Raw genomic sequence first — 144,179 nt, 5'->3', positions numbered from 1 at the left:
TGTTTTCGGTTCCTTTATTAGTAGTACGAATATAATTGTTCATTTCATAATATCATAGTTTTCTATAAGGAAATTTCTGAAATAATTTATGACATTATGGTAGGTATGCTAAGATGTATTCTCATACCGGATATATATATATACAACTAGATATGCTTAAATATATTCTCTTGGATTTAGATAGTTCATTGCGTAAATAAGCTTAATATTGAATCCAGATACTTTTCATTCTTTCATGGTTTGGTTTTTTAGTTTAGTTATATTAACGTCCCGTTTTAAAGCAACACTAGGGCTATTTTGGGACGGACCTCGTCATTCTGAACCGCTGTCAGAGGACGAGGGCGACACCCGAGCTGGCGCCCTCCTTTTTACACCACACCAGCGGGAGGACGTTTGACCCGGACGGATTTAACGTGCACCAGACTCGCTTGCACAGTGGTTCTTCGGTGGTATCGGGTCATGAACTTGAAACCGGGACCTTACCACCAGGCCACAGCGGTCCTTTCAAGTTGGTACAACGTATTTTTTAAATGTTTGTTATGGTTTCGATAATTCTACACTTGCGAATAGTCTTAAACTTGTGTATTATATTCTACCCATTTCATTGGCTTTTGATAGTGATTTCTCTTGATCTTTCCGTATTAAATAAGTGAGCCTCTTAAGGTATCCGACTAGGTTCGGAAAAGATTTTTTTTTTAAAAATAATAATTTGTTGTTTATGATTTTTATTGATACAAGGATAAAGTGATGAATAAAAGTGAAAATTATTTAATTGTATGTGTAATTTTGGAAGAAAGTGTATTTCGATGAAAACTTTAGCATTTACTTACAAAAACTCTGATTGTTCTAAAGAAAAAAATTGTTAATTTTTCCATTTTTCTTTGTAACATATCTTAGAATGTAATTAACGATAATCTAAGAATTATATTTAAAAATAAAATTTGTGTGGAATATGAAATTTATGAATTTTTTTTCAACCATATTTACATTGAACAATCATAAATCCACTTCCAGAACATTGAACAACAAAACCTCTGTTAATTACATTCTGCATAACACAACGAGTACTAATTACAAATTTCATTTAGATGTCTTGATTACTTTGAGATATGACGATAGTCTTACAGTAGAATTATCAAAAAACTATTTCAGAAAATGCATTGAAATTCCTTAAATGCTTACAATAAGCCTCACTTACAAATCATAGTTTGCTATAACTTGGCTTCAAATTGACCGAGACAAAGATATCACTGGGAACAAAAGCGTACTTATTTTTTAAAGGGGGAAAAATGCGAATTTTCATCCAAATTTATGTTTTTAACCTAGTCTTAAATCATAATTCGATGCTCATGAGTTATACGGGCATCGAATTCTCGCTTCTCAAGTTTATACTTCGAAATTAATTCATTTAAAGACTAACGTGACTCAAAAAGCAGAAATTCTGTAAAAATAAGATTCCAAAAAGCACTGCAAAAATTAACTCTTAAATCCTTTTAAAAAGTATATATATTAGAGTATACTTAGATGTCCCATCGATCTTGCAAGGATTAAGAGCATATTCTTGAAACGGTAAGCGTCTTCTTATATCATCGCATATTCATAGATATCAATTCACAAATACACAATTTGTGGATTAATATTAATACATTTTTATATAATTAAATGAAATTTCCGACATATCCTTGAAGATGGAGCTAAATTTGTAAAATGTGGGACTTCAATGATATTAAAGCGACTTGCATACTCAAAATGAGATTTTGTGGTTTCAGTCGATCCATTAAAGCAAATGCGCAGAAGTTTTGCATGTTATTTTGGTTGGACAATTGATTCATTGGTTTGAAAATAACAATTTTTATATGAATAGCAAACGTGTATGAACAAAAAAGCATTTTTAATGATCTTTTATTAAAAAAAGTTAAAATCATACAACGTACATGCACACACAAAGAGCAGTCAAACTACACAAACTTCAAAAGACATCACATAAATATTTTTTATACAATATTCACAAGTAAAAAATGATCAATAATAGCTGGAATTACGCCACCGTTGCCAAGAACAATGCCAACAGAATAATGCTAATACTAGCCATTATGAATTTAAGAATATTAACTTCTTCCACCTTCCTTTTCGGGATATAACGAGTATTGAGTGCTGCGACAACCCTTTGGTCTGCCTCTATAATGGCCTTTCGTGCCCCTTCCCATGCATTGGGACCTTGAAGTCTGTACTGATAGGGGAGGCAAGGTCCTCGGACACAATGGTAAAAGAGGATGGGATCGTTGAAAAACATGGAGAACAGATCTGGCTGGACTCCAGCGAGTTCGGCCAATTCATCCATGAAGTTAATCCAATCCATTTGAATAGTGTGGCGGGGCCCGGAAAAGTAGCGCTTTCTCATTTCGATGTCTTTTCTTCTAATATCTTGCATCATTTCTTCCTCAGAAGGCAACTGGATCTTACCTGTGAAGAGTTCAACAAAAATCATTATATTTCAGAGAAAATGTTTGATGCAATTCCGTGTCGAATGCAATTGTTTACAGTTCTCTTTACACGAAGGAAGTTTAGAGTGTATTCGATTCTTTCTTATCTCGAAAAATGAACTTCATACGTCATATAAATTTTAGAACTTTTCCAGTTTTCGGAGGGCGATTGGCGACAGTTAAATAATTTTCGCCAAATAACCACCAAAAAAAATCGTAAAAAATCGCCAACAGTTTGGCGATTTTTTTAATGACCCTTTAAAACGGAAAAGTAACCAAATTTTTGTGTATATTTAAAATTTAATATAAAAAGGTTATTCTGTTAATAATTCCAAAGGGCCTAAAAATTTCTAATACAAGATTATCCTTCAATTTTTAATAAAACATTTCAAGAAATAAGTTAGTAGAGTATAAAAGTTGTCTGCATTATAAATCAAGATTGAAAATCTGAAAAGGAAATTAAAATGGGTTGAATATGTTGATGCGTCGTTGATACTTGTTTCAAAGAAATTTTAACTTCTATATTGTTTAATGACCAGCATTAAATTACCATTGTTTTTGAAAATGAACCGTTTTCTTAATCTCTTCAATTGATGATGATGTATCCTGTTACTAAGGAAAGAGAGGTGCAGTATCTTCTGAGGGTAAAGACCCCTGAGCACGCGAGGGCAGAAGTCTGACTTCAGGCTCGTATGAAGATGTCATTCACACACTCGCTTGTACAGCCCCTTTTTACAGGAGGGTCTTTCATACACTTCACAGATAGAACACAGGGTGAAGAACCACCATGCCCAAACCAGGACTCGAACCCGGGGCGCCCATATCACGGGAAAGACGCGCTACCCTTAGGCCAGGACGCCGGCAATCTCTTCAATTGTTTCTCAAAAATAAGTTTATTTTTATTTGAAACGTATTAGAATTAAAATGCAAATACATTTTTTTTAATATTTCCCCTGCCAAACCTTTCACCATTACATGATTTAATTCTATATGAAAAAGTCCCAGAAAGTATGCATATATAAACGTTTGTATGAGACTAACCTATTAACGGCATCTTAGAGAATGTATAGTTTTATTTTAACTAGTTTCGAACATTTTATTTTAAAATGGAGAAGCTAGAATGTCAGCGAGCATTGTTTACTTACCACTCATGTGCAATGCATATATCCTGGATTGCATCTCTGAAATGGGCATCAATGGTCCTACAGGTTGTCCCAGACCAATCAGGACCAGTGAATTGTGTTTGAGTTTGGGCGGGAAGGCAAATTTGAAGAGCTCTACTTGATTGTCTTGGACCCAGACTATGTCTTTGCTAAGGTACGGGAAAGTAATCTTGTACCCAGTAGCTAAAATAACCTCTTCAACTTCGACTTCTTCAGTTTCACCTTCGAAGATTATGCCATTCTCTGTAAATTCCTTTATGTCTCCTATAAAACATGCAAATAAAGAGTTAAAAGTATTTTTGAAATCAAATTCAGTAAAGTAATTCATATTAAAATTTTGAATTAAGAATTGTTTTAAGAATTTAATTTTAATTTCTTGAAAATCTGATATTGATATAAAAGAGGGATACATGTATAATCCCTATATTATAGAAAAATTAATATTTAATATTTTGAATATTAAAAAACGCTGGAAATTAATTTTATTCCAGTTACTTTTTAGCCTATATAAATTAAAAGCAAATTTTGGGGTCGTTAAGGGGTTTCAGTAAAAAGTCCGAAAGAGTGCAACATTTACTTGCAGGTTACGCACAAAGCAATTTACATACAAAATTTTAAGATAAATATCTAAGAGCATGGATTAATGTATACAGTATATGCCATCGCTAGATTTGAACCGAGTCATTGCACAATCAGACATCAGAGGGCGCTGCATCTGACGTCATCATAGTTATAGTTTATGTTACAAGAGCGGTTACAAATTTATAGTTTGCTTCATTTCATATTCTGTAAATTTAATTCAAGATTTGCTTGATGCAAGAGTAAGAAAAATGTTGAATTATTTTTTTCACTTACGCTTGATTCCTTAAGTTCTTGTAAGATGTTCTAGTTAATAAAAGGTATGTTTTAAGATATTCTGCATCGTTTCAAATCGCTTCATCATAACTTTATGATTTAAGATTCGGGAAATTATCCAAAATACGAGAATATGGTGGTATAGTATAAAAGTAATGCATTTCTGAAATTCATAAATGTTCAATTTCAGTGTCCCTGCACAAATTTGGTTAAAAAAAAAATAATGAGATCTGTCACTGTAGGCTTTATTTAAAAAGGATATTTTTCAACAGAAAAAAAAAGAAAAGAAAGGCCCATTTAAATTGCTTGCATTGCACTGAAATGAATGCGACTTCTCTCAGTTTATAAATAGAGGTTTAGTTGAATTATTCGAAACAATACTTTTTAGCAATAAATTTACTCGCACACTAATATATGGCGACTGAAGTCACTTCCAGATATTTTATTGCATATTCGGTTATAGTATATTCGTGTTTGGGTCGTAAATATTTCGCCTCTTGGTCAAAGTTTCCTGGTTTCTTTGTATTTCTTACCATTGTTCAAAACTTTATTCACCTGTCAACTGGACCACGATTTCTTTTACAGCATAGCTAGGCCTTCATTGGTATAGCCCTATTGTTTCCTATTTAAACAGCTTCTACTACTTTTACATAGAAAAGACTTATTGAATTTATTTTTCACGATTTTCGCAAAAATATGGTCCATTAATAAAGAGATCAATGAAGCAGCTATTACACATACAGTGCGACTATGAAAAGAAATCACCGAGATTATTTAGATTTTGAATTTAAAAAATGCTGCCCTTCCTTTATAATATCCGTTTTCTATCAATAAAAAGAAATTGGACTCGAAAAAACTTTGACTTAAGAAATACCGAATTTAACTGCATACAAGCTGTTTCACTTCCCACATTAACAACCAATTTTTATTTTATACGCAGACGACTCATTTCACACTTTGTACTAATATGAAAGTCATAAGATAGAATATTACGTTTAAAATTATAATGTTTAACTATTAAAGACAGTTAACTCAAATATCCGGTTAACGATTATCCGGCTTTCGTACTATCCGGCCTAATTTTCTTTTATCATAATTAAATGAGAAAGGAAAGACTTTGCATTGGCAACGTTACCAAGACATTGGAAGCGGGCATCTGCTACTATCCTCGTATGTGTCATATGCAAAATACAGGTTGTGACAGGAAAAGGGCAACGTTCTACTCATTGTTCATGGTTTCGTCAGTGTGTAACGGATCTCAACTGTTGGCGCTGTCCCTGGTTATAACTGCTCAGTACGTGCAGCATTTGTAAATTGTTCTTGGAAATGCTTAAAGTTTTTTTATATCCTTTAACTTTTTCTCTAATAAATTCTTGAAACGTTCAATGCAGTAAACAAACTACCAGAGGAGAACCTTTTATTTTAATTCAACACGCTTCTATTTTAACCCTCGCTTTTATGATTCAAAGGGCCTCGACATTCATATTATATGTGGCTTCAGATAAATGGATGGTTTAGTACTCAATAAGAAATGAGAAAATATGTATTATAACAGTGAGCTTTAGTATAAAAACTTTGTCTTCTGGTATTAGTAGGCAAAGAAATGGGTTCATGGAACTCCGGCCTATCCAGTTTTTTTTTGTTATTCGGTCTGTCCTTCCTCCAAGTTAGACCAGATACTCGGGAGTGTACTGTATTACGTTTTACATAAATATTACGTTATGTGAAAAAATTTTACTGGCTCTATACATTTACATTATGTAAAACCGGCATTCCCTAGCCATGAAAATTCAAAAACCTGGTCTGTAAAAAGACGGCGCAAAGACCGAAATTGTAACCATCGACATTTACTATTCGATGAATAGCGGTCTATAATTTTTAAAAAACAGATGGCTGAAATGAAAATGAAAGAACTTGAAATGTTTTTACTGATTGAATTATGCTTTGTGGCACAGCAACCATTTTTAGCAAGAGGAGCAAGATGTATCGGTATATTTTATTGAAAGCCATTTTTCAATCTGGCTAGCTAGTTTGAAAATTAAAATTCTAATTAATTTCTAGAAGTAGAAAGATTGACAGACTCGAGAAGCTTTCAATTTTTTTGAAATTCATAAAAAATACGTTTTCATAAAAAAGCAAACAGAAAGTAACACATTCTATAAAATGGCGAACCAAATAATATTTTTAAGAATGATGAACCATCTACAATTGGTACTCAACTGAACCAATGATTTCGAAGATGAAAAGCGGTTTTTTCTTCCCCTCCAAAACCAAAGTGGAGCCAAATTGTTTCAGCAGCTATATACTATACAGAAAAATTGTGTCAAATGGTTCACTGACGATAAAATGAGACCTAAATAATTAATGCCCAATGGAGTCCGATTGTGGGTTACAACTCAAGTTTTCATTACATGGCATCTAATTTTTGTAAGAACAGTGTATGTCTGTTTGAATGTTTGACTAAGCACCCAAGAGATATCTGAAATTTCAGCAGAAAAAATAGCATCAATAGAAAATTTATATGCTCGATATTAAAGTAGCCTGAAAATATTCTTACCTTTAACCATAACTGTTCCGCTGAGGATTCTGTTCGGAAGAGCGTCATTGACCATTGGATGCTGACCAAATATGTGATGTTCGGGCTTCATCTTGTAGAGATCATGATCGAATCGGTTGTTAATCTCTCTTTCAGCAATGTAGCACACCATGGGGTAGGGTAGATTGTTGAACCAGAAATTAAAAAATCTGGTCATCATTTGGATATCGAATGGTTTGCCTTTTGTACCCACTCTATGAATGACCCACGCTCCTCTCCTCGTACTCAAGTAGACCTAAACAAAGAATTAAAGATTCAAATATGAATCATAAAAGATTCATCATCAGAACAAATAATGTCGCGAGCATTTTATTCTTATCTTACGCCATATGCGAAATCCTATACCTATTTAAAAAATTTGGACCATTTTGTTAAAATGAAATATTACATGAAAATTTTTCAAAAATACTGATTTGACATTTGATTAGTAATCTTGCAAGTTTTTGTTTCAAATATTATGTTTTAAAGAAAAGTCCCTACCAAAAAACAGCACGGAAACATAGAAGGGAGGAAGTAGTTAAACTATGAATCCAATAATCACTAGCACGCAATAAAATAAAGTTGTGATTTCAAAATTAGATCATTTTAGTATAGATTCAGACGTTTCGAATTCAAATTTGAAGACAATGATTTGCGAAGTAAACACGATTCATTTTCGATTTATGAATTATATTTATCAGCGATCAATTTACATTAGATGTAAATTTAATCAATTTACATTAGAAAAAAAAAAGGAAAAACCCAATTAAAAAGAATTTGGGGGGGGCGAAGAAACCGATTTATTTTCTTATTTCATTCTATTTCAGTGCTTAAATTTAGATTTAGCGTTCCCTTGATTGAACATTTTAAATACACGAAGAATGAAAAAACATTAATATTAGAAATATGTAAAGGAAAATATAGCTGTAAAATTCCGTAAAAACGAAATAATACTTTTTATAAAATATCACTATATTTTCATATTTCAAAACATTTAAATAATTCAATTATTCCATCCTTTTTAGAAGATAATCATTAATTGCTTTTAGTAGTTAAAAACTGTTCATATCTTATAGTTTAAAGGATGCTTTATCGATGTTATTTATTAAGCGAAGTCATCGTTTACAAGTAAATGATTAATTGATACTTCGCATTAACCTCTTCATCGTCCGTAACGCGTCTAGCTCATTCAAGTGAAACTTCTGCAGGGCGGCTGTAGCGCGCTTCAAAAGTTCTTCTACATTTTAAAACTTTTAAACGTTTAAAACGCTTTGAAAATATTCACTTGAACAAGTTTATTTTTTACTTGATCCAATGAGGCGGAAAACAGAAATTTTCGCTGACCGGAGAGGACAGCGAAAGGGTTTATAAATACCAATATGGATATTTTGAATTATAAAAAATTAACAAATGTCAAGCTATTTTTTAACTGGCATTTTCATACACTCGGTAAATTCTATATGCATGAAATAACGAAATGACCTGTTCAGTGGAATAGCATCAAATGTTCCAACCTTAATCAGCAAATTAAAAAGAAGCTTATAGAACTTAATTCAACAAAGTTAAATGCAGAAATAAGCTCTAAAATGTTTATATCATTCAAATTTGCAATTAAGAGCAAGAAAGCATTGTTTTCGTAATTAAACATCTATTGACGAAAATTCACAGTTAAAAAAACGAGTACGCAATGGTACACTTACGTGACTGCAAAATTATTAGTTTATTTTTGAAAGCAAAACACACTACCTTCATAAATTATTGTCCAAAGCCATTACTGAGCAATTGGACGAACATTAGACAACGTTTGGATAAAACAAATATCTCTGTAATACAAAGTTTGAGATGTAGAGATCGAAGTATTTTTTAAAAAAAAAATGAAGTTTAGCAAATTGAATAGTATACAGTACACTCTGGAGTATCCGGTTTGCGACTGTCCAGCTTCCCTACTATCCGACCCGATTTTTCAAAAACTAAAATTTGTAAGTTTTGACTCTTATCTTAGGGTTACATTTTCATATCTGTGCATTGTTTATCAGTGAAAAATAATTCCGAGTAAATTCTTAATAATTAGGCCTACGTTTAACGTTAATGTTTTGTTTACGTTTCAAGCCTTTAAGTTAGACATTACAGAATTTATGTTAAAATGTGAACAGTTTATATCCTTTAACTTACTCTTCATCTTATAAATTCTTGAAACGTGCTGTGAAGTATATAAACATATATAAGCTACCAATACAGAGCCTCCTATTTTAACTCGACACGCACCAGCAACGGCTTCTATTATTCACCGGGCCGCGTTCACATTATACAAGGCTGGAAATAAATGGAGGGCTTGGTACTCAATAAGAAGCGAGAAAATGCGTTTTAAACAATGAGTTTTGGTAATAATAACTTTGTCTTCTGGTATTAATGGGTGAAGAAATGAGTTCTTAGAACTCTGGCCTATCCAATTTTTTTTTTTATCCTGCCTGCTTTCCAGGACATTAGTCCAGATACTAGGGTGTGTATTGTGCTTCATTATCTGAATTTATAGTTCCCATTACGCTCTGCATAGAAATTTAACTTTTTCGAGATAGACTTTGTAGTAAAAAAATACGCCTGAAGCATTTAACTGTGTCCATCTCTTCAAATTGTGTCAGAGGAAACGAGAGTGGTTTGGAATCTATAAAAGAAAACATAAAAAGTTCCGTCATTCACCTAAATATCTTGTTTGCTACATGCATATAAACATTATTACAATTGAATGCTTGCAATAATCCATCCAATTTGAAAACCTCCCTTTCATTTGCACGTTCTCAAAACAAAAGTTGACCAACCGTCTCTAAAATATAATTCATTACATCATTAGAACACACACACAAAAAAAAGATTTTTTTTGGAGCAAATGAGTACTTAAAGCTTCTGAAAGAAATAGAAAGAAAACAAAAACAATCCGATTTATTCCACTTATCGTAAAGCTGTCCGACATTGAAAATCAAATTCCAATCTAGGTAATGTTAAATTTGAAATATTTTACAAACGTTGCATTCGACCCATTAACCTTTAAAATGACATGCGTGCCAGGGGATTTCATGCATAACGTAACAGAATGCGATTGTCTTTCAGCCGCCGTCGAGTTAAAGAAAGCTCATTACCCGAGGCATAATAAATACGATTTGTGGAAGAAAGATACTATTAGGAGATTTAAATGTTTCATTTAGGCTTGCTTGTTCTAATAGCCACTATGAAAAATCAGAGCACGCGACTTGCCTCTAAACAAATTGCTCGTTCATAAACTAATGAGGGAAAAAAATAAGCATTGAAATTCAGAGAAAAAGAGCAATAAAAAAAAAAACTGATTTGGAACATGCCATATTAGTTCTATATTTTGAATTGCATATAACTTAGATACAAAAGAAAATATGAAAATAATTCATTTGTATAATGTCATAAGAATTCAATGAATTTTTTTTTAATTTGCCCATAGTTATTCATTAAATTTGTATTTATTAATAAAATTCAAGATTTTATGGCAGAAATTAGTACAGCAGTACATTGCATTACTGAAAAGATTTTTAAGAAAACATTTGTGGCTGTGGATTATGCCAGTGATTCAGGCGACTTTGTAAAAGATGTTTACTTCTTTACTATTTCTTAAAATGCATTAGAGAAAAGAATACCCAGGGGATAGGTGTGAGTCATTGGCGATTCACACGGTGAAAAACGGGATAAAACAAGGAGATATAAACTAAATATAGGCGCATTCTTCTCTCTTCATATTCTATACTGAATGAGAACTTTTGCAGTCACTCAAATATGGGTGACACGGCACTCAACGCGTTAAATTCCTTGTCATACAATGGCTAATCTGACTCAGATATGGAATTTATAACTTGACTTATATTTTAGTATTAAATTCTTCAAAAACTTGGTCATATTTAAACTCTTGAACCGCAAATCTAAATTCTCATTTATAGATTACTTTTTTAATTACGATATTTGTTACTCCCATTTATTTAACAAAAAGACACAGGAGATACTTTAGCATGTTTAAATGATGTCTTTTAACTCCTTTACCGGTAAGGATATGCAACACGCTCTTCAAATATAATTTTACATCTGCACTTAAATCGAACCATTCATTTTAAAAGCAAAAATCTCGGAAGCGTCAATATCTCAGCTACTCCTTACATAATAAGAATTAAAAGAATAAATGTCTCAAATAGAATCTCATCTAATCAGAACGTTAAACTCATGAATAGGAAAACACACATTTAAACAGATTTAAAAATAAAAAATTTTATTTTGATACACGAGGGACACTTTCAAATACAGACCGAAAGACGATCAACCCCTTTCTAGATTTAGCTCAAAATGTGATTAGTGTCTATCTACACTATAGATTTTAAATCTACTTATCGAATTCTATCCATATCTTTTGTGTTAACTTATATATGCGAACAGACTGTCTCTCAACACATTTTATTCAAAATTTGATAGAAATCTAATTTTAGTGTAAAGACCGTATACCAAATTTCATCCGTCTAGGTCAAAGCGTTTTTAAGTTCTCTTTGTCAGACATTTTCCAAAAATGATTTTCGAATTCAAAGTGGTCTCAAATATGGAAATGCGTCAAAATCTCGAATTCGTTTCTGACAATTACAATACTTTCTCTGTATTACGAATACAAAAAAGTAAAAAGTGAATAAGAAGAGGATTTTTTTTTTTTTTTTTTTTTTTTTGCGATTTAAATTTCGACAAACTAATGCGGGGACATTTTCTTTGCTTATAAAGCTAAGCTCGGTGCATTGAGACCCTTGGTTTTGTATGAAATTTCGGTTCAAAATAGTAATATGCGATTACTATTTAGTGAAATTAAGATTAATCGCCCGGTTGGACAAGAGGGGTAGGTCTTGTTTTCTCTTCATCTACTTCTTCCAATAGTTTAATGTGCCTGAATAATACATTTTCTCCCTATAATTACAAATGTATTAGAGTCAAAATAATCTCCAGCTTACTTTCATGCTCTCATAAAAGTTCACGAAAACTGAAGATTTAAGCAAATAGTCGCATGCACAGTTAATACACGCGAAACCCTGTTACTGCAAGTTTGTGACCAATCGCAGAAACTAAAAATGGTGCAATACTCATTATTTTACTTTAGAGTGAAACAGGCATCAGTTTCTCGCAATGTTTTAGAATAATACTGATGAGCATCTTAAAATAGCTCTTTAGCACTCTAAAATTTAAAATAAAGTTTAAGAAAATTTTTCGTTGCAAATTAAGAGAATGTTTTAAAGTATAAATTAAAACTTCTTTTCATTAAATTATACTAGAAAAAAATTTAATAGCAATTCTAATTTGATATTTTGATCAATCTCTTCGCTTAAGGCATCTCCAAGAGAAGAGAGTTGAGAATTGCGTATGCCTGACTGAGAACTAGGCAACTCAAAAGAGAAAAGAACTAGCTGGGTGAAATTTGGTATATTGTCTAGGCAGTAATATTTTGCTTGTCAATTTTTGTGCAAAATATGCGAACGGAAAGTTATTTATGTGGAAGAGAAACTTGATAAATGAAATTTAGTTATCCTGGACACAAAGTTTTAGATTTGTATGCCATTGACGCCCAAAATTGGATTCGATTTACAAAATGCATATTCAATACTGTATCCGATTTCTTCATATTTTGTACAATGTTCATTAAAATGCCAATAAGGCACTTCCATTTATTTTAATGTGCTCGTGGGGGGAGAATTGGCATTTGAATCGGAAAATGTTATGACCGTAACAATGACGAAGAACTTAAAATGGCATTTAAATATTCATAATGCTCGATAATATTTAGGTACAAGAAATTTATAATAAATAGGAGCATATTATAAGGAATAAATTAACTGTAGCTTAATATAGATTCAGATTGAATCACTTAGCTTTGTCCACTTTTAGTTCATCATCAAAAACATCGATCAGGTTTTGTTTTATAAATCTGCAGAAACAAAAATAAAATGCTTATAAGGAGTCTTAAAAATTGCAACATTGTCCAAGACGTCCTAAATTGCAGATTGCAATCTCATGCGGAGTCGTGTAGAACAATATTTAAATTTTAATTTTGCCGCTGCATACGCTTTTCACTATGTAGGAAAAATTAATAAATTAATTGTTTTGATAAAAAAATTCAATGAAGCTTGCAGAATAATTTTAAATTGAATTTCTTTACAATAATATTTAAATTTTTTCTTTTACGATAGAAGAATCGTGACAAGTTTCGAATTAAATATTATCGAGTCAAGAAGTTTAAGAAATTCTGACTTAGAATATTAATAGTATGGATTCAAGATAGATTTAATACATGGATTACGAGATACCATCGTGTTTCTTTAAGAAAATTCCTGCGAACATGCAATTCGTTCATAAGATTTCCATCAATAATGCTGTAGACCGGCAAATTCCACGTTAACGCAAGACAAAATCCGATACAGATAGCTAAAATATTTCAATTGTATAAACATTAAAAAATAAAACTTGCGTTCGCAAACTTTACGGATGTTTGATACAAAGCAAAGTTCAATAACCGGAAAAAGTGCCTCCACTTTCAAGGGTAAGGATGCCGTAATTGTTTGACCTGATTCTTATTTTTCCTCCTTACCAACTCGGGCGTAATGAAAAGCTTCAAGAGGTTCTGCGAGTGTTATGAAGTTTTCACGGTCGACTGGCCTCTATTCTATTTTAAAAAACTAACTACGAATTTCTATACTATTATTATGTCACTACAACGATCACTTATAAAAAAAAATTTCAGTTTAGCTTTATTTAAATTAATATCCGCTTTGAAATGAGAGATTTAGAAAATATACAAAATCGTAGCCAAATAACGAAGAGGACACCTGTAAAGACCTACATTATTAGGGCAATTATAAATGAAAATTTCCAATTTTACAGGGCTATTAGAAGTATAATCGAATTGTCCATCAGGAATTATAGTTGAAAATTATAATGAGCAGTTATAGCTGTGTTGAATTCAAAGTACTTGCAAAAATACGACATCAAGCAATCTCATTTTTTCAGCATCTGTGATACGATTGTAGCGGATTAGAAAGAATAAGATTGGAAAAAAAAATTAATTCATTAACTATTTGTTTGACTGTATTTTTATTTTACTAATTTTTTCCATTGTTGACTGTATTATTTCTATTTAAACATCAGATTAACTGTGACTATGATAAAGAACGATTTTACTTTATCTCGTTTCGCCTGTATTTATATTTTTTTTTTCTGATATTTTCATGCGCTCAACGTTCTTCAGAATTGATTAAAATAAATATCTTTAGTTAAAACGATGGAAACGCAATTTTCTTAAGCAAGTTTATTCTTCATTGTGAACAATATTTTAAGAAGCTGACATTTGCATTTAATATGGAAATCTTAAACATCAAAACTCCACATGATTATTTGAAATGCAGATATGCATGTCTGAAGTTTCAGTTGGTAGCTGGTGGGGGTGGGGGTGGAACAAACACCTGCTGTTTGATGTGATGGCAGAAAAAAGAAATCGAGTTTCTCCATACGCACATATCTGTCCTTTCGAAACTTCATGCCAGGCATATAGAAAGAATTTAGGAATGAATTTTCCCACCGCTTCGATATCCTTCACATTTCTGGAAATGCACGCACTGAATATTTATAACTGTGTTTAATTCAACTTTCGACTGTTATTCTTGATTTCCGATTATCAAATGGCTTACTTTGTTTCGTTTTCTTTTAACAAACCTGCAAAATTGTTATATTCATTTATAAGACAACCTAAAAACTTTGACATCACCTCAACGTCAGAGCATTCTATTTCTATGGATTTTACAAGTACCAACTTGGAATCTGTATCGAATCTGCGATCATCCGGTCTTAGAACTAAAAAGAAAAAATTCTTTCCAATACCATCATAGCTCTAGATCCGTAGATTACGGAAAACGCAACCCAAATAATTTAATTTCAGTGTTAACAATTTTAAATCGGGCAATTGTGGCAATCTGGCAACAAATCGAATAAACTGTTTGCTACGATTTTAATCAATATTATGGCGGATATGAGTGATTAAAATTTTGTTTGTGCTGTAAAATTACAGGAATACTATAGCATTCAAATTCATAGGGCAGATCGTGGATCCAATAATATAGCTTTTAAATTATTCATTTTAATAGCTAAATTAAATTCGAGTGTATATATCTTTTCTTTATGTAATTAGTCATTTCCATTACATGCATCCCAGAAAGTTAGTAAAGAGTCCATATTTTCCAAATGAAAATATTTATTGTCCACTAAAATACCACTTTTTCCATTTGAATGCATTCATTTATATATTTTCGCTTTAAATTATTGAAGAAATAACGGAACTTGGATAAAAATGGATTTTAAATGCACATTCCAGGATTTATGTAGTTATTTATGAACAAACGTGCTGGCAATGCATACAGAATCAGCAAATAAACTGAATAATGAGCAATTCTGAGGCCCGTTTTTTAATATTCAAGTGATCTAAATACGAAATTTGTCTTGAAAATTTCGCTAAGACTGAAATGGATGTTTGATCATTCCAATATTGCAAGATGTAAGTCCAAATCAAATTTTCTTTATTATGTACATGGGAAAACTTTCTTTCAAGATTATTATAAGAAGCAAGAAGTTGCATTATTTCCGTTTGTAATTGGAAATGTTAGATTGTACAAAAATTAAGATGCTTGATTAAGTTACGATTAATTTCAATAAAAGTTATTAAATATGAATTGCACTGGCGAAACAAAAGTTTGAATCGGTAAATGAAGCGCACTATTCTGTATGCAATTCATTGCACATTTCCAACAGATTCTAATTATTTTTACTGCAAAATACAAGCAGTAAATATCCGATTAGATTGATCCAATTACAAAAATAATTAAAAGCAAAGATAGATTGAAAAATACTCGTATGTACAATTATAAAATACCACTATTTTGCAATAGGCAATTTTAAAAATACAATAAACAATCAATTGTCAAATTGTAAATAGTACAATCAATTGCATGCAGTAAATCACAAAGTAAATTTTAATACCAATTATGAAATAGGAAGCTACTATCGTTTGTACTAACATTCAATTAACTTTGCGTTGTAACTTGTTTCATGAACTAATAATAGGCAAATAATTGGCCCATGCTTTCGATAGATTCGATTATAACCATCAAATTCTCAGCATCTCAAAATCCAACAAACTCTTCTACAGCTCAAAATGCTCAATAGAAATCAAGACAATAGGGACAAAGATTTAGTATCTTTTGGGGCATCCTAATATTATGCTTCTGTTAAATCTTGCTTGTTGATCATATGTTTAACGGAGGCTATGTATAAAGACTTTTTTAAATAACAAATATTTTTAAAGTTTCGTGATTTTCAATATTTAATTTTATTTTCGGCAATTTAAAGAGATGGTAAGTTCACTGAAATGATTGAAATTATACTTGCATGCCAGTTTTGAAACGACTTTCCAGAATTCGCTTTCTAAAAATACCCATTTGTAGTTACAGACTTAAAAGATTATCCGATAGCAGCACATTTTCAATTTCTATTTTTAAAAACAAATATTTTCTAGAAAAGCATAGGAATAATCTTTATGAAAAAGAGCCCCATTATTTTTTTTTATTAATATCCGATAAAAAGTTTTACACGAAAGAAACCCTTTATTTACAACTAATTGCCTTTGGTGACTAATTCATCGGGATATTGGTAATTTCTGTCAAATCGATAGTCAATCGAGTCCAATTCAGCCAATGGAGTATAGATAATTTATGTTTACAATTCCTTCAAAATAACACGGATTTAGTATCTGACATTTTATCTGAAACTCCGTGTTCATGAACCTTTCTAATGGAGACCTGTCCCATGACATCATATCGCTATTAAAAGTATATATCCGGCTCTTCCATCTTCTAAATTTTGCTCAAAAATGGCTATTTAACCTTTTTATTCATCTTGTAAAAAATACAGATATTAAAAATATAATTTCTCTTCTTCGGTATTTAACAATGAAATAAAATAACGGGCTAAAATGTATTGAAACAAAGGAAACAGTTTCAAAGAACAGTTAACGTAATTTATAATTAAAAATGAAGCAAAACTATTTTAAAATATATATAAACGCGGAACAAAAGTGTTTATAAATTCGGAAAAAATTGCACGACTATTAAATTAGTAACGTAAAAAAAAAAGGAAGTAGTATCACATAATGATAAATTTTACACTATTTTCGTATGTTAACGTGAGGAAACACCCAAAATTAGCTCAACATTTGATTAAAATTATAACTTAAAAAAATCGCTCGTGAGCACACTCCCGACTTTCCAGGTGTGTGTGTGCGCGCGCAACAATTTTTTAAGCAGCTGCATGGCCGAATACAGAAGATACTTGAAATTTCATACTCGATTTATTCCATCCCTGGAGGCATAATTTATGTACCAAGCAAGAAGCGACGAGATACGTCAGCCTACGACACAAGAAAAGAGTGAAAGATCGAAAGAGCGAAAGAGATCGAATTATTTTCTGCCAGCGATTTTAAACCATGAAATTCCGATAAGTATTCTTTGATACATGTAGATTTAAAGAAAGGAAATATTGATATATTCAAAAGAATTTGCAAAGAAAGCACTAAGGATTTTTATTCCTTCACTCGGGGCATGAGGACCGCTGAATTTACAGTTTTCTAGATCACGTGTAGCATTAAAGTATTAATTGGATCAGGAAATAAGAACATTTTAGCATGAAATTAATATGGGTCAAATTAAGGAATTAGTATGTAAATTAGATTTAAGAATATATTATATATACATGTACACATAATTTAGTATCTGTAGGTTATATGGTCTAGTCTATAGAGCGCCAACACGCATACTTATTAGAAAGGACAGAAATTCCTCCATTGTCCAGAACATACCACTTCTTTTTTAAAAGTTTTTAAAAAATGACCTTGAATTTGTTTCAAAATACTTTCCTTTTACTAATAAAGGAGGAAAACAATGTCAATAACATGTTGGTTTCTTTAACTGAAAGGGCAAGAACCTCCGCATTTTAAAGAGAAAAAACTGAAGCCGGTACGGTTTAAGAATTATGTGATTGAAAACAAGGAAGTGAACGCAGCTGTTATGAAAAATGAAGCGTGAATATCTAGACTACGAACCATCTTCAGAACATTGCTTTATCTGCATGTCGTGAACATCAAAAGCACTACACCTAGACGTATGTTAGGGATCTATCGGTGCGTAAAAGCTTTATGTAAATTGGCAGATTTTCACACTTGCGTTCCACTGATAAGAGATTCCAGACATCCGACGCAATTTCAACGCAAATGTGTTCGCATAAAGAAATGCTGAAACAGACACGCATGCGAAGTTTTATTCACACGTCTGTTGTCCCTGTGGGTTTTTTTATTGGTCTGCTTGAACCAATTCCAAGACGATTTTCTTTGTATTTATTGAATGGGACAGCGTACTTCAATAAAAGTATATTGGTAAATGAAAATTCTTGTTTTTGGTCATACAAATATCAAAGAGTCAACCACATTTCAAAAGTAAACAGACAAAGATGCAGTCTACTTTTTACTTTATCCCGTTTCAAGTAAAAAGTGCCAAATGAGAACATAACAGAATTCTGTGTAGAAGATGGCCGTTTCTTACTTTGTTTAGATCGGAGTTGAAACCGTTAAGTAGTATATACGTTATTGTTTAATAATAATCTAAAGTAAACAGTTATAATTTTTGTGACGTCGTCAACTTTCATTTTCAATGTTTAAAATTTTGAAAAATAACATACAATCTTATTTGGAAAAAATTATATTTTGTACAGATGAACAGAAACTGCCATTTTTATTTTGTTCATTTTTAATTCTTTCTCTGCCATGAAGCTTATGTTTGCGGACCATCTAATTAGACGATACCCTTCTATCTGGACACTGTCGTAGAGAAGGGATCATCTAGGTAGACGGTAGGTATGGATCGCAAACAATTCACGAGGCAGCCGATATCTTAAAACGATCGATCATTTGTTAATGTGGATTTGAATTCATTTGAAACGAAATCGTGATGCATGCTATCTGACAGCATTGCCTGCTGACTGAGCTGCGATTTTTTTTGTTACTTTCTTGTATGCAAAGTATAGAGAAAATATGTCGAAGAATTCGAACTTGAGATTTTGACGAATCTCCACGTTTAAGACCGCTGCAATAAACTTTTGAAAGAAGGGTGGTTTTGGGTTTTAGGAAACATGATCAGTGAAGAACTGAAGAAATTTTCCCGAAGTCTTGTCACGAGAACCATTGCAATAGGCAGTCTTCCTACAGGAATCTACAGAAAAAATGCTGATGCAAGTTAATTTGTTTTGTGTGCTGCTATTTAAAGAAAAAAATACGTCCCATATTAGACGCTTATGTAACATTACCGAGATGTTAAGAGAGCCAAATACAAGTAACCAGCATGTGTACTTGCTAAGTTTAATCGTAAAGAAGTCGTTGCAAAATCAAATAAGTAAGGAAACCATAGGATTAAAATTTTCAAATGTTTAAGAAAGGAGTATATACAGTCAATGAAAATTATGATTCCAGTTTATACGCCTTATAATAAATTAGCCGTCTTTGGCGGCCAAGTGTTCCATTTTTCTGGTGTCTAAACTATAAATACAGAATGCACATGTATTTAAAATCGCATATTTGTTGTTTATCACGATTTGAAAATATTAATTTAATTTAAATGAAATTTAGGAGAATTATTTTCTTTTTCGGTTTCCGAAATAAAATAAGGTATGAGAATAAAATAAACAAGGAATCAAAATTAAACAAAATAAAAACACTGAAAATAAAACAAGGAATGAAAAGAATCATTGGATATCAACTATTGAATGCCAAATCTTCGAGTTAAATAATTTGAAAGCGAATTTTTCCGGTTGAATTTCACTTCTATGTTCAACTAAAATATCATTAAAAAAGCTTGTTGTTAGAATTATCCAAAATAATCAGTCTTTTGCTATATAAAAAGTTATGCAGGAAAAACAAGTTATCTAAAACATAAACAATTGCTAATTTATGAAAATAAAAATTTGTTTTCTAATGATAAAGTAAAAAGTAAAAGTGTTACCTTTTGATCAAAAGGTATCAATTTGTAACTGGCGCGATAAGACATTTTTGTATAATAAACATATTCAATGAAATCTTCAGAACGAAACCGAGCTCAGTATTAACAAGATAAAACATTTAAATATATGATACAAAAGAATAACTAAGATATTAAAACATATCGCCTCGTATGACATTATGAACAAAAAGTTAATTTCAATGACTTGAATTGGGTGAAGTTAATTTGATTTTTATTACAATAAAATACAAACTATAAAGCAATTTTTAAATCTTAGTTAGGGGGAAATTATATCACAACTTTTTTTTATTACAAAAGGTAGTTATTTAAAATTGAACATTACGTACCGAGAACGTCATTATTGTTTCCTGAAGACATGAAAAAATACCAAAAATCTTGATTAAATTAATAAACTGAAAGTTTAATTTACTTTTCTGCTTCGAAAAACTGGCGGTGACTTGATTTGAAAAGAACATGTGCACAATTTTATCAAGATTGAAAAACTGAATTTGTATTAAAAAACATGCATTCATTTCATATTTTTTGAAGAGTTTCATAGCAGTTACATAACTACCTTATTAACATCAAGGTATAATTTCCATGATCAGCCTTGGGGGTCAATATTAGATTGTATTCCATGCGAGTATCGCGTATTTTCATGTTAACATTTGTCTTGTGTAATATGAAACTAATTAAATAACTGTTCCTAAAACTTGTCCCTTATTTTCATCTACCTCATAATGAAATTAAAGAGTCATCTCTCTACAATACGTCTTACTTTGCATCCGTTTCATTAAATCAAGCAATCCTACGATATTTACAAGTATTAACTCAAGGTTGTGCGAGTCATTTACAAAACACGATCATATACAGGCTTCTTTATAACCGAAAACCTTACTGTAAATGGTAATGGTAAAACCTTACTGAGTGAATGCAACATTTAATGAACTCGGGTGCATGCGCGCACAGCTGGATATTCATTAGCAAATCAAATGAATAGATTTCTCAGACGCAGTATTACTAGGAATGTGCACCGAGTAAGTTTGATCTGCCATCTATCCCACTGCGAAGTCAACTTTAAACCAAAAGTAATAAAGTTTTTGAAATGACTAACAAAACTAATTACAAGATTTGATAATTCATGGTTACCCATAGAACCATACCCATTACCTTTCAGAAATAGGCAATCACGTTGCTCAATACAACTTGTTTGAAAGAATGCTGAAACCAATTTGGTCCAATAGTAAATTCTAGAAATACCTCGGAACTTCAACAAATGTGGCCAACAGATATGCTTTCCTCTCGGCGTTCCGTTTGGTTTTAATGTACATAATGGATAATTAAATATGCATCTTTGACTTTTCATTGATCAGATGGGCCTAAGATTCCATTATGTACAATTTTCGTGTAAAAATGACATTAAATATCATTCATCTACTTGAACGATTTAAGTCACTTAAGGGTTAAGTTTATCCTTAAATGCATGATTGTTTTGGATTAAAAATATTTATTATAGGAAAATAGTCATTGGTTATGTAAAAAATAAGTAAATACAGGTAATATGGTTCATTTTGAAAAAAGTTGCATGTAGACTTTGGTAACATGCAGTATTTCCCAAAACTGTAGCTTTTATATAATATAATTTTCAAATACAACATAAAGTAACCTGCTTACAGCTGACCTGACAACAGATGAGAATTAATTTAACAATTAAACAGATCACTCTTTTATAGGGAACTCGACAATAGAAACTATCTCTTCAGGTAACTGATTGAACTTCATCTCCCATCACAATCAAATGTAAAAAAAAAAAAAAAAAAAGATATAATTTACCCGCCAAATGTAATAAACTTTTTTTTTCTTTCACACACGATTAATTCTCTGGTTATCAACGTGCGTTCGGCAACGGTCACGCTCGGGTTTTTGAATAAAATTAAGTGGAATGGATATAGACAATTGGCAACAATATACATAAGGATTAAGTTTGTGATCATACAATCACGAAGTGACAGGCAATCTATCAGTTGACATTTCTAAAATACATAAAGATTTACAATTTTAATAAAACCATATGTGAAATTTCATCGACCTAGTTCTCGATAGATTTCCGAAACTGTTTTCAGGAATGGGGGAGATATTAAAAGGAATATATTCAGATATGACAAACAATATATTCATTAAAACTGCTACGTTTGAATAATGTGACGATTTCAATACTTTTCATATGAGAGGGTATTGAGTGTGATCACTTCTGGAGCAATTTATAAGAATGAGATCCGATTTTGAAGTAAAAAATTACTACTCTCGATTACAAAATACTTTCGATTCGAAATATAAAAATTAAAATGTGTTGAATACTGGACTACCACCATCTAGTAATGAAAACATGGGAAAAGACTCATTTTTTTCATTATCCATTCATATATAAAGAATAAGGCTGGTGCCATTTTAAAATTACATTTTAAAGGCAAAATGAAATTTCGATCGCGTGTCGCTTTAAATTTTGTTTTCCAATTGTTTTTAAATTTTGTATTCCAAGCGATTTTGTTATGCATCTCCATAAATGAAATATTTTCTAAAAAAATTGGATTCTGATCAAGCTCGCAGCTTTTTGAATAGCCTTAATTAAAACAGGAAAATGCATATAATACTGAATTGGTTCAATCATATAGAAGACATTGAGAATCATTTGTCACCTGTCCCATTTCTCCAATGTTTCTGAAAACAAACACTTGAGAGAATTTGATTTTTTTAAAACGAGAATCAAGTTTAAACCATTTAAAGTTAATTCCGCATATTTAACCCTTTGTCTATACATTTATTTGAAACGCCTATTGTATTTGAAGCGCATTAATTTAATTTTTAACGTGTGAAGGCAGTAACTTTTAAGATGGAATTCATTTATTTCTTATTATTCAGAATATATAATGCTACATGATATCGAGACGAATTAAGCTAATTAGAATTACAAAAATATGGTATAAATAAAAATTCAAACAAAGAAGGAGCGCTCTTATACGTCCAATGTACCCAAACAATTAATAATTTCGATTCAAGCACAGAAAATAAGGATTTTATGCATAAAACTAATCGCTGGTTAATATTCATTTTTATTATATTACTCTTTCAAAATCTCATTTTATGAAATGAAGAAATCCGAATTATTTTTTTAAATATCTCAAATAAAATTCAAAAATGTCTGTACCGTTGTAATTTTATTAAATAAAAATGATTTTTATGTGTTGAGAAAACTCAAAATATTTAACCATGTAATTTTTTCCCCCAAGTATAGTTTATAAAGAAAAGGCATAATTTGAATCAAGGTTAGATAAAATATAAAAATTAACAGTTCGTAAGTCTTAAGCAACTAGTAGAATTAAAAAAAAAAAAAATGAAACCCTTGAAGCGAAGAGGGATTTGAAGTTTGAAAAAAAGTTAACTTATTCATAAAAGTTTGTTTGTCAAGGCTTAAAGCAAAAATACTCATACTAAAACTTCAATATAGATTTTAAAATGCTTTGCTCCAAACTGAACTCTTGTTAAATCCTCTTCGATAAACATGTCAAGGTAAAGCATTTGAGATTTTAAATCGGCCGATGAAGGTGAACATACAAAAGACTCAACGAAACTGCAACGAAAACAAAATCGCTTCCAAATAATGATTGTGCTTTGCTTATCTCGCCCGCTGTGATAAACACTCATAACATAAGCACCGTTAAGGTCATTAACGTAACGCTTCTTGAATGTACAATTTAGAGCAATCCCTGATCGGATCAAGGCTGTGAATGTTTTTGACTTCCATTTTGGGATTTCAAGGTTGCAGGTTACCTTAAATGACAACGTTTCTCAAATACGCTTAAGAATTGTGTGAAAGAGCTTCTAAATCCAGAGAAAATCTAATATTTAATAAAGAACGTAAATGATAAAAGCAGAAATTTAGATACACTACAGATTTATGAAAGCTTTGAAAACTTTTCATTAGAGACTTTAAATCCGTTTATATAGAATCTAATTTGATTGTGAAACACCATTTTACAGATTCATTTTCCGACAATTAAAGTACATTTTCAATACTTTTTATATCCCATTCTTCGTCTCAGCCCTATGTATTTATTGTTCCTGTTGTCAGAATACGCTTTTCACAATAAATAAAAATCGAACGTTATGAATAGGATTTCAGGGTCTGGATTCCCCCCCCCCCCACTAACTTCTGACAAAGCATTCAATTTACGTTAAATCATTGTTTGAGATTTAAATAAAGAAAATAAATCGTAGATGCATATCTTTCAAGCTTTTTATTTTTATTTTATATAGCCGAGTTGCAAGAGTGGAGAATTTGAATAACAGTCTCACGCATTCTCTGGTTTTAAAAACATTCGTGAAATTTTGGACCCCCTATTTTATTATCATAAACTCCAATTAAATATAAAAGCGAGCAATGCATTCACGGAAGAAATTGGAAAAAATTATCCTTTTCTCAAGTTTATAAAGCTCTTAAATAAGAGTCGAAAATAGGAGAATTCTTTCATCAGTTGAGGTCGGTCCTTGTATTGATGGACGATAGTGGGACGTTTCACGAAATTTCATAGAAAGATTGGGGGGGGGGAGGCTATATAAAAAATTCATTAACTTTAACTGGTAATCATTTAAAAATTCTTTATCAAATACAATTAGCCCTGGCAACCAAATCCAAACTTACGATTGTCTTCGTTTTAACCTTTTAAAGGGCCATTTTTTTTTCTAGTCATTATGTTAAAATATTTTTAGGCTTGAAATTAGAAAAAGAAAAGGGATTCATTTAGCTTAGATCAATTTAATTTGATTAATTAATAATTAAGTTACAAATCAAGACACATCATTTTGTGTAAGATAAAGAACTGAAACATCTAAGTTTCTGTTTTTGTAAAATTGTCAGAACTTATGCCAACCTACATAATTTCATACGAAGATTGATAAATTTGGTGAAAAGTATACTTCCCACGGCCCTAGAAAGGGTAAAATGAAGGTTATTTTAAGAATCCAAATCAGTCTGGTAAGTAAACATCCAAACAACCCACAAGATGGTGGGTTTCGAATTAAAATTTAAATACCCTATATAAAAAAAATCTTACCAATGCAGAAATTAATACCTTTAGCAAAAGAAATTGTAGAGTTTAAGCTAAATTTACGATAGATTCTCCTTGGTAAGACTTTAATATTTCATTTTGATTTTTAGTCGAGCTGTGCTACTCATATTTGAAATATATAATTATCACTTAAATATTTGCATGGAGTCAGAAAGTATAGAACAAATGCGTAGGAAATCCAAGAACAACAAATGCGTAGGAAATAAAAGATTAACGTTGAAAGAACGAACCACTGCCTGAAATTTTATGTAAAAAGCTATTTACTAAAATATTAAATATAGTTTTAAAACCTTATATTAAAAGAAGTTAATATGGTCAAATACTTAAACCATGATTACTATGCTTAACAATTTGCATAGCTCCTCAAGAAACGCAATATGAATTATTATAAATCAGTCCAATGAAGTTTATTTCGAATATAATTCGAATTCTTTTGAGAATTTCGTTAAACAGTCTAAATTATATCTCGTCGAATATCTTGTCGACGTCCATCTAAGAGATAAAACTAAAATAGCAATAAGATGATCAAGGAATAAATAGGCATTTGTTTTAACCCTTTAATTTTGGCACTTTTACTTAAAGAACAGGTTATATGAGCGTAGGAAAAAAAAAAGCATCGATATTAATTCATTTAGCACAGAATGATGCAGAATTTTCTCGAGATTCTCAAGGATAGGACTATCAGCTGTTGCGGAACGAAATTTATAGGTCCGAGTTTCTTTTTATTATTTATTTTTTCCCTACAAATAGAAATGGCCATCTCCTGAAAGTTAAATGAATTTTGCTCCGCAATTGCGTAGCAAAAAACATGGTTTCTCTCTTGCATATTTTGCAACCAATTTGCTCTGACGCATTCATATCGATATTGTAGAAAAAGAGTTCCATAAAAATTAGAGAAATGCCATATCCAGGAAAGGTATGGCATTTCTCAAATGTGTATCGACTTAAAAAATACTTGTTTGTCAATTGCAAAGAAAGGCATTCATCTCCCAAAACTCATACTCGCTAATAAATATATTTACACATTATTAGCCTCATGCTATTGGCAATTAATCACAGGGATGTGGTTATTGCATAAACATAAGCTGCGTGTTTTGCTCTTTTTTCTGGCCGATTGCAAACAAAATTTGACACGTAACTATATATTGTAGAGAGTTGGATTGAGCGAGGATAGAACCTGGAACCTTGTGGTTCGCAGCCGAGTAACATGACCACGATACAAAAGCAATTGCTCAGGTAGCGTAGTTAACTGGCTTATAAGCTATTCACTACAATATGTAGTCACAAAATCACATATCAAATTCCATATTTATGTCTTAGTGTTCGCGTTTACAGGCTTGTGAAAGTACAGACCGTCAGACATTGAATCCTCAGACAGATTTGGTTTTAAATTTACCTGGTGTCTACATTTTAGATATTAAATCCGAATTTTTTTTTATTTTTTTTTATCTAGTTCTCTTCGATTTGTAGTTATAGCGTTATTTATATTTTTCCTCAGAATGGATTTCATTCGAAATGTGTCGGATGTCTGAAAATTTCCGTTTAAAATACACCAAATTCATCCACTTAACTCAAAGCATTTTTGATTTATCCTGTTCAGACAAACAGAAGGATAGATAGAGATATTCGAAAATGTATGTTTTGGACTCGACGAAGTTTGAAACGGAGAGATTTGTCAAAACTTAGTAAAGTTTTCCCGTCCAACTAAGACGAGTTCCCGCGTTTCACAATGGCTCTGGTTGTCCGTTCTGTTAATTTGTCAGTTCATGTAGTGTAGATGTGACCAAATGCCCGTCGTCATAAATAAAGACCAAGCGCCAGATTCTAGGCTATAGATTTAATTACATTATGTACAGGGGTGAACATTTGGGAAATATATAGCTTTGGTGGCTCAATAATCATTTCCAATACATTGTGGTGAAAGTTTATAAGTCAATTAACAGCTACGCTACAAGCGCAATTGCTTTTGTATTGCGGTCATGTTACTGGGCTGCGAACCACAAGTTCCCAGGTTATATCCTCACTCATCGCAAATCCGCCACAACATCAACAAACACTAATGGACATAGCCTCCCCTATTTTTCTGTCCTTGCTTCTTCACACCCCGTCCCTCCCTTTTCCTTCAGGTGGATGCTCTCTGGGAGGGGGAGACCTTGGAGCCCGGGATGCAATATTTGGCCGAATATTGCCCTGAGGTGCGAGATCCATAGCCGATCCTTACTCATCTCGAGACAGAATATGACTATTACGATACTTTCTGTTTCCATATTTCATATGCGAGTAAATGATTAGTTAAAAATGCCGAGAAAAAGATGTCCGCCTGAACATTGTTAACAAATGAAAACTTGCAACAAACCTCGTTATTCATTTTTTGAATAACAAAAACATCTTTGCTGTCTTCAAAAGCGCCTTTTCCCGAGAAGGCGGGGAAAGGGGGTCGTTTTTTTATAACAATGAGTAGATATTGCCACTTTGTTCCATAGAATTTAAATCTCTGTAGGATACGAGAAACACATCTTATTTGTGTCCAAAAAACACATCTTATTTGATTAAACTAAAATTCACTGCTCTGTAGTTCAGTGGTTAGAGAATTCATCTGTGCGAAACTCAAAATTTCCCCCCTCAGAATCGTTCAGCCATCCACCGTTTTAAAAACACACGTGCTTAAATTATGAGCAATAGGTTTCCACGTTTAGCGAATGAAAAATTCAAAACGTTGCTGCCTCAGAGATTAGAGTATATTCCCGATTGCATATCTGAACTTCTACATTACAGCCTGAAGCAACCTTTGTATCTCGAAGTAAACCACGAAGCGTACGCGAATGATCCCATTCTGAAACTAGTTCGCTCCCGTTTGTCACGACGAAATCATTTTTATAACGACAAAATATACGCCTTCCAGAAAAGTCGGGTGATGTAGGTCGGCTTTTTCCTCCATCTACTAACTTGGTGAAGTGATGTGGGTCATATTGTTTCGAGTTCTTTGTTTACGATGGGATCCTAGCGAGGCGTCTCGGACGTTGACGTGCAGAGCAGTCAGTTCCTGATAGGAAATTCATCGTGGAATGTGATACGAATGAGTAGATATGTTATGAAAGAAACTTTTCACTTTCGAGAACTACAGTAAAAAATTATAATAAACGATAAATAAATAAAGCTGACCTAATATGATCGTGTGGGAATGAAATGTCTGTTTTGGCCAATTCTTCAAAATAGAAGGAAAACGGCTCCCGAAATTCGTCTTAAGCAGTACTTAATAGATGCAAATAAAGCTTGTTTTGACATCCGAGATCTATATTTGAATATTTTCCAAAGAATAAATCATTTACAATTTTGGTCACTTCTTTGATTATATATCCGTAATCAAACGTTTGAAAAGGGCATTCATAGAATTAAAAAAATCCAGGTTGTTTCGTGTCTTGCATAGGCCTTCCAAATCGTTTGATTCAGTAGAATAGCTGTAGTTCATAATCCGTTATTTATGTTTCGACATAAAAATAGGTCATGACGAGTTCACAGTCATTTTCAATAATCTGCGTAATTTAACAACTATTTCAGTAAGATAAATATATCAATCATTTCGTTCAATAAAACTATCATGTTTGTGATAAATTTAAAAAGGTATCCTTTAACCCTTTCTAAGGCCGTGGGAAGTATGCTTCCCACCAAATTTATCAATCTTTGTATGAAATTATGTAGGTTGGCATAAATTCTGACAAATTTTTTTAGTAAGCCAGAAACTTGGATGCTTCAGTTCTTTATCTCAGACAAAATGATGCGTCTTGATTTGTGTTTATTTGTTACTTAATTATTAATTAACCTAATTAATGAAATTAAATTTATATAATAAGCTAAATGAATCCCTTTTCTTATTCTAATTTCAAGCCTAGAAATATTTTTACATAATATGACTAGAAAAAAAAAATGACCCTTTAAGGGTTAAAAAGCACAGGCATTTTAAAGCATCTTTTCAACATTTTTTGTGTGAAATTTAAATATACATGCTAATTTTTGCCGACTTATAATTATCACTTTACATTATCAGAGGAGATAAAATTTTTTATTGTTATTTGTATTCATTTTTCGTACGTAATTTAGATCATGTATGTCAAGTATATTAGATTAGTATTTTTATATCTTCCCAGGAAATAACTTGTATTAATACTCTGATTTCGTAATTCTTTAAAATCACTATTTAGATGTGATGTTGGCAAATAAGTTCAAATATTTTTCAAAGAAAGTGAACTGATACTATATGTTACATAATAATATAGTAAAAATCCAATCGCAAAAATAAACACTCTAAACTACGAAAAATGCTCGATGCAACAGAAAATGAACTGATTGCCAACCCGTGAAAATCACGGGATACGCAGCTGCAGAGTTAAACATCAGTATTAATCCAAGTGTATACAAAAGCATTAAAAATTTAGTCTGGAGTTTCAAAATTACCTGGAGGGATCTATTTGGTAGTTTTAAAATTATCACCCTTCTTTGCATGATTCTTTTTTCTTTGTTTTTTCGAAATAAACCACGGTGATATAATTCATGCTCTAGATTAAACGAAAAATGTTTAAAAAATCCTAGTATAAATATATAATGAATAATATAAAACAGTATGATGAAATTATCCATCATCATGCAAATTTACATGTTAAGCTCAATACAAAATCTTCAATGTCTCTTCTCTAAATTTCTCCATTCATCATTGCTTTTATTAGCAAAACAATCTCAGATTAGTTATAAAAAAACATTTAAGAAATCGCACGTTTCTTCCAACTACAACAAACAGCGGAATGACAAGTTCAAGCCCGCTATAATAATGACTTTTTTTGACAGCTACATTCCTTATTACGCAAAAAAAAAAAAAAAAAAAAAATGCCAGCAACAAACAATTCACAATACATCCATTTTGAGTACAAAGTTTTGGTCATTCAATGTTATGATGGCAATTTCCATCATCATGCAAAGAAGGGTTAATAAAGTTTCATATGAATCGTAAAATTTTAGCTTTTCTTTCGAATTCGTACGTTTGTCATTTATATCAAAGTTATTGAAATTCCGCGGTTTTTTTTTTTTTTTTTTTTTTTTTTTTTTTATGTAAACATTATTTCTTCACACGATATTTAACTAATTTAACTTCACCCAAAAATTTTACCTCAAAGAATATAATCAACGGATGCGAGATTTCAAATACGAAAAAATTGAATATTTCGAAGCATCCGTCAGTTGTTTCATATTGTGACATAAACCGCATCTGCATAAGGAAACGATTCTCGCCGAAATTAGTTTTAAGTTGGATGCCGATTCGTCACATTTGAAGTAGTATGAACCGCATCTGCATTATCAACTGCCATCTGAAAATTGCTTAGAAGTTTCACACAAGTGCAATCTAATGAGAAAATTAGTTTCACTTAATGACAGTTTAATTACTGACCCGTTAAGAAATGAGTCAAGAATTTCACAGAGAATAGGCAAGACAAAAATTGTCAATTATTTCACATTTCATGCACTAGCAGACGAAAACTAAATAGATAACTAAACAGATACACTCTTAATTCACCGAAGCCAGACCGTTCTGAACAAAACTCGCATTGTACACATCAAAACCGCAATGAATAAGCGGTTAAATGGTTTTTCGGCCCACTTTCATTTCGTATAGTAACGCGACTTCTTTAGATCAAGAAAGTCATGAAGTATGCCGCTTGAGGCGAGAGATTTTCTGTAAATGAATCGATTTCAAAAGGTTTCCAAGGCTAGCTCACAATAGTGTTTTTATTTATGGCACGCAAGCCATCTTTGGCTAAGCTGCGCCACTAACTCACCATAGTAAAAGAATTTTTAAAGACTGAAGATAAACAATTTATAAGTGATAGACGATGCAAGTGCTAGTTTAGTTTTATTAATGTCCCGTTTTAAAGCAACAGTAGGGTTATTTTTTGAATCGCGGTCAGACCGGAGCTGGCACCCCCCCCCCCTCTCCACACCATACCAGTGGGAGGACGGCTGGCCTAGACGGATTTAACGTGCACCAGACCCGCACGATGGTTCTTCGATGGAATCGGGTCACGAATATGAAACCCTCCGGTTCCGAAGCCGGGACCTTACCACCAGACCACCGCGGCCCTTTCAAGTACTTTTTTTTTTTTAAAGTGTTTGTTATAGTTCGATCCTTCTTGCGAATAATGTACTATATTCTATCCATTCCATTGCTTTTGAAAGCGATTTATCTTTCAGTATTAAATTAGGTGAACCTCTTAAGGTAACCGACTAGGTTTGGAGGAGATTTTTTAAAATAAATAAATTTATTGTTTATGATTTTTATTAATTATTAAGATTATGGAATCGGGTCTCGAACTTGAAACCCTCCAGTTCAGTTCCGAAGCCGAGACCTGACACCAGACCACCGCGGCCCTGCGATGTAAGTGCTAAATGGTTCAAACATCGGTTTTGATGTTAAAATATACTTTTTTGGCATATTGAAAAAAAGGAATGTTTTATAATGAAGTAAATTTGACAATTCTTTAAATAGTTCAAAAGAACATAAGAATAACGCTGAATATCTAAGAATAATGTTAGTTCTTTTTAATATATATTTATCATTTCTTCAACACTTTTCTTGAAGCACTTGCAACATTTACCATTTTTACTTCCCAGTTACAACTAACAAACATCGAAATAAAGCTTAAAAATGCTCCTTGCATATAAATTAAAAATAACAAGATTTTAAATTCATTAATTTTATATTAATATCCCATTCCAATGCAACACGGACTATTTTGTGAAAGATTTATTGCGAGCCTTCAGCAGATAACGAGGACGATTCTTTAGTCTTAAATTCTGCATCTCCCTCAAAACACTGCATCTCTGCCGTAGTGTGTCGAACTCGTTGCGTCCAGTGTTGGACAAGAGGTTACCGTCAGTTCTGATAAAGGAATTTCAGGTTAAAATTCTGGATAATGCCCCTACTTTAATATTAATGTGAAAACTGCAATATCAGCTTTAAAAATAAAAAGACCAAGTTGTTGCAGTGACAGAAAAACAATTTCATCTTCTAGAAATTGTATTCCTGATATGCGCAAAAAAATTCATCTTCCTTCTAGTCTAAATTCATAGCTACAAGCAACATCGTGCTTGTCATAATAAAAGTGAAAAAGTAGAATAGCCTGAAGTAATAGATACATATTGCACGTCAGTTTATATTTCCGTATTATGTTAGTTCACGATAATTTAGATCAGACAGAAAGGGCGACTACAGATCTTGATGAAGATTTGAAACGATCACTATAATTACAATTTTATATTTATAGTCAAGCTTTATTAAACTTTTATTTATAGTCAATTTTTTTTAAATCAATTTCGACGAATTAGTGGTTATTTTTTTTAAAGTTATGAATTAAGTATGGAAAATCGGAGTTCATAAAAAGTTCTTGGTGTATCAAACTGTAGAAAATAAAAATTAAATGCGACAATGAAAATATAACATCAGATTCACTTCATTCCGACGAAATGAAATCACTACCCTCATTTTTTTAATAAATTTGAATCGGAGTTTAAAAGTATTAGATTTTTTTAGCAATTTTGAAATAGATATACATTTAAAATATTTTGTTTTAACTAAAATATTCAATAGTGAAGATTAGCTTTGCCATCCCAGACATTCCATCAAACATAGCTTCAGCAAGAGTCGGCAAATTTCGATTTTCCGCGCTTGAGGGGGATTTCTGATATAGAAATAAGATAACCGGATTATATAGTGTATATAAATTTGTCATCGATAAAATTTCTATTTAACATTTTATTTAATGTGTTCTTTTAATTAAATGACGTGTCTTTTTGTAACGAATACCTCATATCCGATTGGCATCTTCATGGTATCACAGTACCACTATTAGTTTTATTTTTATCAGGACCAAAAGTCCCACCTACCGGCTACTTCTAATTTTAAATCTTTGATTAGACTATTGTGTTAAACAACTATCCAATTCACCTAAGAACTAAAAAAAAAAAAATAATTTAGGAGTATGAAACAGTAAGATTCCTTTTGCATCTTTTAAAATGCATTCCTCAGTAAAAATAAATGAAGTGATTCACTTCAAAACTTAATTTGCATTTTACGGTTATGTAACTCGAGTTACTCATACAAATAAAAAGTAGGGAGGATTTTTTGTTGCTTTTTTAACTTTCTGAAATTACTAGTTTACCTGCTGATAACCTTAAGGGATTAAAAGATTAAAATTAAATAATCAGAATGAAATGATTAGTTTTTTTTACGTAATATCCGTTGTAAAGTGTATCGAACATATTTCCAATTTTAACTCGGGAAGCGGTTTAACAAAAGATTTACAATTCAATAACCAAGAGCTTAAATGTTGCATTTTAAATATTCCATCAGAATATAATTCGAGGCCCAATTCATACAAAAGGAAGCCATGTATTTTGTTTCATAGAATTCCAATTAATTTAAAGTTAAAGAAATTAAGTGTAAAATGGTATCAAAAAGTTAATTTTAGTAATTGTTTGAGACACTTTTATATGATATTTTATTTATAAGTTCTCCGTAACATTTACCTAAATCAGCGAGAGGGGTCTTGTTAAACTTTCTCACATATTCCTTAATAAAGGAGTTATAAATCCGACACCACATTAAAATTGGGAGTTTTGAACATGGTTGTGAATGTAAAGAGTGCCCAGATATTTTTTTTATCTCCTGAATCTCGCACATGAGCGTTTTGTGCTTCTTATTGCGAAGAAAACCAAGTATGCATTTCGGGCTATTTTTTTCTGATCTATTGAAACCAAAATGCGAACACACACCTACAATTTTAGTTTCACGATCATAAACCAAGTTTCATTTAAATCAGACATTGCGTTTATATGTATGCTAATGTACAGCCCGACAGATTGTCAGCCCACCCCGGAGAATATGCAACAAAATTTATAAGGATCTAAATTTTAGATGCTAAGACTATCAAATTTTATCCATCTAGTTTTTGTGCGGTTGCAGTTAACGTGTTCACTTGCGCTTAGACAAAAACTTTCTAGAAATGGCTTTCATTCAAAGTTTGGCAAAAATCTACAAGTTTGCTGTTCAATGCAAGTCATATTTCATCTCTTTAGCTCAGATGTTTTGAGTTATATTCACTAACTGAACAACACAGAAGCAATTCGAAAAAAATTTCTGATTAGGAAAGGGGTGAAACAGAGATTCGTCAAAATATTTTTTTTTTTATAATGACTTTGTATGTGTCGTATAATTGAAACATCCAATTTATAATAATGTTATTCTTTCAAATGTTTTTAATTCGCTGCCATAAATAAAGTACATTAAGTATTATTTCTGTCAAACATTCGATCAATAAAATGATCATCTAATACAATGTTTAAACTACTGAATCCATAGATCGATTCTATGGATTCAGGATCTACAAACTCTTTCAGCTACCATACGATCTATTTTGGAAATACAGCAGATTAAGATTTTTAAAAAATCAATTTTATACAGTGTTACTCATACATTAAGGAATATAAAATACTCGATTAGAAAGGAAAAGTGCATATTAGGTTTTGAGACGGAATTATGCATACAATTAAATCTCACAGAACGAGCAAAATAAAATGTGATCAAGTCTCAATAAGCGTTGTTTGGGTATCTTTCTATATTGAGTGTCTGTTCGAAGAAATTTTTAATTTCGACAGGGAATAAGCTTTGGCCGGGTAGTATTATTAAACGCAATTCTGAAAGTTGTGAGAAAGTACGTTTTGCCAAATATTACCCCTAGAGTGTATGACTTTTCATTTTTTACGAGAAAAATACATGTTTTGAATAGCTGCATATAACTGAGGAAAATTATTTAACAAATTTTAGTTAATTTTGCCGGTGAAATTTTAACAAAACAATTGAAATATGCCAATTGGCTATATTGTGAATTAAACAATATCCCAGTGAGACAGATCATAGCAATTCTGCAATAAAAATAAAAGTCCCTTTTTACTAATATATTTTTTTACAATAATTTTTTTAATAAAATATTTTGATAGTATTTTTATGGGTCAAGAATTATTCATACAATAGACACCTTGGTATTTTTCTAAGCTTTTAGTTTAAATCTAATTTTAGTTCCGCTCTTCCTATACAGTGGGTAAAAAAGTTTCCGTACGGAAGACTAAAAAATAAACTAGTATAATTTCTTATCTTTGCTTTAAGTCTTTATAAACTATTTATATATTGTTAATATGAGTCTTTAAAAGGGATTTGCATGATAAATTTCTCTCCTTTACAAAACACAGCAAGTCCGTTTGCAATTTTTAAGATAAATAACGAAGTATCAATCAAAAAAAGTTTCCGTACGCAATATGCGAATTCCGCCTGACGTTCTCTACAACTAATCCACAGTAAATATTCGAAGTTTGATGGTTTGTCAGAGTGAAGAATACGACATAACAACAGTTGTTTAATTCCAATGTTTCGCTGATCGTCTTCAAATTGAAATTCAGAAATGTATTCGTGAGTAAGGGATTCGGTTGCGAAAAAATGGATTATTTATGAAATAAGTCAGTGAAATGCCTTACAAGCCAAAGTCTACAGTGCAGTATATTATTGAAAAATACCGTGATGTGTAAACATTTGAGGATAGAGATCGATCCGGAAGAACTCCGAAGTTAAATCGCTTGCATAAAAGAAATATCATGTGTAAGGTACAAGACAATCCCTCGGATGAGTACACCTCAACTCTCAACTGATTTAAGGGTTAATTACAATATTAAATTCGCATCTTAAATTGTGAGAAATGTCATTTAAAAAAAGATTACAATGGATGTGGGGCCCGCAAGAAGCCTGTTACAAGTCTCTGCTACAGAAAAAGCGTTTCGAGTTTACAAAGAAGCATATAAGCAAGCCTCTATCTTTTTGGGAATCGGTCCTTTTTTAGTGATGAATCAAAATTGAATATCCATGGGTCAGATGGTCGAGTTATGATCTGGAGGGAATCAAAACAACATACATTACTTAAGAATTTATGTGGAACAGTGAAGCACGGCGATGGTTGGAATATGGTATTTGGGTGTATAAGTGCTGCTGGTGTCGGATATTTATGTTTTATAAATGGAAATATGGATAGGTACATACATCTTGACATTCTAAAACAAAACATTTTAACCAATGCAGATAAACTGTCCCTTGGAATGGACTTTACTTTTCAACAGGACAACGATCCGAAGCATACCTCCAAGATTTGTCAAGAGTAATGTCTCTATAATGTTAAAAAAAACAGATTCATAGCCCTCCCCAGTCTCCCGATTTCATCCTTTTAGGACATTTATTGAAAGAAATCGGTCGTGAACTAAAAAATGATACAAAGAACAAGGTTGAACTCAAAAGGGTTATTGAAAACATTTGGAGTAGTATTTCTCTAGAAACAAAAAAAAAAAAAAAAAACTGATGGTTATGCACAACATTTGAGAGAAGTGATAAAGGCCAAAAGAAGGCCTACCGATCATTAAATGCAAGTTGGTCAGCATGAAAAAGGTCTTTCACGTACCATGCAAATTCCGTAAGGAAACTTTTTTGTTCCTTCGTAGTGGCATTTTTTTTATTCTTTCAAATTAAGTTATTAATTTTCTTCATAGTTTTTCCTTTATAATATTCATAAATAATAAATGAAATTGTGTTAAACCAATTTTAAAATTTTCAATTTCATAACAAAATATTTTGTGCCAAAAATTAAACTTCTATTAATAGTCATAGCTGCGTACGGAAAGTTTTTATCCACTGTATATCGGTGTTTTCTGCAAATTTTTATCAAAATGCATTTAAAAAAAGGATTTCCAGTCACTCATTGTTGGCCTTTGAAACAGTCATATGAAGCTTATAAATGGAAATAAAAACGTGCCGTCAAATGGCTACACAATGCATTGAAAAGTTAATCTATGAGATTTTGTCCTTGGCCGAGATTATAGGCTAGAGCTGGATAATAAAGACATCGATGAGCTAGTGCAAGAACCTATCTAGAACTACAAAAGAGCTTTTAGAGCTGCATTCAGTATCAAAAAAAATTGAGAATGAGTTTTGATCAAGAAGGAAGGAAGGAAATAATCGCAAAAGACTTGTCTTCCAATGAAATAAAGGGGATGCTGAGAGAATGCGAAATTATTGTATTGTATGTTAAGCGCCACCTTAACTAGATAGTTATGGGCGCTAAAATTCATTTAACGATAATCTTGTGTCTCGTTTTCGCCAAATTTCGGAGCGTAGCTAAGTAAATGTTGTTAGAAAATTGTCTTGTAGAAAAAAAGCATCACTAAAAATTATCCATTACAATACTGTAAATTTCAGGGATATTTTCCCCCAAAATGGGATATATTGTCCAATTTTATCTGTATTCCTATGCGAAAAAAAAAAAAATTGCTTAACGAATATTTCGCAGATTAGAGTTAGGTAAGATACAAGTAAGATAAAGATAAATTTTTCGCTTTTACCTTAGAATGCATGAATATTTTTTTTTAAAAGAATACATGCGTTTTTGATTAGCTGCATATAATTTATATAAATTATTTAAACAATTTTTAGTTTATTTTTTCTGGTGAAATTTTAGCAAAACAATTAAGATATGCAAATTGTCTATGTTATGAATTAAACAATATCTCAGAGACACAAATCACATTATAACAATTTCGCAATAAAATAAAAGTCTTCACGAGTATATTTTTTACAATTCAGAAAAAAAATTAACATTTTTTTAATAGTAGAACTATTCATACAATAGATATATTGGTAAATTTTTTTTAAAGTTTCTAGTTTAATCCAATTTAATACCGCTCTTGTCTTAAATCGATCTTTTCTGCAAATATTTATCAAAACGCATTTAAAAGATTTCAAAATATTCAGTGTTGCTCTTTGAAACAGTCAGGTGAAGCTTATAAATGGAAATAAAAACATAGCCAAATGGCTACACGATGCATTGTAGGGTTAAATAAAATCCACGTTTTGCTTCAAATCACTATCTTGAAATTAGATTTAATTATATTTACATAATTAAATACAAAATTTAACTTTATGCAATACAGACAAAAGATCGTTAAAGATCATAATCCCTATTCACAGAACGCAATGAAATCTTGCCATCACAAACTTTACACCGAAACGTTTTAAATCATCACAAATGGACAAGCGAAACTAGCCGATTGATTGAAATCAATTCTATCTGAATGAAATTGATTTATAGAGCGTTGAATTTGTTCTCGACTAATCTACGGTAATTAGAGCAGTTTCTCGATTCGAAGAATGAAATGTCGCACGATTTTAAGAATTTACGCTTGTTTAACCTCCAGCTCTTTTAAGCTCTTCGATTCTTAAATTTCAAATTCGACATGTGATATCTTGAAACGTTAATCAAACAGATCAAACCGGATACATGCGTTGTGACCCGTATAGATATTTTAATTTTGTTGCGAAAATTAATAAGCCAAACCTAATTATCATTGAAAATGAAGTAAATGTATTTATAAACTAAATATTATTCAAAAACAAAATAATAAAGAGTTGAGGTTTTCCAAAATATTTGGATTTATGCGGGGGCGATTGCTTTCTTTAATATTAAGTGTTAAAAAGCTGCAAGGCTTTCTACTTCCATGCTTTATTGCCAAAGAATGTCCAGTATTTTGATAAGTTTTTATTCTGATAAATTTGAGCCTTTTTTTCCACCGAAATCTTTATAAGATACGCTAACCGAGTTGCACCTAGTTCGGTGAATAAGACGTTAATTCCGATTACTTCAGTTTGATTGATAAAATGAAACATTTGATGCAAAATTAGCAATTCTATTTTCTCATCCAATTACTGATAAAAAGACGAGTAATTTTTAAATAAAGCTTGTATTAATCCATTACATAATATTCTTCAAGTTCTGTAATAGCAAATTATTTCCTTACCACCTCATTCGGTTTTTAACCCATGAACAGAGTCAATTCCAGCTCTAACCGTAGAAAATTTTATCTTAAATGAATGGTAAATATCTGAATATAACGGTAAACATTAGTATATAAAAAAGATTTTGGAACCATTCTGTTAATATCAAACAATTCTAATATCAGTACATGGAGATACCCTTTCGCATGTGCACTACCATTTCAAACGATTTCTTATGCCTTCCAATGATTATTTAACCTATTTGATGCTTCATTCTGTACAAAATCATGGTATTGTAATATAACAATTGTGTTTGCTTCAAAAAAAAAAAAAGCAATGGATTATGAAATTCTAATGCATGGAATCAAAATTGAAAGGAAATCAGTTGTTTAACTTAATCATTGATTGCAAAAAATATGCATCAAAAGATTGATTTACCAATTATGAAAACAATTAGTATTAATACATAAACGCCGTTAGTGCCCAAATGAATGCAACGAATACCATCCTAAAAGGCCAATTTATATTACTTTTGGATACTGTGACGTACGTTCTACATATCGTAATCCCCTTCCTAAAAAAAAAAAAAAAAAAAAAAAATATGTGCTAATTGAAGACATTTTGAATTTTAAAAAGAAAATCTATGGTGCGTTTGAAAACTTTCATTTTTACTTGAAAAAATTTCCTCTGTAAATTTCTGTTAAAATTTAATCATCGATCGCAAAACAGTTTATGAGGCATTCTTCAAAAACAGGTCTTTACAATAAAAGGCTGTGTGTTTGTTCTACAGGCTATACCGTTTGACACAGATCTATACACAAATATTGAAAGGTGAGGGTGTGCACTTCAAAGCTATTTTTTTAAATTTTTACTTAGAATTTTAATAAATTAAGCGAAGTTCTGGTATTTCCCCGTAATAAATTCCACAAATACAATAGTACAAAAGTAATTTTTAAATTAACTTAAAATTCAAAAAATATTTTCAAGGTATCAATTTTTTCTTAAATTAAGTTTCAATTTTTAATCCATTTTAAAAAGCATAAGCCCATTTTCTAAGAACTTATTTCACACTGGAAAATTTTTTATCTGTATGAGCACGTTACGCGTGCTTGGAAAAAAATCAGCTTTTATCAACGTGCCGTCATCGCGTTAACGAAAAGATTATCTCTTATGGCAAACTAAGTCTACAAAAGTAATTTTCAGCACGTGCCTTAAGGAATGAAATAAACGCGAGATTTTCTAAGAAAACAATTGCAAGAAAAGTTTACTGTGATTTCTTAAAATGTGTATAATTTTAACGCAATAATTCTGTAATATTTAAGCCAAACGTTCATATATACAGGATATCCACTCAAAAGGGGTCTCAAAAGCGAATTTATAAACAGTTTCAGATATGAATTTTATAGGAAAAATTGTTTAACCAAAGTAAAACATTATGAAGTTTGAATCAAATAATGCTCAACTGAATTACGAGTTTTAAAAATATTTTATTCAGACCCTCGATCCAACGACTCATACTTAGTTAAAATATCCTTGAAAACTAACATTTTAAATAAAAAAAAACCTCGCTTTTTCCCAATAGGGTTTGAGTTATGAAAATCTGAATAACAATATTTTATAAATAAGCTGCAGTTTAGACCACTTCACTGAACGTGTCGAAGAAGACGAGCTAAGTGGCCTGAGTTTAGCCAAGGCTGACTGGTCTAAAATAATAAAGTTCTTGATGTCCAAAAATTAGGTCAGATTTTGTAGCAAAAGATTGAAACATTTTGATTTAAAAATTGTAATATGAAGAATATTTTACTGAATACAATTTCTAAAGACCAAAGGACTGTATAAAATAAAGTTTATATATTTTTAAAAATACATTTAATGATGTTTTATTTTGATTCAATCAATAATGAAACTAAATACTTTTAAAAGCAAAATTAAAAACAGAGTTTTATTATCAAAATTTTTTTATTGAATAAATTTTTTAATCCTTTGGGATGTTACCCAAGTTATAAAGATATTCCGCAGTATACATAAGACTTCATTATTGAACGATTCCATTTTCTGCACTCATTTTTAAAATGCATGTTCGATCTCATTAAAAATGTTCTTGTATTAATTTAAATTTATTCCCTTACTGCTTCAAATTAAAATTCGAGTTTCAGAGGAACTTACAGAAAATAAGGGCAATGCATAATGAACAAAACAACGCAAGGTTTTAAAATAGTACGAGTTACATATCTATCAAAATTTAAGCTTAAAAATATTTTGCTGAATGGTTATCAAAAAGTTAAATAAAATATTTAGTTACATATTTAGTTTAAATATTTTAGTATTTAGCTGGAAATATTAACCCTGTGAATGATACCAAAGGCGATTAGAATAAAATAACGTGAAAGGATTTAAAATACGGAGATAAAAAAAATACAGAATTTAAACAATGGATAAATTCGAAAAAGAAAAATCGCTTTTTCTTAATGCTATTCCCTGTTTGATACCAGAGATAACAATATAAGAAAGTTTATTCGAAGGAAAAAAAACTAAAAAGGAAAATGTTTTATTGTCTTAAAATTTTATTCAAATAATGGGACAGCTTATTACTTCAATGCTATTTTATTAGCAATATTTAACTGCATTTCACGATACCGAAAATTCGACAAATACACTTAGTTTTGCTTGTTAAGTTTAAAATTTAATCATAAGTAAAAGCAGCGACATTTTAAAAAAGTGGTACAATATAGGACAATTTGAATTTTATATTGGAAGTCAATCGTTGAACAGCCCAATACAAGTTCTTTATGAAAATTCACTTTATAAACGAGTGTTCTTTTAACACTTAACGTATTGCCATATTTTAAACAACAAAAAACATTAACCCCTAAATTATTTACACATTTGAGCAAATTTAAATCTATACAACCGAAATCCAATTCAAACATTCACTTCATTCTTTTCCCTTCATTTTAATGCAAATGCAAGACTTCCACAACTTGCTGCTCTTTAATAATTTTGGTTCATCAATCAATCTAATGATACCTTACTCATTAAAAAAATATACACAAGTATACATCCATTTTTCTAATGGTCCAATATTGATAATTTCTTATAAGCGCAGAATTTACAAATAGGCAGCAAAGAATTATATATTCTACTTCATGCTTTCGTTTCCTTATCTTATGCTTTTCAAATTAATATTTACAATGTAAACAATTATTTAAATATATTTTGCTTAGTTTGTCTTTAACCGCAAACGATATTGAGAAATTAAAGAAAAGCTATAGATGAATATAAATTCAAATATGCATTTAGAGGAACTAAACATAAAATATGACATTATTTCTACTCATTGTAGATCGCTTTAACAAAAGTAAAGAGGAAAAAAGACATACCTGTGATGCTATATTGCTGAGCTCAACTGCAACGTCTCCACCAGAATTTCCAACTCCAACCACCAGAACTTTCTTGTCCTCGTACCCATTGGGCCTCTTGTAGGAATGCGTATGGATAATCCTTCCTTTGAACTTCTCCTGTCCAGGAAATTTCGGGATTATTGGAAAAACGTGATGACCAGCACACACCATGACACCGTCGAAGGTTTCCTGGAAAGGTTGCGAGGACCCATTCTTCTGGACTGTGACAACCCACCGTCCAGTCTCTTCAAAATCCGATGCCTGTTCGATGCTCTTGACTTCATGTTCGAAAGTGATATGGCGCGTCAGATCGAAATTTTCAGCATACATTTCGATATATCGAATCATTTTGGAGTTGTGCATGTAATTTGGAAACTCCTTTGGGGGCGGAAAATCGCTGAAAGCACTCACTTCCTTGCTGCTGTTGATGATGGTCGATTTCATGACAGATCCGAGACCGTGGACATCCTCCTCTCTGTAGCGCCATAGTCCGCCTAAATTTTTAGTCCATTCGTAACAGACGGGTATGAGATTTTGTTCCAAGCATGCTTTTATCGCGGTTAGACCACTCGCACCTCCACCTACTATGCATATCTTTTTAGCCATTTTGATGTTATCTAATTATCGAATAATAATTGAAATGAACCACTAATAAGGGCACCCTAAAATGGAAAGTAAAAATAAGGTAAATTCAATAGAAGTCCGTGAAGCGCATTATTTCACTCTATACCATTGAGCATAGAAGAGGGGATAAGAGCAACAAGAGCAATATTCATTCTTTCTTCCTTTTAAATTGGCGCTTCTAAAGAAGGGTTGCTGCTGTTACAGGTAAGGTCGCCAAATCACAGCGCCAAGTGGAGTTTAGTAGGTCACGCTTTTCTGTTGCCTTAGAAGATGGTATTCCATTTTCTGTTTTTTATGTGTCGATTTTTTGCGTTTATAACAAAGATGCATGTCAATAAACATCATTTCCACAAACACTATTCAGTCATTTTTGCAAATGACTTACTATTCTTCGTAGAATATGAGTACAAGGTTTTTTAAATAATTAAGGACAGACTTCTGGTCATTTCATTTTTGTATAAAAAAAAAGAAAAAAATTTAAAAATTCAGGGCTAAAATCGAATTAAAAAGATTTAATAAACACGGGGAAAGCTTCTAATGTTTATTTTTCGGTCAATGTTGTTAATTTATTTAAATAAATTTAACTAGAAATACAACAATGCGTTGAAAATACGGATTGCTTAATTTTAAATTTGTTTGCTTTCAAATATTTGTATTAACCATTTGCTCTCGGAAAAGTAATTCGATGCATAATTATTCGCTTAATATATGGACTTGTTTATTACTCCAAAAAATAAATGCATAAAATTGTTTTAAGTTGAGTTTCCCCGAAAAATGAATCTACATCTCTTTAACATTTTGCAGATATTTTTAATAATTACAACTTTTAAAAAAGTAAATAAATAAAACATCAAAATGATGCATCGTCTTGAAGGACGAGTGAGAGGCACCATCCGAATGCAAAAGAGTTAAAGCTAACATTCTTAAAGTCATATATTCCATAAGTTGCTAATATCACTTATGGTAATTAATTGTTGAACATCTAAAGCGAGATTCTCTAAATCATCTGTTCTCACCTTTAATTTCTTCTATACACCTTGTTTAATCTTTTTATTTTTGGATATCCCCTATTGTCATATCAATCTCTCCTTCCTAAACCATCCTTTCGTCCAAAGAATTTTTTATCAGTAATTTAAAAAGATTAAATTAGCCTAAGAATCACATGACTCAAATTAACTTAGAAACATATGTTAGATTTATTTTTGATTTTACATCTTATTCCATTTTATGCAATAGCTTTTAGTTCCATGTTTTAAAATAAATGAGAAAAATTTAAAAATTTTCATCGACTTACGATAAAAGCTGACAGTTACTCATTATGATAATCAAGTATTCAAATGAAAGACAATTTCATTGCAATGCATCAGCATGCTTCGTGGAACTGAGTTTTATAAGATTAGATTCAAATGAGTACAATTATAATCTCGTGGCTGCAAGTGAATCAAGCTTCTAGGATACTTATTATAATATGCACATAAAGCAAGTCGGGAGGTTTTTGTTCACAAGTTCTGTGTTTGTGGAATATGTTAAATATTTTAATATTTTGAATTCTGGACCTTTTCTTTCTTTTGATTGTTTCCTATCAAATTTTAGGTCGCGGTGGCCTGGTGGTAAGGTGTCAGCTACAGAAGTGGTGGGATTTAGGTTCGAGGCCTAATTCCATCGAAGAACCGTCGTGTAAGCGGGTCTGGTGCACGTTAAATAACGTCGGGGCCAAACGTCCTCCCACCGGTGTGGTGTGAAAGTTTGGAGGGTAGGTGCCAGCTCAGCTGCCATCCTCGTCATCTGACCGCGGTTCAAAATGACGAGCTCCGTCCCAGAAGACACTAGTTTTGCTTTAAAATCAGACGTTAATATAACTAAACTAAACTAAACTAAACTTCTATCAAGCTTTCGGACTTGCATAATTTTCACTTAAATCTTTTACTTTTTAGAATCTTTTTTTTCCTCAACTATTCTTTTTTTATTTTCTACCAGCCAAAATTCCATAACATTTTTCTCAATTCATCTCTTTGTGTTTCTTGTTTTTCGTCTTTATCATTATTACTTTTGGGTAACTCTTATTGATCCGTCACTTTCTAACATGTACTACAGAGAGTAATAGATTTAGACAGTTTGCGAACCTAGGCAGGAGAATTATGCCACTTTTTTTTCTTTTATATCAAATATAACAAAAGTACTGTAATCACCAAAAACTCAAAATTTTGACAAATCTCTTCGCTTCAGACATCGCTAAGTTCGAAAAACAAATTTTTGGAATTACGTCTGTCTTTGATAGAAATAACTCAAAAACGCTTTGAGCTAGACGAATTAAATTTGGTATATGATCTTAACACTAAATTTGTAGATTTCTATTAAATTTTGAGCGAAACCGTCTCTTGATGTCTATGGTACGAACAAGAAAACCTACACGAACACAAAAATATTCACTGTTATGCCTCTAACTAGACGAGGGCCGCGGTGGCCTGGTGGTAAGGTCTCGGCTTCGGAACCGGAGGGTTTCAGGTTCGAGACCCGATTCCACCGAAGAACCGTCGTGTGAGGGGGTCTGTTGCACGTTAAATCCGTCATGCCAAACGTCCTCCCGCTGGTGTGGTGTGGAGAGGGGGGTGCCAGTTCAGGTGTCGTCCTCGTCATTTGACCGCGGTTCAAAATGACGAGGTCCGTCCCAAAATATCCCTAGTGTTGCTTGACAACGGGACGTTAATATAACTAAACTAAACCTCTAATTAGACATTACAAATCTGAAAAGCTAAGAATTAAAAAAATATATATATATCAAAGTTCTAGAAAAACTAAGCCTGCTCCGGTTTCCATGGTAACCACAGCTGGAAAGGGGAAAGGGCGTCTCTAAGACGAAACAACGTCCAAAGAAAGTCTGTCTGTCCGATTGCTTGAATATAAGTTAACACGATAACTACAAAACAAAGAGATATAGATGGATAAAATTTGGTACTTTGTTTTGACATCTAAACATTAGATGCCTATCAAAGTTCTAACCAAATCCGTCAAGGGGTCTCTTTTTGATGGTCTGATAACACAAAAACGCAATGACTTAAATATATCAAATTTGGCATGTGATTTTCTAATTTCAATTATAGTTCTGTGTCAAATTTTAGCTTCAATGAGTAGAAAACAATGCGTCTAAAATTCAAATTCAATTTTATTATTTTATTAATCGCATACTAAGGATTAGACACAAAAAATTGCGAAGGATTACATTATAGGTTCAGTAAAAATGCTAACTTCATGCGAAGGATCAATATCTCGTAACTATTGTTCACCAATGCCATCCAAGGCATTCGGACCTTACACAAGGTCCAAAATTTTATGCGAGGTGAGGATGAATGACATTTTTATTAAAGGGTTTGCGAGAAAACATCGGGAAGATTATTCCCACTGGATTTAATAATCTGGTCAATTTTGTTTCACATTTTAACTTAATCGACGTATTATTGATTCATATAGATTAATCTTTTATTTTAATAGTTTTGAGTAAATTCATGTTATTATTTATTTATTATAACTCAGGAATCGTAACACTCATTATTGTATTATAATTTTAACACGCAATATCACTTTTAATCAGACGCTCGGTTTTATAAATATTGCTGTAACTAAATGAACTTAATGAACATATAGAAAACTAATAGAATATATTTAACAGTATTAACAGTTAATTAGCAGTAATAGTTCTAATATTTCATTTATTTAAATTATAATTATTATTTTATATTATAATAATTATAATTATTATTAACTAATATTAATTTATTTGTGTTTTTTACAAATTTATTTATTTGTCAGCTAAGCAGACAACGCTTTTTTAATCGGCCTACCTACGGCTTCCTTCTGCCTAGAGGCTCTAGGCAGCTGCCTTGTCATAAATCCGCCACGGATACAGATGAGTAAAAATTTCTCCTCAGCAAGCTGGAAGGCAAAGGTAGAATCCTTTACATCTGAGTTATTATCTGGCATTATAAACTGTTGATGTTCTAAGATATTGCTGTTATCGAAAAACTGCATATTAATAAGGCGCGAATTCGTCTAATTGAATTTATTTTCCTAACTTTAATATTAAGAAAGTAAGAGCGAAATGAAAATTTCAACCCCACCACCACCTCCTTTGAGTTAGAGGGGCCATTTACGAACTCGCCCGAGAATTTTACATTTCTAACATCATATTCCAAGTCAGTTACTCTAGTTATACTGTTCACAAGATAACATGGGCAAAGAGTTTTATATATATATATATATATATATGAAGGGCGGTTTGAGTTTCTAGGGACCATGATCGATGAAGAACTGCAGAAATTTTGTCACGAGAACCTTCGCAATAGTTAGCATTCCTATAGGAATCCACCTAACTCTACTCTGAGTGAACAACTAGAATCGCTCGAGATCGGATGCTTCTGTTGTTGTTTCTAATGGCTCTTGTCTAGACAAGTCCACTGACTTTAAAAAATCCTTTGCGGTTTTAAGCCGAGGGTACGTCTCTTGTTTTTTTAGTAGCGCCATCTCGGGCCAAGAGTACAATTTGGCTACACACACGTCACAGCCTTTTTTACGGGGCGGACTTCATTCATGCATTTCATTCACTCATCTACAGATCGTAGACCTGAATCAGAGAACGATCACCCCGATCCATTACCTCCAGTGGTATTATTCTCGACACGGAAGACTTTCTGACCACGACAGTTTTGTACGCGCGCTAGCCACCACACACATAGAGAGTCTTCGGTCAACGGGGATCGAACTCGCATCTCAAGGGACGCTAATCCAACGCCCTACCAACCAGGCTATCTCGGCCTGTCGGGGGATCTAATGCACTTAATGTACCAGACATTTTCAAGTTCTTGAGTCTCAGAAGTTCCGAGAATATGATGCTGGTATTGTTTATTCGGTTTGAGTAAGATCCAAATTTACGAGGGCTCTTTCAAAAATTGTCATAATCTGGTAATAAGCTTTTAGCTTCAGGAAGGGCGTTTCTAGGTTTAAACCCATCTGACGATCTGTCGTGTGTGCGAAATCAATACATCTGACATCGAGATCAAATGTCCTCCCACTGATATGAAACATTCCGTTGTAAATTTATTAATCAGTTTCCGCCAATTAAGAAAAAAGAAATTCACAGTTTGTTTCCTCTACCGTGGCCGCAGTAGCAACACGAAAAATATTGAGATTGAAGACACATTCATTAAAAACTGATTTTTTTTTCTTTGTGCGTCTTTCTCTTATCTTCCTAATTCTCTTTTGCTTTGCATTTAGTTTCTAGATTTTTCCAAAACTGAAAATTTTTTAACATTTAAAGAAGTAGTTGAATTTCCCAGTTCTATTAAAAAAATTCTCTCGAATTGAAATTACTTATTATGATTTGCATTTGTCTTCCTTGTATACTTTAATCCCTGTAACAATTAGTTCTTATTTTTATACACACACAGTTAAGAAATAACGACAAACAAAAGACATTTCCTGTTAATAATAAACTAAAATAAAAAATCGTAAAAAGAAAAACTATTTTATTCTAAAATAACTCTTTTACTACCTCTTATTATTTTTGTAACTGTTAATTGATAATAAAGTTATAAAAAAAAATCTTAAAAAAAATATTGTCATACACATGTTGACTTGAAGGTAAGTTGGCAATATTTTAAACATGAATGAATTTGACCTTCTAGTGAACATAAATATATGACAATACTACACCAACAAACTATTTCAAAAATTCGAAATTGCTTCAACTTCATTTGACGCCTAATCTACCATTGTCTTTTCTTCTTTATCACCTTTCCAAATAAAGTTTTTTTATGGGCATTTTACTGAATAAGTCCATTTTTATGAGCGTCCAGGTCATTGTTTATTTTTTCAGTTCCGGTTTTATTTCACATTGCTCAATGACATCCAATGATGTCGACAACTGGACGAAAGGAATAACCAATTATACCTGCTTCGGAAATATTTTCAGAAGATCAGAGCTTTCTCAAAGCTTTTGATAACGCTTTTAAATTATATGAAACCAAATTTATCTGTATCAAGGATTCTTGCATCTTTTTTCACTTATAATTCCTTTTTCAGACTAAGAAATTATTGCGATCACATTTTTATTTAAAAAACTTTTTTTATATAAATAAAATATGAATAGATAAAAGATGTTTTTTTAGCCATATTATAGGAATATATGAAGGCGAATTTCTCGTCCAGAGGCATCCTCCTTTTAGACTTCCTTCCCATACAAGCCAGAGCTCTGACAAATATAATGATCTGAATAATATGCTCTGACAAATGTAATGATCTGAATAATATGCTCTGACAAATATAATAATCTGAATAATATGCTCTGACAAATATAATGATCTGAATAATATGCTCTGACAAATATAATAATCTGAATAATATGCTCTGACAAATATAATGATCTGAATAATATGCTCTGACAAATATAATGATCTGAATAATATGCTCTGACAAATATAATGATCTGAATAATATGCTCTGACAAATATAATAATCTGAATAATATGCTCTGACAAATATAATGATCTGAATAATATGCTCTGACAAATATAATGATCTGAATAATATGCTCTGACAAATATAATGATCTGAATAATATGCTCTGACAAATATAATGATCTGAATAATATGCTCTGACAAATATAATGATCTGAATAATATGCTCTGACAAATGTAATGATCTGAATAATATGCTCTGACAAATATAATAATCTGAATAATATGCTCTGACAAATATAATGATCTGAATAATATGCTCTGACAAATATAATAATCTGAATAATATGCTCTGACAAATATAATGATCTGAATAATATGCTCTGACAAATATAATGATCTGAATAATATGCTCTGACAAATATAATGATCTGAATAATATGCTCTGACAAATATAATAATCTGAATAATATGCTCTGACAAATATAATGATCTGAATAATATGCTCTGACAAATATAATAATCTGAATAATATGCTCTGACAAATATAATGATCTGAATAATATGCTCTGACAAATATAATAATCTGAATAATATGCTCTGACAAATATAATGATCTGAATAATATGCTCTGACAAATATAATGATCTGAATAATATGCTCTGACAAATATAATAATCTGAATAATATGCTCTGACAAATATAATGATCTGAATAATATGCTCTGACAAATATAATGATCTGAATAATATGCTCTGACAAATATAATGATCTGAATAATATGCTCTGACAAATATAATGATCTGAATAATATGCTCTGACAAATATAATGATCTGAATAATATGCTCTGACAAATGTAATGATCTGAATAATATGCTCTGACAAATATAATATGCCCCATCCATGATTGCGGTTGGATGGGGCACATTATATTCATGCAATCATGGATGGAAAAGGCTGGTTGGTTGATTTAAGTTTAGTGACGCAAGAGCCAAAAATTGGCCACACTGCGCCTATCATGTGCTTTGAAATGATATTAAGTGACGAATTAAAAGTTTAAATAGATGAAATACATTAAAAGCCTTCGGTAAAACAGCAATAATCAGAACTTGGAGAGGTAAGTTGAGTAAAGCAAGTAAAATGTTGAAAAAACTATATAAAATGTTAGAAGCCTTTAAAAAGTAAAAAAATATACTGATGAGAAGTTCTCCTACCGATAGGTGATGATGAGTCAAAGTATGTCGTACGATGAGAATTAAAGGTGGAGCACTCAGTTAGAATATGCGCGACTGTAAAAGCAACATTACATGATGGGCATCTGGGCGCTCACTCGCCAAATAATAGATATTTGTGAGTGAAACGAGTATGGCCAATGCGAAGTCGAGTCAGTTTCATGTCGGCTGTGCTTATGGAAACAATGGGCCATAAATGAATATGCGGTTTAATGAAATGGAGCTTGTTATGAGTCTCCAGATCCCAAGACTCCTGCCAAAGGGCAGTATATTAAGTTATTGCAGCTTTTAAGTCGTATTAACTTATATTAGGAAAGCTGAATAGATAGATTTTCTCTGGGTGGATTTTGTTCAAAATTTGATAGAAATTCGCAAATTTAATTTAAAAGTTGTATACAAATTTCATTTGTCTAGCTCGAAGCGTTTTCAAGTTATCTTTGTCACATACAGACCAGCAGAGATTTTTGAAAAATCTTTTTTTTTTTTTTTCCCAAACTTTAAATCTTGGAGATGCGTCAAAATCTCGACTTCGAATTTCTTGACTATAACATTATTTTCTCCATACTTCGCAAACGAGAAAGTAAAAAAAAAAAAAAAAAAAAAAAAAAAAAACATTCAATGCAGTTGTATCTTCAATCATAACGAAATATTTTGAGAACCAAACTCAGCAAATTACTTAATAAATAATAAATTCCGGACATAGTTAATAGAACATAGTTTACATTCAAACAGTACTTTAAGTCAACCATCTGACTCTCCGACCCACCACGAAGGCACGCGGATTTAAACCATTAAACTGAATGACCGAACCGCCGCAGTAGCAACACCGGCAGAAACTGCGGTTGAGTCCTAAGGGCCGTCACCGGTCACGGTACAACCCTCCCTGAAGGAAGTACGTCCCGTCATCGATAGGTCAAGTCAGATCCCCCACCTATTTGTGTACCCTCCAGGGTGGCGAGATACAACCACCACGCCTGAAGTATCCCATCCTCATTTCGAGGTGCTCTCCGGGATTTCAAACTGTACTGTAAAGGAAAAATCGTATTTATGCTAAATAAATAAACTAATATTTATCTTTTTTTTCGGTCAGTTTTAAATAATTTTAGAAAGAAAATAATTATCAATTTATCAAATAAAGTTTTAAAAAATATCAAAGAGCATATTTTTACATGTATATAATACTAATATATATGTATATATGTAATTATGATAATTACCGTGCGATAAATTTTTACAAGCAGGGTAAGACTTTCGATCAGTTCACTTTGATATCAGATCACTTATTATGTTTGAAGCTAAGCTGATGGTTATGTTATTCGTGAAGATCACACAGTATTTTAATGCAGTACAAAATTTTAAAAAAGAAAACTTTATTCGTTTTTATTTTAAAGTTTTGGAAATCTTGAAGTGCGTGAGGCTATTAAAATGAAAGAAAAAAATAATTTTCCAAACAAAATTTCTAGTGCTATATATTTGTTAAAATATACAGCAACATCCATTCAAATTTTTCTCGTCGGAGGGGAGGGGGCATGATAGAAGTATGCATATTTCTTTAAAAACTTTAAATAAATACTTAATTTTTTTCAATTCCTACTATTAGTTCACATTTTCCCTATATATATTTATATATCTTGTTCGAATTTTCAGTCGTTAATAAAATACTTTTTATTCATTCACTCAAGTTCAAATACATTTTTTTAAACTTGTAGTGGATGACACTTGATGTTAATACAGTTTTTTCAAATATTAATTCATTAATTATTAAATTTAATTAATTTTTAATACTTTAAATAGAGTTTTAACAGTTTGTAATGAAAACTGAAATCAACAAGCAGTTGCTGAATCGGTAAATTGCAAGGATTTCAGTATTTTTCACGTGAAGGTGAAGAATGCGAGTTCATTTCTTTCAAAAATCAATAATTTTTTGATAATTATTTAATAAAAAGTAACTAAAATAAAAAATTTCTTTGTTGACCTAAGCAGAAATTTAATTAATTTTTTTATATTACTTGTTGATTAATGTAATTGCTGGAATTTTTATGGCACTTGATCAAGCGTATATGTACTCAGGTCTTGAGTCAAGATATCATACGAAATAGGAAATATATGACATCTTATGTTCATCAAAGCGTTATATGTGATACGTATATTATATATTATATAATACATATTTTAAAAACGTTTATTCAACGCATATATTTAAAGTTCAAATATGACAGCAACAATGTAATTCTTCCTTTAAACCTAGATTTGGTTTTAGATTCTAAATTTAAGCAATTGAATTTAGTTTAAAACGTTTTGATTTTTTTCCTTGCCATACGATTTATTCACAATTCTTATTAATGATTTTATTTTAATTTTCATTCGCAATATCAGTTTGTGAAGTTTAAAAATGTCATGCATTTTCTATCTTTTTAATCCTTTCTTCATCCAAGCAGTTCACTTAAAGTTGAAAAAAATATCCGAGGTTATTTCTTTATTTATTTTTTTAAATGATTGTGGTTTCTGCGGTTTTTCACGGGATTTTCTGCAATAATTATGGAAATATGAGCATGTTGTATTCAAACAGAGAATAACAAACAGTATTTTAATTGTAATATGAGGTTTGTATTTTTCATTATCTCACTCCCCATTACATACCATGAAATGTTTAAGTATAGCGTTTCAACCTGATTCCCTTTAAATTCCACAAGTAAAGAAGGGATTATCTAAAAAATCGTTTATGCATGCAGTGTTGCAAGAAAGTCGGAAACACTGGCAAGTTTGAAATCAAATCAGTAATTTTAATGAAATCGTGAATATCTCTCTTGATTGTAGAATAAGCCGTATAACAATAAGAGTGTTACTAATGGTGAACAAATGAGTACAGATAATCGATATAAAAATTAAGAAGAAAGTTTTATCACATTTCTGTATTTAACTCGGCTTACTTCGTGCTTCTAAAGATGAAACTTCGCAATTCATTTTTCACTCGCTTCTTGATAGGTAAGAATTCTGAAATTCAGTACATTTGTGAGTTCCGATGACAAAGCGATATTTTAAAATTAACAAAACTTAATTATCAATTTTCTGTTGATTTAATTAAATTTTGATTCTGTCGTAGTAGTACCTCTGAATTTAAAAAAAAAATCATTTTACAATGTTTAGAATAAGAAATTATAGAATTTAAAAATAAACAGCAAAAAAATGTTTAAATTAAAAATATATTTATATATCTTACATTTTACAATAATAAAAGTGTGTTTTTAAAGTTTATTTTCTATTTTTATTACATTTTTTTCTTTATTTTTCGTAAGATACTAATAAAAGCAAAAAAAAGAAAGAAAAGAAAAGAAAAGAAAACGAAGGTAAAGTCGGCGCAATTTGCATGTCTGTAAACGCAATAACAAAAATAATGAAAACATTGTTGTAAAATATATTTTAAAATCTTCTTATAGTTTATTTAAGTTAGAGAAAATGAGGTTATGAAATAAATTTACGAAATACTGCACTTAATATCTTCCCATATTAGAACGGAAGATGCTTAAATATCAATTAACTTTTTGTTAAGAAAACTGGGATGTTTTCCGATAGTAAAAATTGTCGAAATTTCAGTTATAAATAAATGGGATTTTTCCACAAATAAAATTTAAGATCTGATAAAAAATTTAGAACTTATGATTCATTTTAATTATAAAACATTAGAAAAATATTATAGAAATTTATTCTTGAATATTTGTTTATCATTGGCAACCGAATATGTGTTATGATGCAATAGTTTTCAAATTCATAACCACAAATCGGTATTCTCAGAAAAAATAATTCTAAGTAAAATCAATCCAAAACTTGCATAATATATGAGAATGGATTTAATAATTACAATGAATTTGTTTTCAATTAAATGTGTTAATAATAAAAAATTCAAAAAAAAGTAAGAAAGAAAAAATGTCATGTAACTTGGAAAATCTAAAAAAATGTATGATATTTTGCATGATAAATAGCCTCAAAATATTAATACTATTGCTCAGAAAAGATAAAAAAAATATGTTTAATAAATGCATAAAGTTTGTAAATACTGTTGTATAAAATTTCATATGACTGTAATGAATAGAATGTGTTCTAAGCATGCCGAAATTTGAAGAAAACATGTTTCGAGAAGAAGGAGAAAAATATATTCATCCTGTTTTATCCATTGTTAAATAGTAATTTATAAACTGTCGACTTTTCAAACCTATACATATTATGTACTTTTGTAATCAGTAAAACACTCTCTATTTTATGAGATTAAAGCTGGAAAATCAATTTTCTAAAGGTATAAATGTTTCCAGATCTCTTAAAAATACTAATTAAAACTTTGATAAATTATGTCTTAATGAACATCTACTCCCAAATACTGCTCTACCTCGCAAATGAGTATCGATATACTATTTGTATCATATTTTTTTTAATTATCTGCTCACAAAAAATAATAACCTGTATCTGACGTGTTCATGTATTCATAAAAATAAAAGGAATGGTTGTTTTTTTTCTAACTGAGCTTTAAGCCTTTCTTTGCGTTGTTAATCTACAAATTTCGCCTATTATTGTTTTATAATTAGGCTTCTTTCTTGAAATGAAACAGTCTAAATATTCTGTATCCCAGATTAGGTAGTTAATGGTCCAACAGCATTTTGAATGTCTTTTCCATCGTTACTTTCGCATGATAGATGGTGCAATAATATCCAGCTTAAAAACCTTCTCGTGAGAAAATTTCACACACCTCTGCAGTTTTTCTCTTTCTTCCTTTTCAGAACTTGATGAATGTGGGCCTTTGCACCCGATAATTCTGGATTTTCCTTTCAGTTTGTTTGAATCCTCGGTTTAGTAGAGTCTTGTGCAGAATTCGTTGAAGGGGAACGGGTTTTCCCATTATTTTGTGGTTTTGTTACGGATGCAAATTGATTTTTATATACAAATATTAGCATATTAAGCGAATTCTTTATTGGCATTATAACTATTCATTGGATTTATCAACCATCAATTGCTGTATCCGTATAAGACGTGAAAGAAAAATTAGAAATATTAAATTGTGAAGAAAAGCAATAACATTTTAAAGTGAGAGGAAAAACCCAAAATGTCTTCAATTGCGAGAAATCTTAATTAATGAATAAAACAGTATGCGAAAAAATATAATGTCGCAGGCATAAGACTTGAAATATATATTTTTAGAAATTTTTTTTTCCTTCAAAAAAGCAAGTATATTGCATGATATAATAAAATTATAGCAAAATTACATTAAAGTTTAGTTGTAAAATATTTTTTAAGAAAAAAATGCCATACATTTTAAGTTTGAAAAAGATATTGAGTCAATATGATTTATTCATTAGGAAATGATGTAAAAACCCCTTTTTTATATTATTTCTATTAATCACTTTTTCAAATAACCAGACAGATGTAGGAAGATTTTCAAGTCCTGTAATCTTTAATTGCAGTTTTAAATCAAGCTTACTTTTGTACTATAGTCCGTTGTTTGTTGCGAACATCAGGTGCCAGAATGTTCCAAAGGCCTTCCATTATATTCAATATCGGGACACTGAAATGAGCGTTGAAGAATTTTTTTTTCCTTTTATTAATATCCCCAAACAAATTATTATTATTATTTATTATTTTCCTCAAAAACAAATTATGTATTAGCATTTTCCCTCAATATAATATTAAATTCATTTTTGCATCTTTTTAAAATTAACTCTGAATAATTTAAGAATTAGTTAAAAAATTGTTATTTATTATATTTTTTACTTGAAGAACGAAATATGCTTAATATATAAATAGTAAAAATTATTTTAATTAATTATTTACTTAAATATTAATTATTTACTTTTTGATTTAATAAATAAAATCAAAAAGTTTCGACGGGTTGAAACAAATCAAAAAGTTTAATTGAAAGTTTAAACAAATAAAAGTACAAATCGAAAGTTTAAAGGGGATGAAATGGGCTGTTTGAACGATTATACGTCTTTTCCCCATAACTTATAAACCACTCTCTTCATAAGATATATTTTTATATCCTCTTAAAATTCAAGAAATTATCTTTATAGTGACATCAGCTTCATCATTGCACTATTTTTTTCAGATTTTTAGTAATTGTTTTTCAAAATTAATGTAAACATAATCTTATCAATTCCATTTTTGTCGAAATATTTAACCCATTTGAACGTTTAGCCTCATATATCAATCGCTCACTTCTGCCTATGTTAATGGTAAGCTGCTTTCTATGGGCATTTTAATTTTTGCTTTCAAAATTTGGAATAAGAGAAAAAATTTTGATATGCACCTGCAATAATTAAATATTTTTGAAAATTAATACATTTTTTTTAACTGTTAGATCTAATTTTGTCTCATATTTTAACCCTTTAAAATTTTAATCCGTCCGATTGGTATAGCATTTTGTTTATTTAGTTGTTTGTTTTTGCCTCAGTTTATTGAATAAGATTTTATTTTATTGGACAAATTTGTTAATTTTTAATGTATTACTGTGTGCAAAATGGCGAAACTAAAATAATTCATCTCAAAACTGTAGATTGATAATTTATCAATTATTATTAACTAGAATTAAGCGTCCTAAAAACTTCTAAATTATTTAATGCAAAATTTGAAAACTTTTAGACATAAAAAAATAAGCTCTTTGCTTTTTTTATATAAAAAGTAGACACAAGAGGAACCGCGGGTACTGCGGCAAATAATATATATAATTTTTAATTGCTCTTTTTATTTACCAACTTGTTGCCACTTAGTCTAAAGATATGTTGATCATTTTTAAATATCAAATTTATTCTCGTGTTTATATCAAGTTATTCTCGAGAAAAATGTTGAATTTATTGTACTCTGATAACTTTCCTTTACATGTACATAATTTAGAGTGGCTATACTCAAAAACATTTATTTAAATTAAGAGTAAAACAAAGAAAAATAGCTCGATGGCATCATTGGGAAAATACATTTCAATTGTGATTTTTAAAAATAGTGTAGGAAAACATCAAAATTTTGAAATCAAAAACAAAATTGATCTATAGTCAGTCAAAAAGTTAATCTAGATGCTTTTAAAGAATTTTTAGAATTTTAGGGATTTAGGTTAGCTGCATAATATGCAGCTACAGGTATTGTTGGCCATGCAAAACAATGGATATTTTGCTTTCGTAAAAGTATATGAGAAATTTGAATTAAAAATTTCCTATATGGTATTTCCTGGTTCATTATTATAGCGGTATTCAGTTGACAATCATCCTTTCATGGTAGGCATCAAACATGTTTATTTAGCTGCTGTTTGCACTGTTAACGTCACAGAAAATGGACATTCATAATAAATAGGAAGCACTGATGTTTGTAAATTCTTTAAACTAATCCATTTTGTTTGACAAGGTTTTTGCGGAAATTCCTATTTATATTTTTACAAAAGGAAGTGTTTGCGTAAAGCGTCTATCTACAGTGTCCCGATAAATCTATTGTATCCGCAGCCATGATGCATCGGGTATTAATAATAGTGACTCAATACAATTCAAAACTCGAATTTTAAAATGTAATGTAAAAAAATTGCTTTATATTTTGTTGTTTCTAGTTTATTCGTTTGTTTGTTTGTTTTTGCAATATCAATATCGCAATATCATATCGCAATATCGCAACCGCAATATCATTTTTACTTTACAATTTAATGCAAAAAAATTATTTTGTATTTTGTATTTTTTGGATAGTTTTTCCTATGTTTTTGCCTGCAATATCATTTTTAAAGAATTTGAAAATTTAATGTAAAAAAAAAAATTACTTTATGTTTTGCTTTTGTTTTGCTTTTAATATTTTTAAAGAATTTTAAAATTTAATGTAAACAATTACTGTATATATATATATATATATATATATTGCTTTTAATAACATTTTTAAAGAATTTTAAAATTTAATGTAAAAAATTGCTTTATACTTTGTTTTTTTATAATTTTGTTTTGTTCTGTTTTTGCCTGCAATATCATTTTTAAAGAACTTTACAATTTAATGTAAAAAAATTATTTTGTATTTTGTATTTTTTGGACAGTTTTTCGTGTGTTTTTGCTGCAATATCATTTTTTAAAGAATTTGAAAATTGAATGTAAAAAAATTGCTATATGTTTTTTTTCCTGCAATACCATTTTTAAAGAACTTTACAAATTTAATGTTAAAAAAAAATTATAATTTTCCGTAGTTTTTGCCTGTAATAACATTTTTAAAGAATTTTAAAATTTAATGTAAGCAATTACATAATATTTTGTATTTTTTTCTTTTAATATCATTTTTAAGGAATTTTAAAATTTAATGTAAAAATTACTTTGTATTTTTTAAAAGTTTTTGTATGTTTCTTACTTGTGATATTATTTGTGAAGAGAACAAACAATTGCCATTCTAAAGAAATTTACTTTGCTCGAAACCAAATTTTGAGAATGTTTTGAAAGACAGTTACTTATCACAAAAGTGAAAGATTAAGCTAAAAATTCCTGCTTCCAACAAAATATGATTTGATAGGGAGTCGTATGACAAAACATTCGAATGACAAACGTAATTGTGCCTGTCATTTAAGAATTTATATAAATGTCGTGCTGTCAGATAAGTACTCTTCTTGTGCTGTGATTTGATACAAAATTACCATTTTATGCAAACTCTTTGAACAGAAAAAGAAATATTATTACTCAAAATACAAAGATGAGTAATGTACCAAAACGCTTTCAAGTTCCTTTGGTTCAAATGTAAAGTTATTAAAATTTATGAATTGTAGAAGTTCAAAGAAATATTTCTAGGCCTACATCATACCGTGGTGCATGGTATTCTTTTTTTCTTCCGCCTCTCTTCACACATAAAGGTTTTTCAGTCTTACTAATGTGAATGAAATTTATTAATCATCTTACTAAAAATAAAAAGTAATCTAATTACTAATTTGCGTAAAATTAATTAAATAAATTAAAAATTCTGAAAACATCGATAGATTCGATTAATTTTTATTATTTTTATTCAATAATTAGTGCTAAGCTAATATAAATAAAAACGATTGACAAAATTTAAGGATTAATTCACAATCTATACCTTAATTACAAACAATAATTATACCGTGAAAGAAAATTCAATGCAAAAAGAAAAAAGTTATCTTAATCAGCGAAAAAAAATTTAATTACTTCCTAATATATCAGTTGACAAAGAATGAACAGTGGATTACAAACACAAACCAGCGGGAATGATCTCTCATATTCCCTAATGAAGGCGCTTTCTCCTTCTGAAAAATAAAAAATTATACATCTCGAGAAATGTCATTAATATCATGAATGCTCAGATTTTTATCTTCAGAGACCCATACAAAGTATTTTTACGTATAGTGTTTGAATGTTTCATAGTGTATTGAAATAAACCAAGTATCATTTTGGACATGACTTTTTCTTCCTACCAACTGAAATCAAAATATGACACAGTCCCACAATTTCGGTAACAAGATCCCACACCAAATTTTATTTAACTAAATTTTTGTACTTTTCAGATAACCACATTGGCATGCATAAGAATGTACAGTTAGAAAGACTCTTGACGGGTTGGGATCAAAATTTGATAAAATCTGTATTTTAGATGTCAAAATGTAGATGTCTTCTATCTTACGTTTATCTATTTCTTTACTTTTTGTAGTGATCTTGTTCATGTTCTCTTGCATTCTGACACGCAGATAGACAGAAAAAATTTCCTGAAAATGGATTTCGCTCAAAATTTGATAGAAATCTACAAATTTGATGTATATAACAAGTTTTATCCGTTTAGCTGAGCGTTAGCACGCTTATTTCCACGAGTAGATAAAAAAGTTTCCAAGGATATTAGGGAGAAAATAATAGGTATATATAATAATAGGTATACTTCAATGTTCTCAGCATAAAGCAGGTTGGCATTGTTTGCTGTAATGAGATTTTATTTCTGTAAATAATCTGGCTTAATTCTAGTGTTAGTCGTCAAGTTGGTTGTAATTTGTCAATTTCTTTGTCTCTTCTTCTTTCTAAACCCTGGGGGGTGGGGCACCCAGAAAAGAGGATAAGATGCTTCCGTTATGGTGGTTAGATCTCGCCACCCTGGAGGGTACACAAAAAGGTGGGGGATCTGGCTCCTCCCATCGATGACGAGACGTACTTCCTTCGGGAAGGATTGTACCGTGGCCGGTGATGGCCCTTAGGACTCAACCACAGTTTCCGCCAGTGTTGTGGTTGAGGCGGTCCGGTCATTCAGTATTATCTATCCGTGTGCCTTCGGGCGGGTCGGAGAGTCAGTGATATGACTTGTCTCTTCTTTCTTTTGAATTGCCAACCGTACAATAAATATGGTATTCGTTACGATAATTAAAACTTAATGCACTTTAAAATTGCGGAAGGGAAATAACACATATTAGGTGCTTGCATGTCTTTTAATCAGCGACATCTATTGGTAAACATGCGAAGTATCTATATAAACGACAATGGTTTTTGGGTTTTGCCAATTTACTAATACTTTATTGTTGTCATTTTGAAAGTTTTCCATTTAATATTATTGAGTTATTCAGTGTATAAAGACCCCAATCATGAAACGCTCTAAATTGCATTTTCAACATTCATTGCTTTTTATTTATTTATTTATTTATTTTTATTATTTGAAGAAATCTGCTGCTGAAGCCAATCAGATACTATTAGAAACTTATGGTGATGCTGCTTCACCATATCCCAATTCTCGGTTTTGGTTTCAACGATTTAAGAATGGCGATTTCGATGTCAATGACAAAGAACGGCCTGGAGGACCAAAAATATTCGAAGACAATCAATTGCAAGACTTATTGGGCGAAAATGGAAAAAAGTTGTAGAAAATGATGGAAAATATTTTAATTGATATATATTGTACTAATAACATACACTTTAGACTATAAAACTATCATTAAAATCTCTATTATCACCATATTTACATAAATAGAAAAAATGTATCTGTCTTACAGCATTATTACTGTACTTTTTTTATAGCAGATATTAATAATTATATATTATGAAGCGTGGTCGGAGTACTTGGGGCAATGATAATAGGTCAAGGAATATGCAAGTAAAAGAGGCTTCAGCAGTAGTGGTCCCGCTTAAATCCTTTTTTAGTTGTTGTGTCCCCAGGCAAGCAGACATGACAGAATCCTGAAAATGAATTTTCGGGACTCAGGGAGATCTAAAACGTAAAAATTCGCCAAAATATCAATGTTTTTTTTTTTTTTTTTTTTTTTTTTTACGATTGCAGTATTTCTGTTTTGTGTGTTACATATACGAAAAAATAAATAGGGAGCTGTATTCCCATGCTGTAGCATTGAATCCATTTTCTTCACAAAATAAACGAAAGTTTAAAATTAAACTCTCATAATCTTATTCTCTCTTTCACGGCTAGCATGCGAAAGATAGCGTTCGTGACATTGAAAAACCAAATCTTTGAAAAAACAAGGTAATAAATATATTGCCGGGTCCTCGATTTCGTATTCGGATGGCCTTTGATGGCCCCCTTCGCTGCTCAGCATGCAGTTTTTTTTCCCCTATTCGCCTTTAGGTAATTTTCTTGTTTATGCTTTTAATATAATGAATATATTTATCTGGATTTCGCAATGTAGTTTCTCGCTAATGTCACAAAAACTGCTAATAAAAAAATGTTAATAATTTGGAAGTTTGCCATTTTTTTGGGGGGGGGGCTCAGATATTTGTGGCATTTACTTTCTCGTATACAGGGTACAGAGAATGCATAGTAATCGACAGGAAATTCGAACGCGGGATTTTTCCGAATCTCCACGTTTTGGATCTCCCTGAGTTCGAAAAACAAATTTTTGGAAAATTTTCACCTGTTTGTGACAAATCTGTTATTATCTGGCGGTTCAAATACAATTTAACACGATAACTCCAAAACGAAGAGAGCTAAATAGATAAAATTCTATATACAAAATTAACATCTATAATCTAGATACTCATCAAATTTTGAGTCAAATCCAGCTTGGGGTCGACCGACTGTCGGTCTGTATTTTCAGAAACATGTACACGTGGTAACTCAAAGACACAATAATATGAATATATCAAATTTGGTATGGGATTTAGTGACTTCGATTATAGTGCTGTGTCTAATTTTTGTTTCAATTGGTTGGGAAAAATGCGTCTAAAATACGAAATCGTTTTTCGGATACTATGAACTGCATTCTTGGGATTAATCGCCAAAAAACTCGCCAAGTATCACACGATAGATTCAGTAGAAATCCTTAATTCAAGCCAAAAGTTAATATTTCAAAACTATTGTACGTCAGTGCCATGCAAGGCGTTTTCTGACATGACTTTATTTATTAAACAGACTTATTCTATTATATTCTTTATTAGACTTAGTTTATTAAAGAAGTACACGAGAAAGTTTTGTGGAGACCACGACCTCTGTAAATTGTATTCGTTTAGATCAGCTCAGAGTTAAAAATTGTAAAATAATTGTTATATTTCTGAATGATTTTCTATATTTAAATAATATATTAAATAATTTAGTATTCAATGTCTGTAAGTGAGTATAGTTTTCTGAATTTTAAACTGATTCGAAATTTTTACTAATATTACAATGATATAAATTGAAAAAAATCTTTCTCAACATACTAGCTATGCACATTTCATTTTTTATTGCATATAGTCGCCTTTGGAGACTTGCTTGTTCGCTATCGTTATTTTTATTTATTTTCAGTTAATTCAATATAATGATTAATTAAAATATAAGGATTCGATTAATTTAGATATAACTATGTCCATGATTACATCAAATTGCCTGACATTAAATGTCTTTTTTTTTAATTTTCTTATATTTGTTCTACACATACCACCTTTCTAATGTAGACCAGCACATGACATCATAACGCAATTAAAAACTCAAATGTTCTATTAATTTATCTTCTAATTTTCATTTTTTTTTTTTTTTGTTCGTTTTGTAAACTACACGGATAATTAATATAACCTTCTTTCAAAAATGGAAGAATATTTGGTGAAGCAATTCGAATTTCAGGACAACAATATAATCTATTCTGAGATTAAAGCAAAAAATAAATTTTTAAAAAATGCCAAAAATTAGAAAAAATGTGTATGATTATTTGATTTATGTCTTTAAAAAAATAATTTTTTTATGTTTTAAAAAAGTGAAGAAAAATATTTTTGCTCAATATTTTTTTTTTGGAAGTTTTGACTGAAAAACTTAAAATTCAAAATCATTTTTATTTATTGAAAATCTAACTTCAAAAAATAATCGCTCCGAGTTGCACTTAGACACGCATCCATTCATATTTATTATTAGCAGAGATCGTAAAAATAAAGATGTTAAATTATGAAAAAATAATTATTGTTACTATTTCTTTGTTTATTAAAATAACTTAAGGTTTATTTTATAATTATGTGTCATTTATTAAATATCATATATTAGAAACAAATGTTTGCTTCCCCTTTTTAATTTGAACATTATCATCCCCCCCCCGCTGTTTTTATTTTTAGACACAACTTTACTTTATTAGAATTTAACCGATTATTGTAGTTGTGCTATCCAAATAAAATATGCTTCAAATAATGCTTTAATCATTGTTCTTAATAATTTAGGAAATACCAAAGAATTATGAACTAGAATCACTACATTTTCTACATTAAAATGCACTTTTTTAAAAATACATTACATACAGACTACATTATTAGCCATTGTGTCTAACTTTTCCGATGTGAATTGTAAAAATAAATAAGTTTACATTAATGGAGTATTTATTATCAATCTAAATTAAAAAAAAAAAAAGAATTAGATGTTGTGACTGGCTTTTAAATTTTATTTAGATAGTGAATCCTAAATTTATATAATTTGCCCTAAGCCATTTAACATAAGGATTTTAGACCTAATAAAATTATTTCATAGTTGCCGAAAATATTTAAGGAATTCTAAAAAAAAAACCATAACAAGCAAACTTTTTTTTTAGCGGTGTATTTACGATTTAGAAATTCTTTTGTATTTCGCAATTTTCTCAATAGATGGCATTACATGATGAACTAGTTTTTACATGTCCCTTCTCTTTTTGTCTTGTCCTGAATTCCATTTTTTTTTATTATTATTATTATTAGATTTCAACTGTATGGATGCACTTTATTTTTAATGTTTGACATTTCATTTTTCTGATATTAACTATTATGAAATTTGACAGAAAAAATGTAAAAAGCTTCTGTCGATCTCTCAAATTAACAGAGAAACATTTGAAAAAAAAAGTTTGAAAACAGTTTTTAAAAAAACTCATTAATTGTATAAATTGATTAATTTGTATAAACTTTTTATTTTAATTAACTTTTGCATTTCATTCTTTTAAGTCATAATTCATTATTTTAATATTATGGAATGTTGAAATCAATTTTTTAATTTGTAGGTGGCACAACAATATAAAATTGATCAAATTAACCAATAAACTCGGAATAAAATTTTCAAAATATTAAAGTAGTGCATGATCATATTGTATACGTGATTCCAAATCTCTGGCATATCAGACAGGGAATAAAAAGTTGACTACAATGTTCTACCTTTATAAGCGCAAAACAAATCAAGTAAAATAACAATGTATCATAAAAAGAATTTTTTAATTTTTCTGCAAAAATTGAATTTGTTTTGTATTTTCAGGTGAAAATGAAATACAAAACGAATTTATTTTTCACAGAAAGATGTCAAAATTATTTTCATGATACATTTTTTAAAAATGTAATCAAGTCGATTCAAATCATTTAAAAGAAGTCTGGAATTTGGAGTCGGTCTTCCTGTTGAGACCTCCCCTCCCCTCCTCCTCCTCCTTCTTTCAACAAGTTTGGGCAATATCAGTATGAGATCAGTCTTCATTTAGCAATGTTCCCTTGAAAAATGCAGTGGCGGGGCTAAAATAAGTGTTGCCTAGGGATATAACATAATTTTTTGCTCCTTCTCTCCCTGCCGTCATCAATGACTTAAAAAGTGATGATTGTTTTTAAGCTTAAATGAAACCTATAGCAGAACAAATGGCTTAATTTATGTATCTCAGTTTACTTTTGAATCATCTACCAAAAGTCTGAGATAAGGAGAGGCCCTTGCTCTAAAATTTAAATGAAGTATTGCTTCAATTTTTATTTAATATAAATAGACAAAAGTAGATACAAGGGAATAAATAATTGTTTATACTAGGAATCACAATTTAGTAGCAAAAACGAAAATCAAACCTATTAATGGAATAAGTAATGGAAGATTTTAACGATGATTTTATCGGTAAGTTAAGGATGATAACGTGGCATATTATGATTTTCATAATATTTATTTGTGGCAGTTAATCAATAATTTTAGTTTTATAGTTATCTTCTATCATGTCAGGTTCTATAGAAAATATACTGTCATTGAATGACGACAAAAAAAAAATTCAAAATAAAGCAGCATAGTAAAATTTTAGATACCATTGAATCAATGGCATCCCAAGACCTGACCTAATTAGCCTATTGAGAAAGAACTTCTGTGTATATTCAAATATTTTTAAATATTTCATTCGAACACCCGAACACTTCATTCGGATTAAATTCAAATACTGTTTTAATTTATTTGAAATTCGCTTACTGATCAATGTGATTCAATTTCTTTTGCAATAAACTCACTGAATCACGAATCAGCAACTCTGGCAAAATTTACATTAGAATATTTAAATTATATTTTAAAAATACAATTTAAACAAATTCCTCTGCCTGTGATTTAAACAAAATTTAACTTTTTTTTTATCTGCGAAATGTTGAAATTAACTTTCTTGATGGTGTTCAGCAATTAAATGCTTAGCTATCTCACTTTGTCATAAAAATAGTTTTTTAAAAACTATTTATATGGGGATTAAATTAAAATATTTTGGCATTAAAAATTAAGGAGGTAAAAAAAAATTTTCTGAAATTTCCATTGCCTATAAAGCTCTATATATTTCAATTTTTCCTGCATGTACATTTATAAAAAAAATAGGAAAATATATTTTTATTTAGAAAAAAATCAACCTTTGATATTTATTCAAGATCTTCTGTTAGGGAAAATTTCACATTTCATTTCACAAAAATAATATTATTGTTAATGAGAATATTAAAAATAAATTTTTAATTATAGTCGAATTAATTTCTGCGATTTTAAACTTTGTATTAAAAAAGTTGAAAGTGAATAAAAACACAAATAAATTATACATCATTTTGATGTTTTTTAATTGGATTTTTTCGCTTCAAAAATGTTTTAGGGTAATGAATCATATTAAAATTGGATCTCAATTTGATACACATTGTCCCATATAATATTCAGTACTTTATGAATCTCAGTTACAGATTCAAACTATTTACCATGTGAAAATGATTTACTTTTAACTTGACAGAGCAAAACCCACCTAATATTAGCAAAGAACCAATTTATTTAACACTAATGAGAATGATTGTTCCAATTCATTCAAACATCCATACTTTTCCTCTTGATTCTGGTCTAATAGGATAAAGCTCAGATTCCAGTTTAGTTTAGTTATTTTAACGTCTCGTTGTAAAGCAACACTAGGGCTATTTTGGGACGGACCTCGTAATTTTGAACCGCGGTAAGATGACGAGAACGACACCTGAGCTGGCACCCCCCTCTCCACGCCACACCACACCAGCGGGAGGACGCTCAGATTCCAGAACTTGAACAGAAAAGCAGTGTTTTCAGTCTAATTCTAAGAAAGAACAAAAACGTCTTCCCTGCTCTTTTAACCAAACTTTCAAATTTCTTCCTCCCATCAGTTAATAGAATTAGTAATAATTATAACTAATTATTTGAACCCTCTAAAGTTTTATCTGAATATCACAAAGTTCATTTAGTAATCTATTGTATATGCTCTTTCGCTCAGAATAATTTATTTTCTCAGTGGTTTCAGATCATTTTGGAGAATAATTTTTGTCTCACTCGGTTAAGAAGAATGCCTCTAAAACACAAAATCGATTTTCAAAGGTTATCAACGTATGCCAGGGATTACTCGCCAAAAAATTCGCTAAAGATGACATGAAAGATTCAGCAAAAATGCTAAATTCTCGCCAAAAGTTAATATTTTGTAACTATTGTACGCTAACGCTATACAGCGTTCTGTGAGATAACACCTGTAATTGGTGTATGCGAGAAAATTTTGGGAGTCCACTCCCCCCTGGTTCTTTCATACATGTCATAAACAAAAACTTTTATTCTCATAGGAGGGAAAAAAAAAACGAAAGTCTATTTTTAGATTAATTTTATCTTCAGATTCACCATCCTCTATGAACATATGAGAAGATTATCTTGAGAACTCCGAGTTCACCACTCCCTTGCTCCAGTACAAAGTAGTTATATCAACAGCCGCTTAAATAGTTTCATCAATAGTTATTATTTTAATGAGAATAACAAAAAAGAAAGAATGTCCTCTCCTCTGATTATGTCAAAGAATATCTTTATTTTTGATATTCGAACCCACTTTAAAGATGCAACACGAGGTTACAAAAATGGATTGATTTTTATACATAGAACGAAGATTTTTACACATTTTCTCTCTCTTTCTGAATTTTTGAATGATTTTTTAAGGAACTGTAGAGGTTATTCTAGGGATGACGAATATTTTCAGAGCGGTTATTACGTAACCAATATCAAAAAGTCACAAATACAAGTGATCAATACTTTTCAAACAGGGGTGTGATTCAAATCCTTGATACGATCTTACTGATGATATTTCGATTACAGGTTTTGAATCACGATAGAAAGTAACATTCGATACGATATCACTGAAATTTGCCGGAGCGGTGACTTTACTGGAAAGTAAGAATCGATACGATCTGTCCAATGGAAGCTCTCGAAAGAAATCTGTGATTGGATTGAAAAGTGAACGGACCGGTTATTGGAATTATCGTATCGTATCATTGAATTGCATATCACTGAAATTTATCGGAGCGGCGATTTCACCGGAAAGTGCTAGGCTTCACTGGAAAGTGCGAAGTCACCGCTCCACTTTACGGGAGTGACCGATATTTGTGTTTGATGATGCACTATTCCATACAGATCATTTTTAATTGCTCGTGACAGGATTGACTTTGATTACAGGTACTCCGTTTAATGCTGGCGCCGTCTATTGGTAGAATATAGGACTAAAGTAAACATTTTAAAGAAATGGCATATATTTTTAACTCATCTTTTCCAGAAAATGGTTCACTCTAATAAATAAATTAAATAAATAGTTTTGAGAAAAAAAAATTTAAGAAGTAAGCTGAAACAGATAAATTAATTCAATCACACGTTAATTAAATTAGTAAATTAAGTGTTAATTAAATTAGTAAATTAAGTATTAATTACAATTAATAATTTTTATATTTAATATTAAGTAATAATTTTTAATTAATAATATGATTGAAATAACAGATATTTGGAACGCATATTTAAAAATAACAATAACAATATTATTTGTTATTCAAAAAATCGTGGATTATGCATCTCTAGGTTATTCTGTACATTTTCATTCTAGTTGGTTAGCCTCACATGATTGTGAAAAGAAGAGAACAGAAGGAATCAGATTGCGTAACTTGGCGATGCATGTTTACTATTTATGATAGAGCGGTGTGTTACAGGTTTCACTGCAGTGAACACAATGTGCTACAATTACTAATTTTGAAATACATATTTCGTAAATCAGTAATGTAATAGGTGTATCAAGTTTAATTCAAATCATGTTGTGTTCTCGAAGAACGAAGATAATTCATTTTACATATGTTAACTAAGAACAGAAGTTCATTTGAACTAAAGAAAATTAAATCTTATTCAAATTGCTTTCGAAAATAAGCTATCATTATATTTAAGTATTAAATACAGGTATGCCGTAATTTTCATTCTGGTTTCATCATCTGTTAATATTTTATTATAAACACTTCCTTGAAATATGTTGATCCTATTTCGTAGTCAATACTCCTGAAAAGTATTTAATAACCATTAAATGCTCAAATAAATTACTCAAACATTTTGCTATGTCATGACTTGTACAGTCATCAGTTTACATTGATTACATGAAACAAGTGTGTGTCCTTTATGACTTTTTTGCATGATAATATTTTGTACAATATATTATTCTAAGATTATTTTGATTTATAGGTGTAGCATTTATTGTCCTGTAAAGAATATCATCACTATGCTGTATTATCTTCCCCTCGGAAGGAAATCGGTTGATTTCAAGCTATTCTGATCTCTCCAATTTTATAATTTGGAAAATGGTGGTATTCGTTTTATAACTGATATTGTTTCTAAAATGTGGAGAAGCATTTTACATACTCAGCTGACTCTTTGTAAGAGTAAATCAATTTTGAAAACTACAAAAAATGTTTATAGGACATCTTATAATTGTTTTGATCCATTTAGTTCTAAAAAGTTACTACATAAGCATAAATATATAATAAATGGATGCTTTATATCACATCAGCATAGTATTTCTCATAATTCTGAAGATGCAAAGGGAAATTGCAAACAATGTGAAGAACCATTAACAGTGATGGAAAAATTGGTCAACAAGGCTCCACTTGGTGTCCAACCATATTTGAGGCTGATGAGAATTGATAAACCTACTGGTTTGTATTTGTTTTTTATGTATAGATATTTATGGTTGATATAATCTGTGTCCAATAAAGTGTTAATGATGAAGAACAAATTTTCTTTTTGATCCTGCAAATTTATATGAATACAAATATAAATGCCTTTATTGATGATGTTGGTATCAAATAAATGTAACATGATCATTTATGAAAAATAATGTAATTTACAAGTATCAATACAAAAGAATAAACTATTTATTTGAGCTTTTGACATTGGCACACAATAGCATTATGGTAGAGAGAAAAAATAATAAAAATGAATGGAATTATAAAATTGAAAATTTCAAACTTTTATCAGATCAATAATGCCACAACAATTAGTTGGCAGCAGTTTGAAGCAAATACAGAAACTTTTCATAATTTTAATGAGTTCTGAGAAGAAATATATCCTTTAATTCTTTGGTTGTTTTCTGTACTTTAGATATCATTTCATAGTTGAATGTAAACTGAATATGCAAATTTGCTTATTCTAGATAATGTATTGTCAATGTTTTTTTTATAATGTGTTGAATGTCAACTGTTAATTGCCTAATATATTCATAATGTCCATGTTGCTGCAGAGTTGCTTTTTCTAATTTCTTATGAGAAGCATAAATTAATGACCTGTGATCTGTAAAAATAGTGAAATTTTTGCTTTTCAAATAATATTTGAAGTATTTTACTTTAGGCATATCACACTAAATGGAGAGCTGAAAATGTAGCACATCCATGTAAATTATGAGTGAAATCATGCAGGTGGAAATAGGATACCTGTTTGGATTTGTAGTCCTATTCTGAGCCCTATAATCCTAATTTGCAAAATTTCAAATCCAGGTTTCTTTTATATTAGATGTGAAGTACTTGTGAAAAAAATACTTGAAAGTCTACATATTCCTTGCTACGGCATTTATTCAAATTCAGTTCTTGAGTTGACATTTATATTGTATTATATTTAGTTATATATTTATGAAATAATCGTGGTAAGAGAAAGGTTTAGGAATGTTACTATTTTTCCTGATGATGATAGACTTGTTAAAGAATCAATTAAACATTTTTTTTAAAAGTCAGCTGATAATTCAGACTTTCTCAAACAGTCTGCATCTATTGTAAGTTTAAGATTTGATAAGTTTTTGTTTGAAGCCCTGCTAATAATATTAAATATAACATTTAAATCAATCTCTATTATCAAGCCTCTGTCAGGTTATTCCAAATCCAATCTACACCCTTCTCCTAAATTTTATATGCCTTAATTTTTATTCATAAGTTTAGTATCTTCCAATAATTTATACATTAATATTTCAGACCAATCAATTCTTTTTGCAATGAAGTACATATCAAAAAATAAATGATAATAAATTTATTATTCATGTATCTTTATTAAATTCACTTATACTATTTTGAATTAAGATTAATTTGTTTCTTTATTTTTAATTGTTTATATTCAGTTGGACAAATACACTTAATTTCAAATCTTTCATGGAAACAAATAGATGCAGAAGCTTTGTTTTACAGAAACTTAATATCTAAATGGAATATGAAAATATCTTTTAGTAAAACTTTATCAAAATACTCCATCATTCCAAATTGTTGTTTATTTCACCAATTATTATGATAGCTGTCGTCACATTGGCTATAAATTTAATAAAAAAAATAGCTACAATCCATTTATAACTTTCTTTGGTGATTATTCATCAAAAAATATTATAATTTTTTAGTTACATATTTCATCTTTTGATGTATTAATTGGAGCATTTTTTATATTATGATAAATTTTATTTTAATAAGATTTTTAGGTACTTTGGCATTATCCCGTCAACCTGTCAATGCTCTCGAAAATGTGCCAATTCTCTCAAAATGCATGAAAGGATTGGTGAAATTGCACCTATCCTTTGGCACCATCATAATGAAAAGCAATTTTGCTTTTATTGGCATCATTTGCAGTTATTGGCGCCAAACTGTTTTTTGGCAATAATATCGTGTTTGGCAAAAATAATCGACGGGATAATCCCAAAGTACCGATTTTTATGATGTATTTGATACAATTTTTAATAAACCTTTTACTTTCTAGGTACATGGCTATTACTATGGCCATGTTATTGGAGTATTTCTCTAGCAGCTACACCTGGCTGTTTGCCTGATCTGTCTCTCCTAGCATTGTTTGGTACCGGTGCTATTTTAATGAGAGGTGCTGGTTGTACAATCAATGATTTATGGGATAAAGATATTGATTCAAAAGTATAGTTTTAGTTAATATTTTGGTGCTCATTGTCCACTAAGAGAATTGCCCCTGTTCTGATGTTTGTGTTTATTGCAATTATTCATCTCCCATTACTCAAGTGTAATTAAAAAAGATTTCATTTTTTTTATTTAGAGACATTTGGAAATGACATTTTTATTCTGTTAGTCAAGTTTCAAATTGAATGCTTACTTATTTAACTACATCTGCAACACAGACTTTCAAATAAGAGCTGTTCTTTTGGTTGACAGAGAATAATTCAATCATTAAATATTTTTATTTAAATTATATTATCATTTAATATACTTTTACATAATTGCAGAAATTAAAATTTCACTTGTTGATTCTCGGCATCTTGTATAATTTATTTCTTTAGTACTTGTAATATTCTTACAAAAGATCAATATACAAATTTCAGAATCTTCATAACTGTATTTTTTTTTTTTTTTTTTTTTTCTTCATGAGCTTTAATTTCCCCCTTTTCATTATTTCTAATTCTATTGCTAAAAAATTTTAAAAATAAAATGTGATACCATATAGAATTTTTTAAATATACTTTTTCTTATGATTCTCTTTATGATTATACATTGATTATGTATAGTAAAAGTTCACTTTTTGATTATGATATGAATTCATGATTTAACATTCTAATAATCTCAGTTGTTTGTTATAAATAGGGTTTTCTATGTGAGAAATAAATATCTTCCTTCTTAAAAGAATATGGATTCCATTTTTCTGGTTATGTATGACATATAGAAAAATCCAAAATAATCTATTAAACTCTTTTGAAGCTTTCTTTGAAAAAATTCTAAATTATCCTCTTTTAACCCTTTCACTACTAATCCAACCATGAAAATTCTGTTATGACATGCAGTTTCTGTTTCAAACGAGAGGTGCATGTTATAAAATGAATTATCACCAAGGATGTCCTCATTTGACATCTTAATGATTATTTGAAATAGAAACTGGCCCATCAGTATAGAATTTGCATGGCCAGTTGGGCTGGGTTAATAGTGAAAATGTTAAAGAGCTCTGTACTACAATCCTTTGGCAAATTGACATCCAAAAAGAAATTCCATTTTATAATTGGAAAGAGACAGAATACATTACGAAAGTAACTGTATTTTATAGCAGTGCAGTAGAACTGAACTGAATAGTATTTTTCCAGATTATGGAGTAATATTTTTTTAAGATTATGTTAATAGTCTAAACAATAATCTAATACATATATTTGATGATCCTCTGTCATGATCTAGGGTAATCAAGGCAAAGTTACAGAATAGTCTTTGAATTGCTATAATTGTGAGGTTTGTGAAGAATTATTTTGGTTTTATATTGAACATATCATTTGGTTACATATTTGCTTTAATTTAAATTATTGCATTAAAATTTTCAAAAATATTAAATTTATTCAAATATTGAGATTTTTTTAGATTAAATTATCTCATGCTGTGTTATAACTTCTTTTCTTAAATATTATCCATTATTGGGATAGCGTTTAAGAAAAGAAGTTATAATACAATGTTATAATATAATATTCAATTTTAGGTTTGTCAGTTTCATTTTAGAGTTTTTCTATGTGTTATTTTAAATAATTGCCGAGGTCATAGTCAGATTATTATTATTTTTAATTTTCATTCATGTTTATCTGAAAAAGTTGGATATGATAAAAATAGCGTTTTAAAAAAATGGTTTTAAAAATTGAATTTCTTAATTGTTAATTTTTAAATAAATTTAAAGTTTTAAACAACAAAAAGAAGAGTTTTTAATGTTTAAAATAGCTTTGAAAGTCAATCATATCTAATATTATTCTAAATTTGTAGTACTGTAATAATCACAGAAATGAGTACAAATAATGTTTTGTTATTTTTCATAGAAAAATTTCCTCTCTTCTGTTATTTGTCCTAATATTCTATAGTTTTGCTAAACAATAGTTTTGTTATTATTTCTTTTAATTATGAATGTTGGTTGCAAGAGTGAAAAATTATCATTTATGTATTGTAGGTAGCTAGAACAAAATCGAGACCTATTGCTAGAGGAGATATAAGTACTCTTGATGCATGGATGTTCCTAGGTGGGCAATTATCATTGGCTCTTTTAATATTGCTGGAACTTAATTGGCATAGGTAACATTTTACTCCTTATTTATTGTTTCTAACTTTTTATATATCTGTATTTTTGTATCCCTTATACATATCATTGCAAAATTATGAAAAATATGTTAAATAATAATATGTTATTAGCCAATAATTTTTTCAATTTTCACTATGTAGATTGAAAATGGTTAATTTGCTTAGAAAACATTTTTTTTACAATTCATTATACTAAATAATGCATATTTACATATCATAATTTAATATATTAAGTATAAAAAGATTTAATTTTTTTATGTATTATTTTCACAAGAAACTTTTAAAATTTTGAGATAACAGTAAGCATTATTTATTATTATTGACTACAAATTTGACTATATGATTTTATATTACTTTTTCTAAAATAGGTTTTATTCATGTGTGGTTCTTTTTATTTCTATGAAATAAGTACAGTTTGCTTTATACATATTACTTATCGATTTATGTAAATATATTGTATATTCTTCCAAATTTAAGAGAACTCAAAATGGAGAATTAAAAAGAAGCTATTTATTTTGGGTAGGAAAAGTAGATATATATTTCAGTATTGTAAGAAAATTAATAGATTCATGTCAAATGAATTCATTTTTAAAATGCATTTTCTTGCTGTGCAATATATTAAAATGCGTTTTCACCCTTTTTCATTAAAAATAATTATACTATGATATATGTTTTCTACAAATAGTTGGTAACTTTTTAAATATAATAAGAAATAGGATTTTGAAAAGCAGTAACTTAGTTCATATACCCTCTTGTGAAATACTATTTTTGAACTTTAAATTTGAATTTATTCTATTTCAGATGCCTTATGAATTTGTTCTTATCTTAAAATTCTTTGATATACTTTTAATAAATTTTTTTAAGTGTTTTACAAGCAATATTTATGGAGGGAAACTAAATAATTTTTGAAAAATTAAAACAAAAATTGTTTTTATTTAAGTTAGATTTAAATTTTTTAAAAAAGCATTATGCTTTATTATTTTTTTTTTTTGTCCATGTTTGAATTATCATAAAATTGCTACTCTAATAGTTTGAAATAATAATTGAAATAGCTTTGAAATTATTGTTCATGTATTTGCTTTCAAAATTCTACTGCATATTTCGACTTTGTAATTTTTTCAGTGTCTTACTTGGTGCCAGTTCTCTTGCATTAGTCACAACTTATCCTCTTGTGAAGAGAATCTCTTATTGGCCTCAGTTGATGCTTGGTAAATCAATTTTTTAGTATTGTTTACATATATATTTGATTTCATTGCAACTTAAAATGGATTTACTGATGTATAATATTAAATATTTGTATTCTAGTAATTTTAAATTAGGAATTGCTGTAGCTGTATTAGTATTTCTTGTAATAATTTTTAAAAATACTTTTGAACATTCTCTTTTAATAATACAGATTTAGCTAGTTGAAATGAATGAAAGGAAACTTGCAAGTGGTATAAATGTTGTATTAATAGAAGAGGGGTGTTTTTTAGCCAGTGTTTATTGGCCATAATATATGCTTAATTCAGATTTCACACCTCTTGTGGCACTAATATATTGAGCCTATAATTAATAAGTAAATGGAATTTCTTTAATATTGTGTTTTTATTATTATTCTCAAAATGAATAAGATAAGCAGATATTTAATTTGGGTGACTAGAATATAAAACACCATAAGCAGAGTAAAAAGAGGGCAACTCTGCAAATGACTACAAAAGAGAGAAAACACTTTCCTGTTTTTCTGCTGAAATCCTTATTTTAAAGGGAATAAAGGATTTAGGAAATAATTTGGTTTTAAAATTAACGTTGCTTAAAATCTGATCATAATTATAAATTTAGACATTCAGAAATGAATTAGGCTACAAGTTTTCTGAATTATATCAAGCACAAGCATTTCTGTTTAACTTCACAACAATTTCCAGCTAATGTACTAGTGTCTTGTTTCATGATTACTATCATTGCCATCTTGCTATATTGCCATCATTAAATCATTTCTGTACTGGTATTTGTTCCCATTAATATGAATTATAAAAACTATTTCACCTGAAATATTCTCATTAGGGTTAAATCAGGCATATGACCTGGCCATTTGGTAGATTCCTATGATATACCAGCTCTTGAACTTTTTTTTTTTTTTTTTTTTTTGGCTTTACTTTTAACTGAATAGATTTTTGCATTATTTTACTCGAATATTAAGTTTACTTCACATTCTGTTGGAAGTAAGATAAAAGTGCATCCTCCAGCATTAAATGGTAATCTTTAGCCTTTCATTCCCATTTCTATTTCATTTTCCATGGACAGGGCTGTTACACCATTCTTAGAAAAATCATTACAGACCATCATGAAACCTCCATCAAAGTTTGAATTGGATACTTTTTGTTTAAAACTGTGTCCTTATGCTCATTGAAATATTTAAATTCAACTTTTTTTTTTTTTTTTTAAATCAGACTACTAAAACTGCACTCTGTTATCCATGAGATGGGTTTCTGTGCATTATGAAGTCTTTATGTTTATGTGGTGAGGCTCCAATTTTAGTTTAACTTTCATTTTCTTCTATTTCATGCTCTTGAGTTGTTGGATAATTCTTATTACAGCTCAAGAGCTCATTTTAGCTTTAAAGAATTCGCAGTTTCACTAGAAATTGTAATAATGGATTCTGTTGTAAGATAGATCTTCAGTTTCTCTATTATTTTTGAATAATCGTTATTAGACTCATTCTTTTCACAAATACGCTGATCCTTTAAAACATTTTTTTTTCAACAGCTCTTTTCAAATATTTCACTGTTATGATAATTTCATATTGTGTTTTTCCAATAGTTCTGAAGGTTACAATTTGACTAATTTGCTATTTTGTGAGAATGGTAACTTGAGATAACCAGCTGTGAATAAGATTTTTTTTTTTTTCAATAAACTAAGAGACAATTTGTGAGTCTCATCAGAATAAACATATATATGTAAAAGAAGGTTTTTATTAGACAATGCAGTAATGTAAACAAAACTTATCAACATCTAGACTTTTTCATATTATAATTTTAATTTGTGTTTTATTATTTGATACTTTGTGAAAATAAAGGAAATAATAATTACTTTTTTCAATTGCCCTTTGATCATATTCAAGTACAAATTATTACAATTTAGAATTTTATATCTTTCAGTTTATAATTTCAGTTAAAATATGAAACATATGCATTTTTTATTAACATCATTTTTTATTTCATTTGTAAATCATATTAAATTTAAAAAATGTTTCTGTAATTATTTATTAATGTGTAACCCCTTGAATTACATATTTACTTAACTTAATAATTAGATGGTACATTCAGTTTGGAGCATTTGTTGTTTCAATCCTTATGATAGCATTAAAGGCACTTCCTAAAGGCATAAAATTTTCTCAGGTTATTTATATAGACTATTGTATGTATGTTTTCAACTAAATACTTACTGAAAATATAATACTCGGGGCACTTTTGTTATTGTTATTTTTTATCCCTGCATAATTTACTCCACAGATTTAAATCTACATTTTTTTATTTATAATTTTTAAAAAACTGTTAAGATTTCTGTATATTTATTTTATTACAGTGCAAAAAAAAAAAAAAAAAAAAAAATCACTAGTGCTTTTCTTCAATCAATTAAATACACAAATTTTCTAATATAAATAAATTATGATAAATTAATTTGACTAATTGATTTTATTTCATTTTATCTGAGCAATTTTTATAGCTTTAAAGTTTGAATTTCTTTTAACATATTTTCTTAAAATTTCCTTTTTTATTATTGAAACATTTTCTTTCTATTTTCGTAAATATATTAAAATAAAACTATATAGGAAATTTCATTTATAAACATATTCATGAAGCATTATTACTGTTGTTTTGTTTTAGGTTTGACATTTAATTGGGGTGCCTTGCTTGGATGGTCATCTGTGCATGCTTCTTGCAATTGGTCTGTTGTTTTACCTTTATACGGAGCATGCATTTCCTGGACTATGATTTATGATACTATTTATGCTCATCAGGTGTGTGTTTTTTTTCAAGTATTGTTTTATGTATTAATTACTCAATTTTATCTATTCTTTTATATTTAGTTAAAATTCATCAATTACTTTATACTCTTATTAATTTTTTTGTGAAATGTCAAAAGTAACAGTAATAATTTATGGCAAAATATTCTTAAATATATACTTGTGACCAATTTTCCTGAACTTGTAGGTTGCTACTTTTTAAAAGTAATGTGACATATAAATATATTTTAAAATCATTATTGATATTAAAATATGAAAGATTGCTTTGTTAATAGAAAAATATAGTATTAAATTAAAAACAGACATAGTAAATATAAATAATTGTAAAACTATGTTGATATTAAATATTTTATATTCCAAAAATCTTTTAAAGGACAAAGTTTTCTATCAAACTTTGAAACTAGATCCAAAAGGCAACAAATTATTTTTTTAACCTTTGCTGAAAATTTATTTTGTTTGTTTATTTTTAAGAAACATTCTTTGCTTGACTTACTAAAATTTCAAAAAAAAAAAATTATTTCTTTATATATATTTTAATAAAAAAGTTCATCTTTCTTAATTGCTATTATTTTAGTTATATTTATGCAGTCTTGCTAAAATTCTTCCATTAAAAGCGAAGCTTTCACATTTTTTCAGAATCATCTGAAATTGTTCACTATGCTCCAGAAATGTAATTCCATTAATATTAAATAACATTAGAAAAAATTATGACCTTAAAAGGAAATTTTATTTTACTAAAACATACTTGAAATATTAGAACAGAAAAATTCATACTTTTAAACCAAAGGAATTATTTTGATGATTAATTTTTATCATTATAGATTAAATTATTCATATATTTTTATAAAAACTTATGCAAATTATTTTATTCCACAGTATTGTATTGTGCATAAAGTAGTTTTAAAGTGTTTAAATAATAGTTGAAACAGTTTTCTACAGTTTAGAAAATTGCTTGTCATATATTAAACCGTACAAATATTATAAAATAATAATATTTTTTTCTTTAGAAATGTGAAAAATTTGAAGCTGAAATTTGAATTTCCAGTATCTTTGTTTAAAGTAACATAGTACTTAAATTATTCCTATTCCTTTATAGTAACTCAATAAAACTTTTATTTCTATTTCAGGATAAAGTAGACGATGTTTTGATTAAAATTAAGTCCACAGCTCTAAAATTCAAGGAAGACACCAAATATTATTTAGCTGGTTTTTCTACTTCTATGGTTACTCTTCTTCTTCTCTCGGGCTATAACTGTCAACAGACTTGGCCTTTCTATGCATCTGTTGGTTTAACTGGTGCTCTCCTAGCTTCTCAGGTTTAATTTGTTTGTTTTGTCTAATTTTATTTTTCTGTACATTTAAACCCTAATTTGCATATTTTCAGTTTTACAAACTTCTCAATACAGGAATCCTTCTAATCTTAATTTTTAATCTCATCTTATCACTACATTCGAGGTTTTTAAAAAAAATATTTTAATAGAGTCTGTGTGAATTTTAATTAATGAATGCAATATACATATAATTAATTTTATTCCATTGTTTTGTGCCTAATTTTTTTAATTGACTGTTTCTTTACAAATCAAATTTCTTTCTTTAAGACAAAATTGTAGTGAAGAAGTCCATTATTTTTTGGTTATTTAATTAATCAAAATTGCTTGAAAAGGTCAAAAATTGTAGTGATACAGAGTGCTGCTTTAGTATGATTATAAGAATGAGAGTGCAAAAAAATTTCATAATTTTGTGAGTTTGGAATTTTATTGCTTTCTGACACATTAATTTTTTAGGATTTTGGCGGTTAAATAAGTGAATGTTTAATGCATATAAGAAAATGTGACTAAAAAAAGGTGATAAGTAGAAATGAAACTGACAAAAAGAACATTTAATTTATAGACTGAATAGTGACTGTCCAAAATAAAAGTGAAATGAATATATAATATCAATTTTTTATTTAAAAAAATTCAGAATTCTGAGGAAATATTAAAAATAATTACAAAAGAAGTAAGAAATTTACAGACCCATAAGTGTGTTTACTCTCAATAGTTATATGAATTTTTATTTGTGATATGAGCATTCATTTTTGGTGTATTGTAATTTAAAAAAAAAAAAAAAATCTATTCTGTTACTTTTTTTTAATTGCTTAATACTCTTTCACATGCAAGTATTAAATATATATGTGTATTCAGATTACATCATTTCAACTTACATGATATTCTCAGAAAACTAATTTATATATATAATTATATTTTACTAGTAGTTTTTTTTTTTTTTTAATTTTATGTGCAAGATTTTTTGGTTAAGAATTGAGATTATATTAAAATAGTTTTGATAATTTATTGTCGAGTCAAATTATTTGTGCATTATGATGATACTTATAGTGTTAAAATGAACACATTTAATTGTCAGTCATTTGTGTCTTAAAATGATTAGTTATGACTTGACTAACTTAAATCATTTAAAGCCATTAATAAGTGATTTCTTAATACACATTATTGTTCCATATATATTTTTAAATATATTTATAGTAAGTTTTCTGCATTAAGGAGGCTTGATTTATTTTGCATTTTTTATAATGTTTTTAAATATTATTTTATTTTTAAAATGTGTTTTAAAAGTTTTTTTTTTTTAATTCATATGCAAGGCCTAGATACTGCATTTATATATTGAGTAAAATATTTCGGGATTATAGTTACAATAAAACTTTCTTTGATATTAAGATAATAAAAGAAATGAAATATAATTAATTTATATTAATTAGTTTTTATTCAAAATAAATTGTATTTGATGCAATACCAATAATTTGATATTGAATGTAAATTTATGTAAAAAAGATTTTAATTTATTTTGTTGCTTTTTTTAGATTAAAATGGTGAACATTGATAATCCACAGAGTTGTTGGAAGGCTTTCAAATCAAACAGAAGAATTGGACTGATCATATTTTTAGGAATTGTTACTGGCAATTTAGCAAAAGAGATTAAGGACTCAAAAGTGAAAAAATCTAATATTATAACAAGTGATACAATATTATCAGGGACAAATCTTCCTATAAGAAAAGCATTTTCTTGATAGTACATGGCTTTTTATTTATTAAATATTTTCACCAAAGAGAAGTAGTGAGAATAAATTTTACATTTCAAAAATAATTTGGTGTATTGTAATTAATTTCTTATTAACTATAAGATCTCTCTTCTCTTTTTAGTGTTAAAAATAAGATGCCAAACAACAATATTTGTATTAGAAGTCACTAAAAATGTTAGTCAAAATAATATTTCTTTTTTACATTAAATTGGGTTAAAATAATCCAAATACTTATAAATAATTTTAAGAAATTTTGTTAGCTCTTTCATTTACTTGACCATTTTGTTTTTATGTAGCAACACAATAGTTATTTATAGAATCACAAAAAACCTGGTTCTTTGTTTTCTTGTCATCAATATTTGTGATATGAAAATATTTTGTCAGATTTTGAATATAGAAATAACATTAGACACATTGTATAATTGTGCGAAATTGTTGTATTTATTGTAAATTTGATTTTAAATTAAAACATTAACAAAAATGTGTTTAATTCATTCATTGGTATCATTGCAAATATATAAGATTTTTATAGAAATCATCCAATGGGTGTACACAATAAGGATATGTTAAATAGATAATGACACTTTGTTCCACAATACAGATAAAGGGTATGCAAAAGCAGCACTTGTAGAAACTAATAAAACTCACAAATAACAAGTTATTATTCAATAACAGCACAAAGGTACTGAGAATGTAACTAGAGAGCTCTTTTCACAATCAATATTACAAACAGAAGATTCACTCTCAACTGACTTGCTTTAAATCACTCACTTTTATATAATTTTCTGACAGGACATGGAATTTTTTCTAGAAACATCTCATATTTTAGTTTCCAATAGAGATATCACCATAATTTTTGAGAGATTCCATTTTTGTTGCTAAAATTTGGTCATTGATTTAGTGTCCATTAAATAATATTCGTAAATCTTTCTTCTTTACTTTGTAACTAACTGCACAGGAAACAACTTTAGATTTGTAACAATATGATTGTTACAAGGGGTTTAAACTTTTCTGATGCTAATATATAGCATAATATTAATTCCTTATTAAAGTCTTGGTGTAAAAATTTACTTTTATAACAGTTGAAACCAATTTACTTAGATATTTCAACATAGTTTGTTTCAGGATTAAAAAGGAATTTTTTGCTTCCTTTCTTTAAAACTTGATATTTAATGTCTTGTTTACCTGCATTTTTTCCTATCTGCAAGAGGAAGAAGAAAATGACTAACATTTTAATTATCAACTATAAACTGAAGGCGGAGGGGGTCTTTTGGTTATATTTCAGTATGAAAAGTTCTTTTTTTAAATGAATATTAAAAAAAATTATGATTCGTAGCCAAGTCCATTAACATATTAAAGGCAATATTATAATTAATCCTTTCTGTGGGTAGCTTGTTTATGTCTATCTAAGTCATGTATTAATATGTTGAGTTGGCTGCCGTGAAAATTAAAAAGTAATTTTTTAAATTGAAAAATTTTTAAACAGTATTTTTTTTTATATTTGCCATTATATTAAAGTTGTTTGAAAAAGTGAAATAATACATTTAGACTTATAATGAGTTGAACAGTGTTAAATTTTTGCTGCAACATGAATTCGAAGTACCATTCAGAATATTCTCATTTGTTTTGATGTAAAGATATGGATCTTTTCAATCTCATTTATGATTTCAACTTTTTTCATTGCACTTATGTTTGTCATACAGTGCCCGAAAAAATTATAAGGACACGCGAAAAATCGCCAAATATAGAAGCCTTGTTTACAAAATCGTATGCAAATTTTTGAAGCAAAAATAGAAGTAAAACTAAAATATTTTATGCGTAAAGTAATTAAAATTTTCACTTTTAAATCTGCTAAAATTTAAATTTTGATTTTTAAACCTAAATGAAAACGGAAAAAAGTATAAGGACATAGCTTTTTCTCCAGTAATTATTTAAAAATTTGCATATTTGAAAGCATAAAATGACAATTCCGAGTTAAAAGATTCATTTGCGAAAAGAATTTCCCACTCGGCGACTTTCAGTGTGAATTTTTAAATGATGCCCTAACGAACTCAACTTTCTGACTCTGAAAAATTGATGCTTTTGGAGAATGTGGATTAAGTGGATAGGAAATTTTAAAAAGAATCAAGAGATCTAAAACGGTGGTTTATAATTTTCTAAAAATTCTTGGGATGTATGGTATGAAAAAGCGAATTGGGAGACCAGAAATTCTCACTCGTCGACAAAAAAGAATGATTGTAAGGAGAGCTTGCGAGAAAAGAGAAACCGCAAATGAAGTTAGACAAAATTTGAATTTACCATGCTCAACAAGGACTGTTCAAAATGTTTTGAGTAAATATCCAAGTTTCTAATGGGAAATTAGTGTCACGCCCCCCTCTTACAAATCATCATAAAAAAAGAAAAGTTTATTTTGCCAAAAAAAATACATTTCTCTTGGTCAAAAGTGGGCTGATGTAATTTTTTCAAAGTTCAATCTTCATGGACCTGATGGTTTTCATTATTTTTGGTATGATCTGCGAAAGACCAAGGAAGTGTTTTCCAGGCGTCAATATGGTGGTGGCTCGGTTATGTTATGGGGCGCTTTTGCGGCAAATGGAACCACTCCAATTGTATTTATCAACCGTAAAATGAATTCGGACAGGTATGTTGATATGTTAGGAGAAAGTTTGTTACCTGAAGCGCCACTAATTACTTCAGCAGGATAATGCTTCGATGCACGTTTCTACGAGTGCAAAACTCTGGTTTGAAGCTAATTCTGTAAATTTACTTGATTGGCCGGCGAGAAGTTCCGATCTTAATAAAATCGAAAATTTATGGGGACTTCGAGCCCGAAAAGTTTATAAAAACGGCACACAATATCAATGTACACAAGATCTTGTCGTCGCTATCAAAGACGCTTGGGAAAAAATATATGTGGCCATTTTAAAAGATCTTTCAGGATCTATGACCTCTCGGCTTATTCAAGTGATTGAAAAAAAAGGTAGTTTTCTTGATTATTGAAACATTTTTTAAGTATTTTACATGTCCTTATAATTTTTTCCGTATTTCCTTTAATGTTAAATTTTGTAAAATCAATATTTTGAAGCTAAATTATGTTTTTTATGTGGTAAAAGTGTTATCACAAAATTATGCAGCAGAAGTAAGAAATATAAAAAGTTCATTTAGGTGAAATGGAAATAAAGCATATTTTTATGCAATTACATGTTGTCCTTATACTTTTTTCGCGCATTGTAATACTTGAAAGAAAGAAGTACTCATATGAAATTCTAAGTTTCTTTTCACAATACTCTTGTAATTTTTTAAACTGTATTAGAATATATATCACGTATGTGGACATGGCATACATTAAATTTAATATTGTCAATTATCATGGTGGTATGATGTGGCATGGAAAGAGTGTTATCTAACCACAGTATAAAATTATGAGATCAGACCCCAAAAAAAAGTTCCATGTTTCAAAATAAGATACTATTTTTTTAACTAAAAATAGTATCTTATTAAATTTCTTTTAATTTTGTAGTTTAGTGATTAAATTTGAATTTTTGCATAATGATGTACTATTGTAAAACCCTATGTGCTTTTGTGTATGCGTTAGGATGGGTTTAATTCTTCAAAATAGGGGTGAAAGGAGGAGATGTTTATATTTACTAGCATCTAATAGGGGAAATCCTTGGTCAAAGGGAATACTGGAAATACAGTCATCGTTCTGCGTTTCACCCCTAAATGCCATGGAGTCGTTGAAATACTGTTCGTCAGCAGATTCTGAGATAATGTATTTCTACTCTAATGTATTTTTGAAAATTATGATCATGAAACTATTAGAAGCAAAATTTAATTAATTTTTTTATAGTCGCTAGAAACATATTGTGAAATTTATATAAAAGCAAATCATTTACCTTAAAGCACATTTGTCTCCAATATTAATTTCTAGTTTGAGAATAATGACTCTCAATGTTAATTTGTTATAATATTTGTATATTTATATACAGTAATCTCAATGTATCCTAAGTACCATACTAAGATCCAATGTGTAATCATAAGACAGTAATTTGAAATAGTGCTTACTTTAAATCCTAATATTTATTTTAAATAATAAAAAATAAGGCACCAATTTTTTTTTTCTTCAAAAATAATAAATGGGGAATTCAAATTAAACTTGCAGAACATGCATATGCTGTACCAAATATGCATTATGCTCTAAATTTACATATTCTCCTTATACTGTATGTGAAAGAAATCTAAAATTGAATGCAGAATGATATCAAATTATGAATGACACAGCACAATACAATTTAATATAATTTTATTTCTCTAAACAATATTGATTTCAGCTGCCTGTCTCTCTAAGATTGAAATATTTACACATAAAACACATTTAAGGGTCAATCAGGCCCAAATGTTTCATATTTCCATTTGTTTATTTTACAATTAAATACAATATACATTTTATAAAATTGGAATCACAGATGACTTGCTTATAGCAAAGTCATATAAAAGTAAAATACCAGCAAATAATCACACATTAAAGAATTTGAAATGAAATGCATTAGCACAGCTTGCTGCTTTCATTATAATATCACATTGTGCAATAAATCTTAACAAAATCATTCATAACTACAGAAAATAGCTAAACCTAATTTGAGTATCGCACTGCATAAAAACTGAAGTTCTATGCAATCTAACAAAAAAAATACCCAATTAAACAAAATCACAACCTCTAATTATTATATTGTAATAAAAAAAAATGTGAAAGAAAAACGCATCTGAGAAACAAAGATCACTGAACAAAAACTAAATAGATTAATATAAACAAAAGTTAATTATTATAATTAAGAAAAAACAAATGAGAATTCAGAGATGAAAATATGAGCAGAACTCTTTACTCTAAAGAAACTTTAGTATGAAAGTTATAGTGTAAAACATAACATGTAGTGAAGATCAAGATGATTGATAGAGTAAAATATATTCATATATAAAAGGTTATATGAAGGGATTAGTTTAAATTAGTAATACAAATGGTTTTTAAAATTTGTACTAGAAACAATCTAAATTTTATATTTAAGTTTAAAAAAAAACAGGAGAATGCTACTCATCAAAGGTAAAGGAGAAGAAAAAAAAATGTTACATTATAAAAGAATAAAATCAAGATAAAATTGTATTCAAGGCAATCCATATGCTATTAAACTAATAATATTAAAACTTTATTATTTTATTTAATTTAAAGACATTTTTTAAATAGTTTCCAATTTATAAATTTAATAAAAGTTTCTACAGATCTTTGAAATTTTTTTCATAATTAATATTTTAAGTCATTAAAACAATAAAATGTAACAATAATTCCTTATAAATTACAAAAGAAAATAAATAGTTTAAATTAATTAAATTTATATTACACCACACTTATACAGGGGTGTTTGTGGGACCCCAAAAAATCCCCGGAAACTTTTACGGACTTACTACCGACATTTTGGAGTTTCGAGAAGGGGGGGGGGAGAAATGAAAAATTACGATTATGAAGTATTGAATGACCTAATTATAAAAGTTCAATGAATTACTTTTTTTGCAAAATTAAGACTTTTGAACCCAGGTCACGTGATCGCACATCTGGTCGAACGAAGTCTCTCCCTTTTTTTCTGCCGCGCCTACTTGCCGAAAAGAATCCAGAAGAGAATGTCCGAGAACCGGGGGAATGAGTCATAACTCGCAATAAGGAAAGAACAAAAAAGAAGTTTTTCCCCCTTTTCACGCATTATCACTGCCTTTGGAGAAAGAAAGGAAAAGTTTTCACCACACACACTGACCTTGCGTTTTCTGCTTTCAAAGCAAACAAAATTACCCAGATCAAAATAAATAATTCATTATTATTCCTACTTCCTTTTGAACGACGATCCCCGGAATTTCCGGGTATCGAAGTTCAAAATCCCCGGAATTCCGGGGTTTCCCCGGAGCACAAACACCCCTGCTTATAATATTGCAGGCAGAATCATATATACAACATTTCACTTTTTACACACTATGTATTGCTTAATCAAACATTGCATCTGTAGAGAATTTCAAATTTATGATTGATTTTTAATAAAAGAAATAAAATATTTTTAAGATAATATTCCCATAATAAAGCAAAATTTCTTCTTCCAAAATAAAATTTTCACATGAGCACTGCACATCATTAAATTGCATATAAAATCAGATACATTTTATTCATCAACCACCAATTTTAGTGAAAGAGATTAAATAAATTGATTCATTAAATTTTAAAAAATATAATTATTTCGATATTGTGAATTTCAAAAATAGAAAGTTATCTTTAAAAAGATTGAAGTATATTTGCTTGTTTAGAAACTACCATCTTAAAATCAGAATAAATAGCATTTAATTATTCAAAGCAACATTGAAAATAAATTATATATACATTTACTATAAAAAATTCAACATATTTACAAATCACTAATTTCGCACTACGGGCTGAATAGATTATTCTATATTCAAATGTCTAAATGTATTTAACATTTGCATATTGCATTTTTTACATATTTATCCATAACTTAACATCACTCTTGGAAATTCTTTTTAGCATCAATTAAGTAATATTTCCAATAAATATTTTTAAATTTTAATAAGATATCTAATGTATAAATAAAAATAAAAATTTTATCAGCAAGGTTAATTTTTAAAAAGAAAGCTTACAAAATATGCAAACTATTATATTAAGTTTTGTTACCAACACCATTGCAAATATCTAAGTAAATAGATTTTAATTTTTTGCATAATTAATATGCATATATATATATAAACTGTGCGGCTTATAAATAAGTCAAATGGAATTTGATATATAAAATATTCTAAAGCAATTCAAGAAATGAAATAAAAAAAACTTTTGATTAATATGAGATCATTGTACTGAAAAAAGGAAAACAATATTTGTTATTTTAAATAATTCATAAAAGTTTTTGTCAGCAGTAAACTACATTTTTGATTTTGTAACATATATATATATATATATACTCCGCACTTTGCATTAGGGGGGGGGATTAAACTGCTTTTAAATTGTAAAATAACAAAGTTGGAGGTAGATAATATTTAAAAAATAATAATAAGTTTAACAAAAGCAAAATCGTGCATAAAATGAAGGGGTGGGGGGTTCTTTTCATTTTAATAAACTATACTAGTTTTTTAAATTACATCACATGTTATAAATTATAACAAAAATTTAATGACAAATCATTGAAAAAATAGATTCAAATGTACTCTTGGTAAAAAAGAAAAAAAAAATGCATTTTCCAATGCTTACAACAAAAAATGATAGTTAAAAAGAAAAAAATAGATAGTCATGCTTTATAGCTTTTCAATAAACTAAAAAGATTTCTTATTTTTGAAATTATCATACTAATAATTTCATGATATTATCACTACAAATTTATAAAAGGGAAAATATTTGGAAATTCAATTTTATAACATTTATTTTCAAGAATTGGTCAAACAATAGAATTAATTTTTTAGAAAAAATTATATGGCTTGTGTATACAATTTTTCCAAAAGATTAATTAAGTTTCCTTAATTTGAAATAAACTATCAAAGCTATAAATGTAAAAATGTTATTTAGCTCACTGAAAGTAAATTATATACATGCATTATAAAAAATTAAGGTTTGCATAAAATACAAGTGAGATATATTTCAAACTACTACATAATTAAAAGAATCTTTTAACAATTTTTCTTCAAAACATTTTTTTTTTTTTTCTTTTGCTAAATTTCTGTATTTGGATGAATAAAGACAATTTTAAAGTAATTTTTGTAGAATTAATTAAAGTACTCTGCTCAAAACACATTTTACAATACAGCATATACTGACATGAAATATAATCACAGATAAAATTTTACAACAGAAATCTTTAAATTATCTTTACAATTTAAATCAAGTACGAACATTTTACTTTACAACAATAAGAAAAACCTTTACAAATGGAGATCAACATTTGCATAAATGAATTTTAGACTCTATACTTTTATATTTTAAATTTTCATAAACAATAAAATAATCATTTCTCTCAAGAAGAAATTTTGAAAGACTTTTTTCCAATAACATTTGAAAGCAAATTCAGACATGCATTGTACTTATGCACTTATATATTACACTTTCTACTATAAACATCTATATAACTATTCCCAGGGAGTATCAATGTCATCCCAGAAGTCTGGGTTTAATTGAATAATTGAGTGTTCTTGAGCGATTGCAGCTAATTCCTTAAGGAATTCTTCTAAAACTACAGCACAAAAAATGGCATTTTTTGCTTTAACTGATTCCATTTCGCCTTCTAATGAATATGGAGTAGGTTTACTCACATATCTAAAAATAAAAGATTTTTATTAATAAATATCTTATTATGAGTATCATACGTAATATTGACATTAATAAATCACTGATAGTTGCAAATTTCCTTGAGTTATAACAAAAATAAAATTAGATACACTCTAAATGTACATGTTAAGAAAGGTCACTTTTAACTGGAGCAAATGGACAGCAATAATAATTATATTACAAAAATTAACTCATCCAAATTTATATCAAATTATACCTGATATTTTAAGAATTTTTTAAACTCACTGTTGATTACAGTAGCAAACATATTAATGTTTGATAATCAAAACAATATATACTAGAGAAAAACAGGATTCATATATAAAGTTCGTAAGATTGTTATCCAGGAATTTAAATTATATTTAAAATAAAAGTATTAAAAAATAAAAAAAATCTTTGCAATATTATAAAATTCATTAAATCTGATACCACATATTATAACTGAGCAATACATTATCTCAAAAAAAAAAAAAAAAAAAAAAAAAAGTAATTTTTTTCAGTAAAAGATTGTCAATGAAATGAAGCATTTATACATACTATTACTTTTGTTAATATTAATATTTCCATAATGGATAATTCAACAAAGAATATAAAAAGATAGCAGACAAAAATAAAATCTTTAAGATCATATAAAATTTTAATACCTATTAAAATAATATTTAAATAAACATAAGAAAAAATCAATTTAAATGTTTAACAATTATTAACTTACTTCAAAATGCTAAAGTGGAAAAAAAGATATAAACTATTAGAATAGTTAATTAATGTAACAAAATGATCAGATGGTATGTGGGATTAAATAAAAAATCAGATAGAGACCTTTTTAGTTCACAAAAAAAGTATAATTAATGGGGGAAAAAAGTAATGAACTTTTTAAAATACAAAGATTCTTTTAGGTTTGTACTTACCGACTGCTTCTAAAACAGAAATTTCAGAATAATTAAAAAAGGCAAATTAAAGGAAAAAAATTAAATGATAATAACAAATGATAACATTACCTATATCCTTGGCCATCAGAAATGGATTCCAGCATAGGTTCTTTACTAAAATTATCTCGATTCCTTAGAAAACTACTTTTACGGAAAAGAAAGCTTGTTAAGCTTCTTCTTCGGGGTTCACCTGTATAAGAAGTCAGAAATAATAAGCACAATAAATATTTTAAATATATTAATTATTTATAGAAAATTAGCCATAAAACTGACAAAATAAACTAAATATAATCTATTATTACTAAATACTATTATAACACAAAATACTCATTATTATAATCACAAAATATTAACCTATAATGCAGCATTATTAAAAATTAACATACAATTCAATTTAAATTAATTTTGCAGATAACAAAGAATTATTTATCAAAATAGCAAACTTTAATCACTTGAAAACTTATTATTTTGCAGATAATCCATATCAATCCATCTTATTATCCATATTTAAATGTTATAATCTAATAAATATCTACTAAGAGAGTTAAAAATACACTATAATTAAAATAAAATCTTAAAACATTCTTTTAATTCTTTAAAGACAAAACTTATAAAATTTATAATTTAATGACATTTTATATTTATTTAAAACATCATTGATTTTAAAAACAAATTACTAACTTACCTCGTTGAAATCCTGAAAATGATGCAGAATGGACTCGAGATACTGAATCTGAATATACACGAGTTGTAAAAGGCTTTGCCATGTTTTGAACTCGAGAAAAAAGAAACTGTTTGCTTTGATGAACCAATTCTTCATAATTATCAACTGTGTATGAATAACTATCTACCTTTTGTTTTAGAGAACCCAAAACCTGAAAAGTAAGGGGAAAAAATCTATTTTAAATATTCTCTTTTAATTAATAAACTATCTAAAATAATTTTAATTTAATCTTCTTTCATAATCTCCAATAATTATGGAATTTCTGCAGTTATTATGGTAGTTGAAAACTATAATATTATGGATATATAGTGAAAAACTATATATCCATAAAATATAAAAAAACGTCGAAAAAACCCTTTATTGGAATCTTTGTTCATAGCAATGTGGGTACATAAAAGTATTTTTAACAGAAGGTAAGAGGAAAAAAAGAATCTTGTTCCGGCATGAGTACAAAAACAGTAAGGTCATATCTTATGATAAAAATGAATATAGGAATTGGTCATAATGTTAATTGGTGACTTAAGAAGAAAAAAAAGAAAGAAGATGACAGCTAATCAATGAAACCAAGATGAAAATGTCTAACAAATAGTGTTAATTTGTTTGATCAACAAAATCATATTGTGTGATTTTCTAAAAATGTTATTTCACTTGTATATTTAAGTTAATAATAAATGTCTATTAAATACTTTTAAATAATGTTTGAAAATATTTGTTTCAAAAATTTATTATTATTATTATTATTAATTATTTTAAATTTAAACTAAATATTTATTACAAAATTGACTAACTTTAAAATTAATTAAAATTCATTAGAAATATCTATTCTTCAATAATTTGTTGATGCTATGTTATATGCAACATATTGACGGAAAGTGCTACTGGTGACTGGGTAACCAATGTTGGAAGATATGTTCCTTTTTCTCCTAAAAGTATTTAATCAAAAAAAGTATTTACAGCTTTTCCTTTTTTCATGAAATGTTTTAACACTCCAAATAAAACACACATTTAATTTTTTTTTAAATATATAATTGAATGTATTGTTGATATACTGGAAGAAAATTTATTATTTTAATTTCTAAAGTTCAAAGAAATTATTTAATTAAAACAGAATTTCTCAGTTATTTTATTTTCTGATATTGAAACATCCAATAGAAAGACACTTTCATAAATACTGTGACCTTTAGAACACAAGCTCCATAAAGTGAGCTTTGAATATTACATTAGCAAATGCACACAAATTATCCTGTTTCCTTATTGACAAAGGAAATTTGAAATAAAGAAATATATTTTTTTAAAGATTTTTAATTTCTTACCTGAAATAAAGATCGGACCGTTGGTTGGAAAACTAAGGAAGGATTTAGGAGAAACGACCGTAGAAGAGCCTGAGGATAGCATGCCAATCTTGATATTATCCCAGTTAAATGTAAATTAGTATATACATCATTTTGCATCATCATTTCAAGCCTGGTCAAAATTATACTTAAAAATGGACCAATATTAGGTGTGCCAAAAGACTCCCAACTACCAGGAGAGGCAGGACTGTTACTACTCTTAGTACTTGTTTCTGAGACAGAAGATGAACAAGGCTTCAGGTCACTCTTTGAAGAATATGAAGGTATAGATATAAAGAGATTATCTTTATGCTCACTAGATTTGGCACTGAGAAGAGAATGTGGCACCACATCAGAGTCCTTCTCTGAAATACAACTATCTCGAGATTCAAAAACCCCAGAATCAGCATTGGAACACTCGTCTTTAGAGTCCATGACTTCAGTGTAGCCAACTTGTAATTTGTCTTCCACAGAAGTATCAACTTCTAAATCATTAAAATAACCATCAATCGTCTGCAAACTATCATCCACACTTCCAATGGAAGATGGGGTTTCTGTAGAACAAACTAAGCTCCAAAAAACTTTTTCATCTTCAGCATTAACTATCTGTTGAAGGATATCACTAGAAATGAATTCGTTGTGCTTGTTAAGAGTTTTAATTACAAAGTTATCTTTCTCTAACACCCTTTCAGAAGTTACCTGCCTATCTTGTTGATTTTGTTTGAAGCTGTCTTGAAGAACTGCCAGATTCTCTGAGGATAACTCAAGCACGCTATTTTCAGAATTACAGTTACTAGTATTAGCCTTCTGTAGTAAAGGGGTTGCGTCTAACTGCTTTTTCTGCTCATTATCTACATAAGTATTAGAAAGTTTTAATCTGTCAGATGAATCACTGCTAGTAAATGCCTCTGATTCTTTGGACTCTGAAACAATCACAGCATTGGGTGGAGGATCCAATCCATCATATGTAGCAGACCAACATCTGCAAGCAAGGGTGCACGATTTCACATTTCTGTGAGCTTCCCTTAGATAGTCCATGTAGCTGGATGGATGAGCATCAGGTATATTTACATACCATTCAGTTCCATTAACTGCATGTTTAGACTGCAAACGGTCGAGCTCTCCAAAAGCAAGGCTGTTGGTGGACGGTGAGCGTTGGTGACGTTTGATTCGTAGACTACCTCCACGACTCATAGGTGGTAAATTCTGTAAACTATCAAAACCTGGAATACTCGATAAAGGAGTGCTTTGGCTGGTGGGAAGAGAGCTACTATAATCATTACTATGCAACACAGAAGATGAAGGTATCAAAGACAGAAATTTTTCTGCAGCTTGATTGTACATGTCTGTATCTCTTACTCTGCTTCTTTGACTTACCATAACATGTGTACATGGTATGAGATACCTAGAATTAAACAAGATATGAAAATATTTAAGTACTTATATGATACACATTATAAAACATGGGATATGAACTTACAAAACAAAATTAAACAAATAAGAAACAGAATTTTTGAAAAAAAATTAAATGTTAAATAAGTAAAAAGTAATAAAATTGAAATTACAAGAATTGCAATTTTATATTACCTGAACACCAATTCAAACAGCACATCTTCACAATTTAAATCCAGCATACAGCGAAACAAAGCCATTGTAACAAGGCAAAGCTATACAATAAAATATTAACATCAGAAATATTTTGAAAAATATATATGGTATTGCTAAAAGTTTTAGAAAAAATAAAGGATGAACATTCAAAATGACTATTGCCTGATGTGGTCACAAAAAATTACATAAAAATATAATAATGCATGAAGCTTTGAGATTAAGCTTACATAAATAAAATTTTAACAAAAATAAACTACAATTGTATACATTTATGTAAATATGGGTAAATTCATCATAAAACAAATCTTTTTGAATTCAGATTTCAAATTATAATTAACCTAAAAACTAATCACTAGGTTAAAATTTCTTTATTAAAAATTGGAATATTTCAAATCAAAAATGTAAGAAATAATGTTATTAATCCACTATTAATTTATTAATACTTTGTTACATTTAAATTAATCCTGAATAAATAATAAAAGTTTAGAATTAATTTTTAAAATCTGCATCATTATTTTATTACCATCCCAGTAAATAAATTCATTATTAAATTTGAAGCATGTAACAGTAACACTAACAAATCCATTAATAACAATTAATTTGTTCAACATCAACACTAAGATCAAACACTACTACAGTTTAAAATTCTCTCATAAGGGTAAAAAATAACTTAAAAAACTGATATGCTGATAATTAGAATTAGGCATGTAATAAAACACTATATAACACATCTAGCTTTTTAAGAATATAAAATAGTTATGAGCAAAAATATTTCAAATTTAAAGATTAAGTACTTATTATTGATTACTATTCATTGTTGAAAATAAACACATAAAAAATTTTAATTTTCATCCTTTAAAAAAAATACACGTTTTTGTAAACATTACAAAATTGCATGATAATTATATTGGTCATAAGTAAATGATAAAAAGGAAACAACAAACATTTACTTCAGAAAGCAGAAACTAACGAATTCTAACATAATTCCCATTTTTGGAAATACGGGAATACTTCATGGGTAATAAATACATTAGAAAAATACTTATTTAAAAATTTCAAACAAATCAAAGATATGTGTAATAATCCAAGGTCAATAAAACAAAATGTTTGTTAAATTGAAATTAAGTTGCTTGTATCAAAACAATGCATGCAGAGCTAAGTTTAGAATACTATTATTTAAAAAAAGTGAAAATATGTAATCAATTAATGGCAATTCTAGGTGAATTGCAGAGATGTGGATTATTAACTACTTGATGATTCATTATACTAAATCTTTTAAAATGCCAATCATCTTAAGCAATTGATACTTATGTTTGATATTATGATGATCATATAACATTCAGATTAAACTCAGATTACTAACCTTTACATTAAATACATTAATGTTAACCATGTGTAAAATTTACATACCCCATATTTAAAATATATATAAGGTATACTTTAAATATAAATTCTTATATTTAATGACACATTTGCATTTTACTCAGAAAATTTATTAAACATACATTTGTAATAAAGTTCAACAAAATTAACTTTTTTGTTGTATAAGCATAATTTGTGCAGAATACTATTCTACGCTTAAGAAAATTCAACTTAGAGTCAAATGCTCATCTTCAATTAAATAAAAAAAATGTAACATATCATCATGTTATAAACATTAAAAAAATTCTGAAATCATAAAAATTTACCATCTGTTAGTATCAGAGTTAATCATTATATTAGTACAAATTTCATACATGTATATTTATATCAAGTAAATCTACCATTACTGATAAGATTAATATGTGCTAATATATTTATTTCTTAATACACCGTAAATGCAATTCTATATATGTGAAAAACACAAATTTAAATTAAGATAATACAAATTTAGTAATTATTATAAAAACATTCCTTCAGTCAAAAAAATAAACAATAGACCAAAAAAATTTTTTTACCCTGCTTTGTGCTCCCAATCGATCAATCAAAGAGTTCAGAACACGATGTGTATCATAAGAAGATGTCAAAATAAACTTTAAAAACATTTGCTGTAGAATTGGCTCAGTAATAGTTCTTAAGAATAACTCCAGATAAGCAGTTGTTGCAACTATCTCTTCAACAGTATTCTGTAATAATAATGCCAATTAGACAAATGTGGCAATAATTAAATAAAATTCAATATTTTATAACTCATTGAATATTTGATTTTTTTTTTTGAACATGAAATAGGAGAAAAAATAAAAAGTAAAGCATTCTTTCTTTTGATTTATAGATGACAATATTTTATTAAATTCTAATTATTTCTTATCATTTAAAAAATGGCAACAAATAAATCATTTTATGAAAGTAGTGCACAATCAAGAATTTAAATATTACCAATAATAATCTTTTAAATTTAAATTATTTAAATATGTGGGTGTAAATACAAATATATTTTATTGCATTAATGAAGCTTTTTACAAATCGAAATGTAATTATTTATTTCTTTAATAAAATATCTAACAAATACTTTTTTAATAAATAGTTTCATTTGATTTTATTTTAAAAAATATATTTTATTATTGATTAAAACATAACACTTTTGAAAACATAGTTAGATATAGGTATACATATATATATAGCTTCACACTAAAGTTAGTCACAATTATTGTTTCACACATCAATGCATGAATTTTGATTTTTCAAACTCATGCTCTAACTTTGGTTACATGAAAAGTTGTTAGACACTTATAATCAACACAAAGTTGAAATCAATTCCAAATTTTATTTTTATGAATTACAGTTATTGCATGTGTGAATAAAGGGTGTTAACAAAATCGGCAGCAAACAGAAAGCACAGCAATTAATTCATTTGTTGTGGTTGCTGGTGATTCACACAGTGCATAATTAATCATGTTATTTGCATGTTAAATAAGTATATGATTTAGATTCAAAAAATATTTTAGAAAGCAAATTTCAGATATCAAAACTTAAGGATTAATTTATTTAAAAAATTAATTTCATCTATTTAACTTTTATAATTATACTAAATAATTAATAGGAATTCATAGTCTCCTTTATTTTAAGAATGATTTATTCAGTTTAATACTTTTCATAAATTTAAGATAAGACACTTCTGCAGCTGAACAAAAGTCAATTTTACATTTGCTTGATTTCAGAAGTCAATTAAATCCTTAACAAATCCTTTTCTTTCTAAAAGTATAAAAGTTTTCATATTTTTTAAATCAATTATTCTTTTAATAACAAAACCATTAGACTAAAGTACAATGAAAAACTATTTTATCTGTAATCTATGTAAATAAAATTAGTTCAAAATTTTAAATAACTATATTCTTTTTTCTTCCCCCCCCCCCTCTCTTTAAGTAAAAAAAAAGTGTGCTAATTTTTTTCCAGAACATGACAACTTTCTACTTTAAAATCGTATTAATAAAAGGAAAAAGATTTTTCATCACATTATCAGAGAAGCTGAAAGACATCTCTCCCCCACTTTTTGCACTTAAAAAATTTGGTACACTAAAATATCAGATTTATATAAATTTTTCAGGTGTAACTAAATGGCATATTTTTATTCTATTTAGACAAAATCAACAATTAAAATATTCTTACAAATAAAATATAATTTATTATGCTTTCATAGATTTTTTTTTCACAGATTCTGTTATCCACATTTCATAGATTTTATCTAATTTACAATTTAAATCATTTCAAATTCATAAATTCTCAGTATTATAAATTAATGTTATAAAGATATATTCATGAATACTTAATTCGTATGTGAACACCATATATGAAGTAAATATCTTTATTACTAATAATTTACATTAAGCAACAAAAATAGCTAATAGCAATACAGCTGCTCTAAACAGAACTGCATTTCTTATAACTATTTCAAAAACAATCCTTTCAAAATAAGTTTGCATATAATCTAAAATAAATCATATATCATTATAAATTTTCACCATTTCATATACCAACGATTTTCAAAAAATTAACTATTTTAATATATTTTTAAAAATACATTTCCCCACAGCAAAAATAAATACAAATCTAAATATGCTATAAAAAATTACAGATCTATAAATTTAAATCTATATGAAAGTTCTACAGATTGATACCTGAGAAAATGAATGCTAGAAAATAATACCAAAGAGGAAAATTACTGCATAGAAAATTAGTTTTCCCAGCATAAGAGAGTTCCATGCAACGAATCATGGCGTGCATCATGAGCATGCAGAGGGCGAAACAAGTGCTAAGAATGTTTGTTAATTGACAGAATACAAGGCAGGTCACAAAAACACTGCCAGTCCAAAGCCACAATGAGGAAGAGCAACTGCGTACTGACCAAATACTTCGTAGTGTTTTCAAGCCTGGCGACAGGCACTGCTACAGCTTCCTGGTATCCGGATTACACAAACAATGCAGCAACGAGGAGAAGAGAGGAGAAACAGGGTGCAAATTACTTTAATACTGGTGTTGGAGGTTATGAAATTACATAAAACATAATATAGAACAAAAAAAATATTTTCTAAAAAATTCACTTGCGTTTTAAATCACATCAGTTGAAACTCCCCTTAAACAATACAACTAAATTTTAAGGCTATTGCATTTGTCATGTAAAGAATAAAAATACTGACTTTATGTAATATGCCTCATAGAAAGCACCATGCACCAATAATTTATAAACAAACTTCTTTCTTTTAAACTTCATATGCATAATCTTTTCATGACATAAATAAGAAGCAATTTTGATTATAACTTAAAAATTGCTCTATACCTCACTGAAATACCATCAGCTAATAATCAACATGTAAATCATACATCAAAAATGTCATTCTGCCAGAGAGAAAATATAAAAGATCAAGGAAAACAATACAGGAAACTTTTTTCATATGGATAATAAAGCAAATATTTATTCTTCTCCTTCCTACGGAGTTTTGATGTTTAAAACTATCATGGATTAAAGATTGAGCAAAATTAGAAAATTTAATAACATAATGGCTTAAAATCAATAACATTTTTATCAATATAAAAGAAAAAATTTGGGTAAATATCCAACAGTTACTAATTTTCTCAATTTTTTTTTTATTTACAAATTTATTTAAACAAACATTCAAAGCACACCATAAGATATCATGAATATGCAAAAACATCTCAATTTATATGAAGGATGTTTATGCCAAAAAGAATTCAAGAAAAATATACTAGAGAAGAAATTTCCAAAAGGAACATAATTTTCAGAAACAAGACTGCCTCCATATATGAATCATACAGACCTAATGATTTCATTATGCAACATTTTTGTAATAACTTCTTAATACTATTATTTTTGTTTAAAAATACAAATAAATAATCATTGACTGCAAAGAAAAATCTTTCAAATTAAAGTACATTAAAAAAATACCCCCCCCCAAAAAAAACTGAATTTTTGAAATAAACTAAAATAGAAATGCTTTACAATTTCATATTCATTTATTTTGTTTCTTAATTAAAAGTTGGAGAAAAAAATTTATATTATATTGCATTATAACCAGCATTCATATTAAATCTGTAATTTAAAAACATGAAGTTTGAAATATCTATCAAACCTATTGACCAACAAAAACTTAATGTCAATTAGACTGAATGTCATATTTGCAATAAATCTAATATTTAATTGAATTAATACAGAGAAATAGATTTTAAAAATATCTGACGAAATATCAAGACATTCATTAATCAGATCATGCGATTAAATCATAAGATAATAATATTAGAAAATTAATTAGAACTTTCAGAATGAAGTCAAAACAGAAAAAATTAAAAAAAAAATTTGGAACAGAAGAGATAAGTAGCATCGAAAAATAAAATTTGTAACTTTATTTTACTTTCATCGCATAACTAAGTGTAAAAGTGCATTTTTTTTTATCAAAAAACAAGTTAAATACTTTTAAAATGTACTGAGTCCCAAACTTATATGCATATTAATAACTAAAAAAAAAAATCAACAAGTTTAACACTTTCAATGCTACCAACGAGATATCTCATCTTTCAGATACTTCCAATTACAGGTTTGTATGGGCTAAAATTTATCTCTCATGCCAGTTTAGATAGGTTGAACTTACTGATTCATATTTGAAGAAGATATGAATCATAAAGGCATAAGAGATAAATTTTAGCCCACAGAAACCTGAAATTGGAAGAATCTGAAAGATGAGATATCTCGTCGGTAGCACTGAAAGTGTTAATAAATTACATAAAGACAGCTCTTTTTTCTAGATGACACAAAGATAAATATGAAAATAAAAATGGGTAAAAGTAGAATTTTGGTGAGAAAAACTAAGCACACCTGATGTAAAGCAGGTCCTAATACAGGAACAAGGAACCCTTGATACAAATATTCCATCAGCTGCTCTTGCACCAAAGGATGAGCTACCTATAAAAGTCACAAATACATATTTCTGTAGTTTTATTATTAAAAAAATATGTTTGAGTGCAGCAAAAACATCTATGTATTTATTGAAGTTTTAATCTCTTCCATTTCAAATTCATATTTAAATCTTACGGCAATTGACAGCAAATTTGAGAGATGAACAAAATGATGATGTATGAAATGACATGTACGAACAAAATATCATAAGATTTCTATAATAATAATATGAGTTATGTGATTAATGAAATTTGAGGTCTAAAAATATTTTGCTAAGAGTACAAGGTACATAAATATATAATAGAAAATTTTAGAGAGCATTACTCCTGGTGAATCAGCAGGCTGATAAAGGTAATTAGTCAGAAACAAAATTAGTTGGTTAATTCATCTCAAGAATCCCCTCCTCCATTTATTTGATACAAATACATGAACAAAATATGAATTTTGTTACAAATGCAAATAAGCTTAAAAGTTTTCATTCCTTTTCTTTTTTTCTTTTCTTTTAAATACAGATAATACTGAAAAACTTATAAAAGGTTCGTATTTAAATTCAAATTGAAAACCTTTTCTGATGTGATATTATCTTCTTCCTAACATCTTTTATAATAAATTTCAGCTTAAAGAGTTTATTAATATTTTGGAAAATCATAAGTTAGCAATTAATTTCTAATTTATCAAAAGGGGAAATCTTTTTTCTGAGAGAAATCACAAATAGTGTCTAATTGAAAAATAAAAACAAAAAAACATGTGAATCCATGTTCATTAAACAATTTAAATAAATAAAATATTGAAATCTTTAAAACAATTCCACAATCATCATCAAATCATGAATAAAATTTCAAGAAATCAAACCAATTCTGAGCCTGCCTGAAATTCTACTAATAATAAAAGAAATTGTGTATGAAAAAACATATTTATGTAACATTTTATAGCAAAATTATCCTAGAACATCAAATTTGGTACAATTGGACTTGAAGGGTGCTAAATGCATTGAAGAGTGATTTTTAAAAATAATTTGAATTAAAAACTAAGAAAAATTTTGAGGTTTTTCTATGATAACATCTGAAAATATTATTGTATATTACTTATATAAAAATAATTTTTAAATCATTTAAAAATTCAAACACATCTTTTGAATGATACCAACTTATTTGTTATATAATATTTTTCTGAATTTTGAGAAGTGTTTTATTTATTTAGTTTTGCGTAAGTTTCACAAATGTATTCCTTTACTATGATGGTAATCAAACATCAAATGTTTAATTGATTGATTTTTTCTATTTTTGAAAACTACAAAAAGATTCTATTTACTATCTACATAATTTATATGAGGAATAAAAAAAAAAAATGTAGTTACACTACTGCAAAAAAAATATATGTAATTAGAAGTTGACATTTCATTGAATCTTTTGAATGATTTCAATAGAAAGATTCATTTACAAAATAAATACATCTTGTTTAAGGCCATTAAAATAGCTTCAAACATGATCTGCTACAATTTGATGCATAAAATACTTTTGTGTGTGTGGGGGGGGGCTTCATGTACATTTAAACACAACTTTAAACAAACTAAAATTTGTTTTTAAACAATATAAAATATCAGATGGAAGAAATAATCATATTTACTTGAATGACTGCATTGCAAAATTCCAATGAATTTAAAAACATGGCAAGTTCAGGTATTTCAGATATATCTTCAGGGGTAAACTGATGCCAGTCTTCAGGAACATTAGGTAACTTTCTAGGTAGTAAGGAATAAAGCCCACTCAAACCAGTGGCCAAGACCTAAAATCCAAAAAGACAAAAATTGGAATTTAATATCTACATTAAAAAACCTTTTACCACCAGTACATAGAATAACAAACTACATATACTATGATTAAAAAAAAAAAAAAAAAAAAAACACCAATAGAATTCTATAGGAATTTTCATTACTTAATTTTTCATCAAATTAATTTTGAATGTTTTTGTCAAATATAAACAAATAATGTAATTTTCATTGCAATGAATTAAAATAGTTTAAGATACTTAAAATTCTTATAACTACAAAGAATTTTACAATATATAATAATATTTTGTAAATATCAGAGATTAGATCTTGTACTATTAGTCCATGAATATTAACTTACAAAGCTTCTAAAAACTTTAAACACAACATTAAGGCTACCAAAAATTCCCAATATATTATTCTTCATAAAAACAGAATGTTTAAAAAATTCAAAAAAATACACAGTAATTCATCTACTTATACACCCTTCAACTGCAGGTGATATGATGATTTTTCTGAATGAAATCTTATGTAAAATACAGAAAAAAGTATTATTTATATACTTTCTTACAAATAAGTAAAAATACTTTGACAATTAATCAAACTATCACTAACATGAAACTATATAACAGATTACCTTACAATTAATATGGAGTAATTGAAATGCCATTTCTTTGTTACCTGAAGCATTAATTTAAAAAACACAAAATTTGTGAATATCATGACTTGTGCAATAAGCAACATCTAGTTCAATAATTGATTTTATTATAGAATATTTAAAGTTAATTTTAAAAAATTAGCATTAAGGTTTCTATCAAATTTGGATAATTTTATAAATATATATTTAATCAGACAACAGTCAATCTGTAAGTAAATCATTGTTTGGAACAATGATTTACTTACAGACTTCAGTCTTGCTACACAATAAATAAATTATCATTCAGCACTTTTCAATAAATTGGTTAAAAATGATAACATCACAATCAAAGATATTGACTCCTACAATTCCAAGAAATCACTAAGAAATCCCAACGTCTCCTCTGTAATTGAACTTAATTACAATTTTACTATGCAACATTGAGTGTGGACCGATTTTGCCAAAAATTTTAAAGCATACTTTCTCTCGGTTTCTTTATTTCTTTACTTTCTCTGCCTTTTTTTTTTTACTTTGTCTGGATATCAAGAGCTTTGCCTTCACATACTCCATAATCCACCTCTCAAAATCAACAAAATCAAACCACTTGAATTCAAACTTTACTTTCATTCCTGAGTTGCATAATATTTTAAGTTTTTATGCTAATATTTGTAACTTTATCGGTGGAACATTAAGTTGCAATAAGATGTAAAAATTCATATGTCTCAAATAAACAATCAACTGAATTTAAATAGCATCCCTTCCAAAGCAATGTAAACACAAAATGTGATATCACACATCCTTTTTCCAGCCTTGCTTTACTGTGTATGTTGCATTCAAAGTACAGATTCAACAACTTTTTTTAAGTCCAAAAAATTGAATATTTTCTTTAATTATGGAGAAGAATAAAATTATGAATTCAAATCATTTTCTAGCTTATTTTATATATTTATATAAATATAAATAGAGAGGAAAGCAAATTATTCATTCTTACAGGACAAAAGTTTGAATGTTCTGCTATATAGACACCTATGCTTTCATTCCTTCTGGACAAAGCCATGCATAACAATAATGCATCTCTTGCCTGTTGTCCAATTGCTCCTTCGCGATGGACAAATGGTATTAGAAGAGAGAAAATTAAAAACCTAAATAAGGATGAAATAATCAAATTGTAAATGCAGTTTTTAATTCAAGTCAGACTACATCACAATGAAGTATGAAATCATTCCAATAGGACACATAGTAATTACTAACATATATTAACAAATAAATATTTTTTTTAAAATTTCATCAAGAAAATAAATTTAATGTACTATGATACATAAAATTATATATTTATAACAAAAGCAAAATGGAAAGAACAAAAAATCTGGGAGGAATAAACAACCAAGATGAGCTTCAGAGCATAAATAGTGACTTTACAAAACAAATTAGTAAAACTTTTTTTCCATCTAAAATTATCAACATGTTAAAAAGTTATTTACAACTAACGGCACTAATTATTTATTAATCATTAGTTAAAAATATTTATAAGTTATAGAATCGAAGAGGAACTAAATCATATGAAAATTAAAGAATTCTGAATAAAATTTTTTAAAATATAGTATAAGAATTATATATATATAGAAAAAAATATGTTCATTATACATTAAGCAAACAGGACTTTTTCAGATTCAGCACAAAATATTCCACCATTTTCTGAAATGTAGATGGATAGATAAACCATTACATTACATTAAATAAAATTGTTATACTGTGACTAGTTCACATCAATTTAAGAAAATTAAAAAATGATTTCATTTTTAAAAAATTAAAGTTTTTTCTGAACATATTTAAAGTTGATCAACAAAAAATTGGTCTTAAAAATAATTTTCAAGAAGTATTGTTTTGGTTTTGTTTGATAAAGTAAATTGAAAGAAAAAAGTTTTTTCATAATTTCATATAATCTCACTACCAATTTTTTAAAGATATGCATACTTCCTAAATACACACAAATATAATTTCAGTAACTGATATAAAGGACATTTAGATATTTTAAATCCTTTGGATAGAAACATAAATAATTGATAATTTCTAAATTATGAGATGACTTTTTTTATCATCTTACTAATTTTAAATTTAGAAAAGTTGTTTCATAGGGAAGCAGAGAGACTACGGACAATTTTTAACATATTATACTACTGCCCAATGGTAATATTATCTTTGGTATTTAGCTTAAGGAAACTTATCTTGGAAATAACAGAACAATTTCTATACTCAATGGGAAAATAACAGAAACCACTGCATTCTAAAATAATAATTTATTCATTCATCAAAGTAACTGATAATTTTATAGAGCTTTTCATTGCCATATTTCTAGTTGGTAAGAGATATTGATATTTTGAAAAATAAACTAATGGTACTGCCTGTCTTTGTTGTCATGCAGGATAAAACAAATTGTTTTGCCTTATTTCTAAACAAATTTGAAAGCATACAAGAAAATGTACTGGAATGTAACTATTGTAAGGAAATCCGAACACATACATTTCTTCCATATAATAATATTCTTAACTAGGAATCTGCATTTTAGACAAATCCATTCAGAAATTAATCTGATGTAAAATATTTTATAAAATAGTATTTTCCAATTTATTTGCAACAATGACTATTAATAAAAACTCAACTTCAAACATTCTAAAATATCTACCACTGTCTGTAAGCCTGGACAGTGTTTAAAAATATACCCCGTTCCTTTTCTATGCATCATTATCAAATTCAGATATCACAACTTCTGTTTTGGTGTCAAGCAACTCAGGGAGGATTATCAGTATATCAATAAAACTAAGCATCAATAAAAATCAATTAAAAAATTAAAACTTCATATTTTAATTATATTACTTTATGCTAGATTGCAATACATGTTAATGAGCTGAGAACAGCAATTTTTACTTTTTTATATGTATGCTAATTGATTCTATTCTCCCTTCCTTAATGACTCAGTTGAGAGTATTTATTTTCTAATTTAATATTTTTTTAGAACATTTTTTTTTCAGCATTTCTTTTCTTTTCTTTTTTAACATTGTATCTGACATTGCATTTTTTCCTACCAGTGGATCGCTTTTTCTGATCAATCTGGTTTTTTAATGGTTAGTTTTGATTTGAGTATTTGTGAAGTCTTTTAGTTCACAGAATTCTGAAACTCTACTGCTTACTTTAAAAGGTGCTATATATTTATATTTATATTTTCTTTAAAAAAAATATTTTTTAAGCAATGTGCATGAAATTTTCTGTTAAAACTTTTAGTAATTAATCTATGATTTAAAAATCTAAACATGATAAAAATTCATCTAGACAGGCACATCTTCCATAGTATAACATAAAGCATCATTTTTATTACAACTACAGCACATACTACAATCAATAAGAGTTGTAACATAGTTCTGTATTTGGGAAGAAATTACATTTAATTTTATACATTAAGAGTAAAAATGTATAATAGTTCATAATGCGTATTCAAAAAAGATAATATTACTACTGGAAACAAACAATATAATTTGAAATTATATAAAATGCAATTTATTTCATGATGACTGAAAAAAAAATACCATTAAATAATTAACCAAAATAAAACTCCAAAAGGATTATTACTATATCATGCTTCAAGGAACTAAAATAAATATCAAAAGATACCATGCTTTTACATCAATTAAAATCAATCAGGTGATGAAAAAGGTATTAATGGAGCAGGAATTTTAAATCAGGAAGAGAATTCACACATAATTTCAAACTATTTGAAAACCAGGGGTATTTGAAGATGTACAAAAAGTTATACATAAAAAAAAATGTTGCACATTCCAAAGAAAATAATACAATTAGATAGTATATTAATACTGCACATAAAATATATGACACAACAAAGGAAAATATAGAAATAATGATCACCAACAAAAAATAAATAAATAAATATACCAACAAACCCATGCAACTAACACATACATGTCTCGTTTTTCTGACCTTGTTGATCCATGGTCAGAACTTGCTCCGAAAAATACTTGCAGTAAGTCAGGAAATTGGGTAAGACAAACACAAAGGGTATTTAATAAAATGATGAGTCTTTTTTCAACTTCTACTGGTACACAATCACCACAAGAAGCTAGAAGCCTTAGCAAGGGACGTACAACTGGTTTGTGAAAAAGAAGATCTTGATGACAATTTGTAACTAAAATCTAAAAAAAGAAAGAAAATAATGAAATAATTGATAAAATTAAATTTAAAAAATGAGTACATTATTCAATAGATTTTGGAGAATTTTTTTTTATTATTAGTCACTTGAATTAAAACAACAACAAAAAAATAATTAACTACTCAATTTATAACAATTATCAACAGAACTAAAATTGGTGCTTAGTTTAATATCAATAGGTGAAATTTTTTTGTGATTATTTCACTTGAACTTAATGATGCATTAAGATTAAAATAAGCAATCTTTTTAAATATATATTTAAATTGATACCTATGGATACTAAAGCAAGATTGTCAAACTACAGAATGCAACCGCCTTCACAATAATTCTCAATTGCTTCGCAATAAAATCAAAGGGAAGGGGGTAAATATCCACAAGTACTTTAAAATCTGCTTCCAGCAGTTTAATGCATGTTCAGAAATTATGCTTAGTTTTATTATTAAAATACAAAGATTATTTAGGCTTATTCTTACAAAAAGAACAGTATGAAACAAATAAATTTTGCAGAACTTCTTGAACCTATTCAGCAAAATCAGGATTATTTATATCTGTCCAATTCGTATTAAATACAAATTTTTAGCTGCTCATAGTTTTTTTTAAATTATCTAATCTACTTTGAATAAGATCACAGTTTCTCAAATAATAAGCAAAGTAGACTACCAAGCTTCCTTTGCAGATTGAATGTTGCCAGAAAAATGTATTCTATTCTTTTAAGCAAATACAGAAGTTTCATGCATGTTAATTAGCTGCAATTTGGGAATTTCACGTAAAAAGAACAGCTGTCTCAAAAATTGAAATTGGAATGATCTATACAGAAAAAAGGGGAATGAATAAAAAAATAGCGAGTTTCCACATTACACAATCGAAAATAGTATTACTTTGTGTCTGTAGGCATTGCAACCTGCTAACAACGTACAGTCATCAAATACATAACTATTCATTTTCAAAAGTAAAAGCTAGTAGAATGCAGTATTAAAAATACTTCAAAGTATTACTAAAATAATAATGTGATATTAATTTTTACTTAAATATACCTTTTTCATAAAATTATATCAGTAATATAGTTAACATTTTAAAAAGGAAATTTCCTCATAACTTTAAAAGTTTAGAAGACATTTACATACCTCATAAAATTTCAGCTGCTCTAATTTTAAAATATTTACAAATTCTCCTGTACGAACAGACCAAGTAAATAGTTTGTCCAAGCACCCTTCCATTAATAAAAAACTAAGAAGAGGACCTGTTGGTTCAGGATCAACTTGAGAACTCCCATTTGTTAAGCACGCAGTAGATTGCTGCGCTTCTTGTAAAAGTAGAGTAATCATTTGATCCAAGTTATTAATGACACTTGTAACATCATCTGCTGTTGGTAAGTATTGCTGCCAAGATCTGTAAAGGAATAAAATAAAAAGAAATTTTAATTTAATATTAATAAAATTTTACTTCAGCATCTTATGAAATTAACAATTTGATAATATGTTAATATATATATATACACACAAAAGTAATAAAAATCAAGTTAATAGGAAAATCAAATTAATTTGAATAAGGAATAATTTTTAGTTGTGATTCCGAAACTATTTTGTTTCGTTCTCAAAATATTTCTTACTTTAGATTGGTAACTATATATATATATATAAGTGAATCTAATATGTGTAGGTTATCAGTATTTTCCGATGGGGAGAATAGTGGAACAATTCACAAAAATATATGGTATTTTCCAACACTAACAGAATCTAAAAACTAGCCTTAAACAAAAAAAGATGTAAAATGAACTAAGTTAATACAAAAGCTCAGTAATATTGAATGGCTCCAAATTTTATGAATAAACTGCAATCATTTACATCCTATTTACCAAAATCTGATTTTGATGAATTTCATTCTTCTTGTATCATTTTAATTATATAGAAAACTCCACATCAAAAAAAAATTTACATCATTTAATTTTTTTAAATTCAAATTCAATACACACAAGAAAGCATAAAATATTAGAAGTTATACTTACCCACTATTTCTTTCTATGATAGAATATGCCTGTTGCCAATGAGTTCTAAATACTTCCAGGCATGCTCCTTCTGGCAACTTAGGTGGCAAGGTGAAGGAATATTTGCGAAGACTAGATCGCAATGGACTATCACGCTTAAACATCCAACTCATTATGTGTTCAGTTAGTTTACCTCCAAACAAAATTCAGAGCTTTCCTTTTACGTATCATGATATCAGATGTTCCCTATAAAAATAAAGAAATTCAAAAAAATCAATTAAGTCTGAACTAAATACAGTTTCAACCTATTATTCAGAAGCCTGAAAAAGTTAACCTAATTTTTATAGTTTTGATTAATCTACAAGAAATTTCAAAAAAATATGTATGAATTAAAGAAATAAACCATTGAAATCCTTGGTGTAGGCACATGCATAAAAATCTCAACCCCTCCCTATGTATTCACCTTTTTAAGGACACTTCTTGCACCTAAATATTTTTTCTAATACTTTTCTTAATAAAAGAATACCTTCGTATAATCACAACTGTGTAGACACAATTATTGGTGAAATTTAGTAACTTACTTCCTTAAAATAAATTAAATATAGAAATCCAATTTGATGATTTATTTAAGTTCTTTCATATAGTTGTGATAGTACACAAGTCCCAATTAATGATGAAGAGGGAAAAACAACTCAAATGAGATACAAATTATCTTATTTTCTTTAAAAAATAAACTTGTTAGCAGCATGAACATTTTAAGAATACAGCAAATCAGATTTTAATCATTACATCTGATTCTCTGGAATATTTTCTCCCCATCTTTTTTCCCATATATGAGTTTCTATATATAAGAATTGCTAAATAATTGAAACATCCAAAAAACAAAAAAAGATTCCAATAAATTAAAGAGTTATTATGTTATACAAATCAAAATTTTATCATTCTAATAAATAATTTCCATGAAAAAGATCTAATTTAAGTACACAAAAAAATTTTGTTGCAATTCTAAATACATAAATAAAATAAGGCATATGTTCATAAATAAAAAATAATTTACAATTTTTATTTGGTAATAACTATAAATTATTTTCTTTTTAAATTCAAATAACTAATTAAAACTCATTATCTGATGATGATAAATAATTTTTCCTAAATAATAGAAATATTTATAACAAAACTTCCATGATCCAAGATGATAGCCAATAGATTTTTTAAGAAGTATTCTTCCATTTATTACACAATTAATAAACCATTCTAGACATTGAAATATCACTTTAAGAAAAGATTGAATATATATAATAAAAGTGAAAACTCTATTGAAAATTGCCAGCTGTAAAATAGTAAAATTTAAAAGAAAACATTTACACTAATGAGTTTTAACCCAACACAAATTTGTTTCATCACAATAATGTACAGTTCAGCATAATAAAACTAAAGTCATTAGGACCTAAGCTTAATACATTTAATTAATAACCTACATAACATTAAAAAACAAAATTTTACTACAATTAATTGCTGCACTTATTTCATTTCACTTTAAACTTCAAGAATCATGAAAATATATACTACGTTTATTCTACACAGATATTAAAAACATATATATAAAATATATCCAAAAAAGTATGCGAAAAAATACCCAATTTTTTAAATACATTATATTGAAAAAGTATACAGGCTTTATCAATGAATACTTTCTGAGATATATTAAATAAAATTGATAGAACTGGTATTTCAGCTCTTAGCACTTTAATTATATTCAGCACAAAACTCACTTCAAAGAAAATACCTACTCAAAACTCTGATAAATAATAGATTGAAAAATAAGACATCAGATAAAATCATGAAATATATAATTATTTATTTTTATAAATATATTTATTTATTTATATAAATATATAACACATAGACATAAATTAGAATACACATAGAGCTTAAAATTTACAAAACAAAATAAAATTGATAAGACAGCTCATTTCTTTCAATATCTTCAATACAAGAGTCTTATAACACACACAAAAAAAAATCATTATTAATAAAAAAAATAGAGAAAAATATAGCATATCTCTTGCATGTAATGCAAATAATTTTCCATATCCAATTTGCAAGCAGGTGATAATTATATAATTTGAGTAACATATGTTGCGAATTTCAAGTTCTGGAAGCAAATGCAATATATTCAAAAACAGTAGTGATGAAAAATATTTCATCACTGCTCACTATTTCATCAATAATTTTATAACATGCTTACATAGAAGGAGTAACACAGTGATGATTTTTTTAATACGCATGAAAATAATACGAAAAATAGAAGTCCAATGAAAATATTCGAAAATTATAGCATACATGTACATAAACATGCATTAATAGACAGAATCCAAGTAGTATTTAAATTTGTAAACAATTATCCAATAAGGATTTCTGGCAAGTTTTTGATACATAAGCGGCGTGAGAATTCAACAGCATTACAGATAATTTCTATATTGTATACTGTCAATCGATTTCCAAAATTATTTAATAACATAAATAAATAATTTTAATTAGCAAAACAAATAAATTAACCTAATAATAAAAATGTAAATATTGAACTTACAGGCTGATTGCTTCATACGACTCCTCCATGAGTAAACCTACTCTCGTCAACCAGTTGGAATGTAACTGCAATCAAATTTTTATAATATAAAACCAAAACATCTTGAATTTAAAATCTGCAATTTCAGATTTTCAAAATTTGAAAATAACAAATTATGTAATTTAAAGCAACATTTTCAATTACCATTTAGTAACTGATAAAAACAAACTGACATCTTCGTCGAGAGTACAAGATGGTTGTCGTTTGTGTCGATATTCTCCTGTATAATAACGTTGAAAATGTTATTAAATTCTTAATTCTGCTTAATATTTACCGGCAGTCTATTTATATTTCAACTAAAATCTCTACAAACAGTATTAGTTAATTTTTATACTACTTATATTAGTCATCGTGTAATTTTATAAGGGTTCCTGTTTAATAACAATCCACAGTTTACCTACTCTCTATTTACTCTGTGGCGAAACCTATCACTATTTTTAGGTTCGATGTTCATGAATAATGGTTTGGTCATACACTATAGAGAAAGATTTTATCGATTAAGAATGAAAATCTACATTTAAGTCACTTTATTTATAAGGGTATTGTATATATTTTTCTGTAACTTTTTTTAATTAATTAGTTTATAACCTAAATGATCCCGATTTCTGTTATAACAGATTTGTTGGAAAGTATCCTCTGTGATTCTTCCGTTTTTTGTAAAATATTTATATAAGTTTACTTTTTATTTTTTTATTTATTCTTTTCTATATTATATTTTATATCATTTGCTGAAACATTTCCATTTTGTATCTGATTGTACTATTCGTTTTATGTTTACATTTCGCCCATATAGATATATTCCGATTTTGAGAAAAAAACTTTTTGTCAAAATCTTTATCCTAAAACAAGTTAATTGACTTAATAAATTCATTAATATATAATATTGTCAACTATTTTTTAAATACAGCAAATTTTTACAAATTTAAATGTGTGTGTTGATGTGTTTACTTTTTTGTTTGCTTATATGAATGGCACCTCCAATTTTAATACATAAACAATCGCGCTAAAGCAATCTGTATTTTAATTTGTGCTTTCTTATGTTAATATTCGTATTTCTTAGATATTGGATGTAAAGGTCAAATGGTTATATACAAGAATTAGACCATTGTTATATATTAAGAGAGGAAAAAACTCGTTATGATAAGAGAAAAAAAGCTACATATTTTTAATGATCCTTGCTCCCCTGTTCAAAATCTAAAGCAATTTATAAATGAAAATTCCAAGTAAAGACATATGTAGAAGATATATATTTTAGAAAAAGTAGATTACATTGTTAGTGAAAAGCATTTGACTTTAATAAAACTGTAAAAATAAAAATACTCCACCATAGGTTCAGTTAAAATTTCGTGTTCTAGAAAGTATTTTGAAAATGTTTCAAAATGCACATGCTATCACCTTTCAAAAGTTTACTCTTACAAGATGAAAATATTATCTTTCAAATGTCATACATGTTAGAAGTTTGATGTATATAACTATATCTTGTATGAATTTCATAATAATGTTTCAAAACTTTTATAACTTCAGTGACTTTTTTTATAAATTGTGATGAAGTATTATAAATTGTGATGAAGTAAGTGTTTTGTTTTTTACATCATATTCTTGTAACTTTTTTTTTTTTAATTTCTAACTCTGTTAATATTGAGTTAGTAATTGTAATTTGTTCACAGTAAAGTGCCTTGCTTTGTTTTCTGTGTATGTAATTGTGCATTTAAAAGACAAGTGATAATTTCTTCTTTAAAAAAATTTTTTCGTTTGTTTTTTACTTATTAAGTGATGATTTTGTTTACCTTTATTAAAGCTGGGAAAAAATACTTCTGGCCATAAGAATATTTTACAACTTTATTGATCAAATTAGGTAATGATGTTTGTACTATAAATACATTCTTTTATTTACAGAGATAATAACCCATTCTCTTAATATGGTGGAACTAGGAAAAGACACAGAAAAATGTGACAAAACTGTAAAATGTTTTACGATGGATGAAGCATTTTTAAATGATCTCCTTGAGTGTTCTGTATGTTTGGAGCAGCTAGATAGTACTAGTAAAGTTCTACCATGTCAGCACACTTTTTGTAAGAGATGTCTTCACGAAATTCTGAACTCTCACAAAGAACTACGATGTCCTGAATGTAGAATCTTAGTGGATTCAAAAATAGAAGAATTGCCGTGCAATATACTTTTAGTTAGACTGTTAGAAGGAATAAAAAATAATGTGCGGCCAAAACGGATTGGAAGTAGTACAGATATTACGCCAAGAAGTGCTGAATCTTCTAGCCAACAGCAGACACCTCCACATCCACAGTTACCTCAACCATTGGGTAGCTTACCACGCACTCCAAGTGCAACAGATCTCCGAATGGTGCCAAAGCAGGTAGGATAAATTTTTGTGCAACTCATTTTTAAGCTAATATCAAGCTACCATTTTAATATGTATGATGCATAGAAAAATTTTGTATAATTCCACTGTTAAATATTTTTATGATATTAATTTTAAGATATTTCAAATAGAATCTGATATTGCTATGAAATTTGTGACATACATCCCCTTCTAGAAGCACATTATTACATCAGACATATGGAGAACAATTTTCTTAATTCTTAATATTAAATCAGTAGCATTTAAAAAATTTTTATTATTATCACAGTAAAAATATTTCTAGCTTATAAACTTTTGTCCCTATTATTATTATGTTCGATATAAAAAAATGCTCAAAAATTTATTTTTATTTTCTATTGTGAATTTTTTATTTTATTTTCTATTGTGTGTGTTTATTTTTTTCTTCTATTGTGAAAAATAATTTATCACAGAGGTGTACAAAATAAAAGCTGTACTTTATGTTTTCTTCTTTAGAATACTGGTTTACTTATGACATTTTGTTATTTTAGGTACTTCAGGCTTGTCCTTGTGCTAAAGCTCTCTATCCTTATGAAGCAAAAGTACCTGGGTAAGTGTATGATCTGTTTGATTATAAATTTTCTCTATATCGATTTTTGTGTTATACTGAAAAGAGATTTAAGCCATAAACCTATATTTGCTATACTGATAATATATTTTTATAAATTGAAAGACAATTTTAGTTTGCTCTCTATTTTTATTAATCATTGAGATTATTAAAAATTCAAAGAGTTAATGTTACAGTTATTAAAGAAACTAATTTCTTGTAATTATTTTAGTTCTAGGGCTTGTTTAATTCTTATAAAATAGTGTAGTATTAATATTTAATGTAATTGTAACTGTCTTTGTATTATAATATTTCAAAATAATTATACTATTTAAAGAAATTTTCACTAAGAGCAGTTTATTATTGATTAAATCTGAATTCCTAAATCTGTACAAAGAATTGCTTTCTGAATTCTACATTTATAATTCAATAAATTGGTAGTTATTAAATTAGTTCATTAGTTTTTACAAATTTATAAACAAGTAGGCTTTATTAGTTAACTTAGTTGTAATAGAATGAATTAAATCTAATTTCGTATATCAGTACAAAGGATTGATTTCCAAATATTTATGTGAGAAAAAAAACCATAGTAAAATTAGTCATAGTGAATTCTTATCCAAAATTTATAAACTAAATAAATAAAGCCTGTATAAACTAAATAAATAAAGCTTGGAAGATCTGTGAAATGGTGAATAAAATTTTGTTTACCATCATAAACAGAAATTATTGATGTTAGATGATGGATAGGAAGGTAGGGGGAAACAAATTCTAATTAAAATAGCTTCCAACATGCATTAAAATCTTACTTAATATGCTCTATTTAAAAATGACAAATATAGTTATATAATTAACAAACTGATAATTAATAGTTTTAAGATATACAAATCCTAACAACAGATACACAGACAAATCCATCAAATCCTAACAGATGCGCAGAAAAACTACTAATTATTATTTTGGGTAGATTTTAAGAATCCCCCTCAATATTTTAATATTAGAATTATAACTTTTAATTAATTATAAATTATTAAGTCGATAGTTTTCATAAATCATGAAAAATAATGATGAAACCGACAGATTACTTAAAAATCGGAAAATTAAAGCTGAAAAAAAATTGTATGTCGTTGATTATTTAATTCTGTGTTAGACTAATACATTAGTGATTGGGAAGTATATATGCCCCTTAGGAAGGGCGAGTAAGCATGAAGATAAAACACAGTGTTTTGTCACTTTTCAATGTAAAGTATAATGTAATGGCGGAAAAAAAAACAATCCGAGCTTCCAATTAGTTTTACAGCATCATTTGTGACGAATGGAAGCGAAGAAGTAATAATATGTTAGGGCGTTGCTTACCCTCATCACACCATTCCATCAGAAATTAAACTTCAAATAATTCTTGAGTCAAATATGCATCATTCAAATAGATAGACCCAACTATAAACACATACTATTACAAGGTTACAAAATTTTAGTAAGTTAAAAATTAAGGAATTTATAAAGTTAAAAAAATGAAGGAACAGGGGGCAGGGGGAAAGAAGAAAGTTTTCAATTGAGTACTACTTACAAATGAAATTATGCAAACTCATTCTGTTAACTCATAAAGTTCCTCTTAGGAACGTTACTTTTAAAAAAATATCACCAAAGCAGGGTTCACAAAACTCGCTTGCACTAACGGTGATTATAAATCTCTCGGGATGAAATCTCTTGACCCCAAGGGGTATGACACAAAAGGGAAGGGATTTTATGAGGCAATTAGGGTTCAGCTGGAAAGTTGAAGTAAGGGAACAAAATCCAGACTCGTTGCTGGTACAGCAGTTGTATTGCCTGTAAGCTAAAGGTTATTATTCAGTATTTTATCATTAATAACATTAGGATTTATTTTGTTTTAAAATATTCCAAAGTGTTTAATGCTATCTTCAAAATGGTAAGCAAAGTTGCATTTAATCATGTGATGGGTTTTTAAAAAATATTATATTCAAAAGCTCTATATTTTGCTACGATAATTTGCAAATTCTATAAACTCATTCAATGTTTGATTTGAAACTTTTTCTTTAACTTTAAAATTTCGGGAGCAGTTTTGAATTTCCATTGTGCTATCAATTTGGCTGTATTAATGCTGGTATTTGTAAACACTATTCAAAAAGCAGGAGCTTACCCATGGCTTTTGTCTCTAAAAAACACACACATTTTTTTATTATTATTATTTTTAAGGTATTGTGTGGGAAAATCGAAACGATAATAGCTATCAAATAAATAATAATCATCTTTTTTAAATGAAGAAAAATTGAATGAACAGTTCAAGGATTTTACTGCAAAATTTACTACAGGATCATTTTAAAATGCTGTCATGTGTACACTTTTACAATATTTAGACTTAGAATGTTCAAAATTGTTCACTGAATGCTTTAAAATTATCATTTTTAAAGTGTCGTTTTATGCTAAGTTGTAATATCTTAAAATTGAAATAATGGAAAATGATTGCAATCAATTATTAACCTGCATTTTTATTTATTTACAGTGATCTAACTTTCAAGAAAGGTGATGTCATCATTCTTAGAAAGAGAGTAGATCAGAATTGGTTTTATGGGGAACTTGGCGGAAAATCTGGCTTTGTGCCTGCTAGTTTTGTTCAAGTTGTTGTACCTATACCTTCTCATGTGCCACAATGTAAAGCTCTTTATGACTTCCAAATTAGTAGCAGTGAAGAAAAGGACTGCCTTACTTTTGGGAAAGTATGCAAATATTGGTTTTAATTATTTATAAATATTAATTATTCTCTGCTTTTTTTAAAAAATTTCCCAATAGAATTATTTATTTATTGTATTTTTTAACTAAATATTTTTAATTTTTGTTTGAAACTTTTTTCTTTAAATGTTTTAACAGTGATAATTTAATTTAAGAATTAGTGTATTTGTTAAGGTTTTCAAATCCTGCATAAATTCATTCTGCTCACCTTATATTAAAAAGCATGTTAAATGTTGCATTATCTTTATTTATAAGAAGTGACTTTTTTTTCAATGCTTGAAACTTAAGCTAATGTACAGGATGGTTATAATTAAACTTCCCCTATAAATAGCATCACACAATGCAAATGGGGGACGGATTGCAACGAGATTTGGTACATAGGTTAAATATGAGATGCACTTGTAGAATTTCTAAAAAAAGTTTTGAGTTCCAAAATGTCCATCAGAGGGTAGTTTTCACAGAAAAACAGTAATTTTTTTAACACAATATACAACCAAAATGGAATACGGAAACAATATTAACAATCCAGAACAAGAATTATGCTTAATAAAATATAAAACCAGGAAAAGCTCTCAGTTCTAGGAAAAAATGTCGAGATTTGCATGCTTCCGAAGAAGAGGAAGCTTTATGCAAAACGGGTTAGGGTAAGAAATGTTTGCAGTCCTTGTCATGTTTTATGTCAATGCTTCCAGCTGTAATGATGATGGTATCTTATTGTGACTTTTAATGACTTAAATAATTCAATAACATTTCATGTGCAAAGCATCACAACTTATTAGTTATGATCTGCTGCTGAACACACTATCCATCAACTTAAAATTTTGAAGGTGAATGAGGGTGGTCGCATGTTTCGCCTTTCCCTACACAATCCTGCACACAATTTAAAATTGCTCCTCTTGTGCAATGTCGTTTTAATCTGCAAACTGTTTTTTTTTTTTTTTTTTTTTTTCTCAAGCAGTGTACTGTTATTTTTTCCTTATATTTACTTGATGTGGTTCCGATGACTAGGTGATTAGAAACTAGTCAATAAATGTTTATATTGTTTCTGTATTCCATTTTAGTCGTTTGTTGTGTTCAATTTAATGTTTTTCCCAAAAAGACGCTCTCTGGTGTTCATTTTGGAACTAAAATTTTTTAATTCGAAATACCGTGTGCGCATCTCGTGTAAAGTCTATACATCAAATTTTGTTGCAATCCATTCACCTATTTGAGTTGCAGAATGCTGTTTATAGGGGAAGTTTAATTATAACCACCCTGTATATTAGTTTATATAACCTCTTTAGGTTAATATATATTGATTTACATATGCTGTTTTTTTTTTACATTTACTGTTATTATTTGTTACATGTACTAATTATGATATTTTAATCTTTTCATTGTGCAGTTATATTAATTTTCTTACTTTATTTATCATCCTCTTCTTCCCCTCCATTTTTAAAAGAATCTTCGTGGGGGGGGGAGAACAGTAATCTTTTAACATAGTTAAAAATTTATAATTTTCTCATGCATTGAAGCTGAGTGTCTACTAATAGTAAGTAAGGTATTTGCTATGAAATATATAATATTTTCTGGGAGATTTATTTCACTTGTCACAAACCAAAAATATCACCCCAAATATGCAGATATCCAGTGTTTCACTAATAATAACTTTTGTATTTGTTTTTAGTAACATATTTCAATGACTATTTTGCTGCTGAAATTTGTATTCATTGAAACAATTGTTTAAAAAAGTGTATATACCACCCCCAGAATAAATTTTAATTCATCTTATGAATACTATAGCTACTAATTGAACACTAATTAATACTATATGTTTAATTAAAAAATATGAATGTGGAATGATATTTATATAATTTTTTTGTTCTTTCATGAAAGATTAATAGCATAGTTATTAAAATCATAATGCATTTTTTAAAAATATTCAGAAGTAATGAATGCTGCAGGTTCTATTATATTTTAACTATAGTAATAGGAAATGAAATGCATTGTTGGAGTTTATTTTGAAATTTTTATGTTCAAGTACATAAAGATTTTTTCCATTTTAATTTTTTTTATTGTTTTCTACTTTTGTGTATTATTGTTTGTATTAGAATCCTGCGGAATTTTCAAAAGATTAGGAAATTTCAGTAATTTCAAGAATTTTGAAAGAATCTTCATCTTTAATAAATGTATAGTTATTAAATTGTGCATTAAATTAAATATCTTTGGAAATATCATTGAAATTAGTTGTTTTATATTATTATCATAATTTGATCTTATCTTGAAATAATACGACAATTTTTCTTGCTTTTCAAGGGTGATATTTTAACTGTTATTCGACGAATTGATGACCACTGGGCTGAAGGAAAATTACGTGATAGAATTGGAATCTTTCCTATATCTTTTGTAGAAGTATGAATTTTGTATTTTATTTCTCATCCTCATTTTTTAGTAAAAATATATTTCAAATATGTTCATTCCAGCTGATAAGATCTTTTTTTAAAAAATGAAGATACTTAGCTCACAAGTTTTATTTTAATGCTACATTTTAAGAAAATTCATATAATTTTTTTAAAATTAATATTATCAAAATTTAGATTATTGTTTGTATGCATTGTGCTGTTTTTATGCATTTTTAAAGTTATAATTATAAAAAAAAGAAAACCCAGAAGCATGAATACAATTAGCTGATCTGATTTGGATTATAAATCATTTCAAATATTCGAAAGCTGTATTAAAGGAGATTAAATATTAAATTGATATTTTCTCACTGAGATTTCTCAGTATTATTACACATTGATCTTTTATTCAAAAGTCTATCATTGATTAGGTTTGCAAAAGTTACTAATTTTTGATGTTTTCTTTTCATTTTTTCCAATAATGATTCTTTAAAAATATTTTTCCTTGTTCAGTGGTAGGAAACTTTCTGATACTTTATATTGGTGAATATATATTGTTTTTTTCCTTGAAGATAATGGAATCTGTTCTCCTAACTATTGAAAATATGTATAAATTTTCTAAATAACTTCTAGAATTTTAAAAAATTATTACTCAGTAAGGATTTTTCACTAGTTTTCACATTATGAAAACTAATTATAAAGTAAACTTTGAAAAATTAATCAAATAAATTGAAACAGAGCAGTAAGGTTTAAAAAAAATATTTTTAAAAAAGCTAATGCAGTAATTTGCTCGGAAGTATTTTTATTTATTCAGCAAAATTTTCAATTAGTAAATTGTGTATTTTTTTTTTTTTTTTCACTTTTTCAAAAAAAAAAAAAATGGTAACATTAATCTATAATGTTAAAAACTCTTCACATATTCCTTCCTAACATTTGTATTGATTAGTAACAAAAATTCACCTTACGTTGCATCTATAATAAATATCTATCAATCTATATTACAGTTGTTATTAAAAATTGAATTATGTTAAGTGCAATCTGTTTATTATTTCTCAAAATGTCATTTTGTATTATTACTGTCATTTCTTTCAATATATTACAAAAGTTAATTTTAATAAGTAAACTTTCCTACATTTTTTTTAAATGTTTAATTCAATTTTTTTGTTCAAATAAATAATAAGTCATATGAATTCATCATCATTTGTTTTCAGATGTTTAAGATCAAAATTTATTTAAATGAATACAATATGATTATACATGTCAAATAGTTGCATCTTGAGGGGGGGAGGGAAGTGATTTTTAAAACATATTTAATTTTGGACAATTTGTATAAAATTAATTTGATGTGGTCTTTTTGGTTTTGTAACCTTCTCATAGAAAAAAAATTAAATATTTTAAAATTTACAGATCAATGAAATTATTTGTTAATTTCATGTTGTGTATGGAGTTGCTACAGAAATATTAAAAAAATGTGATATTTTATAGAGCAAAATATGTTGTATTGGGATTATTATGTGATATGATTTCTTTCAATGTTTCAGTTCTTTTCACTCATAAAAAAGAGATGTTGCATAATTCCATATATATGAAAGCTAATTATTTTTATAATGTTTTTTTTAGATGAATGCAGCTGCAAGGGCTATTATGAAATTATCTTCTAAGTAAGTTAATTATATTAATTGTTTTATTAGAATGGTTTATATTTTTTTGTTAAATTTAAACTGCAATCATAAATATTTTGTGCATTTTACTTTCACAATTAATAAAAATGTAGCATATTATCATGTGAGAACATGATGTTGTTTTGGCTTGAGGTTTTTGAAGTGATTTGAAGGCAATAAATTGTTGAATTCTCAAAATATGTAGGCAACAAATTAACCCTTTTTTTATTTTGGAGTCAGCTTTCACAGTATAGCTTTTGAAATATCCATCATCTGCTGTTGTAGTATTTCCTTTGGAAATCACTGTGTTATTGCCTAACTCACACAACGTTTTTTAAAAATAAACCAAACATTTTAAAATATTGTTTGTTTAATGGATAAAGATTGTTGGTTTATGGATAATTTAAACTAATTAAAATAAGGTTATTCGAAAATGATGCAGAAGGTTGTCGCATTTGGCGATTTATCGCCAACTAAAGTTACAACTTGATCTCCAAATTATAAATTCTCTGAATTCTTATGAATTGTCTTAATTAATTTAAGTCATTAACCAGTTTAAACCGGTTTGAAACAATCACGAGACTATCAGACTATGCATGTGTTAATATTTAGAAAAACTATGTTTTTTTTTCCCTCCCCCCATCTCAAAATCGGTGGTTGTCTTCCGAAACTTTGTTTGCCAGCTAGAAAAATTGCTAATGAAAGTTTAAAAAAATTATCATTATATTATATTTATATATATTGAGAGAAGGGGGATAGAGACCGATAGAGAAGTCTCGTGATTGTTTCAAACAGGTTTAAACTGGTTAATGATTTAAATTAATTAAGATAAATAATAACTTAAAAAATAATAATGTTCTCATATGATAACTTGAAATTTGCAATAGTCGATTTCATTTTTTCTGTATTTTATTTGTGTTCTTGAAAGCATAGTTTTTATTACATGTAGTAATAAGATCTTTTTTTTTTTTTTTTTTTTTTTTTTCTTACATGTAGTAAGTTTTTTTTTTGTTGTTGTTGTTGTTGTTGTTGTTGTCAATATTATTTATTTTGATTTATATTTATTCAGTGTTAATTTTTTTTTAAATTGCTTTCTACTTTGAAATATAAATACAGAGCAAGATTCTTTTTTTTTTTTTAAATGCTTTTCATAGACTTAGTGTGTTATTAAAATGTTGTAGTGATTGTATAACTTATTAGTTCTACATTTACTCAAAATTTGATGAATAAAGCACTAATAAATAATGCATACTTTTTACTTAATTTTTTTAATAAAAGTTTAAAAATTCCACTTTTAACAACTTTTTCTCCACACTTTCCTCTATAGCTCTCAGTTGTCATCTAGGATTCTTCCTCCTGTAGCACCAACTACAGATTCTCATTTTGGAAGTACAGCTACCAGTAAGTATTTGCTTTCAATTTTAGAATAATACTAGACAAAGTTTTAATTTGAGAGCTTGAATACCAATTTTTTTATAACAATTATTTTGTTTTTATTAGTTCACTAGTTATTAATTTATAAATTTTTATATTTCACTTAACTCTGTTACTAAATAATTCAAGTGAAATAGTGAATATAATCTGTATGCTGAAAGTGCTTGCATGATTTTTGCTTGTAAAGAAAATGCATTATTCTGTTATGTTATTTGTCATGTTTTTATTCTTTCATGGTACATAATGATTAATACTTGATTGGTTTGTTGGTGTTTATTGACATAAAAGCCGTATGTGACCATACTGCACAACACATATTTTAATGTAATGAGTAATAGTTTTAAATTAATATAGAAAAACATTATACTATTTTGCTTACATAAATTCATATAGAAGTTTTAATTCACTAATGAGGCATCATTCAGTCTACAATTCAAATGTTTTGGCTGTAATCAGCGAAAACTTGATGATATAATATAGAAAATTATGTGTAATGAAAGTACAATTGAATGCCATGTTATGTATTTCTAAGTATTAAGATTCCACAAAATCCCTTAAAATTGATTTTTTTTTTTTTTTTTCATTTTATTGCTATACAGAATATTGATTACAAATACATTCTGTTCAAATGTAAGTTACTTTTAAGTACATTAGGATCTTATTTTGGATTATTTAACTGGGCATAAGACTAATTCATATCCCCATACCCCTAAATGGAATTATAAATTTCATTTAAAAAAAATTACTTGAGTATTGCAGCTATGCAAGTATCCTTTAGAAGGAAAAATAATTTTCGTCTGATTGTATATAAAAAAAAATAAGAAAATCTTTGATAATTAAAAGTTAAGGCTGTAACTATATGAAATTACAAAATATTATCTATGAAACTTGTATTAACTATATAATTTTATACTTCTCTTTCCCTTAGTAATTTTAAGAATTAGGTGCTTATTTAACTTTTTTTTTTATATATTGTGTTACAAAGTTTGTTTTTGTTGCATGAAATGTAATATTAGGCAGTGAAATATTTAATATTTATTTAAGTTTTCTTATATTTTTAAATAATTTGTTACCCTGATTAATTCTGATGCAATTTAAATTTGTTAATCAGCAAGATTTCATTTTACTTTAATAAGTAGAGAATTGTCAATAAAATTTTTGTGATACATCTTCATATCAGATTGTTGATTTTTTTAAAAGTAAACATAATCAATTATCAAAATATTCTGTGAAATAATGCATTCCTTAACTCATTTGAAATCATAAGGAATCAATTAACGGAACTTTATTACCCAAAATAAACCAATAATAAAATGCTGGTATAAATTAATATAATTGAATTTTGATACTGTGACAACTGAATACTTAATAAGTTTTATTTTAAACAGTTGAGGGCTATTCCATCTCTGTAATCAACATTGAAGTTCAATCCTTTAAATATTGTCATCGTGAAAATTTTTCAATATCTCGGTATTTGTATGTGTTTCATTTTTAATTTACTACTAACTACTTTCAGCAATCTTGGATTATTTTCAATAACTCTGTTGCTAGATTTAAAAAAAATACTGATAACAAATTAAAACTTCCAAGTCATTAACATTTAGTTGGCAAAAATTTTCATTTTGCTTACCAGATTTATTTCCTAGCTTGCTTTTAATAGCATATTGGGCTATGTTTAAAGACCCCCCCCCCCAAATAAATGTAATAAAATGAGAAAATAAAAATCAATTATGGCATTGCTAAAAATTATGAAATTAGGAACAGAGTTATCATTCCAAGACTTTTACATTGAAAGAATATTTTATGAACAGTTTCAATTTTGTTATGACATTGAAAGTGATGTTTCAAGCATGACATTATAAGTAATTTTTTAAAAAAAATATTTAACATTTTTTAAAGAATTTATTTCAAAAAGCTTTTTAAAATTGGAGGAATTGTATGGGGAAACAAAAAGCATCCTTAAAAAGATTTTTTTTTTTTAAATTTTGAGTGGTGTAAAAATTTTTCAAGTATATTTTCAGACATAATTACAACAAAAGGCCAAATTTTCAACAAACAAACAAAAAAAATGCTTCCTAGTCCATATTTCCAACTACCAAACTATGTTTGAATCAAATTTGGTTATTCTGGGTTATATGGCCCTAATGACCACCAACATATACACATTCTCTTTTATTAATAGTAAAAATAACAACTGCTTTAACGAAACTTCTTCAATAAAAATTGTTTTCTGTTTGCAATTAAATGACTTTTCATGATATACAGTCTTATACTATTACTTCAAAAAGCAGGGTTGTTTTTATCCATCAAACATGAGAAATGCATTTATAAAGAATTTAATTAATATAAATTTTAATGTATCCTATTTTCGTCATTTTCAGCAAGTGTTTCAAGTGCTGCTCAAAGTCCTTCTTATCAAGACTCAAGCAATAGTGCAAATATGCAACAGTCTGTCTCATCTGGAAATAATACTTCATTTTCACCCTCAGCATTTACATCTCCTATCCATAGTTCTTCTGCATCCATTCAGCAAAATGTTAGTATGGCAGCATATCCAGGCACATCATATGATGGTCAAGAACATTCCAGAAATATATCTCACCATCGACCACAACAACCTGTTGGACCAAAAAACAGTGGTGATGACCAACAAGCTGCAAATGAAAGTGGACATGAAAGTTCTGTCATTTCTAAATCTCGATCTACTCCAAGTCCTGCATTTACTTCTGTTGCTTCAGTTACTCCTCCTTTAGTCTCTCAGGTATAGTTGTCATGATTATTTTTCTCTACATGCGATATATTTATCAAGAATAATTGTTGTTTAGATATAGTTTTAATTTCAGATTTGTAATTTTCTCAAATGTGAAATTTTAAAGTTTATGATATCAGGGGTGTTTGTGCTCCGGGGAAACCCCGGAATTCCGGGGATTTTGAACTTCGATACCCGGAAATTCCGGGGATTTTGAACTTTGATACCTGGAAATTCCGGGGATTATCGTTCAAAAGGAAGCAGGAATAATAATGAATTATTTATTTTGATCTGGGTAATTTTGTTTGCTTTGAAAGCAGAAAACGCAAGGTCAGTGTGTGTGGTGAAAACTTTAATGTTCTAGTAATTAAACAAATATTATATGAATATGTATGTAAATGAATGTATATAAGGAATATATAGAAATCTGATTAATTATATTTGATAAAGTGTTAGTATTATCTTAATATTTTTACGATTCTTTCTTTTTTTTTTTTTTGCAAACTTATTTTTTTGTCCACTAGGGAAATAATTTTTAAAAAAATGTCTATTTGTGGTGTTTTCTGAAAGCATTGGCCTTAGGCAACTGTCTAGTTGGAAATCTGTCACTAATCACTTCTAGTATGGAATTAAATACATTTTTGATGAAATGATAGAAAGTTAGAGAGGTGATGACACAGTCATAACTCTGACGTCCTCTAAACAGTGAGAGTTAGATGATTATCAAAATTTAAAGCTTAATAGTACTTTGCTGAGGAAACAATCAAAATCAAATTATAAAATTTCTTTAAAAATGATATATAAATAATAATTCCAGCAAATTGGTTGGTCGCTAGAATCGGTATTTAGTATAAAAGTAATCTCCTTACCTTTCTAACACGTTTATTCGTAATATTGTTGTAAAAATTTTACCATTTGGTTTCATTGATATTAATTTTTGACTTAGTAATATTTTATGATTGTTTTAATAATGTTTCATGAAATAAAGTAAGTAAAACAGTGAAGTTAAAAATGAATTTTTGAACTAAATTTTGTTTCCAAGTTTTCACAAGCTCTTAATAAGGAAAGGGTCCAAAGGCAGTGATAATGCGTGAAAAGGGGGGGAACTTATTTTTTGTTCTTTCCTTATTGCGAGTTATAACTCATCCCCCAGTTCTCGGACATTCTCTTCTGGATTCTTTTCGGCAAGTAGGCGTGGCAGAAAAAAAGGGAGAGGCTTTGTTCGACCAGATGTGCGATCACATGACTCTGGGTTCAAAGGTCTTATCTCTCTTGGCGTAGCGCCAATAAGTAGAAAAGGGGGATTTTTCGCCATATTAGCTATTTGTCATTGATCGCTTCGCAACTTTTTTTTCTACACTGTGTAAAATTTTCGTTTCATTTATTGATGCACATGTAAATTTTTCGTTTCGTTTATTGAAATATTTTTTTATTTATGTACGCAAGAGAATTTCACTATGAAATTTCTCTATGTAAATAGTGATATTATACAATTAGAAGAAGGTGTCCGGAATGCATTTAGGTGGAATTGGATTGAACGGAGAGATGGTAATGGGGATACCATCGGCACATGGTGCAAGAAAATAAATGTTGCTGGACAAGCATATTGTGTTTTTTGTAACTCACTGCTGAAGTATGGTGGGGAAGGATTCAAGGCTTTCACAAATCATTCTAAAACTGTGAAGCACATAAAATATTCAAAGTGCATTAGACATTCAATGACTTTAAGTAATTATGCTAATTCAAAAAATACTGGAGACTGATGCTCGGCCATTGGATATAGTGACAAGAAAAGCACGCCAAGAGGTATTAATAACTTTGTTTATTGCCGAGAGTTCTCTTTCTTTCAATGTAGCTCCCAATTTAATTGAACTCTGCAAACAGTTGAGCCGCGATCAGACAGCACTAAACTCATTGGAAATGTCCAGGACTACTGCATGTTATAAGATGAAATATGGGCTCGCAAAAACTATTAAGGAAAATATCATTAAAACTTTAAAGGAGACTCCATTTTCTCTAAATTTGTATGAAAGTACTACCAATGCTCAAGAAAGTATACTGGCAATATTGGTGCAGTTTTATGACAACAATCAAAATGAAGTTGTAGTTCATCATTTTGCATCTCTAAAGATGGAATCTTGCAATTCAGAAGCTGTTTTTAAAGCAGTTGTTAATACTATTGAAGATAATAATATTCCATGGGCAAACTTAATTAGTGTATTAATGGACTCATGTAACACCAAAAGGGTGGGGAAAAAAGGGTGTTGAAACCAGACTACTGTCAAACAAAGCACCCCACTTATTAGATATTGATGGTGACACATGTCACAAAGATAATAACTGTGCAAAAAAAATTTGCTTCATGTTTTGATAGATACTTAGAAGATTTGTTTGATGACATCTATTTTGATATGAAAGGCTGCAGTAAAAGAGAAAGTTTTTTCAAAATCTGTGAATCCCTTGCCATTAAAAAACTTAAGCCCTTGAAGAGACCAAACCATAGGTGGGTGTACATTTTATGTGTTTTAGAAAGAATCAAAGATCTGTGGGATGCTCTTATTGCATTTTATTTTCACTACTTGGATAAAACTGATAAAGGGGATTATTTTTCTTATGTTGAAACTGTATACAATAAAAGAAATATTTCTGCAGCTCAGAAAAAAATTGTTGAAGGGGTGTATTCTTGCTTGCATTCCCAACAACTCACAAAGGATGCTTTATCTTGGAAAAAAATAATACTAAATGGGTTATTTGTTATGCAAAACAAAACTTTATTGCATATGGCATTATATTCAGCAGTATTGCAAGAGTTCAACACATATATTAAATTATTTGAAACAAAAAAACCAGTGCTTCATTTAATACATTCCAGTATTTATAAATTGATGGCAAAATTTTTCTCTTTTTTTATGAAGCCAGAAAATATAGAGTGCACATCTTATAATGATTTATTAAAGGTTGATGTCACAAATCCAGAATTCCATCTACCTAGCAAAGTAATATTTACTGGTGCAGAAGCTTCCACTCTCCTGAAGAAATTATCAAAAAATCATCCAATAGCAAAAGAATTCCAAATTTCTCTGATGAAAGCTTATACTAATACAGCACAGCATATGAAACAGAAATTACCCCTTAAAAATTCATATCTAATTAGTTTTACAGCATTAGATCCAGAGCTAAGAGGTAAAACCAGTACAATATTAGCTTTTGAAAAATTATCATCTCTTATGTCCAAAAGTAGAAGCTGAAATAAGGTTATACCAGAGTGATATTGATATCACCAAAGAAATGCTCTACACATCTGATGAAAGTGGAAATCAAGTCAAGTGTACAATTGATAAATATTGGTCTAAAGTTTTTAATTTAAAAGATGATTTCACAAATGATTATAAGTATCCTACATTGGCTAAATTGGTCAAAGCCTACCTTAGCTGCTTCCATGGCCCATTAGTGGAAAGTGCATTCAACTTAATGGATACACTTGTCACTGACTATAAAACCTCTCTTAAGATTGATTCCCTAGATGCAGTGCAGACTATTAAATATGATTTAATGGCTTCTAAAGAAACCTCATGTGAAAAATATGGCTAAAAAAATCCAATGACTGATCCAATTCACAAAGCTCTTACTGAATATGAACAGCAGTTGGAAAACATATCAAGAGGACTTAAAAACATGTATTTCAGATGAGTCACCTATAAAAGTCTCTGAAAAACCTTCTACATTAGCAGAAAAGCAAACTGCTTCTACCTCTGCATGTGCAGTTCTCGAGGAAATTTCTTCAACTGTAAATGAGGAAAATAAAAGTCAACCTTCCTGCAATTATGAAGTTCACCACAAAAGAAAGACAAGCCCACAAACATCAGAAAATAAAGAAAAGCAGCAGAAATTAGATAATTTTTTTTAAAGAATTAATTCAGGTAATTTAAAATATTTACATAAAATGTAGTAGTTTATATGTTTGAAAATTTATGGTTATTAATTTTGCAAAAAAAAGTAATTCATTGAACTTTTATAATTAGGTCATTCAGTACTTCATAATTGTAATTTTTCATTCCCCCCCCCCTCTCGAAACTCCAAAATGTCGGTAGTAAGTCCGTAAAAGTTTCAGGGGATTTTTTGGGATCCCACAAACACCCCTGTGATATCTAATCTCATTATCTTTTGCAAATTTTGTTCATGGGATGAACAAAACTATAGCTCTTTATTAGAGATTGATTATATATGTTTTGTTAATGAAAACATCCTTAAATTTTAATAGCCTTGGTGTTGGGCTTGCCATAAAATATTTGTATATTCTCTCTGAACAGAAATATGAGTGAAATTTTTAAACTAGAAAATTCTGCTAATTGTGAAAGGAAAAAATTACTGTACAGCTTTTTATCTTTCACCATTTTTTTTTTTTTTTAATTTCTTGCAATTTTTTCTCTCTTATATTGAATTGGATACTCTTATGCAATCTTTATCTCCTATACTCATAGTATTGCTCCACATTTTTATCTTAATAGGTTAATCCCATCTTTTAATATCAAAATATCTTGCTGATCTTACTGAGATATTTAGTAAAGAATATTCTTATTACTTTGAAAGATTCAAGAATGCTTGAGCAATTTTGTCAATTAATGATTTATTCTCATTCAGGTTTTAATATGATATTCATATAAGCTTTCGTATACATATATTTTCTAACAATGCCAGTAGCAGAATAATGAACACATTTTATTAAAATATTTTTTTTTCAAGCATTACTTGATAACGTTTTGAGTTTTTTCTCAATGTTTAGGAAAATAATTACTAAGTTTAGGTTGATTTATTTAGGATTACTGTATGTATATTTTACTTTTCTAATAATGTGCGATGTAACTAAATTTGAAAGAAGAATGCGATTTTATATTTTACAAATCTAGTAATTCCAAATTTTAAAAAGTTTTTCTTAAATCCAAAATTGAGAACTAATTTACTGATTGTAACTTTTACCAAAAATTAATTTTAATAACTTGGAATTCAGCAAAATAAAAATAATCTGTCGTCTACCGTCTCGTCTATCCTTTAATAAAACTTCAAAGGCTTTTTTAATTTTTTTAACCATTCTTTTCTCTGCTTATTCCTTCTTTAAATTCACACTTTTTTTTCTTTCTCCTCATTTAGGTTAATCAGTAGAGACATTTCTTCATATATGTTTTAATTTCTTATTCATATGTATTTATTTTCAAATATTTTAAGATTTTTAAATGCATTGATTATAATATATAACTATTTTGAATTGTTGTTTGCAGTTACTTAATACACTTCTGTGAAAGTTAATCCATAATGAAATCTTATATTTTAGCGAGCTGAATCAATAGGTGGTGCTCAGACTCCTACACAGGATAATCCAGAAGATAATTCTGGAATTTCTTCTCCTCTGTCTTCTGCAGACTCTACGAAGGGCAGCCATACACCAGCTCGTACTAGTTCTGCCTCACAACCACCTACTCATGTTCCTATTCCTACATTGTAAGTTGAAGAGTGATATTTTTTTTTAAATATAAAAATTTGAAGGTATTATTATTTAGAATTTCGAGTTAATTGTTTCTTCTCAACTGTTATATCATATTTATTGAATTTGTAGAGATGATAATTTATTGATACAAAATTGATTATATTATGATTAGTTATATTTGTGTTTTGCCATTTCTTTCACTTTTGATTTAAATTACCATATATAATCAAACTTCCTAGCAATCCCAACTAAATAATAAATGTTATTATCAAGCTATTTTTTAATTACCTATAGCTTGGAAATTTTATTATTAAAGGAGAACTTTTTAAATTATTCATTTTACCAGAATGCCAGTTTTTGTATAAAACATTATAAAAATTAAATTGCATTTTGTTTATATTACATGTTTCTTATGAGTTTTTTAATTTTTAGCTACTTGGCTTTGTACACATACAGACCTTTAAAAGAGGATGAATTAGAACTCCGCAAAGGTGAATTGTATACAGTAAGTGAAAAATGCCAAGATGGATGGTTCAAAGGAACATCACTTCGAACTGGACTTAGTGGCGTTTTTCCTGGAAATTATGTTCAGATTGCAAAGTAATAATCTTTTATATTCAACAATCCATCTAAAATGAAAAATGTATATGTTATTAAGTATAATTGTATATGCATAAAATTTGAGATAAATTGTTCATAAGAATTAAAATGCATGTGAAAGATATTTTATGTTGTAGAGGATTTTAATATTATGAGTGGAATATAACAGTAACCTTAACATTTAAGTTGTGTCCACTGTATAAATATCATTCCTTTGAAATACAAAAAGTAATAATTGTCATTTTCTTTTTTATAAATCTTTGCTAAAATATTGGGTGTGTACAATTATACAATTTTTATATTTTTATGCTACAGCATGCAATTCTGGTGCTGATGCAAAAAGCGCTAATTAGTTATTGAATTGTTTTAAAATTTTTAGCAATGATCATAAACTTTACTGCTAAAATAATGTTACTTATATTGCAAAGAGTAGTTTTAATGTTTTCTAGAATTTTGACGCAGTTTTAGAAGTGAAGTATTTTATTAAAATTGCCAATATTTTTTGAATGTTAGAAATTAATATGCTGTTTTAATAGTTTTTTTAAGTGTTCATTCCATTGTAAAAAATTTTTTCATTTCATATTAAATAACTCATAAAACTATTTTTAATAACGTGTATTGTATGCATACAGTGATTCTGAGTAGGGAGAAAACAAGGAAACTAATATAATTATCAGCCGTGAGTTCAGAGAAATATTGCAAGTTTGGCTAGGAAAATTTTTTTCATCGTTACTGTAGCCATTCTATATTTGCCAATTACTAAATATTAGGACATGAAAGTTTTCAGGGGATCAGTTTTCAGTAATAGAGTGTAGGCCAGTGTGTCACACAGCAATCTCTGTAATTCAAATTTGTCCACTATAAATACTAGAAAAAACTAGATGAGGGAAGATTTTTTTAAAGAAATTTCCATTGCCGCACAAAATAAATTTATTTGTAGATATAATACTTAAATTTTTTTAGCTCTTCTTTATAAATGTGCAATTATTTTTTAATTTGAAATTTATATCAGTTATAGAAAGTTTTGCAAAAATGTATGCATATTTTATACACACACAAACACATTTTAAACTTTTGATCCATTCATGAATTAATGTTTCCCATCCTCACTGTCTAAAATAAATGCACCCAATACCATGATATAGAATTATTAGTTAGTGAAAAAATTCCTCTTCTTTTGGCAAAAAGATAATAGTATTATGTTGCTAAACTTCTGGAAATATATTATTGTAATTTATTTGCATTTTTTACTTCATTTTCAGCTCCATGAAATCTTTGAATTCTATATCTCAATGTTACTGATGTATAAATAAAATATATTTTATATCTCCTGTTACAATTTATTTTTATGATTACAAGTTTAAGTTATTCTTCTCTTCTGCATTATATTATTTGTATTTTAATTTCACACTTTAAAAAAAAACGTCTTCTTTACAGATCAGCAGTATTGCAACCACATATTGGTGTATCAGTTGCAGGCCGTACATCTCCTGCTGCATCTACTACTTCTCCTCCACCTTCAAGTGGAGTTCAGGTTCAACAAAGAACAAGTTTCTCGGGTGTTACAACTGAGAATCCACATGTATTTCATCCTATTTCAACTCAAGGCGTGATATACACTAATAGTCCTATTACAATATGTGGCAGAGTGCCAGCTACATCAACATCGCCCGTTTCACCTGCTCATCCTGCAGTGCTGGAGTGGGCTCATAGTATTGCTGTGGCTGCACCTCTGCAAAGGTTGCAGAGGCCTGTCAGCTCTGTTGGAGCATTTTCACCAGCTATTTATAAATCTGAGGTAAATCACTACCAGATGTACAATTTGTTTGAGGGTAATTTAAAATGGGGATAAAAGCAGGAGTAAAATTTGTATAGTATCTAAGTTTGTGTAATTAGCTATGCAAAACAGAACCAACTGCTGCATTTGTGCAATATACTGTTAACATTGTGATAATTAATTCTGAAATCTGCACCTTTTTTTTATTTTAATATCTTATAAAGATAATTGTGTAAAGAAATGCAGTATGGAATAGGATTTCAGTTGCATCAGAAGCCAATTCTGGTTGAAGAAAGATTTTTGTTTATCTGCTTGCTATTGAATTGACACAACGTTTAAAAGCAGATAAAAGGTATTATAAATAAATGTTGTGGAACATTTAAGGATTAAAAATGAGAAAAATATTTCCTGGGGTCATCTATTTGCCAGACAGTCCTTTAATGAAGATAACTGGTCTTTCAGAACAAAAAAAAGGATGAAATTGAAAATTGATCTAGGATAATTTAGTATTATTTGTAAGTTATGCCAAAATCATGATAGAAATGAAAGCTCCTTGAATTTCTATTTTATACTATTGATTATAAAACGTTTCTTGTGTGCAGGGACTGGTAGTGACAATTTTTGTTAAATCAATCAATTTATCAACAACAAAAAATCGTTAGTTGCTTAAAGTATTTTTTTTTTAATAATTTTTCCAAATATTCATTTCAGATTGAGTTTTTCTTCATTTTTATATATTAAAATAATGGTAATCTTCAAGATATTTTTATTATTTTCACATTATTACTTCTTACAAATGCTGGTATTGATTATCTTCAGATCAGATTGTTAGATCTAGAGCTACCAAACTTGGCACATGTATACTTTTGAAGTATTGGAATGTGCACTTGGAAGCATTTTGATTACTTAAACATTATTAATTTTACATTTTTTCGCCCCAACTTTCATTAATATTATTGCACAAAATTGATTTTTACAACTTGTTATTGTTTTTACTGTTAAAGTTTTTTTTAAAAAAAATGTCTATCTAATGATATTGTCATGCAAATTTTTTTATGAATTTTGGCAAATTTTTAGAAATATTTTTTGCATGACTTTAAAGAATAGATTATTGTGGATGAAAATAATACTATTTTAATTATTTCATGAAACAGTGATTATCATGTGAATTTTTCCCATTGTTAAAAGCTGAAGAAGAAGGATCTGTTTTTAGTATCTCTGTAGTCTACATGTGGAGTATATGTAAAATTTTCAGAAACATGAAAATTAAAACATTGATAAATCAGATAGTTATGTTTTTAATAAAATATGATGTTATAAGACTGAACTCCATATTAATATATTATGTGCACAATGAACAGAGTAGGTGATAGGCTATTAAAATAACACTGTTTTACTGTCAGTAATGGCTCTTTTTTTTTTTTTTTTTTTTTTTACTTTTTTAAACATTTTTCATGGTGCAATCATAAGCAAGAATTTATATTTAGGAGATTTAAAGATTAATACAACTAATTACCTAGTGAACCAGCTGGCCACCAAACTCAACTTTTATATTTTATAGTTCCTTTGAATATTTATATTTAATTAAACTAATGCCTAATCAATAATTATTGTGTAATCATAATTATTATATTAATAGATTTTGCACTCATTTATTTTTGGTCAGTTTTCAATCAGAAATAATCTGGTTTTGAGTGAAGTTTATATAAATTCATGCATAAGAAAGAATTGTTTCTAAATGCCGTAATGTTATTAAAATTCTACTTTTAGTTATCAGATTGAAGTTGTTTCTTATAAAATTAGATCTTATTGAATTTTTTTATTTATATTTGTTATTATTATTTAGATCAGCTCAAAACAAAATGGATTCCCTTGTGGTCAGTCACGATCACTTGCCATGGCACCATGGACTTCTCTATGTGCAATAGACTTTAATTCATCACCATCATCATCACAAGTAGTCACTGACTTTCCTGTGAGGACAACCAGTGCTTCTCCAACAAGAATGCTTTCTTATCAAGCATCTCCAAATACATCTGTGGGAAGTCATAGTCAAAGCATTAGCAGTGCAGCCTCTGAGAGTGGGCCCTCTCAGCCTAGGTACAGTATCTCTCAGCCATCGACACCTTTGATGATGCCTCATTCTGTACCTCCAAACACAAATCCATTTGTGACTCCTGACAGAGTAGGATGCTCACCTCCAGTTGTCACTAGTGGATCGGCTTGTTCCATGTCTGTCCAGACAACTTCACAAACACGGGTTGAAAAGGTAACAATATATATATTTTCACATATTTCTGGAATTTTAATTTTTTTTTTTTTTTACACACAACAATATTATGGTTATATTATTTTCATTATGCTTCTAAGAAAGGAGTTCAAATTATTAATAATATTTTTTGATTATTTGAATTTTATTAAGTTAAAATGCTGTGTAAGATTAGGGTCAATATTGTTTGATACTGCAAGGAACAATCAATAAACATATCAAAAATGCAGCCACTAGATTGATTGTAAAATTTATATCATTTAACGTCAAAGAAACTTTCAATGGCCAGCTCTTTCTAATTTTTCAGCACAATAACTTCATCATATTTAATATGGATTTTTTTTAAAAGGCTAATATTTTTTGATCTTTTATATATATATATATATATATATATAACATAAGGAAGTTTTTATTCAAGCTTATGCTGATAGCCTAGCATTAGTCACAATAGAGAATTTCAGAAGAAATCAAAGCCAATATAAACTCATTTTATCAACGAACCTAATTATCGAATCATTTGATATTTATATCAAATATTTTAGTAAATTTGTAAATGATAATTAAACTGAAACCAAATATTTAATACTAACAACTTATAAATAAAAATAATTGATAATTACCACCAAAAAATTTAGAAAACAGTTAATTAACATGGTCACAATATACTCAATCACATTTTATAAAGGTTTATGATTTATCTACAAATAAAAAAAAACTAAAAACAAACAAATAAAAAATTTACAATCCCATCTGTTTATGCTTTAAGTTGTTTTTACTCATATATCAAATATATCCACGAAATTTTAACAAAATTTCATTTTCACAACTTCATTTGATTATGCTGTCAATTCTTGTTATCTTATTTTAAATCTGACATGATATGCTTATGCTGTTATAATCTTATAGTTTTAATTTTTATTTAACACTTTGAGTAGCTAAACATAATTTTTCTGTTTTTTCAATATCAGTTCAAAAGCATATATTTCATATTTATGTGTATATTTCCTTAAGCATTCGTAAATAGTTTTCTAAAGATGAAATTTTAAAAGTTTAAAATTTCAGAGATTTGAATAAGCACAAAAAAAAAATGGTTTATTTACTGTAAAAGCTAATATTTCTAACCTGGAAACTATAAGAACAAAATAATAAGACAGTCAAAAAAATTAATGATACTAATTCACAGTCTCTCTCTCTCTCTCTCTCTCTCTCTTTTTTATATCAAATATTATTAGAACAGCCATCTATTTACTAAAAGTCACATATTTTTTTTTTTTTCCTGTAGGGGGAAACTAACTTAAAAACTTGATAAATAAACAATGTTCTTAATATCTTTTGTAAGAAAAATATTGTATTATTATATTGACATTACAAGAAATGATTATTCTTAAGAAAAATATTTAGAATACTCTGTTCAATTTCAAATTCGATTGCCAGACTTTATAGACAATTTAGCCCAGAGACTTGCCACTTTTCAGTTTCCTGAAAGTCTCATTTAGAAGTTTACCATATCATATTATTTTATTTTATTTCCAAAAAAGTTTTACATTTAAAATTTTTATTATATGAATTTTAATAGGTAAAATACATAGTGCCAAATTTTAATTTTTAAAATTAATTAGTAATTTGATATGCTCTTCTATAGAACATTAACTGCTATCCATATATTAATTCCTTGTATTCCTTTTTCGTGAAATAGATAATATTTAATTTATCATAATTAAACCAGAAAGTAGCAGATTAATAATGAGCTATTATATAGTTTATAACAGCAAAGACAAAATATGATAATTAATATATTGTACTTTTATTTATCATACTCAGCTGTAAACATTTTATTTATTAATATAAATTGATCTTGTTAGCACAAGGAAAAGAAGGAAAAAGAAATTGTTAGCCTGATGAAAAGATTAACAAAAAGGAAGTCAAAATCTCCACCGCCTTCCGACTATTCATGTGATAATCCATCATTTGTTGATGGGACATCTTCTCAGCAATCTCTGTCTGCAGTTCATGTAAGGTAAGAATGTTTTGTATGAAAGAACTGTGAACAAAGAATTGAAGTTTATGAAACAATTTCTTCTTTTCTAGGAAATGGGGAGGAGATTAAGAGCAAAAATATGTGACTTATGCTTTTACAATTTGCTGATTACAATGAAAAGAAAATAATCTATAAATAAGAGTGAAATGTATTTTGATGTGACTAATTTTAAAACTAGGCTTTTAACATATCTATCTTGGCAGTAAAAGACTCTGCCCTTTTGCGTGTTTGAATGAAAGCTGGTGTAGTAGATTCGTAGCAATATACAGACATCAGGCTCAACACATTTCTGTAGATTTCAGTATTTTTGGAATCAAATTATATCATTCATAAGATCAATTAATTTTCTTTTTATGAAATAATTTTATAATATTTTTAACATCTCAAGTGCTTCTTGTATAAAGTTGTTCATGTTATTGTTCATATCCTTCTGCAATCATTTTAAAGATAAATTTTAAAAAATTGAGTACTGTTCTTTTCAGAAATATGTGTCTCTTACTTTTTGATAATTTACTTAGGGATCATGTAAAATATGAGTTATTGGGCCAGTCTTATGATTGTAGCTATTCCAGAATGATTTACTTCTTAGCTTTGCAAGACGAAATTTATGCTTTCCATCCCAGCCATGTTAAATCTTATTTGTTGTGCTTATATAAAAATCAAATACAAAATTTTTGGTCATGTTATCCTACTGTTGATATTTTTAGAAATGAAGTATTTATCTAAATAAATTGGTAATTTATTTTTATAAAATCTGACTATATTCTTTGATATTGGTAGTTTTATCATTTTTATGATAATTTTTGTTTTTGTCAAAACTAAAAAGACATAATTTATTTTATAATAGAAGACATAAATGCATATACAAAAAATATTAAAATTAAAAAAATATATACATTTTAAAATTAATTTTATAAAGATTTTTTCAATAAAGATTACACATTATTATAAAGTAGAAAAAATCCTATGCTTAGAAATTATACAGGTTTATATATCCATAAACCTGCATGATTTTTAAACAATTATAAATAACTTCTAAGCAATAAACAGAGGCTCTTTTTTTTTTTTTTTTTTTTTTTTTTTTCCTTTCTTTCTTTTGTCTAATTGTTGCAGCAATTTCTCACTATACATCCTGTTAATTCATGCTCTAAAGCCAAAGAGTTGAGCTGACTCTCCTAGGTGATGAATATAAAATTAATTTAGAAAAATATATTAAGATTGGAAAAATTTGTATAGACTTGAAATTAGTGTTGCTGAAATCTTTTTTGAGTTTTCAGATGGCATAAAATTAGTGTTTGTGCGATTCTGTTTTCAGAAGATATTGTAGGAAAATGCCAAAATATTGCTTTAATTAACTCGTATTTTAATTATTGTCTGGAAGTTCATATTGATCTTATTCTTGTTTTGAAGAGCACAAGCTAAATTTCACTAAGATGGATAAAACTGTATATTTGTATAAAAAGCACATATGCTATAAATATATACTTGCACACAAATATATAAATAATATAGAGATATATGTTTAAAATCATCTAATGAAGGAATTCCGACAGATAGAAAATAAACATTTGCTCAATCTGAACAATAAGCAAGGAACTATGCACTTCAGTTCTGGCTACGGATTAAATTATGAAAAGTGTGAAACTGTTCCAAAAGAATACAAATGATTCACAATGAATAAATTGTAACTATTTAAAAATATTAGTAAACTAACTTTATCTAAATCCCATTATCCTATTGAAGTCAATGATAATTCAAGCATATGCATCAAATAGAAGATGAAATCACATTAAAATAAAATAAATATTATAGATACTTTTTAAAAACTACACAAATCTGTTGTAAGGTCTTAATTTTATATATATATATATAGATCAACATCATGCCCAAGTGAGGCATTAGGCAGCCAAGTCAACCATAAGAAAACAGGATCTCTTGATGGCTCAAATGGTGAAGTTCCCAAATCGTCGTCACGGCCGAAGCAACCTGCACCTCTAGTTCGTGAAAGGTACCACTGTATTTTTTTAATTTTACTTGAATACTACAGATCATCTTTTTTTTTTTATGAATTAAATCATTATTTATTAGCTGTATATGTTATATAAGCTTTTCCCGCTTTTAAAGAATTTTGCTAAAAGTTATATTGATGCATGTTTTACTTTTTGCTAATATACAAAATTGTTTTCCACAATATCTTATAAACATTTTTTTTTAAAGTGCCTAGTAATTTATTGAATAAAAGATTTCTCTGAAATTTAGTCATGAGAAATTGAATTGTAGAAAAATGTATTCAGTTTGTCTTTTTTTTTCTTTTTTTTTAATGTTTTGTATTCATTTTTTTTAAGTATATATTATGTATGTTCTTGTGATAATTTCTAAAAGTATATATCTTTTTCTGTGAGAGTAATTACATTATGTTCCCACCCCGTATTTAGCCATTAAATTTTTAACATCAGGGGGAAAAAAACACATTTTTTTCCTTATTGATATTAATGTAGCAAGAATGTTATGCATAATTATTCGTAGAAATAAGATGCTTAGATAGCTGTGTAATAGTATCAGATAGATTTTTTGTTAACGTAATTATTGATTATATTACTTCTTTTGTAGATTCCGCTGCATTGTGCCTTACCCTCCAAACAGTGACTATGAACTAGAATTAAAAGTTGGTGACGTTGTATATGTTCACAAAAAACGGGAAGATGGCTGGTATAAGGGTACTTTGCAGAGAACTGGGAAGACAGGACTTTTCCCTTCTAGTTTTGTTGAAGGTTTTTGATGTAGTTGCGTCTTATGTGAAATCTTAGACCACATCAGAAGCTCCAATTGATGTTGCAAACAGTGCACATTCTAGCCGAAAGGTGTGTGTTGCCTTATGTGCTTGACATGCAAGATATGAGATGGAATTCTAGAATCTCATGTGATGTAATTTATTTATAAGTTTTTATGGCTGGAATTGTGCTGCCTCTTTACAGTGAAATATGAGTGGGATTGGATGTGTGACGCAAATGGCTGCAAATTAATTACAAAGTGTGATGCCAAATATTAAACTATTTGAATTGTCATTTTATTTTTATTTTGTTTTTGATACACTTTCTTTATTTATAGTTACCTGACCAAATTTTGTTAGTAATTAGTTGTGTTATAATTTCAATTTTTAAGTTAAAGAATTTTGTATTATTATTTAATTTTACATTTATTTTGAACAAAAAATATATTTGCATGATGACCTGCTGTTTTTAAGTTTGTACTTAAACTGCAATATTTGCCTTCCATCCTGTGTATTTATTTTTTACATTTTTTTATTCTCCATATTTGATAGACTCAAGATCATAGGAACATAAATTAAATTCTCTATTATATTGATTTGTGAGTGCAAATGCAGTATATTCATAAAATTTTATATAAAAAAGATACACAATATATGTCAGTCAGTCTGGTTTCTTTTTGTTAGTGTTTGATTTTATAAAATGTGAGCTACACCTATGTGAACTGTGTAGCCTTAGTTTATATCAGTAATATTTAATGTTTTGCCTAATTTTACTTCATTAAATAAACTTTTAACCATTTTTTTCTGTAACTCTTTGAGAAATCTTTAGTCATAAAATCCACCTATAGATTTTATTGTATGTGTTTCTGTTTGCAAAGTATTTAAAAAATATTTTGGCATTTTGTTATAATTTTTAACTATTTTTGAACTTGGTCCAGTTTTTTTATGTGTTTACATTTCATGTTGGGGGGAAAAGTATATTGTAACTCCTTTCTTTTATTGAAAGCATTTCTTTTGTTAAGTGTATATGAATGCCTAGAGAACAGAGTTCAAATTTAATTAAGTTTGATATTCCGACAAATAGATAGTTATTACTGTTATCTCTGTTTATTTATCATATCAGCTTTAAAAAATGGAATAGTATTCAAATAATTAATTACTGTATTTTAATGTATCTATACGTAATATAAAGCTGTTATTGCTGTCATTTTTTTTTCTACTTGCCTATGTTTTTATTTTTTTCCTCATTATTTAGACAGTATATGCATATAATATTCACTCTGGGATATCTCATCTTGAGTATTTTCTTTTCCACATCTGCGTTGCAAACATTTGCTACTAATCACCACTGCCACTTTCTAATGTTTGTTCTTTATTCTAAATAGCTTCCTTGAAATTGGACATTTCTGAGGAGTTAGAGTAACCAAAAAAGAGGAGGGGGGGGGTATAATTGATGTATATTTATTGTATATAAATCTTAAGGAATGTTTCCCTTTTATAGTTTATTATAAATGCTTATATCTTTCCTATTTGAGTGTTGTTATAGTTTCTTATGAAATAAAATATTTGAATTTTTTATTGGGTTGGTAATATTAATTTTTTTTTTCTTTTCAAAATTTATTCATTGTTTGTCATGTGTGTATATTCTCTGTTACTCTGAAACTTGATTCCAATCATTAAAAATTAATTTGTACAGGTTCTTAGTATATTCTTGTTTCATATGATGGATTGTCAGTTCCAGTAGGATTTCAATTCTTAAGTTTTTTAAGCTTTGATTGTTTTAACAAATACCATCTTAGAAAGCATATATTATCACCCTTTTTTTGAACGAATGTAATAAAATGAGTTATTTTTGTTTGATACAACATTCACTAACTTTTTTAAAATTAATATTAGTGAAAAATAATATTGCTGTAGAATTGTTAATGTATTAACAAATCATTGTAGTTGAACTTTTTACTTGGTTCTATTAGTATTATTAATTTTTTTTTTGTAAAGTACTATCAACTTTGTCTTATTCTTATTAAATTATTCTGTATTTTTAATTGTATCTAACTAATAAAATCCACAAGCTGAAACTCTTGATGTTTTGCCATAAGCTTATAGTGTTACTTGAAAATTAGTATTTTTCTATTGCTGTTATCTTTTAAAGCCATCAGTTAGCTCTATTAGCCTTTAGATGGACAAACTAATAATGTTGATACAGCAGTGAAAAGAATTTCCCTGAAATATGTATCATGCATTTTCTAATCACAACATTTGATTATAAATGGAAAGTTTTCATATATTTTAATATGTGATCTGCTCAAAATGTTTCATTTTAAAATGCAAAAGAAGTAGTAGAGATCTTAAATGATCAATTCCAAATGTAACTATTACCAGATTTTTTAATTAAAATTTAATTCTTTTATTTCCCTATGACATATTGTTTTTAGTTAAACTGTAGAATTATTTACTTGACTTCTTAATTTTTAGATATGATAATCTCACATGGTTTTTATCTGTTACAAATAGGCCAGTGGTTCACAAATTCCTGCTTGAATTCTTGATAAAACCATATTTATATATATATATATATATATATATATATATATATATATATATATATATATATATATATATATATATATATATATAATATTCTAATATGTGTTTTTTGCTAAATGGTCAATAATTTGCATATGGCTCACATAAAAATAATTATAGTTATCTTTCATTTATATAAAAATTTAATAAACAAATTTCAATAAATATAATTAG

The 144,179-nt window shown here is 28.4% G+C and overlaps 4 protein-coding genes across 8 annotated transcripts; 2 read left to right on the top strand and 2 right to left on the bottom strand.

Moving 5' to 3' along the window:
• Nucleotides 1-1,884: 1,884 nt before the first annotated feature.
• Nucleotides 1,885-43,410, bottom strand: LOC129976700 (flavin-containing monooxygenase 5-like). Its single transcript, XM_056090411.1, has 4 exons — nt 42,613-43,410; nt 7,059-7,332; nt 3,629-3,910; nt 1,885-2,463 (listed from the first exon to the last, which is right to left on the bottom strand). The coding sequence occupies exons 1-4, from the start codon at nt 43,237-43,239 to the stop codon at nt 2,039-2,041; spliced, it is 1,608 nt and encodes a 535-aa protein (XP_055946386.1). The 5' UTR covers nt 43,240-43,410; the 3' UTR covers nt 1,885-2,038.
• Nucleotides 43,411-69,520: 26,110 nt separating this feature from the next.
• On the top strand, nt 69,521-82,311 carry LOC129975707 (4-hydroxybenzoate polyprenyltransferase, mitochondrial-like). Of its 2 annotated transcripts, XM_056088864.1 has the most exons (8): nt 69,521-69,801; nt 70,078-70,547; nt 72,619-72,785; nt 74,791-74,912; nt 76,041-76,126; nt 78,785-78,918; nt 80,052-80,240; nt 81,782-82,311. In XM_056088864.1, the coding sequence occupies exons 2-8, from the start codon at nt 70,232-70,234 to the stop codon at nt 81,986-81,988; spliced, it is 1,221 nt and encodes a 406-aa protein (XP_055944839.1). In that variant the 5' UTR covers nt 69,521-69,801; nt 70,078-70,231; the 3' UTR covers nt 81,989-82,311. The 2 variants fall into 2 exon arrangements, with proteins under 2 accessions (XP_055944839.1, XP_055944838.1); XM_056088863.1 differs by having other exon boundaries at nt 69,521-70,547.
• A 3,975-nt stretch (nt 82,312-86,286) lies between these two features.
• LOC129975705 (FHF complex subunit HOOK-interacting protein 1B-like) lies at nt 86,287-112,808 on the bottom strand. 4 transcript variants are annotated; one of them, XM_056088858.1, is made up of 15 exons: nt 112,718-112,808; nt 112,535-112,599; nt 109,966-110,190; nt 109,085-109,349; nt 107,714-107,943; nt 104,733-104,883; nt 102,963-103,121; nt 101,256-101,342; nt 99,273-99,323; nt 96,889-97,056; nt 94,931-95,010; nt 93,326-94,748; nt 91,974-92,163; nt 91,358-91,478; nt 86,287-90,347 (listed from the first exon to the last, which is right to left on the bottom strand). In XM_056088858.1, the coding sequence occupies exons 3-15, from the start codon at nt 110,115-110,117 to the stop codon at nt 90,161-90,163; spliced, it is 3,264 nt and encodes a 1,087-aa protein (XP_055944833.1). In that variant the 5' UTR covers nt 110,118-110,190; nt 112,535-112,599; nt 112,718-112,808; the 3' UTR covers nt 86,287-90,160. The 4 variants fall into 4 exon arrangements, with proteins under 4 accessions (XP_055944833.1, XP_055944834.1, XP_055944835.1 ...); XM_056088859.1 differs by having other exon boundaries at nt 107,732-107,943; XM_056088860.1 differs by lacking the exon at nt 99,273-99,323.
• Nucleotides 112,767-143,964, top strand: LOC129975706 (E3 ubiquitin-protein ligase SH3RF3-like). The gene is made up of 15 exons (XM_056088862.1): nt 112,767-113,112; nt 114,470-114,945; nt 115,461-115,519; nt 118,035-118,248; nt 120,557-120,652; nt 122,260-122,300; nt 123,628-123,701; nt 126,116-126,495; nt 131,813-131,979; nt 132,398-132,565; nt 134,003-134,363; nt 136,189-136,611; nt 138,474-138,628; nt 140,523-140,657; nt 141,260-143,964. Exons 2-15 carry the CDS (start codon nt 114,493-114,495, stop codon nt 141,426-141,428), a joined length of 2,895 nt encoding a protein of 964 aa, XP_055944837.1. The 5' UTR covers nt 112,767-113,112; nt 114,470-114,492; the 3' UTR covers nt 141,429-143,964.
• Nucleotides 143,965-144,179: the final 215 nt, after the last annotated feature.

Source organism: Argiope bruennichi, chromosome 7 (assembly GCF_947563725.1).
Source record: "Argiope bruennichi chromosome 7, qqArgBrue1.1, whole genome shotgun sequence".
Classification (NCBI taxonomy): Eukaryota; Metazoa; Arthropoda; class Arachnida; order Araneae; family Araneidae; genus Argiope; species Argiope bruennichi.
Note: the sequence above shows the minus strand (reverse complement) of the source record. Positions and strands in the feature narration are given on the sequence as shown.

Coding starts and splice junctions, on each gene's coding strand:
- LOC129975706 (XM_056088862.1), top strand. CDS start 114,493: ATGGTGGAACTAGGAAAAGACACAGAAAAATGTGACAAAACTGTAAAA. Junction 114,946..115,460: donor TCCGAATGGTGCCAAAGCAG/GTAGGATAAATT, acceptor TTGTTATTTTAG/GTACTTCAGGCTTGTCCTTG. Junction 136,612..138,473: donor CACAAACACGGGTTGAAAAG/GTAACAATATAT, acceptor TGATCTTGTTAG/CACAAGGAAAAGAAGGAAAA.
- LOC129976700 (XM_056090411.1), bottom strand. CDS start 43,239: ATGGCTAAAAAGATATGCATAGTAGGTGGAGGTGCGAGTGGTCTAACC. Junction 7,333..42,612: donor TCAGCAATATAGCATCACAG/GTATGTCTTTTT, acceptor TTCTTTGTTTAG/GTCTACTTGAGTACGAGGAG. Junction 2,464..3,628: donor ATATGCATTGCACATGAGTG/GTAAGTAAACAA, acceptor AACTCTTCACAG/GTAAGATCCAGTTGCCTTCT.
- LOC129975705 (XM_056088858.1), bottom strand. CDS start 110,117: ATGAGTTGGATGTTTAAGCGTGATAGTCCATTGCGATCTAGTCTTCGC. Junction 109,350..109,965: donor ATCATAGAAAGAAATAGTGG/GTAAGTATAACT, acceptor ATTCCTTTACAG/ATCTTGGCAGCAATACTTAC. Junction 94,749..94,930: donor CTGTTTGAATTGGTGTTCAG/GTAATATAAAAT, acceptor GTTTAATTCTAG/GTATCTCATACCATGTACAC.
- LOC129975707 (XM_056088864.1), top strand. CDS start 70,232: ATGTGGAGAAGCATTTTACATACTCAGCTGACTCTTTGTAAGAGTAAA. Junction 72,786..74,790: donor ATAAAGATATTGATTCAAAA/GTATAGTTTTAG, acceptor TATGTATTGTAG/GTAGCTAGAACAAAATCGAG. Junction 74,913..76,040: donor CTGGAACTTAATTGGCATAG/GTAACATTTTAC, acceptor TAATTTTTTCAG/TGTCTTACTTGGTGCCAGTT.